Source organism: Ammospiza caudacuta, chromosome 13, assembly GCF_027887145.1.
Source record: "Ammospiza caudacuta isolate bAmmCau1 chromosome 13, bAmmCau1.pri, whole genome shotgun sequence".
Lineage (NCBI taxonomy): Eukaryota > Metazoa > Chordata > Aves > Passeriformes > Passerellidae > Ammospiza > Ammospiza caudacuta.
In genome coordinates, this window is record NC_080605.1 from 4,338,648 (window position 1) to 4,476,757 (window position 138,110).

Sequence of the window (138,110 nt, forward strand, 5' to 3'; positions counted from 1 at the left end):
GGAGATGGATTCTGCTGGATGGTTTAAATCCAGAGGTTTATTCCATGGTTACAGAGGTCTGAACATGAGCAACTGCTCCAACAGAATGCTGGGCCGCGTGGTCTCATTCACCTTTTAAGCTCAGGGACAGGGGGAGGGGAGGTACAGGTGAGCCACCAACCAGGTGAGAGGGGCAGGGTCTCAGGGGAAGATGACACCCAGACAGGCCAATGACCTCTGGGCATAGGGGCATCCTTTGAACTTGACCAACCACACCACGCCTTGCTGGAATGCTAAGCCTGATTGACAGGACTCACTCAGCAAGGGGGGCGAGGGGGAAGGGAGAGAGGTATAGGCACACCTGGGGAAGTGACCTGGAAGGCCAAAATGGGACATTACAGCACACCACAACAGAGCCTGGAGAAGAGAAGCTTTGGGGTGACCTAACTGTGCCTTTGCAGTACCTGAAGGGAGCTTGCAAGAAAGATGGAGAGAGACTATTGACAAGGGCCTGAAGCTACAGGAAAAGGGGAAATGGCTTCAGGCTAAAAGAGAGTAGGTTTAGGTTGGTATTAGGAATAGATTCTCTGCTCCGAGGCTGGTGAGGTGGCCCAGAGAAGCTGTGGGTGCTGCATCCCTGGCAATGTCCAAGGCCCCAAGGCCAGGCTGGACAGGACTTGGAGCAGTCTGGGACAGTGGAAGGAGTCCCTGCCCATAGCAGGGGCTGGAACTGGATGATCTTTAAGGCTCCTTCCAACCCAAACAATTGTGTTTCTATGAAGTTCTTTAGTAAAACAAATAAAAACAAAAATCAAAATTTCCAAATGGATTATGGTGCCCAGCTGGCTGTAAGTATCCACCACAAAACCCCACGAGGACTGCTGACATGCAGAGTAACTCCCATTTCAGAGTGTCACAGGATCAGCCATCATACCTTCAACTAGGTAAACCATCTTCCATTTCCATTATTAACCTAATTTCTGCAATCTACTTACACATTTTTGTTTGTGTAAGTACAAAGAAGTTTTAGAATCAGTCAGAGAGTAGGCAACATAAACTCCCTTCATGATGTGTTCTTTCATTTGTCTTCAATATGAGAATAAAATCTTGTATCTCTGACTGCAACTGCCCTTTTTGACACCAAATTTCAGATCTAGAGCTGCTCCCTCACAAGGGCTTTCACTGGAAGGAGCTATCCTGCTAACTTGGCAGCCCTTGATAACAGACAAAACTTGAAAGTAAATTTATTTTTCACTTTTGCACTTATTTTCTCAGTGTGTGTCAATGTACTGACACCAGAATGATTAGGAATGTCTCTAAGATCAAAGAAAGAAAAGATCAAAGCTACTGTGTGTTCCTGTTCTATGGAATCAAAAAAGTCTTGCAGTGAAAACTGCCCTTCCAGACTTAGCCAGTCTTTGTCTGCTGCATGCACTATTAATCTTTGTTTTCCCAAAGATATGTGCACTGTCAGTTCCAGAGATACTGTTTGTTGTCAAGAACAACTTCAAATGCTTTCACAGAACAGCCAGTCATTCGGTATCTGCTCTTTCAAAGGGGAAAAAAGAGAATGCCAGAGAGAAAATTGTCAGGGCTGGCCTAGTCCCCCATGATCCAAATCCACCATAGTCTCCTGAATTCTGTTGGCTTCAGCTGTTGCTGTAGGGCAGGAAATCAGGCCTTTTTTACTATATTTTACATAATCTTGCCTGTACGGTGCTGTCAGGAAGTTCCCAGTACTCAGGGAAATACTTTTAGATAGATTTTGAAAGAGAATCAAATTTGAGAATTGCTCAACAAGTGTTAAACTTCCTTAGATAAAAATTAGAGAGAGAAAATTTCTTAAACAGAAGTTAGAGACTTCAGACAAGTGGCACATTATACTCTTTTCAGCAAAAAGAAGATTCCAGGATCTATTATACTTTAAAAAAATTAATGGATTATCTTCTTATTTTCTGGTCTTGATTTCAGTTTACTTATACATAAGAGAGCTGAATAGCATTTTGCTGAAGACAGAAAAATAAAAGTTCCAGTTCTGAGTTCAGACAAAGCAGGAAAGTTTGGAACTGTCAATCTGACAGTTATTCAGCTGTACATCTCATGACCAACACACTGAGACACTTATTTTTATATCTCAAATCTACAATATCTGCTTACAGCTGCCATGTGTTTATGTACTTGTCATTAAAAGATGTGACTTTTTCCTTCTCCATTTCCTGCTTTCTTGGAGCTAGCCATCCACAGCTGTTGGCCACACAATGCTGCTAAGCTGAACCTTGTCTGGTCTTTTTGTGCTTTTGTGCTTCTTGGGCCTTTTCAGTATGCCTGGAAAGCTTCTGGTTTTGGTAGAAACCTGGCACTGCACAGCAGGAAATCAACATTTTTAGACACTTCCTTAAATTACTTCATCTGAATTAATTTGACATTAATGCACTACTACTCATTGCCCATTCCTAGATTGAGTCATGCTGTTTAATGTGTGCAGATCTCAGTGCTGCAGTGTGCTCAGCACACAGTCCCTTGCACAGCACTCAGGGGTTCCCATGAGCTGAGTTCAGTCCACGAGGGGGAGTATGAAAGCAGGAACCACAGGAGAAAGGATCCTGAGTTCCACTAGACAGCAAAGTTCACATCCTTGATACCACCTTGGAGCAGATTTACTGAATCTGGTTGAGAAGAAAAAATGCTGATGGATAGGGACTGTATTTTTGTTTTTCTGGATATTTGTTTTCAAACTCTTCTTCCTCTCAAAAAAAAAATCTTTACATCTCCTGAAGCCTCTCAAGTCTTCCAACATTTGTTTCCTTAATTCTGGCCCATCCAAATGCAGCACATGGAGCTCTTAGGCCACATGTTCTGGCCAAGACTTACAAATTCTGGCAAAGATATTTTGAAAAGTCTTTTCTTCACTCATTTGTGAAGAAAAGTTTGTTCGTGTCTGTGAACCTTGTGTTTGTGTGAACACAGCTACCAAACACCAGCTGCCACAAGCTTTAACCCCACAGAAAGTGTCAGGGAGCTTTCCATCCCTGGGCTGCCAGCAGCCCCCCAGAGCCCTGAACCCACACTCCTGCAGGGCTCCAAGCTGCCCCACAGCTGCTCCCCACCACCTCTGTATTATTTCATGGCTCATATTTAAATTATTCTACATTAATCTGAATTATTCTAAATTATTTCTATATGCCAACTGCAGATAAAAAGCAGTATGAACAGTTTTCTTTGTAACTACATAAAATGAGGCAGTTTCTAATCATACATAATCTTTTAGCTCATTGGTTGTGATAATTTATGTGAGATGCACTGTGCAGGGTCAGGACTTGGGCTTGATGATCCTGATAGGTCCCTTCCAACTCAGCATATTCTGTGATTCTGTCAAAGGTTAATGATTTAGAGCTGCTGTAGTAAATGTTATACAATTTGGAGAGGCAAAAATAACAGCTGGATACTCAAAAACTGTGATGTGAAATTCTACATTAGATTCAATAAAAGTACTTGCACCCAATAAAATTTTTATATTGCTTTAGTTCTAACTTCCTAACTTAACTCAGAGTGGAAGTTACTCTCCAGCATTTTAGAGGTCCTAGGCATAACAAATTAGCACTATACAAAACTTATTTGTAATAATAAAGTTTATTAAAATGCTTTGTTTTATTAAATAAAACAGAGCCTGCAGTATTTCAGATGATTATGCCCAGAAAGGGGTCTTTTCAGTGTTCTATAACCCATACATTTGAGCTCATGGAACATCATAAACATATGCACATGTACTTTGAAAGCAATTCAATATGAATACTGTATCTATAGTGCTTCACATTATACACCACTGATCTACCATCACAGAGGAGATCAAAATTGAGATCAAGTCACACAACACTGAAGAACACAAGAGAGCTCTTCAATACTGGAGTTGTTTTAATCTGAAAGAGAGGAAAAAAAGGAAAAAGGTCACACTAAACAGTCACACACCACATTAGGAACATTTCATTACTTGAGCAGTTTCTTAAACCTTAGTTGCAGGGAGAGAGATCTGAGTTGTATCAGATAAAAACATGTGGCACCATGAAGCATTGGTGCCACACAACAGATCTCTCTGAATAGAATCTTAGCAGGCAAGTTTCTTCCAATGTTCCCAGGCAAAGAGAAGTAGATAACTGAAAACATGAATTTCCACCTGCACTAATTCAATTTTTCATTTCAATTCAAAATACCTTCCAAAAATATCAGTCATCTTTAATTATTATGTCCATTAGCTCTGCTAGGCCTGTGTGTTTAGCTGTCTTTACCTTAAGAGGCTTCTATCCTGAAATTAATTACCCTCTAGATTAAAATGTCCAATATTTGTACTCTTTCCTCACCAAAGTCAGCAATATTTTATCTTCACAAAGAAACTGGCTTATTCACATTTGCTGCAAATAGGTTCACTAGAATGACAACTCATAAACTGATGTTTTAGTTATTCACTGTTAAATTTGCAAATATTTAAGTAACCTTTCTGCTTACCTTCTAAGAAGTTCTTTAGGTGACAAGCCTGTGGTATCCATATCACTAAGGCTGTCACTGCTATCTGTAGTGTCTGAGCTGCTTTCTTTTTCTGATTTTTTATTCTTGTGTTTTCCTTTGTTTTTTTGCTTCTTATGCTTCTTTTTCTGTAAAAAGAACAGAAATAATCTTTTATCTCCTTGTGAAAGACTGGGATTTTTCTGAATGTCAACAGAAGAAAAAAGGTAATTTCAGTATGGACTCAAAGCTTAACAGGACACCTATCAATGATTCTTTTTCACTATTCAGACTAAGCTTAAAGAAAAAAAATATTAAAAACCAAAATTCATTTAATCCACGCACTCAACTCTCCCTAAAGCAGACATTTCATTACAGTTATCTGAATATAAGGCATGAATGCAATTCCCAGAATGTGTCTGACATCTTCCACACAGAACATGAAACCACCCACACTACTGTACCTGTAGTCACATGTGTGCATATGGGAAAAGCAGCATCATAATGGGATAATTTTCTGGTTTCAAAACATCAACAGAATTCTGTTGTTTAAATTCTAATCCCAGTATATATTTTTTCTACAACCAAGCCTAAATAATAAAACATTTTGAAAGGCAGATCAAATAATCAATAAATCAGAAATCAGTATTTAAATTTATTACCTTTTCCTTTTTTCGTTTGCGTTCTTTCTTAGCCTTGTGCCTCTCTCTGATTTTCCTATGCTTTTCTTTCCTGCTAGGCCCAGGAAAAGTTGCTGGCACCTCTGTTTGTTGTTGCCAAGTAGTGCCTAAAGTACAAAGCAAATGCATAAAGAATAAAAAAAACCAACAAAAACAGGGCAATTTGGTTATTATATTCTGTATTACTTTTAACTTGATCTGATAATTAAACAAACAAAACTCCTTACTTTAAAAAGGAAATTACCTGTCCAAAACTCCCACCTACAACACCCCCAATGTAAGTAAATGCCCTTCCAATCTGCTAAAAAATGAAATTGCAAGACTATCCTCTATTTTCACATCCATTTTTTATCATTACCTCTATAGTTAAAATAAACCTGGCACACAGGCAAAGAGGTGGTTCCTGTTGTGGGTCAGAGCATGGAAACAAAACATTTGGTGATGCCTGTTTACATAGCACACATTTAAGAGATAGATGGCCCATTCACAAATGCTTTTTATAAAGAGAGATATTATGCATTTTATATACTATTTCAATATTTACATTCTAGATGCTTACACAACCTACCAGAAGAAAAAGCTGGTGGCAACTTTGGTCCAAATTCCTCTGCTGCATCCAGCTCCTGCTTTGAAGTAGGCAATGAAGGAATGCCAGAATCAGTTGTAGCAGTCACATTCTCTATGAAAAAAACCAAAACTTGCTATATAAATATTTTTTCCAAGAAGTGCTGAAGAAAGCTCAAAGAGGCTTTCTAAAAATCTTTAAGATTTGGCCAACTGGGTAGCTGACATTCTGAAACATGTCAACATACCGTAGGGTTTTTTTCTTTTGAATCAAAATTTACCTTTTAAACTATAAATTATTAATTAAATTGCTATTAGTGTGTATTTGTTTCCTTCCCTTTTGTAACAGTACTATTTTTCCATTACTCAGAATGAATAAAAAACTCAATGAGATGTATAAGGTTAATAAACACTACAAGTTGAATGTTAATAGAACCAGCTGTGACAGTAAGTGAACAAAGTATTTTCATTTTAAGTATGTTCTTACACCAGATGTTCTGCTCCCCCTCACTGTGTAACAGGCATATTCTAGGCAGCAGTTTGCCTGAAAAATCCACACAAAAGGTGCATGGCAATGCTAACACTGTAACATGCAAGGCCCTATTCAGTGCTGTATTTATTTGCATTTTCCACACAACCAGCTCTGCCAATCTCTGAAGATCTGCACTGGTTAGCACTGTCCTAACAGTCCAAGAATGTGTGATTCAAAAGTGGAACTTTTACAAGGTATGTACTTTATGTTGCATAAAAATGAACTTCCAGAAGTACTACCTTGTAAATTAGAGGAAGAACTGTCTGCTACATCAACTGGCTTGGTGGTTTCTGACTGTCTTTCTGAAGCAGCTGGTTGCTCTTCTTCATCACTCTCTTCTTCTTCAGAGGAAGATGATTTTTCATCTGAGGAGCTCACAAAGATGGCCTTAAATAAGTCCATGGGTGGTCGTTTGCTTTCTTCCTCCTGATCCTTATGTTCATCAGCTGCCTGCTAAAGAGCATCACAACAAAGTGTATTTAGGCACTAAAGAAACTAACAATCTCTCTCTGAAACTAACAATCTCTCTGATAAGGAATAACGTCAAGCATGCTGACAGGTATTTACAAAACATTTGGATGGCACAACAGCTGTGAAATAAACAATCTTAGTCCCAAATAGTAAAGCTCTGAAACACTGAGGAACTAAGCCAGTGTCCCATAAAGAGTAGTGCTGTTTGTGAAAATACATCCCCAGATATTATACATTCTAATTCATTAATTCAAACTTCAATTATATCATATCAAATTTAAGCAAAAGTAAAACATCACATTTCTCCCCAAAATATGCACTCTGTTCTGTGGAAAGGAGAAATAAATACATTCTGTGCCTGTGAGCAGAGTGATGGCAAAGTTACTGAATTTAGTTCCCAGACTACTGGGCTACATTTTTTCTTCTCTTAAGCTCTACTTCAAGTATAATCAGAGGTGAGCTGCAAAGATCTTTCATTCCAGAATTATAAGCTCAAAGTTCTTCAAAGTGCCATCTCATGCCTCTGCTCATCCTGACTTGGCTCTTGAGCAAACTGATCTGGTATTCATATATTAACAATTCATGTTAACATATATAAACAATATTAACACATAAGATGGGTTAATATATTAATTGTTTATATTTCTGGGTTTTCAAGGTTTACAGCTGTTCCCTTTCAGTTCAAACCCTGTTGTAAACTCACCACAGAGGGAGGAGTTTCAGTTGTCCCAGTTCCACATTCTTCTTTGGTTGGCACTGCGGGCTGCTGCTGAGCATCAGCTTTTGATCTAGCCAGACTAATGAATTCACTGATGGAATCTTTCTTCTCCTTCTCTTTGTCTGACACATCCCACCTTGAAGATTTCTTTGGTTCTAAAACATCCAAAATATTCAAATCACCTGCATGCCAAATTGTTCTGCATTTCAAGGCCTACTTGATTTTAAATTACTCTGCTTCTTCAGTTTGACATTTTTTAAATCTTTCTAATGAATACTTGACCTATAAATGTCTTTTAGGTAGAAGAAATTAGCTTTATATCACTAACTTCAGTTTTTATGTCACTGAATTTTTATTTTCAATTCCTTTGTTTGTTTTTTTTAATTAAAAAAAAATCATGTGGCTAGGTTCTCAATGAGAAAGATGCCTTTTCTGTACTATTACCTCATGTATAGCTAAATTAATAAAGTAACAACAAACTTACTGTTGAGACTGTTACTCTCTTGGATCTTTTCATTTGTTGCTTGAGTTGCAGATGTGGTGGGCTCAGTCACAGTTAAGAAATTAAAAACAGAATACTTGTCTCGTTTCACTTTTGGCAAACCCACTACAGAAGAACTAGAGGGAAATAAAATTGTTTGCTGATTATTGTATTAAACACAGGAAAGTTCTCAAATTAGCTACAAAAACCTGAACTCCTACAGTAGTCCTTCAAATGGATGCTATTTTATCAGAGGTCACCATATTTTGTGACACAAATCAAAACTTTGGGCAGTTCTGTATCACCTTATGACACAAGAAAACATCAAGCCAGATTTTCCACAAGCAAATGAAAAACTCAGAATTTATAAAAAGTTTTAAAAATATAAGTATGGATTATCTTACTCAGGATATGGATCACGAACATTAAATCTTTTACACAGCAGCTTATCAGGATGCCATTCAAAGTTGTCTCTGGTGAGTTTGCCAAACATCTTCATCTTCACAGCTGTTTCCTTATCATCAATATCATTCTGAAAAAGTCAAACATTTAGAGCTGATAAATAATTTGTGTAAAGAGACATATAAAATGTATTTTATATACAATTGCAATGTGCAGAATTCATACTGTTTAATTTACAGAATTAATTGCAGAATTTACACACAAAAAAACCCTGAACTGTTGTAAGATTTATGAACAGGACAAATCCATCAATATTTAAATGCTGTTTAACAAATACTACTCTGTTTGCACCAAGTGTTTTCAAAAGCTGCTAAACAGAAGGGCAACAAAACAATGACACATCTTCATGAGAGTTTAAAAGGAAAAGTCAGGGCTAAGGCAACAACTGCAGCTCCAATGTGTTAAAAGACAGCAAATACCTCTTGGTCTCGAGGAACTTCAACTTTGTCAACATCATCTTCATATTTGGCCCTGGTGAACCTGGATGAGAGTGTGGAATTTGAGGACCTGTAGAACATTGCTGCACGGAAGAACTCCTCCTGTTCTCTGCCTCGCTCCCACTCCGTCATGTTCTGGTCAAAAAACCTCTCCAATCTTTCTCCTGTAGGATGAGGAGAGGAATTCTCAGCAGAGATGCTTTGGGTCAACACTTTTCAAACAAAAAATAACATTCTTGCAAGTATTTAATGAATATTTATCTTAAGGGTAGTATTAACATCAACTGTGTTAATCCCTGATAAATGGAGGTCGTTTTTCAAGACAGCAAGAATGACAGCATTTGCCAAATGCTAAATTGGTATTTTAAGTAATTTTACTTGTAAAACCGATTCCTTATTCATTGCCCTTTAAAGAATGTTCAAAATACTTAATGGATTTAACAGGTGATTAAAACAAAAAGTATCACCCAAAGCTTTATCAAATAGCTAAAACACAGAACAGAAGAATTTAAGCCTGCCTATGCTTGGTAATTTGCTGGTCTATAACTGCTCACTGATAAATACAGAGTTTGCACACAGGTTTACAGCAACAGGTTCAGTTTGTCTCCCAGAAGGAAGAGGAAATAACACCAGCCAAGCAAATACACTCACAGTAAAACAGACCTTTAACCATTCCAGTTATTTATACATTTCCATCATAATGACTAGGGAGGCACTTACAGTCATAACACAGCCATAATTGGGAATAGTCAACTTTACCCAGGGAAAATCCCAGTCCTGACCAGAGGAACTATGGATTCAAAGTTCAAGTAGTCTGTCCCAATGCAGTAACCAGAAGAGGCTACTGACCAGAAAATATTTATTTTATATAATGAAAATGACTTAAAAAAGACAAAAAAATCCCAAATCACAACTAAAACAACAAACCCAGGTTTTCCACCTATCACCATATGCTTTCCTCTGTCAAATTTCCCTAGTGCCCATTTTCTTCTTCCCCCTGTGGACTTCAAAATTTAGAAAAAAAACCTTTTTTTTTTTTTTTTAAGTTCATTTCAAGGCAATTTAAGTCATGGGCTGATGGTGAATAAACTCCCTAGAACAATTTCAGCTTTTCATGCCTTACAGAAAAATCACAGAACTGAAGACCTCACCACAAGGCATTGTGAGTACCTAATTCAATCTAATATACACCACAGTGCCATTTAATATCAAAAACCTAAACAAAATGGAAGGAGACTGAAACAGCATGAAAAGAGATGATGAAGGAGGTTGGATGGTTTTTGGTTTGGAGTAAGAGCTCTGCATGGATGCTGTGTTTTTACAGTCATAGATCTTTCTGAGAAGAACATAAGTGACAGCAGAAGTTGGAGTAGCTGCAGGACATGCAATAGAAGCTTTGACAAGTGTGAAATACTTAATTCACTTTAGGATTCTTATCTTCCCCTGGTGCAGAGGGAATGGGGTTTCTTTTGGTTCTGCTGTTACCCAGTCCTCTTTGTGCCTTTATATGATCTGTCAGTTTAGCTCCTCAAACAGAAACAAACTAAATGAAAATGCTTGTTCCACTGACCAAAGCTGAAGTGTACCTTCAAATGAAAAAGGGAAATCCAGGAAATGAAGTAGAACTGAACTTCTGCTACATCACAGAAGTATGAAATGTATTGCCTAAAACCAAGACTTGCTGACAACTGAATAACTGAGCAGTTCTCTTGAAATCAACATGACTAAGTATCAGTAAAGATTTCTGTAAACATTGGTCCTGAAAAGAAGTAAAAGGAGAAATGCTGTGAAATTCAGGAGGAGAACTCATAGTCAATATAAAATGCATTGGGGGAAAAAAAAAGGGGGGTAGGGGAGGGGAAGGAAAAAATAAATCAAGAAATATTTTACCTCTTTCTCCTTGTTTAAGACTTTTCACAAAATTTTCATATCTTTTTTGTTTTTCTGGATTTTTTGCAAATGGTTTGAAGTCACTAGAACCAGCATTTGCTAACTGCCCTCCCAGCAGGGTCTGCCATTTGTGAGCATCATCTTCTCTGGAGGCCAGCTGGAATCTGCCACTTGGGGACTGCTGAGGCACTGGGTTTGCCTCACTTGGGGACTGCTGAGGCACTGGGTTTGCTTTCATTTGTTGTTCAGATGCTTGTTTCACTTGTTTGAGTCTTTCTCTATCTTTCTCAGACAGATATTCCAAAACAGAAGGAGCTGGACCTAAAGCAGAAAAAAAGCAGTGAAAGATAAGGAGAAATTAAAAATTACTAGAACTATTTCTTTCACTTTAGTAGAAGAAAAATCCCTACCACGTGTGTATAAATTCAGATTAAATGCTCTTAATCAGAAATTAACAATGAAATGGCATAAATGGCAAATATATGGCATACATGGCAAATAAAAATTTGGCCACAGTTACATCTTTTATGCTATTTACATATAACTTGATAAAGTTTACTATTGTAGATACAAATGTGAGCCACAGTTATAAATTATCTTCTTAGTATATCTGAATGGATTTCAGTAAAACATTTTACAGAAAAAATTATCACAGCCTATTATATTCATAAAAGGCCACGACTCTGTCAAAAAACCAAAATCCAACACATACTTTTTGTTTTTAAAATATTTAAGTAAATGAAAATACAGTCAGTTATGTCAACAATTCACCAGCTGAGATGAAACTGATAATGAAATGGTAACTAGATTTGATATATTTATGTTAGAAAATAAGCACTCAAGGCCAGAGCAAATTCTTACTGCTCTATAACTACACATACAAACAGGTTTGAAACACAAGCAAAGACAGGGTCAGGTGTGTTCCCACCTTTCAGCTCAGCCTCCCCCAGCTGCTCCCTCCTCTGGGCTGCATTCAGAGCGTGCCTGCTGTGCTGGGCCGGGTCGCTCTCCAGTTTCCCAGCTGACTGCTCCAGTGCCCTCCGCAGGCGGCAGCCGTCACTCCCAGCGGGCAGCACCGGGCTGAAGTGATGCACCGGTCTGTAGGTGCGGGGCAGGCTGGGCGGGGGATAAATCTGGGGAAAAGGGGCAACAAAACAGAAACCCACTGAGAGAGAGAGAGACAACTGTGTGTGCAACACCTACAAATGTGTTCCAGAAAAAGCTCAACCTAAGAATTCCTCAATTGCCATCTTAGAGTAGAAACAGATAGTACAAATTTCCAACAGATAGTACAAGCTACCAATTCCTACAGACTGGTAAGTGGCACTGTAATACAAACCCTGGGAATAAAACTATTGACAATTTACAGCTATGGAAAAATATGAAACATGCACATTAAGTGACAGAAAAATTAACTAGTCTTAGGATGTACTGCTTTTATTTGAGAAAACACCTTTTAATATCGCTTAATATTTTTTAACACAAGTCAAATGATTCAATCAATTGGTGTAGTGAGAGTCCTATGTATTGGAGAGCTGGGTCCTGGTTGCTCTGGATGAGCTACAGCTGCGGGGTCCTTGGTTGGGCAGCAGCTGTAGCTCATGAAGGCAACTGGGATAAAAGGGGGTGGGTCGAGAGCCCAGAAGGAGCCCCTGTGGAAGCCATGAGGAATTGTGCTGCAGAGAGGAGCTGCATAATAGGACCAGCAAGAAGGTATGGACTTTAAGATGGGACTCCAGAAATATGAAATACAATAAGATGACAACAATAAATTGGATTACTGAGTACTTCCATGCTTACTATATATATATATTTTAACATCTTTCAAAGTGCTTTTCCCCATGTTCTGCATCCAAGTTGTTACTTAAAGGGTTATCTCTGTGCTCCCTATAGGATGGGATTTTATATACCACACAAATATTCTTCCTTAGAAAGAGGACCCTGTCATATAATTGGTTGTCATTCTAATTTATGCAAATATATATGGCATGAATTATGTAAACCTGAAGATAGGACTAAAAAATTAAACTGTCACCAAAATAGCAAAGTGGACACAACATGAGGCCTGCCTTTTACAGAAAACTGAATGTTACATATGAAAGATCTAAAAGCAAAATTTATTTATTTATTTATTTATTTATTTAAAGTTAAATTAAACCATTCCTCCAGCTTTATGGAAAGTAGCAGTGAAGAGTGTGGAAGGCATTTGTTCAAAGCCAGTACCCAGGCAAAGGTTAAATACCTTCAGGAGCCTGATAAATTTTAGGTTTCTATTACAGCCCCCAGTGCTATAATTTTGTTCATTCAGCAATTTTTACTGCTGACCAAACCATTTATTTCTAAGAACAGAAAAACACCAAGAAGGAGCAGAGTCCACACTGTTCACATGATGAATGATGTTATTCTTAATACATAAAACATCACTATCTGCTTACCTTGACTGGAGCTGATGGTTTTGATGCCAAGGAAAAACCAGCCAGGACTTTGCCTATATATTTAAAATCTCTTTCAGGCCCTACAAAATGATCATAGATACAATATTTAAAACATGCATGATAGGCAATTTTTTTTCTGAATATTTTCCATATGTCACACTGTCTATTTTAAGTCATAACTGTAGTTTGCCTTCCCTACTTTTCATTTAAAATTAAGGGTTCTGATTCTGGATCAGTATTATTCAACTAAAAACTGCTCCCAGAGTGACTGCTGGAGGCTGAACAAGGCTTACAGTGAAGCAGCAGTGTCCACACTGTGCACAGCCAACACCCTCAGTGCCATTAATGTGTACAACCAACATGAACAGCTGCTCCAGAAATGACAACAGTATTTCATGTATTTACACAGTGCAGTAAAAATAAAGCGGCACCAAGATACAATTTACAAAAATTATCTGAAAATACAGAAGTTCATCTAAAACAAAAGTTCTCTTTTTAAGTGCTGGGCCATATTTTGTAACTGTGATTCACAATCACTTGTTTCCTTCAGTGAAACTGAGCACTGTATCTCACAAAGCAGCACATATTGTCCTTTTGAAAAAACAGCTTTGAGAGTTTCATCTACACTGGGATTAGTGGAGGACTTTGGAAATTATTTCCATAATTGAACACTTCAATATAGAAGGAGGACTAGTTGAATTTTCAGATATCAAGGCTGAAAATTACAATATATGGCAAATACAGAACACATTTCTTATTTCCCCCCCCCCCCCCCCCCCCCGCCCCATATTACACTCACTCTTTAAAGAGAACCACAATTCTTACTTTTTTTGGATTTATACTGTTTTGGTGCTGTCCAGCCATACAAGCCATCCCCAGGCTCCTCATCCTTTAGAACTGTATCATATTTTGACAGTGTGTCAGTTGCATAAATATCATCATCTTCTTCCTCCAGAGCTCCAACACCAAAAGCCTAAAATACAGATTTTAAATGAGAACTCAAAAGTGGAAATACTTTGAAGTCACATATGAGAACACATCTACATGGATATCTATTCATCTACATAAAGTCTACAGTACAAATATAGATACACTGGGAAAAATGTAGAGTTACACCACAGAAACTGAGGTGGGAAAAGCCCCACACCTCAGTGAGCACAAAAGCAAGAAAGAAAACACATTCCAGTCCCTTGGCAGGGAGGGACAGCAAGTTTGGTGTGTACAAGACAAGGACAACAGACTAGTTCCACCAAAATAACACATATAATCTGACTAAGAGCAGGTTAAGTTCTCAAAAGGAAAAAATATGGCAGTTAACAGGGAAATTAAACAAGCAGAATTCCCAGAAAATATAAACTGATAGTGCTTCTAGAGAAGAACTACAAATACCCTGGAGCAACACAAAACCTCTCTAGCTGACAGACACAGCATTACTGAAAGTACAACAGATCAAAAAAAAAAAAAACGTACAGGATATTAACTTTATCTCATCAAAGTAACACAGAACGTTTTTCCATCCAGCTACTCAGAGTAGCTGAGTAGTTTTACAATTGTCTTTTACAGTTTCAGTAAGTGAAGGCATTTGAGAGTTCTAAGGATTTTTCCACATCTTCAAAATAAGTTTTAAAAAAATCCTATTCTCAAATTACACTTAACATTTCTTACAATATTACAATGAGCTTTTCACTTAAAACAAAATTTATGTGGCTTTTACTACACTAATGATAAAATGCAGTAAAAAATGTCCTTACCTGACCTGTAATACCTAGTTTTCTTCCTTTGCTGTGTCTCAGATCACCAAGTAAGTTGCTTGTTTCTTCAGAACCACCTGTGAAGAGGTTCAGGTGTTCTCTTCCAGATGCACCAAACAAGGCTTGAGAGGGGTCCAAACCCTTGTAGCCAAGTCCATGGACATTCTCTTTTGGAGTCAAGTCTACAGGCATTACATCCTTCGGTGCAAAAGTCACATTCTCTGGCTGGTATTCATCCTCTTCATCCTTGTACAAAATGAAACTTTATGAGAGCAAATATGACTCAAAGGTCTGTATGTTGAGCTTTTACAACATTCAGTTAATATGAGCCTGAGCAAGTTTGCATTTCCTGAATTGTGTATGAACTACACCTTCCTACGTAGCAAAAGAAGAAATTTAGATATTAACACCTTTGTTCACATTAAGCATAGGAAGTATTTATAAACACTTTTAAGAAGAATTGAAGAATTGAAGAACAGTATTTTAAAATACTGTTTGAGGATATTAAAGAAGTTGTTTTATTTTTTAATGTGTCATCACATATTCTTACAAAAGCCAACAGACCACTTTCCCTGTTCAGTACCTCAGAACCCTCAGACAGTCCAGGTGGTAAAGCACAACCATAAATCTTCACTGTAGGATCTGTAAGAGACACCATAACATCATATTACATTCATAAAAACAAAAAGAGGGTTTAAAGTCAACTTTCTAATCAGTCTATGAATGTTAACTTTCTACTACCAAGGAAATTAATTAGCTGAGGCAGTTCCCTGAACTCACCAGGTTTCTGCCTGCGTGGCTTTCGTTTGACTCGGGGGCCAACTCCTTGTCCTTCTTTCCAGCCCATTTTTCGCAACAGTTCAACCCCAACTGTGATTCTAAAAAGAAAAAGGAAACAAAACCCAAAATTACTCCAAACCACAGCTTTATTATCTGTTGATAAATAATGTACATATATAATATTTGAACTTCTAGTTTTGTATCCTGCTTTAAAATCAAATCTGAAAGTGTTACTACTTGCATACACAGCACCTGTCAGTTTATACGTCTTTACTTGGTGCAAGTTTGCACATTCAAAACAAAAATCCAGGTGGAGGCCACTTAGGAAATATAGCACTGCAGGATCTTCCAGTCTGACAACTGCAGTGGCCAAACATTCCTTTTCTAAGCAATACAACACTTCTAAGTGAAATGAATGGTTTGGCAAAGTTTCAGGTAAATTTACTTACTTAGATGGTCCAATTAAATCATCAAATGCAGTGGTTCCTGGAATGGGAGCAACGACTCCTGCAATCTGCCTAGCTTTCTCCTTTATTCTGTCTTTAGCTTTAGATGCAAAATCATCTGTAGTTGTAATATCTTTTGGTGCTATCCCAAATTCACTAAGATCCTGGAAATACACACAAAAATGAGAACATTTAGATTAAACATTCTTCAAATTCTTACTTACTGTAATAGTAAAGAAATGAAAATGGCATAAGGCTTTCACATTTGCTAATTTTCTCAAACCACTTATGCAGTTGTTTTTGCAATACCTTTAGTGGAAATATCGTAAACAGTTTCAAAAGTATTTGCATTTTCTGATAGGGTGAAAAGGTTGAGTTCTGGTTTTATTTTTTAATACTGACATTACAGGAGCTTTTTAAATGAACCCATGAAATAGTCTGTAAAAGCTAGTAGGATAACACTGTATCCAAGAAGTAATTTCAAGGTTACTTCAATTTTTGCTGCCATGGCAACTATTTACACAAGTTTTCAATTCCTTTCTAAATTTACCTCTTCATCCATGAAGTCTTCTGGTCCAAAAACAGTTCTGTCTGCTCTCTTCTGCCGTGATGACACAAAAGCTGATGGCGTCCATCCTTTAAAGAAGGCAAAAATTTAAGTAAGATACTTAAGGCAACTCAGTATTCAAAAACAATTCAAACATTTCAACCTTATATCTTAAGGATATAGCAAATGAATATTTGTAAAATTACAGTCCAAAAACTCAGGGAGAAATAACTTCAGCAATACTATTTCAAGTACTCACAGTATAAGGAATAGCAGGAACAAAAATGCTTAATGACAGTTAATTTGTTTTCACTTACATGACAATATGATTCTCAATATAACCATTCCCAGGAGACAGCAAAATATCTGACCTTCCTTTGTACCAACAGTGTTGAAGTATCCAGCAGAAAAGCCACCAGTGAATGCACCATGGAAACGCTGGTATCGTCCCTTTGCATCCTTAACAGTCTGCTCTTGGAGAGGAACTGGCTTTTTAATTCGTTCACCTACAATCAAATAAACCAGAAAGTAAGACACAACTTTACATGAAGGAACAATTTCCCATTTCCTCCAGAAGCTGTTTCTTCCTTGTAAGAACAGGATCAAACACTAGCCACCCTGACATGGAAATCACCACATTTCATTTATTTCCACTCCATTGTAACTATTCACATACACCAGTGATAAGCGAAAAGTATGAAGTGTTCACATCAAAATCCTCAGTTCTACTGACTTCTGAGAACATTGCATTTTTTCTTGTGAAAGGAAACTTTTAAAGTATGCAAGATTTCTGGCGGGATTTCTTCCCTTCAGTAATTGCTTGAGAAACTACACATCAAACGTGTATAAAATGAAACAAAACACAAAACCCGTAGACTTTGACACAAACATTTACCTCTTTTTAACAACGTTTCTTGAATAAAGAGGCACAGATTTGGGACTCACAACTGTACATTAGTCCTGGCCCTGTCCATCTCAACCACATAAGCATCAGACGGTCAGATCAGCATAACAGCGTACATTGGAAGTGTTTTATTTGAACTGTACTGGGGGTTTTGGGGGGTGAGGAGAACAGAAGCAAACACTGGCACCCAGTTTCACCCGGAGCAGCCGACACAAGCCGCGGGGTACGGCAGCCACAGCCGCAGTGGTACCGAGGCCTTTCTTCCCCCGCTCCGCCCGCCCTGTGCTGGGCCACGCTCCCGCAGGACAGCTCGGCTGCCGAGCAAGGCTCCCCGCAGCAGGAGCAGGTCTGTGCTGGGCCCACACACCGCAGCCCCTCACAGTAAGGGCTGGGCGGCGTTCAGCCGGGAACCGAAAAGAACCGGACAGGACCGCGCAGGCCCTCCGGGATACCCCGGCCCCAGCGCCTCACGCCGGGCCGCTCTGCAGCGCTCGCACAACGCATTGACAGAGGGAGGAGGAGCAGACGAACCTCCCGGGGGTCCCTTACCCTCCTGCAGCGGCTGCAGCGCGCTGCCATAGCTCACTAAGTCCTCCTCCTCGCTGTCGCTGCTCTCCGCCATCTTACACGACGGTGGCCGCGCGGGACACGGCGGCGTCACGAGAGGAGGCGGAGCCGCGCAGCGCCGGCGCCTCCCGGCACTGGGAGCGCTCTGCGAGGGAGCGGCGCCCTGCCCCGCCGGGACGGGAGCGGCACCGGCACCGGCACCCTGCACCGCCGGGACCCCCCTGGCGGGACGGGAGCGGCACCGGCACCCTGCACCGCCGGGACCTCGCTGGCGGGACGGAGGCGGCGGCATCGCCCGGAGCCCCTCAGCGGCGTTAGGGTGTGGCGCGGTGCTGTGGCCCCTCTCGGTGCCCGCAGTGAGGGAGGGCATGGCGGCGGCCGCAGCCGGTCCGGCCGCACGGGTCCCTCCGGCCCAGCCGTGTTTGGCTGGAGAAGCCCCAGCCCCAGCGGAGCTGCCGTGTGCGGCTCCACATCATCGGTCCGAAACGCTGACTGGTGTCTTTAGAAATAACCCACGGCACATTATGTCAAACTGCCGGTGGTCAGCAGCCATTCCCGCGAATCATCGAGTGCACCAGATCAGCCCCCCTCCGACTTAGGGCTGGGAAAAGGGCAGCAACGACTGACAAACTGATTTCATCTAAATCAAGGTGTAAAGTGGACTCCACCCTAAATCAAAATCAATGGAGTTGCGAATTTCATTGTACACTTAAGCAAATACATGGCAAAATTTGCCTAACCACGTTGTCTTACGCGATGTTCAAGAAGAATTTGCGCAGAAATCGGGGTAGAAGTCTGGGCGTTCAAACCTTCCCTCACAGAGTTCATCCCTGAAGGCTTTCAGGGATCTCTGAACCTCCTTGGGAAGTCCTGTATCGAGAGAGAAACGTTTCCTGAATATATTTTGTACAAAGACCAGTTTTCACCAGTAGGATCCAAGTGTTCAAAATTTGGGTCTGATTTCCACTGTTACCCCCTCTCCCCCCTCAAAAGCAAACGCTTCAATTTGCACTGAAGATTCTATCAGTCCGCAACTTTTTAAAGTATCACCAGTTTCTCTGAATTCCTTGAAACTAAATCAAAACACAGTCTTCAGATATTCCTTCCCTTAACAGGTAAGACTTCTGTGTATTCTCCATCCGAGTATTTCTCTTCATTTGTTTACTTGGAACTGGTTTCTTCCACAGTGAAACTGCCGGAGTTTCACGTGGCTCCAGGTTTCCATGGGGAATATTGACACGGTTCCATACAAATAGGGATTTCTCTGTTTCATTCAGGTCTCTAATTCACTTAGAAACAGTAAAGTAAAAGCCACGGACACTCCACGTGCATTGTCTTTTCTCACCATTACAGAGCACTTAGCTAGAACATACAGCGGCAATGAGTTGTTAGCATACCTCTTGTTTCTCTTTGTTTAGGACAGAATTGTTCCTGAATAGTCGATACTGTGTGACTTTGACTTAACACACCGGCTTAAATAAACCTTTTTTGCACAATGCCAACGGAAAATCTTTTGAGTGTTTTGTCTGATCAGTTCAAAGAGTTGAGGTAATCAAATACTGAAGCTTTTTTCCGTTAAGGCTATTCTCAGATTAGAATTACTTTTGCATCCCGGTGGTATTTCCTTCTCCATGATAAACTTTCTCGTTTATAGTTACTAAACCAGATGATAATTGCTATTTGTAGCTGTTACATAAGACAATCATTCCAATTCCAATTTTTTTTTAATTGCAAGGAAATTAAACACTAGTAGAACTGAATAGTTTACGTTTCAAATAATTTTTTACAGAAATTTGCCTGGTAAAATAAAAGCACCTGCATTTTTGAATGAAAGTTCAGGTATTTGCCAGTGGCTGTGAGGCTGAAGGTGGACTTTAGACTTTTGTTTGCCAATACATACTTTTCAACATCTGGTTCTGTATTGGTTCATCGAGAAGAACCAATGTTATGTCTTGTTATGTGTTTTGTTGTATTATTTAAGACCACTTCTTCAAATATATTTGTTAATTAGTTTTAAGTCATGCAAGTCACGGGAAGTTCAGGCTAAAATTTGTATAATCGATATATAAAAGAAAAAAAGCAAAAACTCGATAAATTTAAAGGGTTTTTAAAATTACAACAAAGAGAAAAACAAAAATCATAAGCACAGGAAATATAAAAATGCCATATTCCTACAAACAATAGGACAAACTCGGCCTTATCTTGCATTCAGTGTTTCACTGAATATTCACCCTGCTAACTCAGGGCTGTGGTATCAGTTGACAAAACAGTCACCTGAAGGTCAGCCCCTGAGGCATTGCCTTAGCTTCTCCAAAGTGCTAATTTTCTTTATTTAAAGGACTGCAAAATAAAGAGATAACACATTATTCTTGAATACCCAGACTTTTATCTGTCGGTCTCGGTTAAAGGCAAGGCATTAGCTGATAAAAGTGGTGATGATTTTGCCCATGTTTGGTCTTAGTTTCTACATAAACTGCAGGGTCTTGTTTCCACTGTGATTTCACAGCAGAACAGGCAAAGCAGATTAGTTATTTGATAATAAATGGGATTTCAGTGAAAACAATGCTGCAGTTAATAAGTGTAGTTAATACCTCTAAGGGGAAGAAGCAGCAGTGGAGCACTGCACCTGCAGCAATCATATCGTGCTTATACAAAGTCCTGACACTGACTTTGTGTATCATTTTCAGATCATTTTATCGTTCCTCAGTAAATTTCTTGGTAAGGAAATCTTCTACTCCATCCAGTAAATTTGTAACAGTCTCAAAGCAGAGTTACATCACTGCTGCTACTGTGCCTCGTGCCTTATTTTTGCAATTTGTAACCTTTTTTTCCTTCCCCACAAATACTATTTGGAAAGAGAATGGAAAAAATAATGGACCTATGATCATGTTTCCCTACTCCTCACCTAGTACTTGCTTACAGTAGGCAGATGTTTGCTCATTAAGAACTGCAATCTTAAGAAATAAAGGATGATACTAATTCAACTAAATCACTGCACTGGAATTTATTGACATAAAAGCTGTCATGATCACTGACAAAATCTTTCTGATCAAAATCTAAGTTTAATATTCAAAGCCAACAACAATAGCAACAGAAATGTGCAGCCATGTGTCAGGTTCAGAATTCAAAAACCTGCCTTGAGAAGCAGCAGGAGTTGATGAATACTTCTCCCTTCATACAGAATAATTCTAATGTGCTTTTGCTGGTAAGCCTGGGGGTCTCTCTGGGACAAAAGATGCCTTGTGACCTGCTACCGCCATCGAGCCAAAAGGTCTGTAAAATCAGAGATAAGAAACACTGTGTCTCCAGAGAGCAGCCAGATTGCTGTCTTGGCTATGGAATGATACATAACCGGTACCCCAGCAGGAAATTAATTCCCAAACTGGGACTATTTCCTAGTGGCCAAAGACAAGACTATTGATGGGGTTTCTTATATTCACATATTTTTTCATATGATGGAGCAGGAGAAGAAGAAGACGATTAACAGAATGAGTGGAGTGATACAAACATATGAGAAATATATACGTATATATCATATTTATGTGTCTGCGGGAAGGGTGTTCAGATTCTGGTCCCAATTCTCATCCCTCTTACTTTTACTATTGTGGGACAAAACACGGGACGACTCAGGGTCTGCCATTCCGTGCCTGTTTCAGCATGGTCATTGTCTAGGTCCCCTGGCTTCTTTATCTGAAAATGCACCAAGCCACTTAGCACCTAGTCCTGCAAAGAACCAGGAGATGATGAGTTCTTCTGGAAAGAACTAGGAGAGATGATGCACAGATAAGAACCAATTCTTTCAGATTTAACACTTCAAGCAGAACCGTTTTGCCAATTGACAGGGCAACTTAAAGGACACAGACACCAATGGAGAGAATGGTCTCATTTTACTATGAATAGTAAGGCAACACAAAAGTAAAATGATACATAAAACAATAAGCTTACAAGTCAGCTTTAACAACAAGCAAAAATAAGCAAGTAATGCACCTACTATACAAGAAAGAGAAGAGTAAAAAGATACATCACCAAGTGCCTAAATACCATCATCCAGAATCCACAATTGCAATTGCTGCTGAGCCCCATTTCGCAGAGAGGACCTGGAGAACTCTTCCTGTCAATTGGGAAAATCCTACCTGGTGCATCCACCCATAGGTGAGGCTTCCAAATTCGCCCTGAAAGGGAGTCAGATTGATCAGCCCAAATCAGCCAGTCCTTTGGCCTGTGTGTATTTTTAGCACAGAAACACCTGGATCTGATGGCACCCTGGGCCAGGGCCCAGGCCTCGGCTGAGTGGGTTTTCCCTAAAATATCATACAAACCAACCTCTATTAATATCAGTTGGGAAAGTTTTTTAAATTATACATTTCTTGCAGATAACTACACAAGATTATGGGCAAGTTTCCAAAGCAGCCCGTTTGGTGTTAAACAGCTGGCATAAGTTGTTGGTCATCTGTTTGTAGGTAAGTAATACTGATGGTGTTGGTCACAGTGCCCAGGATTGTAAATCAGCCCTGGCTTAGGCCTGCTGCTCAGGGCTCAGCACTTACTGATATTCTTTAGGTGCAAATTCTTAAACATTTGATGATTTCTTAGAGATAGTGCATGTCCAGTGCACCAGGTCACAGAATTGACTCCCTTTAAATATTAAATGTCAAGCAAACATCTCTATCTGTACAACATAATGCATTTTCTGAATGCATTAATCTGTATTTCTAGCCTCAATCTTTACAATGCAGCAGCCAAGCCTTCTGACTCAGGCAGTAATCATGAGGAAGTTTGTGGTATGAACCCAACTCTATTTAGGAATCCTAACAGCAATCAAAAAGCTACTGGAGACAAGATGATGAGAAGAGCAGGGACATGGGGGTTTTTTGAGCATAAATCAGGTTTTGGAATGTTCTAAGCTGCAATTTACATTCCAGGGTCAGAGAGCACTCCTACTCAGTCATTACACAGCTGAGCACTTCTGAGACCATACAATCAATATGTGCCTTTTGCAAAAAAACCATGTTCACTATATGCACACAAAACCTAGAGTGACTTAGTGAAGAAACACTCAATCAGTCCTAGTGCAGTGATGATGAAATACCATTTATTTGTGCAGAGGAAAGCACAGTCTGGTCTGGCAGCTGTCAGGGTGCTGGTGACAAACCCCAGACACCGACAGGGAGGAATCCTTCTCTCTTGGACTCCTGCTTTTACTGTACAAACTTACTAGATGTGCTGACTTTGCTTTATTCAAAGAATCCACCAGGAACGAAGAAAAGCTGCATTTTGCCACTGGTATATATTAGAAAGTGCCTTGGGTGTGTCATGCAGAAATCTCTGCAAATTTGTGTTTCACGCATAGCCATGATAATGATCATTGTTAACTGAGCCTTTGGCTTAACTACAAGCTCTTAGGACCTTATTTGGAGTAATAGCTGTAGCCTTTCAATGGGATCAGTTTTCAATAAAGCCAGTGACAGCAGTGCAAACTCCAAAGAGGGTTACATTGATGTTGTTTTAATTGGCAGATTGTATCAGCACAGCCCACCTGGCAAATTACTAACCTTAAACTAGTTTCTATGTATTGCATTGGAGTTTTCTACTGATTTGCAAGATTTGAATTTTAAAACCCTTTTTGTCAGATAAGTACCTTTTCTATTACCATAAAAATTAAAACTTTTTTACACACTCAGATCAGAAATTGAAGCAAGTTTCCTACTTTCACCTATTCATATTTATTACATATTTTTATACATTCATCCAGTAGTTAGAATTATTGGGGGAAAAATAGTGAGGTGAAAGCAAGCAAAATCACAACAAACAAAATTCTGCTGCTTTCAACACAGCAAATCTTTGGATCCCAATTTCTGAGTTGCTGACTCCAGTATTCTTCCTTAAAAACATGCAGTAGACATACAGTTTAACCAGCCTCCCTTTGGAGACCCCAATATTTGCAAAGAACCATTTCCATTAATGATATAATTCTAAGGATATTTTTTCCTTTGATAAAAAAATGTTCTCTCCAAATTTTTTTGCCTGCAAAACTACACCATAATTCAAAGAAAGCTAAAAAAAAAAGGAGAAATTAAGGCCGGGGGAGGTGAGGAGGAAGGTAAGTTAGGCAATACCGATAGAAGTATTTCATCTTTCGATGCTAAATGTGCAGGAAACTCTGTAGGTAAGGCACGGCTAGGAATAGGAACCAATATTGGCAAATTCCAATATTTGGAATTGGCAAGCTCTGTGGGTTAGGCACAGTTAGGAATGGGAACCAATATTGGCAAATTCCAATATTTGGAGTTGGCAAGCTCTGTAGGTTAGGCATGGCTTGGAATAGAAACCAATATTGGCAAATTCCAATATTTGTGTCCAATAACATTTGCGAAAGCAGTTACACAAGGGAGTGTTTCAGACAGGTGGTCTGTGCAGCACGAATCACTGCAGACCTCGGCAATGTTGAGGTTGGTCCCACAGCAGTTTCCTGGAGCAGGGCGAACCCTGCCTTTCACTGAGGTACTGTTGTCGTTTTTAATGGCCTGGGCTCCGGCTCCTCTCCCACCCTTTACACAGATCAGGGTGCGGGCGGCGGAGCCCCCACAGGGGCCAGGGAGAGATCAGTGCTGCGAACCGTGGGTCGATACTCACCCCAAAGCACTCAGTGCTAAGGGGCCGGGGCACGGTGATGCTCCTCGCTGCGGGCGGCATTCCCGGGGCTGGGAGCGCCCCTCTCGGGGAACGAGCCGCGGTGAGGGGCAGCCATCCCCGGGGCTGGGAGCGCCCCTCTCGGGGAACGAGCCGCGGTGAGGGGCAGCCATCCCCGGGGCTGGGAGCGCCCCTCTCGGGGAACGAGCCGCTCTGAGGGGCAGCCATTCCCGGGGAGCCTCGCCTCTCCGAGGCGGTGCCCGGGAAAGCTGGTGGCAGCCCCACGGTGCCGGGAGCGGCCGCTCCGGGTGGCCACCCCCAGGGACTGTGGCCAGGCTCGGCGGCGCGGGAGGCCGCGGGGAAGCTCCAGGAGGCGAGCCGTGCCTTCGAGGCGGCCAGCCGGACTCCGGCACGCTCCAGCGGAGAACGGCCGGAGGGCCGGGGAGGAGCGAGCCGAGCCGCCACCGCGCAGCTGGGCACCGGGCTTCCTCCGCTCAGTCAGCCACAGCCACCGCCCGGCTCCGCATTGTTCTGTGGCACCTCAGCCACTCCACCGGGGACCTCTTCCCCGGGAAGAGACCCGGGGGTCGCTGCAAGGAGCTCCACTGGACCACTGGGCGGCGGAGGAGCAGCGCCGTGGGGCGGGGCAGCTCCTCCCCGCCACCACCGGAGGTGGGGCCGGGCGGTGCCGTGGGGCAGCGCTGGCATTTCCGCAGGGTCCTGGTTTCGCAGAGGAGAGCTCGTCTCGTAGCAGTGGCTGGCGGACGGACGGACGGACAGACAGACAGACAGACGGACGGCTGCTCGGCCCGCCCGAAGATGACAGACGCCCTCCTGCCCCGCCAGGCGGCGGAGCCGGCGGGGGACGGCTACTTTCGGAAGGTGGGAGGCTCGCTGGCCAGCCCGGGGCGGGTGGGTTGCGTGCACAGTGGGCTGCGTGCCCGGGGAGCGCCTCCCGGGGGCGGCTCGGCGCTGGGGTCCCCTCTCCGCCGCTCAGGGTTTGCTTTCTCCCGGCGGAGCGCTGTGGGCTCCGTCCTGTGCCAGCCCACGGGCGCGGGGAGCAGCCTGGGGGGAGCCGGGATGGGGACCTGGCCCTGAGGGAGCGCGGCCGCTCGGATCCCGCAGGCCTCCCCTGCTTCTGAGCTGGGCGTCTCCCTGAAGGACCGACCCCTCGTAGCTGCCCAAAATGAGTCGAATTGCGCTTGTCCGCCGTCTTTTTGCTGTCTTTATTTATTTCACCCCCCGCCCCTGGTCCCTTCCCTGGTTTCGCTGCGTCTCCCGGCGCGCTTTCTAGTAAATTGCCGTATGTACCTGTAAGAAAGTTTACTGCAGTAAGGTAACGAAGTTAACAGATTCATTAGGAAGTTCCTAATGAACATCTGCCCTAACTTTTCAGACCGACTGGGCGGCTTATGCCATAACCTGCACCTGAGTTCTTTCTGCACAACAGTAATTAGAGTTAAGTATCGCTTGTAATGCAGCCCTGTGGGGTTCTGTGAACTTCACTGGAGGTAAAGGGCGGGCAGTAAGTGCCGTTTGCAGAGAGCTCTGCTTCGGCGTTCCCTCACTGTTTTTAAGTTCTCAGGACCTGTAAATCCCGTCCATAGGTCCATGGGGGTTTTGGTGTAGATTCCGGATCCAAGACTGTCTAGTCTATGGAGGGGGTAAAAAAAAGCTGCGTGCATCAGGTTCTTGCTGCTCGCCTTTGCGCAGAAATAGCCCCATTGCGCACTTAGCAGCCACCTGGATTACCTGGCAAGGACGCACATACGCTTGGCTTTGTTGCCGTATTTACAGGGTGTTAGATTTTTTGCCACAGTATTTGTCAAATTCATGAACATTGCCCTTTAGCAGAGGAACTGTTTTTAGCTGAAAAGAGCCGAGCTTTACCTGTGCCAGCCATGCAGCAAGGAATCACTACCACCTTGTAAATAACTAGAGAGACTGAAACAAAACTTGGACCAAATCTTGTCCGGCTTCCTCATTTGAGTAATCCTACTATAATATTTGGTCAGTAAATCACTGTTTTCTTAGTATTTAGCAGAACTTTCAGTCTTTACCAGTCTTTCCCAGTCATACCATGTGTCCAAGTTGTAATTATTTAGTTTTCATAGCTATGTTTTCTACTCTGTAGGAAACTCATAGGCTGCCTTGAGGTATGTTAATGAAAAAGTTGATTTTTCATGAACTAAGTTACTGATAAGGACTAACTGAGATTTAGTAGCCAAGTTGTGCCTCGGGTCATAAGAGTAGTAGATCTACACTCAGACTTGCTAAAAGACTGTTTTAAATTAAGTTGTTTTATGTTTCAGTTCTGGTCGCTGAAACAGTATTAGATCAGTGTAAAGCCTATTGGACAAGAATGAAGTTTTTCTCATATATGAAAATACTGTAAGATCAATTTAATACCTAATCAGGAGCATCTTTCCTGTTACTTACTGCTTTAAGACATAAGTAATGAAAAAATGAGAATCTGATAAAATCTGAATGAGCCACATGCTTGCCTCTGTTCCCTCAGATCTTGGAAAGGTTCTGCCAGCTCATAAGTGTCTTTAATAAAGTTATGAACTTCAGATTAGGCTAGATGCTCAAAGCCTTTAGTCCCTAAAAGTAAGAAGGAAAATGGTGTATCTTGTTATGTGTTAGCTGAATGGTCTGAAAAGTCAGAGCTTTAATTCTGGTTTAGAAGTTCCAGGTGAAGGGGGAGGGAAAACAAAACACCCAAAAAAAAGGACCAAAACAATCCCTCTCCTGGAATCTTTAACCAGGTACAAGCTGTGAACCCGAGGAGATTCTTTAAATGTGGTATCTGCATGTCCCTGTGAACGGTAACCTCGGTGATTTCATGTGACTGAGATTAGTGGCAGCTTTGGATGGGTGTCCTTGGGTCTTCCCCCCTGAGTTATCTTGGTGTTGTTTTCTCCTTCCTTCCTAAATCACACCGTTTGTTTTCCTGAAAAGATCTGAGGGCTGGTTTACTACATTTGTTGGTGCAGAATCACATCACTTTTCAAGGGTAGTCCTTGTGTTTTTAGGTCAAAAGGTACTTCCTTAATTGACTTTTTTTATTCTGTAAGCTGTGTAGCAAGGTGAAAACGCTTGCTTTGCATCAGTCCTGCTCAAACGTGGCTTCCAAGCACTCTTACACAGTGAGGTTGTCTCCCGTTTTGCCTCCCAGACTTTCTAAGAAATATTGTGCACAATGAAATTTTATAATTTAGAAAAATTGGGTAATTCATACCGTATCAAATTGGTTTTTATCAAGACTTTTGATAATTTATTTTGATGAATGGATTTTTATGGGAATTGTGCTCAAAGTCTCTCTTGCTCTTCTATGTATTATACTTTTTGAAATTTAAATGCAGCATACGGGAAAGCAGCCCTCACTATGCCCAAGATGCAGTATGCTAAACAACTTACTTAATTTTTGCTTAGTGCCTTTTTTTTTTTTTAATGTAGGGAGGGGACCCCATAAAACTGTGACTGGCCAGAAATGGGGACACAGGTGCACAGTCATGGTTCCTGCTTTGACTTGTGGTGCCCCACTGAAAAGTGACTCTGCCATGAGTCTGAGATGTGATGGGTGCCAGGAGCTGAACTCCACTTGCACCCTTTCTCAGCTTTACCTTCCCCATTCCCTTCCAGTGATGTCAGAGCTGCTCCACATGGACCTTTTCCCACTATCTCCTTTTCTCCTGTGGCAAAATTTATCATTTATATGTGCAAAATCAAATTTTTCCTTTAACCTCCTAGGATGCTTTGAGCTGCCTCAGTGCTGGTGTGTCTTTTGTTGGTGTTTTTTCTTTTTTAATCACCTGATTTTAAGGAAATCACCTGTGCAGCCACACAGGGTTCGTACAACTCTATCACTGTTGCTCCGTTCACTTCCTCATATATTGCCCTTCCTAAACAACTCTCTTGAGCTCTTTGATATCTGCAACCAAACTTGTGAGAAGAATTTTACTTTTAAAAGCAAAACAGACAACAACAAAAAATATCTTTTGTGGTGTCCAGAAGAGGGTATGGCAAAAGGGAAGAAGCACCTTGCTTTCCATCAAAGAGAAGATAGAGCTTCTGCCTGGAACTTTAATTTCTGGGCTGATAATGTAGCAGGAACTGGTTTTGCTGCTGTTGTGTTTATCTTGGCTTGTTTCAGTGTACACTGCCAGGGCACACTGCACCTGTTCTCCTGGGTGGTGTGAGAGCTCTTGGGCCATGAGCCTCATGTCTTGACCTACTCTGTGTGCAGTTTCACATTCCTTCACTGTTACTGCCAGCAATCTGTGAATCAGCCATGCATGTCCCACACATCCATCCAAATTCTGCCCCCAGTCCTCCTTGTCTATGAAAATAATGACAAAACTAATGATAACTAAAATTTGTTTTAGAAGCATTTAGACAGGAAGCATTTTTCAGCAGACCAATAGTAATTAAAGAAGGTGCTGCTTTGCTCCCATTAGATGCTTCTCCCAACCATGGTGATTTTATACACCTGCCATGGTTCTATAGCTTGTTTTCCCTCTCAAAAAACCCTCTTCATGGGTTTTTTTAAGTTATCTTTGAATTCTTATAAGAGAAACAGCCTTCTTTTTCAAGCAGTTCTCCCCTTATATTTTTTTTTTTTTTTTTTTGCAGTACACCACTCCAGTAAGCTTTTGCAGAGTAAATATCCCTGAGGCACATCAACATACAGAGCTCAGGGTATTTATAATATAGTGCTCACCCAGTGATGGGATCCAGTGCTTGTGGGATAACCTGTTAGTAGGGCTGTGCCTGCCTTATTTTTGTTTGTTTGGGGGTGGTTTTTGTTTTCCTTGTTTGTTTTTTTGGTGGGAGGAGCAGAGCAGGGAAGAGATACCAGCAAGTTCTTTCTACTCTGTTTTTCCCACCCTGACTCACTGCTTTGTAACACTACACTGGCCATATTTTCAGCGTTCTCTCACCAGTCAGAAAGTTGCAATACATGGTAAGAAGAAGCCACAGTTAGTTTTCCAAGGTTAACATTTCTGCAGCTCTCTAGCTTTGGCTGGCTCAACGTGAGACATCCCAGCTTCAGTTGGGCTGCTCTGGATAGCAGTCCACTGTGCTACACAGAGAACAGCTAGCTTAATAAATCTCTAGATTCTGATCAGTTGAACAAAGGTGCATAATTTTATTCTCTTTCTAAGCTTTGCTTTCATCTGTGAGGCTAGATCCCTATCACACAGACCCAGCTGGCTCAGAAAGAATGGACTGTGTATTAGTCCCCTGTGTCAGTGAAGAAGGCTAAAAGCAGGAGCAGGCAGCTCCATAAGTGAAGCACCAGACTGAAAATGATGATAAGGTATGGTAACTAGCTCATGAATCAGCACTTCCCTAATTAACTCTGTGGCCTTCCCCTCTTTTTGAGCTTTTTTCTGCAGGGCTTCCCCCCACCTGTTGTTAATGTATCAGTTTACCAACCTGCCACACCTGTCCTTCCACTGGGGTTTAGCTCACGGGGTTCTTTTTAAGTCATTAGTAGCCAGGCAACCATCAACATTAGCATTGCCACAGGAATATTTATTTGGCTATTTGTTCTCTTTCCACTTGTCTGGCAGGACAGAAACAACTTAGCAATGATTCATAACCCTTGTCATCCAAAGTCCACTCATTATATACAAATTCATAAAACTTAGTACAGAAAGTAGGCCTTCATGTGAAACTAAGAATCATCTCTGAAACTTGGTTAGTCAAGAGACAGACATCTGTGATGAAATATGAATGGTACATTTTGCTTAGTGAGTGCTGTGACAAGATGGAGTTCATGTAGGAAATACATATTTGGGGTCTAATACAATAATTACTTCTTTAACTTTGTATTAATCTTTGGGCCAGGCACTTAGAACTATAAAAAACTTAATTCATAGCACAAGTAGACCAGGCTCTGGAAGACCAGATCTTCCCAACCTCTCTATTAAAACAAAAAGCAACAACAAAACACTCAGATAAAACCTGTGCTTCTGAAAGATCTGCAGTATACAGCTAAATTTTCAAAACTGAACTAGTGGTAATCTGCCATCTGCACAAAGAGCCATTAATTATAGTACTGCAGGAAAGTAAGGAAATGACAATTTAGCAGGACTTGTAGAAATACTGGTGTGAATATGCTGTTTGCTACGATTGCTGCCAGAACCAAAGCAGATGCATGCAGAGTTCCATCCAGAGTTGTTATTTAAACATGCATGTTTAAGTACCTGGAGGATACGGCCATTTGTGTACACTGCTGGGCTTGACAGGCAGCACTGGCTGGAAAGGACTGCTCTCCTTTAGCAAGGAGGCACACCCAGTTTCAACTCTGTGTCACCCTCAGACAGCATGGCTCATCTTTAAAAGCTCAAACCACTACTTTGTGAAGCACATTTATGTTAATGTCCAATACTTACTGCCATTACTCATTGTTTGGCAAGCAGTCATGATTTTTGCATTTATCATAACAGCACTTCTGGTGTGAAGCATGTAGAAATGCTGTTTGGGAAAGGGATCTTCTGCATGGAGGAAGACAAAACTAAGCACTTGCTTGGACCTGTTTACTAAAAAACTTTTTAGTACACAAAATTTGTGACACAAGGGGGTGTCTTTCCCAGACTATATTTCTTGAGGTTTTTTTTAAGGTACTGGTTTATTTTACTGTTCTCTACACAGACTTCTAGCTTGTCAGATTAAGCTCTTTTTTAACTTAGAGATGAGGTAACTGAGAGGCATTTTAAAAACTTCTATATTCAGTCTCATGTAAAGGGTGAGACAGTACAGACGTTACAATTCACACTATCACAATCAGAAGTTAATTATTTCTTAATTACAATACATTACAAGCATTTCTTGGCTTATTAATTTTTGCTACACTATGCTGTAAATGCTTTAAAGGCAATAATCTAAAATTGCTTCTCGTGGGTCTTACTATAATGCATTTTAAGTATCAAGTCTTATTTGTAAGGTTATCTTTTGACACTTGTTTCTAATTCCATTTCTCTCTCAACCATGTCTGTCCTATTCTATGGCATTTCTGAGTCAGTGTTTCTTATCTCAAAGTCTGCATACAGATGTACACTATGTGAGCCTTCTGTCAGGCTTGGAGAATTTTCTAGAAATCCATTTCCCACACCAGCCATAAGTTTTATGGCAGCTTGATTACAATTAAGAGTTTAAGCTGCAAATGAACATAAACTAGCTGAGTGTCCTCATCCTCTGTGCAGGAGACAAAGAGCAACATTTTCCAAAAAGTGAAATATTAATTCCTCCTTGTTGGAGCCATATGCTCAAACAGGTGAGCATATCCTGAAAACAGACTCCTCTATCCATAAGAAGCCTCTTATCAAAACTGTCACACTTACAGGCACACTGCAGGTTGTACAGGTACCTTGGTCTGTCATTGCCTTGTCCTGTCAGGGCTCAGGGCTGGTTTTCCTGCCTGAGGACCTGAAATGGAGGGAAACATCTCTTACACTTTTTCTCTCTGCAGAGACTTTCAGATCACTGCAGTTTTGTACTCATTGTTCAGTGGGAGCTTGATCAAAAGTTCATTTAAATGAAGAGATCACACCTACGAGCTTCATGGGCTTGGGAATCAGGCAATTTATCTTCCTGACAAATTTCTGAAGTGAAGCTGTAAAGAAGTGTCTGAATGATGTCATCAAACCTGTTTGGCACACAGAAAGAGCCAGGGAGTTCTGGGAGGAAGCTGCAGCTTTTCAGAAAAAATGAAGGGCAAGGCAAGGAGCCATTTTAGAAGGATGCTTGAACTAAGTGGCCAAGAAAGAAGTTGGAAGGAAATAAGTGTGCACAAATATGGAGATAACAGGTCTGAGAGGAGAATTAAATACTCAAAATGAATGCAAGAGGAAATAATTGGTGAGGTTCAAATGAAAAATGGCATGGATAGAATGAAAAGAGGTAAAGCTTTGAATAGCAGTAGTAGAAAAGACCATACAACACAAAATGAGGAAAAGAAAGTGGGGAAGAACAGCTACACCCCAGAAAAAGAACCAGACTAAGAGCAGACAGCAGCTTGTGGCAACAACACCATGTTATACACTAAAGTGTGCATTGCTTATGTCTTTGTGTATAATTGTGTGTAAAGGAACATAAAGTATTCAGTAGTTAAAGGCCTGCTTCTAATCTGAGGTGAATGAATGAGTTTGCTGCATATGCATGTTCCCTCCAGTAAAACGTTCATTTTCTCTGAGTGTTGTGGTTTGGCACTGGCCAAACACCAGGCACCCATGAAAGTCTCATTTGCTCATCATCTCTTGCTCTCAGCTGGGCAGAGGAGAGGGATTGAAAAAACATTAACCAAGGGTTTATGAGTTGAGATGAGGATTGGGAGAAAACACTCTAAGGGCAAAACAAGTTCAAATTTAAAGGCACAAAGTAAATTTATTATTAGCAGAGTCAGAGGAGGATAATGACAAGTAAAATAAGCCTTTAAAACACCTTTTTTCCTTGCAGCCCCTCCCTGATTCCCACCAACAGTGCAGGGAGAGAGGGTGTGAGGGTTTTGGTCAGTTCAGCACCCAAGATCCTCTGCTGTGCTCTCAGGGAGAGGAGTCTTTGTTCTGCTGTGTTCTGGGGTCCGCCCCACAGGCAAAGAGTCCTCCCAGAGCTGTTGTGTGGGTTGCTCATCCACAGGGTGCAGTTCTCTAAAGACAGGCTGCTCTAGCTTGGGAGCAAGGGCCCTCTCTCTATTCTGCTCTCCCACTGGATCACAGCTTCCTCTGGCACCCACCCACTCAGGCCCAAGTGCTTTTCCCACGGGCTCCAGTGGATCTCTGCATCCCCTGTGCACTCCATGCATTACAGGGGCACAGTTTGTTTCACCATGGTCCTCACCATAACTGGCAGAGGATCTCAGCTCTGACACTTCAACCACCTCCTCCCTTCTTTCTTTCCCACTGACCTTGCTGTCACCACATCATTTTCCCTCACATGCCCTTGCTTCCTCCTCTTCTCTGACTAGAAGAAAAACTGCTCATAGGTACCATTAGCAACAAATTCCACCAATTCAAAGACTCCTACAGGACCCCACTGTTGTCATCTTACTGCAGGGGTTCCATACTGTTGCTCCTTATCACAAGAGTTCCATACCTTCTTGGTGTTTCTCATGGGCATTTCCTCAGAGCACTGACTCTTTCTCCTTCACAAAGCAGCCACTGACTCCAGTTTCTTTCTCTGCCACCCCCCCCCACTCTTTTATAGCATCTTCTTCTTATTGCTTACAGCTGTGGCCTGTTAAAGTCAGGCCTGATCCTAATCTCTGATAATTGGCCCAGATGCACCTCCTTAGGGGTAAGATTACTTTCTACACTAGTTTTATTTTCTTATATTCTATCCCACTACATTCTACCGTGCTGAGAGGTTGCTTTTGTCCAGGTTCCCTGTCAGAATTGTTCACCATGTTTCCACTGCTGGCCAGGGCTGGCCAGGCAGGCATGACATGACTTGAGCTGCACTGAGATGGTGGCCACAGCATCTTGCCATCCCTGGGGAAACCCACATGTGCATTGCTTTGATTTTCTTCTTAAATGTGCCATCACAGAGGCATTGCCAGCCTCTCTGACTGAGCCAGCAGCGTGTCCATCTTCAGAGCCATCAGAGATTGGCTCTGTCAGACACGGTGGAAGCTTCTAGAAGCTTCTCACAGAAACCACTTCTGTGGCCCTCCCTACTGCTAAACAACTGGGCTATGACATGATGTGTCAAGCTTGCTGTGAGAGCTTCCTCAATGAAGAGAGCTGTGGGCTTGTGCTGTGAGTGGTATTTCAATGCAGAAACATTTCAGTGCAGTAATTCAATGTGGTGTGGGTTTTGAAGTAACTCAATGTGGTGTGGTTTTTACACAGCAAATGGTGCTTCTGAAGATGTTTGCACAAGCTCCCTGTCATTTGACCTATTTATTACAAGCTTTTCAAACTAGATATCTTGAATTAATATTATTGGGCTATGTGCCTTCTCAGTTGAACTAGAGTAATTGGTTTCATCAGCTCATTTCTCTGTTGTCAAGTCAATTTGCTTTCACTTGACAACAGAAACAAGAACTGAACTTCATGATCAAAATGTCATGTTCTGTTTAAATACTCACTATTGTTTTGCTGGTATGTCACTGCTTGACCACTCATAATTAGAGCTTGTTAATAGATTTTTAAATGCTCTTATATGAAAAATCAATTTTTTCTAGTCAAAACTAAGAGGGAGAGGTCCAAAATAGTGCATAATTTTGTGGCTGGAGTAGTTGAAAGAAGACTTAAAGAGGTCTGAGCCTCTTTCTTGTGTAGCAGACAATACAGTAGGACTCTGATAAGCTTTGTAATCATACCCAGTGAGGCCACTCAAAAGGACATTCTTCATCTAAGGGTAAGCCTTTAAACAGTGATTTGCTTCAGAATTATCAGTTAAAGGGTTGTGCTGGCAGACTCTTGAGTATTAAGATTCAAAGGCATTTGATACTTTTTAAAAAAGGGGTGGCAGGGGCAAAGAATAAATTGTGGAAGGGAAATTTCTAATATTTTTAAAATGTGTTAAAATCGTATTTCCCTTAAACAAAAAAGGACAAACATGCAGTGCTATTCATCTGTAGCAGTTTTAGCTTATCAGGGCTCAGAATACAATGGTTCAGCCCTGCTCAAACACAGGTTTCAGCACTTTGAGTCTGGTACTTGTGTGAGGTATGCACACACCCAGGAGCATTCTTGTGAATTCTGGATTTCACACTTTACTCTTTAAGAGCCTGATTTGATAAGAGTCTGACAGTGCAATCATTTTACCCTGTTAAGCTCTATTTTGGTAAGTTTGAGGTGTGAAGAGAGGAGCCTGGGGAAGCAGGGGGAGGAGTTGTACTGAAGGTCTGAGCCACCAGAAGGAAAAATCAGAGATCCTAAAAGTGAGAGCAGATTTTTGAGCCCAAACTTTGAGCACCACAGTCTGTTTTGAACAGAGTTGTATTTCAAGGCTGCATATATCCCAAATTGGAACTCTGATATTTTACAAGGGTTAAGCAGAAGCTTTGATGGGGATTGCTGTCTTGCCAAATACTATTTTCATAAAATCCTACAAACTTCAGAACATTCTGTCAAATTTGGCTGTATTTGCAAAATATCTTGAAAATATTTTTAGGGGAGAAGAGACTGGCTCACATGTGTTCTTAAGGTTTAAAGCAGATATTTTATGTTTGAATTTTGATATTAAAATGTACTGTGGTTATGGTCTCTTTTGGTTCTAATGACAAAGTTTGAGGAAAGAAATACTGTTGTTAACGTCAGATCATCATTGCTGTCAAGGTAGCTAATTTGTATTCATACAGAACCTATGCCTTTAACATTGAATCTAAATGAACCCTTAAAGTTCATTAAATGAACTTTAAATTCAGTGTTACTTCCTCTGAAGTTTCTTCTAACAGCACCACAAACTTATTTTCTTAATTCTAGGGATGTAATCCTCTTGCTGAGACTGGACGAAGCAAACTGCAAAATCAAAGAGCTGTTCTAAACCAACAGATCTTAAGAGCAGTGAGAATGAGAGCTGGTGCTGAAAATCTTCTAAGGTATATCTCATGTTTTCTTGGTTTTCTTGCCCTACCAACAGTTGTTTAATTTAAGTTTTTAGAAGTCTCTTAGCTATTGTATTTTCTCCTTTTTTTCCCCAAACATGCTGCATTTCTTACTGTAGAATGATTTGTCAATCTCCCTGATTTTTTCAAGCTGTACCTCTACAGAGTCATTATTTGCTTTCAAGTGCTCTTTTATACTATATTGTAGTAAATTACATGAATGTTAGACTTTTTTTAGGTTGCTCTCTTTGTTCTGCTTTATTGCTAGTGATAATGGCAAGTGAACCTTGCTGAATATTGTGATGAGTCCCTTTTACTCCTCAAATCGAATCACATAAAGGTATTCCCACTATGCTATTGGCTTTTTCCAAGTTCTGTGCTGCAAAGTAGAAAGGACCATCCATTGCCTTCTCTACTCCCTGTAATAATGTACAGGAGTAGCAGGGCAGCACACATCTAATTTGAGCTGGGTTACCACCAGCTGCCTCCAAATTCTCCTGCACTTTGAGGTAACTTCATCTATTAAATTTTGTCAGGAGATGTTTCCATATGTGGCTGTCCCCATAGGAGCAGCCTTATGTTGACCCTGTGATTAACTCTTTGATAAACAGCCTATAGATTTCCAATCTTACACAGCAGAACTGAAAATAATCCCAATTCTCATCTGCAGTAGTTTCCTGTAGTGTCTGTTTCTCTGCAACTGGAGCAACAATGGGTCCTCAAAAACAAAATCTAGTAAATATATTTAAAGAAGTGAAAATGCTTGGATAAATTAAATTTTCTTAAACTTGCCATTAATCAGTGGGTTGCCTGTTGTCTGTTACCTGCTTTTATCTCCACTCCTGCAAGAGATGTGACAGGTTGGAAACCTAAATAGTTTTAGCCTCTGTGACTGGCTTAAATGTGCTTTGTTTTCTGGTAATTAACTTAAGGAGTGAGACTTAGAATTTTACTGCTTTTTGTATGGCCAGCAAAATTATTGTACTTGCTTTTGAAGCAGAATGCTTCATTCAGTTAATGTTGCTGCTTGTTGATTCAGGAATGTTTGGGAAGGGCTAAAGAGATGAGTAATATCTAATGTGGAAACTGGTAACATTTAACCCAGATATCCTAAAGTTCAGTTTCTGCTGCCAGTGTTAACTGCTGAAATACTGAAGCTGCTGTTTACAGGAGTGGGAACTAAATCTACCTAAGAGTAGAGCAACAGACTTACCTTTAAGATTTTAGAAATCTAAAATGAATTGACACCTGTTGAACTATTAAAACTTGCTAGTTCTTTGAAAGAAACAATTTTATAAGTAACCTGACCACCAGACAGTTCACAGGATTAGTTGTATCTACAGTCTCCTAAGGAAAAATGTAAACAAGCTTTATGTTTGCAGTTTCTATTTGAATTTCATCAAGTTCTAAAGGAAACAAACCAATTGCTGTCCACAAGAAGCTTCCTGGAGTAGAATTTGAGAAAAAACTGGAAATGCAGGTTTCTTTACTTTTGGCTGAAAGTAAGCACTAGGCTTGAAGCACATGATCCACATGGTGCAAAGACTTTGGTTTTTAGAGTTTCTAAAAGTCGCTCTCTCCTTTTTATTGGAAATTAAAATTAAATTCAGTGTAGAGTTGTGAATCTTGACAATATCATATTGCCCCTGTAGCTGTCTTTCACTGGTTGTTACTCAAAAGTATGTCTACAGTGTAAAAAACATGGAAAGGTCATCAAATAAAATTGACATAGATGTTCACAGCCATAAAGAAAATAGAGAAGTAAATTTGGATGGAATTTTGGGGTTTCTTACAAAGATATTAGAATCCCTCCTGGGGAGGATGGTAAGCCTAGACCAAGCATGGAGCCTTAATACATCACAATTAAAGTGCTTGTGGCATTAAAACTTCCCATTTATCTGTGGGGTGCTGCCTTTATCAAGGAAGGTGCACCCCACCATATGTTTGTATCCTGTTTGGTTTATCAAGGCAACAGATGTTAACATTGCTTAATTGCAGCAATCCAAAGTATTCTCTAAAGTACAGCATAGAAAAATCACAGATAACTGATTTATAATATAAAAAACAAACTTAGAATCTTAGTTTTGGAATAATTAGTTCTTCATCAAGGTGCTCCATAAAACTGGAGAACTGCTCCAAGTGGAGCCTAGATTTATGAGATGGTTGTTCATAAATATTTATGAAAGTGAATTTTGTCTTAAAATAAAGGTAAATGCAAAATGCTGCAAATTTAACTTTGTTCTTGTCGTCAGATTCAGCCTCTAATATAAAGGTACAGTATCTTAATTATGGATGCCTTTTACCTTAACCTCATACCTGTGGATTTATAGATATAGGTGATTTAAGTATCCTGAGTAGAGTAATATTGTAGTGAAATTGTCAGCATGGAGACTTAGATTAGAGATGGTGATATAAATACATAAATAAATAATCACAAAGAAATGCTCAGGGCATGTTAAATGCTAACATTTATTGTGCTTGCAGTTCAAAGTGTTGCCATTTAAATACATAAGTGGTAAAGGAAACAAGCAAACAAAATCATATTTGCATCCAACAAAATCAAATTTTAGAGAAATTTGGCTTGTATTAAAAAGGTCTGGTTGAAAGATATTTCTTTCTGTAATAACTTTTGGGGGAAAGTTATTTTCTTTTAATCTTAAAATCAGAAGTCTCAAAAGATCTTTATTCAATTTATAAGGTGGGGAAGTCTCTGTTGAAGAATGTCTCCTGACTCTTTTCACCTCCACCCACCTATCTTCTACATAGGGAAAAAAAAATCACATAATCTGAAAATAGGACAGTGATTCTGATTAAGATGCTTAGTTTTGTTGATCAATGTATCTGAAAATAACTGAAATAATCTGAAACTCTTAATCATACATGGAAAATCTGGATTATAGGACATTTTCTGTGGCTGCATGCTATTATCTGGAAACTATCCCAGGCACTCTCTTGACAGAAAAACCTAATAAATTCTGAAACATGAGATCCTGTATCATCTCTTAAGGAGATAAAAAAAAATCTTAAAAATGCTGAGAATGCTTGCATTGGAGGTTGAAGGGGGTCAGCCAAGCTTGCAGAAAACCTTTTCCTGAGCAATAAAACATTGATGTGTCTCTGCAGAGCAACCACCAACAACAAAGTACGAGAGCAAGTACTGCTGGAACTCAGTTTTGTCAACTCAGACCTGCAGATCTTAAAGGAGGAATTGGAAGGACTTAATATCTCAGTAGAAGTTTATCAAAATGCAGAGTAAGTATAAAGCTAAGTGATTCAATTATTAACAGATCTTCTGTTTACCCTTGAGAACAAAATTGTTTCTAGGTGAGTGTGAATGTTGGACAGTAATCGTGTGAAAGAGCAGAGCTTGATAGGAGGAGAGCATACTTGGTGGTGGATTTGTTGACTAAGGGTTAGTCTGCATATTTGCCCTTCTCTTGGGAAATGTGTGTGCCACTGCTCCTTGGATGTGGCGTTCCTTTGAGGAGAGGAATGTTGTGAGAACTGAAAGCTCTTGGGGCTGTACTGTAAGCAGTTGGCACTTGGCAGAATTCCCACTGGAATGGGAATTTGGCTCGGGGCATTCTGGAGTGAGCAAACTTAGCCATACAGTAAAGTCTCTTCTCAAATGTGGTGCATTCAGCAGTCCCCTGGAGCTGGAGAACAGAAACACAGTGCTGATCTGATGTTTAGAGCAGCCTTGAGTGTGTGATCTTCAGTGACAGAAAAACATACATTTCTTGGCTAAAGCCGAGGAATTTTTAGTAGATGAATTTGGATTTTTTCCAAGATATTTTTCTCCACTTTGAAGAACATACTAATTTTTAAATTGCAATGGATTCCTCAAGGATAAAACTTCAAAGTTAAGGAGTATTCATTGCCTGCCTAGTGAAATGATTTCTGTATCAGTTCTCTACCTTGTTCCTCCTAAAACTAAAATATTTACTATTTGATCAACAGCAGCTCAAGGTACAAATTTACATACTTCATGTGATGGGGGTATAATTTTGGGTCCCTCTTAGCACTGTTCTCACCTAGGTGTTAAACTTCCAGGTGGATTACAAGGAATTCTTAATGTAAAAGGATGAAGGGAGGTAACTTCCAGGGAGGTAACTTCCAACTGAATGCTGACTTGATACAAAATACCTATGCTGTAGTTTTCTCAAACAGCAACTTGTGTTAAACTTCTTACTCTCCATCCCATGGCAAACTTTGACAACTATTTGATGTGAAAATATTTTGGGGTTTTTTGGTCAGTCTTTTTTGAGATTTGGGTTTCTTGTTCAAGATTTTACTGTTCTTCATAGATGCATGTGAGCACAGAGAGCAGTTACAGCTATGGAAATGAGAGCAGGGCTCTACAAGAACTATTTCTTCTTCTAGCTAAGGAATATTAAAAATATTTGGGTTCTCAAAGAAGGATGAGCAGTAGGTAGGCAAAAGCCTTGAGGCTGGACAGCAGTATGCTTGTTATTCTCTCCTGATCCTACTTTCCCAGTCTATTTTGAATGGTGTTTTGCCTTTCTTATTCTTAAGCTCTAAATGCTATTCATGTTTATCAGCTAAAATATTCCCTGTAAGTGCTGTCCAGCCCTTAGCAGTAAGTAGCTATTAATAGTTGTTCTGCCTATTGTGCATGCAGTTGTTAACACAGGGTCACACCCATGGTTTGCTGCACTACCCTGTATTGTGTTATAACAATGTAAGGGTTGGCCCTCCCAGTGCTTGCACACATTTCTGCTTGATTGGGAAGGGTGATGCTGTTTCTTGTCAGTTCCAGAAATCCAGGATCACCTCCCTAACTGTTCAGTCCTCTCATGATTGGCTCCATGGGTGTGGCACCTTAGCTGTGGAAAAAAAAGTTAAATTCACTTTCTTTGAATGACCAATGCTGATATCTACAGGGCATGGGGATGGCACTAGAATGGATTAAATCACTAAGTTAGGATTTCTTTTCCATGTGTCTCACTTCCTTTTGAGGAAAAAGTCTTGATATAATCTGTGGGAAAAGTGTTGAGGTTTCTTCATTTGCACCACTTGAAATGGTGTTTTGGCTCTGTATCCTGGAAGTCCTTTTCAAGCTAGCAGAGCCACTTTCTGCATCATGAAGGACTCTTGCTCTGCTTAGGAAGCTGCATTCCTACTGCCACTCTCTAAAGATGGAATTTTCACCAGTAAGAAAGTTGATTTTGCTGACAAGGACATAAATGAACATGGGATTTTGTAGTTGGTAATGGAGTGCTCTAAACAATGGTTAGACAAAAGGCTGTTTTCAGGAACAATGAAAATATTAGATGAACTTTATAGTTGCTTGATACTGATCTGTTCAATCTACACAACCAGCTATGTATCTGGAAGCAATTCTGACCTTTTTTAAAGTCAGCTCTCATCCTTATTGCCCTGTGATATTCCAGAGGCTGACTTGTCTGGAGGTTAACACCCAGCATTGTCTAGAAATGAAGCAATTCTTGGACTTGCTACCTCTGGCCCTTTCTCTGTGAAAGCTGGTGCACTTTGGCCCTGCTTCTCCCTGTGCTGCACACATAAATAATCACTACATACAAAACCATTGGTAACCTGTAAAATACTGATTATAACTGCTGATACATAGCAAGGCTCTTACTGTGGCAGATCTCCTTGCTGCTGTGGAGCTAAATTGCAGTGAGGCAGCCTTTGAGAGTCTCCTTTCCTTTGCCTGGAGGAAAAATAGGCTTAAATAATAGAGAAAAAAAATCAAAGTGCAGGCAAGTAGCTTTCTTCATTCTCTTCTTGAGAAGTACAGGCCATTAGGCAGGTTTTCTTGTGCAGGGAGGAACTGTATACTTTTCTCTTTACTCCATCAATGTATGAACTTCTGTCATCAAATAAAACAAAAGTAATTATAACAGAAGCAGAAAAAAAAAGTTGTGAATCTTTTTGCCTTTTTTTCCATAGAGAGACTTTCAGTATTCCCCTGGTACCTCTTGGCCTGAAGGAAACCAAAGATGTAGACTTTACACTCCCCCTCAAGGTGAGTTTTACACACACGTTTCAGAATGAATGGTTAACAGGAATAACTTCCATTTCAGATTTGTTTAAAGAAACAGAAGAAATTCAGGTACAAATTATTTTTTGTTTTGCCCTAAGATCAAGATCATGACATGTTAAAAATTAACTACCACTGATTTGCATCATTGCTCTTACCTAATTAGGACAAGAAGTCCAAAAATGTTATAAGAAATTCCATTTTGAAGACAGAGTTAAACCAAAGAATAAAGATTCCTTCCATGGTTTTGTTTCTAATAATGGTATTGATTACTGATGTAAGTGTGAGAGGAAGTGGTAATGAAGGTTTTACTCAGCATAATGTAGTGATACACCAGTTTACACTAGAATAGCTCTGTTGGGAAGCAGTGTTGCAGCATTAACTCTGCTTGTTTGTTGTCTGATGTACTTTGCTGACTGTTAGAACCATCCTCTGTATTTTCTGTACTTCTGTGTATTGTGCAATACAGATTTTAATCTCACAGTAAACCACCTTGTATCACTGTAGCATTTGTGTCTATTTTTACTTCTGTGGGTTAAATTCCATGGTCAGATCATGGTACCACTTCATGTCATTGCAGCTTTGTTATTTTAAGTGGAATTGCCCTAGTGGAGCTCACAAAAAGTTGTCAGTCTCTTTCTGTTAACAAGGTTTATGGTCACTTGATCCCCTTGTCATTTTAGATAACAGAGTTTGTTTGTCCCTTTCAAAACTACTGAGTGTTGTTGTTTTAAAACCAATTGGAGCTAATGTAGCAGATGTTTGGTTCCTTTACACCACAGTGAAATCTAAGATACTAAATCCTAATCCTGCTGTTTTACTGTAGTCTCATTGTTACATGTTCACTGAAAGGGAGTAGGCACTGTTCAAATCACAACTGAATCCATTTCCTACTCTTTGGAACTGCAGAAAAACCAGTTTAGGCTAATTTTAGATATTCTAATTTTTTAGCTTTTTTTTTTTTTCCTTTTAGGACTTTATTCAGGAACATTATAGTCAAGACAGTTCAGAGTATGAAGATGAGATAGCAGATCTCATGGATCTGAGACAAGTAAGTTCAACTATGGTATTCTAGGAGGTCTTTTAATATACAGTGGTAAATAACATTTGTATGGAATCAAAATACATAATTTTTACTTAGAACTTACTGTACTCCAGTTCACTTCATTTCTGAGACATGGTGCATAAATGGCCATTGTCCAAGAGCTTTATAATCTGAGCAAAGAAAGAGTGAAGAAACAGATGAAGTTATGCAAAGTGATTGAGCTATTAATGTAACTTTGTAAATTTTGTTATCCAAGACTGTTTTTTATTTTAAAGTATATCAAATTTAGCAGGGAGAGTGTTAAAGTGGATTAACCTGGCAAAATTCTGTAGTGGAATGGTGGGTATTTCTGACTATTGTTTGTTTCCTGTGCTATGCTACAAACATAAGCCTTCTCTAGCTTCCATAAAATACCTACAATCTTTATTTAATTAACTTTGAGACTTGCCAAACATATTCTGTTTGCTTTTTTAAAGGTTGTGTGCTACTTGTGTGCAGCTGAAAAACATTTGGCATGAATCCATATGGCTTTAAGCTTTCTCTTCTCAGATTCCACACATTTCTATGATATGCAGAAGTCCAAAGGAAGCAGAGCTTTATCCCTGGGGTTTCAGCATCCACCCTGTAACTCAATTTTAATCTGTTGTCTTTCAAGGCCTGCCGCACTCCTAGCAGAGATGAAGCTGGCATTGAGATGTTGATAAGCTATTTCCTGCAACTTGGTTATGTAGAAAACAGATTTTTCCCACCCACCAGGCACATTGGAGTTTTATTTACATGGTAAGTGTGTAGTTCATGTTTCTTTTTAGTACTTTTTTTCCTCCAGAACATTGGTTAATCATGAACTGTCTTTAATCTGAAGTCTGTCAGTCTGTGTCTCCTCTTGAATCCCTGCAGTGTGTGTTGTCAATTTTTTTCTTTTATTTTCTTTCTTTTTAAGTTAAGACTAAACCTGCATACAGTACACTCTTTACATGCTTAGAGTGAAACCATTGGCTAGATTATGATTTGGGCTACAGGTTAGCACAAGGGAGAAAGAGAGGAAATAATCTTCATTTTGGACAGCTACAGATGTTTCCAAATTCTGAACCTAGGTATACAAAGTGAGGACAAGGAATGGGGTCAGACCTTAATCCCTCTCCTTCAATTTGTTAATAAGACCACTTGGGCCAGAAAAGAGAAAGGAACAACTTATTTTTTATAAGGGAGTATTTACTATATCTGTGAGCAAAATTTGACTCTGAATTCAAAATTTTTTTGATGAAAAAAGATGACTACCATGTAGCCAAGAGGAACTGTTACATTTCTAGTGAGAATTGTAAATAGAAGTTTTAACACAAGCAGTAGAGGATGTGACCATGCCAGTTGATCTTTGGCAGCACCTGTAGGAGAGTGTAGCAGCACATATGGATACTGCTCAGTCTGCTCTCCACCTCTGTGATGTTTTTGGGCACTTCTGAGTTAAATGTAATGAGCTTATGGAGGCACTGCTCTAAAACCTGCTGAAAACTCTCTCAAATAAAGCTGTTGCCTGCCTTGGTTAATTATGTGGATTGTCCTTGCAGAACATAATGGTGTTTCTGTTCCCCTTCATTTTCACTGTAGCAGAACAGTTAATAATTCCACTGTTCAGTCAGAAAAACAGAATGAAAGTGCGTGCTTTTTTTGCAATGGACTCTGCTAATCTTAACACTTCTAATATTTGTTTCCCAAGGTATGATTCCTTCACAGGTGTCCCAGTGTGTCAGCAAAACCTGTTGCTTGAAAAAGCCAGTGTTTTATTCAACATTGGAGCTCTCTACACACAGATTGGAACAAGGTGCAATCGTCAGACCCAGGCTGGACTTGAAAATGCTGTTGATGCTTTTCAGAAAGCTGCAGGTACATATCTTAAAATAATGGAAAGGTCTTCATGCAAATGTCCCCAGTCTCATTCTGGTATCATAGAGATTTCTGCATTTCCTACTGGCCTGATTACACAGACAAGGAGGAACAGGGACATTCAAGAAGCCCAGGGAAGAGCTCAGATGAAACTTTAAAACCTGGAAGTGCAGTCTGAACGTGCAGATAAGATACTGAATGCTGTGGTTAATGATTATTGAGCTGCAGTTCAAAGGTCAGAGTTACTGCAGTGGCATTAACTGCTTCATTCCTTGTTTCACTGGCATACCTGCTTCTACCTCAGTGATAGCACCTTGGTGTCAAATCTGTGCAGGAGGCAGTTGACAGGTTTGATAAAAACCCTTAAGTCTAGTTATCCATATGAGGGTCTTAAAAATTAATCTTACTTTTTCCTCTGGTGAAAGTTGCAGTTCACTGGAAGTTGACTGTTTTCCATGCATACCATGTATGGAAACATTTCCATACCTGAAACATAAACATTTTCATACCTGTTTTCCATAGATTCCAAAGGCAATCAGGTTCAAAATAAAGTCTGTCCCAAGCAAGGAGAATAGAAATTCCAATAAAGGGAATCCTTTTCCTTGAATTAACACATTATAAAGTCTTTTGTTTTCTTTGGGGACTTTTAAATAGATTTTCTGATTTGATTTGTAAGTATCCTCTGTTCTACACATAATATTTAAAGACATGTCCTTTGTAATTAAGATGTACTGTAGGATTTATTTCTGCACTAACATCTGTGACTATTGATTTGCACTGTATGCCTTAGTTTGCACTTAGCCTTATCAACTAAAAGCTGTGGAGCACAGAGTTGAATTTTCATAAATCCCTTCCTTTGAATACACAGCTATTAAAAAAATTAGTATTTCTTCATGCATATTTAAAATAAATAAATCAATTATTTTTCAACCTTTCTGTTTAATCTAAAAGAAATTTCAATATTTAGGAAATTTCTCCATTTTACTGGTTAATTTTGTAAATAAAAATATATAAATTCAAATAATAAAAATAAATAAATTTTAAAAATCACTGCTTTTCACTTTAACATGTTTGCTGAACAGAATTATTGCAAAACTGGAAAGGTGCTATTTGCTAGCACAGTTACCTTTGCAGGGCCCCAAAGCAGCATGCTCAGGAGGCATTTCATTGTACCTGTGCATGGTGCTGTAACACTTCATTGTGTTGGCAGGGGCAGGATACACAGTCTGTGTTAACTGTTTCCCTGTGCTGAATGGATGATGTTACACAGAATTTATCCTCAGCATAAGCAGAAATATGTTGAGAAAGGAAAAAAAAAACAAACATTTTTTTTCCTCCTATACTTTCAGTCCCTTTCAGTAGGGCACTCCATCTGTACTTAGTATATGCCTGGTAAATTTGGGAGTAATTTTCTTAGTGCAAAAGGTAGAGATAGCCACGTTTCAAATTTGTTTAATGGCGTATTAAAAATTCAGATATGAGTGTAAGATGGAAAATCAAAAATCACAGACACTGTTCAGTGGGTAAATACAGCACAACATGGCCAGAACTGAGTGTGGTGGGAAGAAGTCAGGCTACAGAAACTGTTACACCTCTGCAGGCCTGTCAGCATTAGCAAGGCAGGAGAACTCACTGAACCAGTCTGATGGGATGCCTGCTGAGGGTTATGCTCCCATCCATGAAACTGTTACTCAGTATTGCACTACAGTTAGTGTTTGTTTCAGATTTGATAAATGATAGAAATTACTGATGTTTTGGTGGAACCAAATGTCTAGAGAACTTTTAACCTGAAGGCAGTGCCCTCAAAACTTGCAGTTTCTGTTGCTCCTCAGCAGTGTAATTTTGACAGTTGTACTTGGGGATGGTTGATGACAATGCAAAGCAAAACCTGTAGGTCAGTCTAACTTCTTATGCACCAAGAATTCCTTCAGATTGCTGTAGTGCAATACTAGAAAATATTCTTTAAATCCTAATTGTTATGGTGAATATTAGAATTAAGTTCACTTGTTTATCTTTGTAATGCTGACATAACCATTTTGTAATTGCAGGAGTTCTAAGCTACTTAAAGGAGACCTTTACTCACACACCAAGTTATGACATGAGCCCAGCTATGCTGAGTGTACTGGTAAAAATGATGCTTGCACAAGCTCAGGAGTGTGTGTTTGAGCAGATTGGCCTTTCTGGAATACGGAATGAGTTTTTCACACTGGTAAAAATGACACAGGAAGTTGCCAAGGTAAAATATGGGACTTTAAATCTAGTCTGTAAAATAAGTGTTTACAGTGCTGTCTCATTGCCTGCAGCTTTTAGCAATATTAACTATTATTATATAATATTATATATAATGTATATACTATTATCATTATTATATGTGTACTCTTATATATAATATTAATATTTATTAAATTTAAATGTTAACAACCATTACTGGAAACCAAAATAACATGGGGCAGCTCACAAAATACAGTTAAAAGCACAACCTTTCAGAAGAGTAAAATGTGAACAAAATTTAGATATTATTCCAGAGTTGTTACAATTTATTTAATTCATAATTCATGGAGATTAACAGAAATAGGCAGTGAACTTGCTGAAGGTTTTTAACAAGCTATTTATGTTGGTTTTTCAAACAGTAGAGATTTTATCCACAGAACTACATACAAAAGGTTACAGGATGTTTGTGTGGTTCCCTGTTAAGTATTGAACACAACCTGTCTTGTTTCCCAGCTGCTGAAGGATATAGAAACCTAAAAATCTTTTGGATTAATCCAAAAGAAGAGCTAAATTGTAACTGAGGGAGTGACCTTGACAGAGTCAGATTGGTACCTGCAGAGCTGTTTTGGGACTTGGCAGAAAAGGGTGAGGTGGTCTTGTCCCAGGAGGTAGTGTTAATATTTGATTGAGATATGTACTAAAAAATAAGTGTGCCATGAGGATATTCCTGTGCTTTCTCAGTTATTTCACAGTAGCAGATATAAAAGTGGTTCCATACAAGAAAAAGGCAAAGTCTTTCATCCCAACCCTGCAAAGCCTCTGTGATTTATCTGTAGGATTGATCAGCTGCAGGGGAAAGATTTTTTTATTCTTTTGATCCATTAAATCAGCATTCACTGCTTGAAAAACTATTTTATTTCCTCTGTGTAAAAAATAATATCCCAGTTTTAACTGGACCACACCAACTTCAGGCTATGTTTGACTCCACAGTTTGAAAGTGTAGCACAACAGTACTGTTTGAAAATGCTTCACTCTTTTTTTCAACTGAACTAATGAGATATATTTATAAATTAAGACCTGTTTATTTTATGGTGTTTTTATTTAACTATGAAGCCATATAATATGACTGACTTAGTCCATCTGTTCTTGTACAAAATTGATTTACCTTTCTTGTGAGGGAAAAATCAGAGAAGACATTTCGACTTTTTCTCCAAACTTAATTCCAACCCATCCTAACCATACTTTCCCCTTCTTTAAAGTGATTGTATATGAAATTATCTTAAGCCTGAATATGATATCCCTTACTTGGGTTCCTAATACCTCATATTAAGTTCTAATACTTCCATTATTTGCCTTTTTTCAGGTGGGAGAGGTTTACATGCTGGTCAACACTGCAATGAATCAGGAACCAGTGAAAGAGAATATTCCCTATTCCTGGTCTAAGCTGGCACAGATAAAGTCAGACCATTACAAAGCTCTGGCACATTACTTCACTGCCACCCTTCTGTGTGACCATGAATGTAAGAATCATACTTCTTTATATGTTCTTATAAATAAATAATAAACACACCATCAGTTATCATTTGGTCTGTGAATAAGTTTTGGAGGCAATAACTTTGGTGCTTTAATATTAAATTATGTTAAATTGTGGTCATTTTCCCCACTCAAATATGAGGCCATGCTCTTTTTGTCTTTTGAGAAAAATGTGAACATTCAGTAAACTGCCTTTGACAGAAACAAAAGAAAAGTCTTATATCCATTATATGCTACTCAATAGTTTAGATTTTATCAATATGTTTTGGCATGTAAGTATTACTTGCATATTGTAGATTATAAAAACTTGAAATTTATGTATTTATGTATTCATTACACATATGTAAGTTTTACTGCATTGGGAGAGAATGTAGTAATAATTCTCAATAATAATTCACAATAATGCACCTAAAGGAACAGGGGACCAAGAGAAGTGTATGATTAATGTTTTTTATCCATGATTACAGTGCAGCCTGGTGATGATGAAGATCAGCAGGAGAAAGCCTTGTCCCAGCTGTATGACTGTGTGCCTGAAGGGCTGATGCTTCTTGATGTTTTAAAGGACAAAGTCCAGAGAAAACAATTAGGTAAGTGCCACTTTCACACAGCTAGTGGCTCCAGTTTGAAAATGACCTGGTGTTCATTGTGTGGATGACCAGCAGAGGTTTTTAATGTTTGCAGGGAAAGCACATGTGCGCAAAGCCATCGTTTACCACGAGGAAGCTCTCAGAGTCTGTGGGCTCTGCAAAAAGCTTCGCAACATTGAGGTTCTCCAGGAGGTCCTGACAGCTGCACATAAACGTTCCCTGCTCAAATATGCTCAGCAGGAGACAGAAGATGATTTCCTCAGTCTCATTCAGGCTCCAGATATACTCTGTAAGTGTGCACAGCCAGAACAGAAATAATGTAGAATATGTACTGTACATTTGTAGAGTTCCGGTCATAGTTGAGATGAACACAATCCAAAGCAACATTCCATTTTCAGAAGGCCTCAAACCTGTTTTTATTGTAGCATGGATGCTTTTTATACATTCTTACAAACTCATAAGTCTACACTTTACTCAGTGGTCAGGAGAGACAAAGTGCTCATTGGAACAGGCAGTTGCAGGTTTCTCTTATTTATCCTTCTTTCTTTCTTGGTTTCTGTGTCAATGAACTTGGTAGGAAATTCTTTCAGGGGTACACATGGATTCTCTTATCAGACTTCTCTGTGGCTCACAGAAGTCCCTGTAAAATCTCTTCCACAAGTTCTGATTCCTTACATGTTTTCTAAGTCACAGGTCAATATTTTGATCAGTATATGATTTTGTTAGAACTGTTTTACAGTATTTCTGTCTCTAGGAACATTGTTTTTTTGGGGTAGATCACACTGGTGGTTAGTTAGAATCCAGCTTTTTTTGGTGACTATCTTGTGAGCTAGAAAAAATGGGAAAACTTGAAAAGTTAAAATTATTTGGGGGAAAACTACAGTAACTGTTTCTTGAGCCCAACTCTTGTACTACACTGGGTAGTTAACTCAGTTCAACTGCTATTTTTTTTTCTACCTTAGTCCAGCTCATACAACTCTTTCTTCTTTGGATGCAGTAAGAAACTATGAGTGCTGGTTTTAAAACCTTCTCAAAAAAATAAAATAAAGATGGGAATAGCATAATTTTGTTATGTTTGAATTAGCATAATTAAGATGGATTTTTTTAAGCTTTTCATATTGATACAGTGAGCTCTGAAGATGTTTTTAAGGCAGTTCTGATATCTAACGAACTTCCACAAAAATTAGTTTTTCCACAGCCCTGTAAGAATTTAGGACAAATTCCTATCTAGCTTGGAATGGAATAAAAATAATTTTTTGTCTTTTAACTAATACTTAAAAGAAATCTAATTTTGTTTTCTTTTTATTTCAGCTAAAACAGAACATAAAATAGAAACAATTGCTCCTCAGTTTTCCAAGGTGAAAGTGAAAGACTTCTTTCACAAGCTGGTATGTAACACACTGATGCTGACCAATCTCTGCCCTTTTGATAGCACCTATAAATTCACTATAACCTGAGGGAAGGGACACATGTATTTTAGCCTGAAAAAATGATCCTGTAGTAATTGATTTTTCAGAAGCTATTGGAGAAATCACTCCTAGCTTTAGAGGCATAAGTCAGCTTGAGAGAAGGAAAGAATAGAAGTGCCATTTCTACATGGGCTTGTACAACATTCAGTCTTGAAAACCTTCATAAAAGTCCCATGAAGTCCCAACAGATAATTGCACACAACTTAAGGGGAGGGAGAGATACCTAGTGTGTGGAGACAGGCAGGCAGAATGTGTCACTTGCATGTGACACAGCCAGTCTTTCAGGTGGCTCTGTGTGTGTCAGTGAGCAAAAGGAACTGGGAATAGGATCAGAATATGCAAGGTTTCATGAATCAGTTTATCTCCTCTGAAATGAGTAATACAGGACCTTCTTACAGCCTATGCAGCCAGAAGATTCTGCACACCTTAGAGATCCTGAACAACTTGGCTTTATCCCAGTCTGTCTGAAGTATCAACTGAACAGTCAAGAAATCCCTTTGCATTTCCAGGGAATTAGCTGGGAGTTAACCTGACTAAAACCTACAGTAGATGAGTTTGAAGCATTGTGACTTAAAAACCCAGAAATGCTGACTTACAAGTGACAGTAAAGCACAATGTGCCTGCTTTGTGCTCCCTGCAGGGCCCACTGACAGTGTTCTCAGCCAAGCAGAGATGGACAGCCCCAAGGACCATCTGCCTCCACCATGAAGCAGGAGAGCTTGGATTCAGTCTGAAAGGAGGTTCACCAGTACAGATTTATTGTCTTGATCCAGCTTGTCCTGCAGCAGTAAGTATACTGGTGTGATATGAGCAATTTCTCTGCAGATTAGCATGAAAATGTACCTTTAGCTAGTTCATACCCATGGATTTATTGAGTCCTTTACATTAGGATAGTAAATTCTTATAATCTCAATGCATTTTAAGTGCTATATATGTTGTAGATTGTTAAAGTACCCATATCCCCAATATCACATGAAACTAGAGTTGATTTCTTTCTCTGTTCATTCTTCAAAAGTCACAAATAATAAAAGCAAATGTTACTTCCTGTCTTATTCAGGAGGTTAGAAGGGATAAATACTTTAAAAGATAGCATCAAGAATAAGGATCAGGAAGGTAATGCAAGGTGTAGTGTTTGCCTAAGGAAAGAAGGGTAAGAATATTTTATTGGCTTGTAATGTGGTTCTTTCAGGGAAAATCCAAAGGGATAAAGCAGCATGCAGTGAAAAGCAGTTCACTTATAGAAAAGGCAGAAGTAACCACAGAAATACAGATAAAAATAATGAAGAAAAAGAATTACACACTGCAGGAAATGACAATAGCATAGCAAAGCCCAGGGTTCATTTACTTAAGGAGAAAAATAAAAAGAACATAAAAACAGCCAACATTTGAGTATACCAGAATCACATCAGTGGTAACTCCAGAGGTAGGTTGTGTACTTGAGAAAGTTGCACATGTGTAGCTAGAGAATGTGTTTGTAGCATCTAAGAGTGAACTGCCTTTGGGGCAGATAACTCTGTGATAACAAAAACATTTTACATGTCTTTATAATCCTGGAAAATAACCTGTGCCCAATTTTTTTGACAGTCAGCAGGCCTAAAAGAAGGTGACTACATTGTATCAGTTGGTGGGGTGGATTGCAAGTGGCTTGGTGTCAGTGAAGTGCTGGAAAAACTGAAAAGTGTGGGAAAGCAGCCCGTGGAGATGGAGGTTATCAGTTGCCAGGATACAGCAGCATCTTTGGTATGTAATGAGGCAAACTGGCAGGTTTGATATGCTGGAGTTGTGTCACTTGCCTGCCTTCAGTTCCTGGTTAATGTTTACTTTCCTGTACTCAGATATCCCACTCAGCCTGGGAATATATAATGTTCAGTTTCAAACCATTTGTTTAAACCATTGTGACCTAGCAAGCTAAAGCAGCCTGGCTGCATAAGAATGGGATGGAATTTTTTGCAGTGCAGCTACTTAGATTAATTGCATGAAAATTTTGAATACCTAGTTTATTTCCCCTAACTTGTCCCAGAGGATGAAGGCATTACTCTCTTCAGCAGTGGAAAAACCACAACGAAAAACAACAATGGAAGGAAATAGAACAACCAAGACCACGTGTTTATTTTCTATGCACTGTTATTCTAAATGATCTGTGACTTTTAGATGATGGATTATCTTTTTTTTTTTTTTTTTGTGAACTTTTAACTGTCCAGTCAGTTATAAAGTTATTATAGAAGCTTTAGACCAAGGGAAAGTCATCACAAGATTAAAAAGTATTAAGCTCTAAATAACTTAATAGTTGTGTGAAAGAACCTGTAGTTCAGCTAAATCCACTGCTTCATGCCTTTAACATTCCCTGGCAAGATTAGACACTCAAGTAATGTTGCCTGAGAAGCTGTTAAGGTGCCCCAGCTGCTGTTAGGTTTTCTTGTTTTGTTAAAATTGGTTTTCCTTATTGAAAATAAGGAATTGTGCATCTGCCATTCCAAGCTGCGACTCAAAGGCTAGGATATAAGCAAATTGTTTCAGGGCAAAGCTAAGAGAAGACAGAGAAGGCTGTCTCTGTCAGGTATCCCAGGAGAATGTCACACAGGAGCTCCTGTAGTTGTGATCAGTATAGAACCTGTCCAGAGAGGTTCTACTTCACATCTGTGCAGGAATTGCACACTTGAGCTTTGTAGGGAGGTTTCTGTGTATATTAAATAGTTATGCTAGAAGCCAGTAAATATTAACAACCCAAGGAAAGATTGACAAGCTCCTTTGTGCTTTGCAGAGTATACCTTTGACTGTACATGTGCACAGGCCCAGGGTGACAGCACTCTGAAGGGCCTCGTGCTCAGCAATGTCATTAGCACAGAAAGCTTGCTGCAGGCTGCCCTGGAAAACTGTTTGCACAGTAACCTTTTGTTATTCCCAAAATTTTGACCCATTTTGGATGAGTGATTCTTACAATGCTTCTCTTTTTCCCACAGCATAGCAAGAGTGCAACTTACTCCATGGGAATGCAGAAGACATACTCCTTAATCTGTTTAGCCATGGACGAGGATAAAATTGATCAGACCAAGAAAGCCCCACTAAAACTTCCTTTTCTAAGCTGGGGAACTAAAAACAGACAGAAAGCTGCAAGTACACTCTGCCTTCCTTCAGCTGTGGCTGGAAGTTCTCAGACTAAGAAGAAACTTTCTCCCTTCACACTTTTCAATACAGAAAGTTCATTGTACTGAATCTTCCAGAAGTATCTGTTAATGTGACTTTTGTTTAAAATGTAAAAATATTGATCAATTTTATCTTCACATATGTATGTATAAACCCAGACAAATACTGGTGACTTCATTTGCTGTGCATTGAGCCACTTGTGGTGAGAAGCTGGCAGAAAATGTAAAACTGAAGTATTTGAAGGTTAGAATGAAGTCCTTTGGGAGGTATGCAATAACAAGATGTAGATTCTAGAATTGCTTACATGAAGACTGGAATCCTTTGGGGTTTCGAAATACAGTTATGACTGATTTTTCATAAAAATAGTCATAACTATGCTAGATGGGAGTTATTTATTACAAACTTGATGCTGAATGCAAAATAATAAGGGGACATGTTAGAGAATGATTTTGCTCTTAAAGTTAAGAGTCAATAATAAATCATTTAACATTACTTTGAAAAACTATCTTAACAAAGCACAGGTGAGAGAAAATACTATTATTCAGAGAAACAAGTCTTGTGCCAAGGAGCAGTGTCATAGAGTTGTGTTTTTATGCAGAGGTGCTTCCTCAGAGTACTAGGTGTAGCCTACTGAACAGGTCATTTAGTTCTGGAAGAAAATTACAAAGCTTAAGGTCTTTTGAACTCCAAAAGGCTTTTACTCTCTTCTTTTTCTGATCTAGGTAACATTTTAAATGCCTGTTGATTCAGTTGTTAAAAACAGGCTTTATTCCAAATGTTATTTAACTTACTTACCTTAAGACTTTTATCTCACTTGTCTTGATAAAATGGATAGCTGTGAAACAAGTCTCAAAATGGACATATTATAATATATTGATTCAAGGGCACATAAATTGCAGTGGTGCTTTAAAATATGATAAAGGAAGTGCTTGTGCTAAGTGGCAGGATATTTATTTACTATCACATCAAGCAAAAAAAATCTTCTGCCCTTGGAAAAATTAATGAGCAAGCTATATCTAGAGTAAGGAGGGGGACAAAAATAACTGGTGAGCATTTCTTTAAGATTCTTCTGTTTCCTTAAATTAATTGAAAATTGCTAACACTGTAGTGTTAGTTAACTTTGCCATCTACAGAGTAGATAGATACTTAAAATTTACACAAAAATCTGCATCTTGCTGTAAACTTTTTAGTTGTCATTTATTTTTAATTTCTTATGTAGTAGGTGTAAATATCTTGATGACCCTTATTTAAGAATAAAAATCAGATGCTGCCATTTACTAGTAGCTTTTTAATTCTGCTTCAGTTTGGATGATAAAGCATAATTTACAGGTTTTTGCTATTTACTGTTGCCATACTTCTTGTTCCTCTAATGTTGCTTACAGAGATCTAAGAAACTTTTCTTAAAGGTTGTATTGTGCAATATCAACTAAGAGTTAAAAACCAGCTTCTTTACAAAGAGTGTAAACATATTTCTAGTTTCCCTGTAAAGGTTACATGAAAAATAAGCTGTAAATTCCTTGTGACTTGCCTATCCTCAGCAGTTACTCTTTAGGTGTGTTGGTAGTAGTGCTCCTTTTACACACACAGGCAGCAGCAGGCAGCCCCTGATCTGCACAGCCCTGCCTCACACTATTCCATACAGATGAGGTTTACTGTGCCTGGGTGCTGAAATTGCTATCCAAGTACCCAAGCCTTTAGCAAAGTCACAGCAGTCACCCTTGCAGCTCTTCATTTCTCCTAAACCACTATCATAGTCTTCCTGGAAGTACTTTCCCTCTTAACTCCTGAATAATTGTGTTTCCCTTCCCATCATCATACTCACCTTGGCTTTTAAAATTTAAAACACACCCCAAAATTCAAGCAAAAATGTGGACATCTCAGGTACCAGACAAATACTCTTAGTTTTCTGTTCTACACTGAGTGGCAGCCAACAGCTAACTCAACCAGAAAGGAGTGAGTGCTTTATGTTCTTGCTCAGGCTACAGGAATTAATTTTTGTAGCAAGTGTCTACCACAAGGATGTGTGAGGCCCTAAAAACAAAGGTTAGCAATGGATTAGTAGCACAGCCTGTAACCCCATTAATGTTAATTGTTACACCTTCAGCTGAACTGCATTTAATGCACTGAGCTTTTCCATAGGGAAAAGGTGTTTGTCTTGCAACACAACAGCCTTCAGGTGTGAAATCCACTCTTCACAGCAAAGTGACAAAACTGTAGAGGAGTAAAATCTGAGCAAACTCACGTATAAGGAAGCTTAAAGTACTCCCTGGTTGCCTGAAAAAAAAGTAGTATCTTTTCCTGTACTTTTGGAAATTCTGATGTTTATTATTCACTAAATTAAATATTTATGTCCTGAGTTACAGACAAATTTTCATCCCAAGTACAGAATCAATACAAATATCAGGTCCACCTGCTGTCCATACTAACCATGTGTATAAGAGAGGACTTTCAGAGATGCCAAGGCTCCCACAGCAGGGAGTGGAAAATCCTCAGCTGCCTTCCTGCTGTGGTCCAAACTCCCAAATGGTGTGAGAGATGCTTTTCACCCCCCTCCTCAAGGCAAAAGGCAATTTTACCCTTAGAAAATAGGGTAAGAATATAACTTAAAATGTAAGATACCAGGAAAACCAATCCTCTTTACAAGTAATTTTCAAAATATTAATACTGGAAGAGTGGTACGAATTAGTAATCTTGTTCAAAGCTTCCCATATTATTTTATTTGTAAGATATATAATAGTATAATTAACATAGTAGAAGTTGTAATTTATCAAAATATTTTGCAATTTATTATTAGTATGCCAACATATATTCAGAAGGACAACATAAATTAACCAATATTTTGGATATCAGACACATGAAAATAAATTTTTAGTGCCTTATGAACTGGAGGGGTGACCAGAGAAGTCCATTAGTGTGAAGCAAATGTGTTTTCCAGTAGGACTTTCCAAAGGAACTACTAATGATAAATTAAAAATGTTACAAAAATGTTACAAATAGATTTACAAAATCTATTTGTAAAGAGGATTGGTTTTCCTAACATCTTGCATTTTAAGTTATATTCTTATCCTATTTTCTAAGGGTAAAATTGCCTTTTCCCTTTAGCAGGTGTGTGAAAAGCATCTCTCAAGCAATATATGCTATCTTTTTAAACACGTGCAACATATTTCCAGTTACTGAGAAGTTACTATGCACATATTCATATGGTGTTTTTTTCTGGAAGACCAAAGTAAGCAAGCAGATTGCTCTTCCATTTTGTAACACTGATGCTGAAAAAGACAGCTTGCTTGGTTTTTATTTGTTCCAGATAGATGCAAAATACAGACTTCTTTCCAAGGCAATTTACACAGGTTAATCTATATGAACAGAGCAAATGTCAAAAAGAAGCATCAGAGGCCAGTTGCTGCTAGCCATGATTACAGAAATCAGCATAACATGTGATTATTAAAACGAAAATGTTACAATTCAGAAGAAAAATTTTAAGTTTTTGTTTTGCAAAGTACCACTGGACGTGCACGTCAGGAATGCAGAAAAGTATAAATCTGTTGTGCTCCTGTCTGTCCGACTGCCTGCTCCAGCTGCTGGCTGTCCGCGTTGCAGAGGCGGTGGATGCTCCCGAAGCGCTGCAGCAGGAGCAGAGCTTTAGTTCTGCCCACGCCGGGGATGCGCTGCAGCGCCTGCAGCACCGCGGCCTCTGCGGGCCGGGCGCGCTGCCGGCCCACGAACGGGTTGGAGCCACGGTCCCGGCTCTGCTCCCGCACCTGCCAACAGAGAGAGCTGTCAGCGACACCCAGCGCTCCCACACAGCCCTGCGGCCAGAGCTGTCAGCGACACCCAGCGCTCCCGCACAGCCCTGCGGCCAGAGAGAGCTGTCAGCGACACCAGCGCTCCCGCACAGCCCTGCGGCCAGAGCTGTCAGCGACACCCAGTGCTCCCACACAGCCCTGTGGCCACAGAGAGCCGTCAGCGACACCCAGCGCTCCCACACAGCCCTGCGGCCAGAGAGAGCCGTCAGCGACACCCAGCGCTCCCGCACGGCCCTGCGGCCACAGAGAGCTGTCAGCGACACCCAGCGCTCCCGCACAGCCCTGCGGCCAGAGCTGTCAGCGACACCCAGCGCTCCCGCACGGCCCTGCGGCCACAGAGAGCTGTCAGCGACACCCAGCACTTCCACACAGCCCTGCGGCCAGAGCTGTCAGCGACACCCAGCGCTCCCGCACGGCCCTGCGGCCAGAGAGAGCCGTCAGCGACACCCAGCACTCCCGCACAGCCCTGCGGCCAGAGAGAGCCGTCAGTGACACCCAGCGCTCCCACACAGCCCTGCGGCCACAGAGAGCTGTCAGCGACACCAGCGCTCCCGCACGGCCCTGCAGCCACAGAGAGCTGTCAGCGACACCCAGCGCTCCTGCTCCTCCTCGCTCGGCTTCATCTCTCAGCATTCAGTGCAGCCGCCAGGAAGGTGTAAATACAAACTCCCTCCTTTAGGTGTGCTCCCTTACGGGATGCGGTTCGACAAAACCTTACTAGGAAACCTGGCACAAACCCATTTTATGACAAATCCTTCCCTTAGGATCTTTTCTCCTGAGAAGCCGAGAGGCCTCAAAAATGAAATGTAAACAATAATTATCTGCTGCTGTGGAATGCAACAGGTGCATCTGTGATTGGTCTCATGTGGTTGTTTGTAATTAATGGCCAATCACAATCAGCTGGCTCAGACTGTATGGTCAGTCACAAGATTTTCCTTTCCCTTTCCTTTCCCCGCCTTCTGATGAAATCCTTTCTTCTATTATTTTAGTGTAGTTTTAATATATCATTTTAATATAATATATATATCATAAAATAATAAATCAGCCTTCTGAAACATGGAGTCAAGATTGTCATCTCTTCCGTCATCCTGGGACCCCTGTAAACACCACCACAGAAACCAACAATTCCTTAATAGCAACAACAAAAGAAAACAATTGTTCTTGTCACCTTTTGGATGCAGTCAGAGAAAGGGTAAAAATAAACAATTTAAAAACAGCTTCCCTAGCCTTAGAGAAAGCCAAGTCTCAAGTTGATTTTGACAGTGACATTCGCCTAATGCCACCTAGTGGGCACCTCATACAAGATTTCATTAAAAAAATCCAGGATCATATTCTTCAGCCTTTTTTCTTTGTTCCCAATGAGCATTCTTTCCATTTAACTCTACTACTGTATCACTGTTGCAGAAGATTTATTCCTTACATTCAAATGATGTTGTACTCCTATGTATAAGATCTGTGTATTCTCTCTGAAATGATCACTGGGGGGATCTACCTGCTTTGCTATACATCTCATATTTTAATATACCACAGAAACTTACCTGCTTTGCTATACATCTCATATTTTAATATACCACAGAAACTTACTAGTTGAATAATAAGCTGAGAAGCTTCTCCTTGATTTGCCACAGGAAGCAACACCATGCCAAGTTCGAGTACCACAAGTTTTTGCACTCCTAGGTAGTACTGATCACTGATTGGGGTTTTCTCTACAATTACAATTCCCCTCAGACTGCTGGCCTGTATTGAAAGGAAAAAGGTATTAGGAGAAACCTTGTTAATGACAAGTTAATGCAATGTAACAGAGAGAAATTCTTTTAAGTATGAGCTGCCTAATAGCAAATCAGAGGAAGAATGTAAGTTGCAGCAACAGGACAGAGATTTAATACAGTTGCAGAATTTTTCTGTTTCCACGTGAAAATTATCCCAAAGGGTCATCTCCAATGGAATTAAAAAAAAATACAAGAAGAATGTTTTCAGAAGCATGGAATAAACAAGTATCAAGTGAAAACTTTTCTCTTTATATAGCACTTACATTTCTAAACTTAACCAATCTTCGTTTGAATTCATCCCCTGCAACCAAATCTGCTTCAGAAATAAGTAAAATGCAAGTTCTGTTTGGAAGATGAAAGTCCACCAGTCCCAAGCCATCTTCAAAGATGAGTCTAACTTTCCCTTAGGGTGAGATTGTTGGAAGAAAAAACACAGTAGTTGAAAACATACTAACAATTATTTCCCTGCACAGCCTTCCTAAAGTGTCAATAATTCTAGTGACTTGATAACGAACTTTATAAAAAGCTTTTTTTTCCTTTAAGTAAATCTATTACAAGCAGTCGAAACTATCTTTAGTAATGCAAATTAATATCAGTTCCAATCTACAGATTTAAAAGTACTAAAGCTGCCCAGTAAACTGTGGAGTTGAACAAAAATATCACATGCTTTGCTGGAGGGAGCATTATAATTTAGTTTGTTGTGCCAGCAGGACGGTAGCAGAGTATAGATGTAAATTCAAGGGAGCTCAGTGGAGATGCAAATCTGCAAAGCCCCACAACAGCAGATTCTGCTGCTTCCCTGCAGTGCTCTGAAAACTGAGCTGATCACACAGATACATGACAAACAACCGGGATCTTTCAGCCTGCTAACACAGTCCATACCACAAATATGGGACCAGTCAGGCACAGAGTAAAGCATATTCCAGCTGTTCTCAATGTTACTGGGCAATAGAGGGGAATGTTTTGCCTGAGTTGCTTTTCCCCTTCCAGTTTGTGCTTACCTTGTAGCCTTTGGGCCAGCTCCGAGCCTCTCCACTTCTCGTTTCCAATCACATGCCCTAAAGGGACAACTATAGATCCTGCTGTCACGGGAGAGTTTGCTTTTGTTGTCATCAGCCCTCCTTTAAAATCCTCCTTCAGTAGCAGTTACACCCTAGAAAGAAATGTGCAAAAATAGCAACACATTTTACAAACCTGTTGCAAGTTTATAAATTTTAATCGTAAACTTAGGATGTTCTGGAAGAGACACTACCTCCTTCCTCAAGCTTCCTTACAGCTAAGGTGAAAATCGGCCAGCAGCTCTGTTCACTTAATAAATGCTGTTAACTTGCAAATTCCACTTTCAGCTTTACCGCTCAGCCTGAATTAAAACACACAGACGGTGAAAAAAAACCCTCATTGCCTTTTCCATACCTTCATCCAACTTGCTGCGAGGAAATCTTCCTGAATTACAAAGCCGACTCCAGAGGCCCCTCCATCCCTCAGCTGGTGGAAGTCTCCAGACCAATTATTAAAAGGCGGGAGAGATTATGTTCAGGTTTGCCAGTTTTACGCGGTGTTCTGACTTTAACGAGCCTTGGAGGCTGAGGCATGAACTAAAGGACAAGCACCATAGGCAAGCTGGTACCACACCGACACACATCCCACGGCGGAGACCGCAGGGGCCCGATCCACAGCAGCCGCCCGCAGCAGCCAAGGGCCCGCCGGGCAGCGGTACCGGGAAGCGGCAGCGGGAGCTCCACAGGCCGCGGGCGGAGGAGGAGCGGAGGGCGGGCCGCGGCCGGAGCTGTTGCTACGGCCGAGCGAGGCTGAGTAAAGCCCGCGCTGACTGGAGGAGCTCGGGCCCGCAGCAAATCCGCCGTGCCTTTGTTTCCAGGCGGGTCGCGAAGGCGAAGCGTCCGACGCGGCGAGGAGGCGGCTGTGAGGCGGTGGTTGGAGCCGTCCTGTCCCGTCCCGATGGCGTTCCTGTTCAGGAGAGGCCGCAGGGGCCCCTTCGTGAGTATCGCTGTGCCTGGATGGGGCTCCTTTACCGTGAGCGGGGACAGCAGGGCACGGGGGTCTGTGCGCGGCTGGGGCCAGGGGTGATGCCCATGATCGCTGAGCACTTTAAAGTGAAAATCGGGGAGAAAAATGAAGCCCAAACCAAGACAAAATGGTGTCTGGGGGCTGGTGCGTTCCTTTCCCTCAGTCCCGGCCTGCTTGGCTTTTCAGGAACGCCGAGCTTCCTTTCCCATTTCCCTTCCCTTCCCTGTGGCCGGGCTGGCAGCGCAGCTCGCTCGCTCGCAGCTCTTGCCGAGCCCATCCTCAAAGCACCGTTCAGTAAAGTGAGCTGATAAAAGTTCTGATCGGTGGCCCAAAGTAGACAAAGGCTGTACGGTTGTCAGCAGTTGTGCCGGTGTACTCTTCCAACGTACTTGAACTAATTGAATTTTTGTTTATTACTACGGTGAAATTATTTAATCTTCTGTTGTTGTCATACTTTTACCATGGGATGACTTTTGCTTCAGGTGTGTTCCCTGGTAGTCTTAGCAGGGTCAGTCATAGTCGTGTCTGCAGTAGACGAAATGGTGCATGCCAGACACACATGCAGAATTAGGGAGCAGTGAGTTTGTATGGCTGAGTAAAAAGGCAGTCTTTTAACGCACTATTTAATTATTTTATGTGACTTCATAAAAAACCAGAAATATTTCCCAGTTTTCATCTTCATTCTCTTGTTGGAGAAGTGAATTACAGAATAATTGGGGGAGAAAAGATCTGTAGCAGAAATAGCAGGAGCTTAGTCTGTTTCACTCCATAGAAAAGTAACATGTGCCCAAAGGTGATGGATTATTATGGCATAGTATTTTCTGATGCCTAGAGAGAACAAGAGGCAATGAGCACAAACTCAAGCACAGATAATTCAACTTAAACATAATAATAAAATACTGTGAGATGGCTCAGCACTAGTCCAGGCTGGAGATACACAAGACATGACTGGACAGGATACCAAGGAACCCTCTCGTGGGTGACCCAGCTTTGAGCAGGAGCTTGAGCTGAACAATCTCCAGAGCTCCCTTCCAGTATCCAGTTTCCCTCACAGTACTTTTGTAGGAGCTGTGGTCCCATTTCTTCTGAGCTGGTATTTAATGTTATACCAATTAAATATATATGTTTAATTTTAAAAAGAATTAGTGTGCTTGCTGATGAAAAAAATTATTGGTTTTTTTTGGTTTTTTTTATAATCAAGGTTGAAACTTTGACTGTAAGGCTTAGTGGTAGGGCTTTTTTTCCCCCATCTCATACTGCTGTGACTAAGGAGTGACAGACTCTAGAAGGAAGGGACTAATATTGTTAGTTTGAAGCAGCATTCTCATATTTTGAGAAAGTTATTTTCTAGTCCAGTTTTTCTTGTGTATCTATAGGAAAAAGATGAGTAAGTTAAAATTCTGGTTTTCCAAATTGTGATGTAGTGGATAGAAAATGTATAATTATGGGTCTCATGTAAATTACATTTCTAACCTTTGAGAGCAGCTGTTGATAAATGTGAAATGATCTTGCCAGCTTTACATGGTGTTCTGACTTTAGGGGGAATGAAATGCCATTTCAAGTCTTCTGTTTACATTAATTGCGTGTAATTGTTCTTCCTTTTTATATTATTTTGCATTGTTAGTTTCTGTGCACATTCAGTTCTGTGTTTTTGTCTCATTGTATCATTGTAATCCTTACAATCACTGTCAACTAATTTTATTTTAAATCATTTAGAAACACATAGCTCATGGCCTGGTCCCTGCTGCTACCATAGCTCCTAAACCTGCAGTTCCCCGCACCCCTCCCCCTCGTAGTCCAAACCCTTCTCCAGAAAGGCCCAGGTATGTCTTGCTTTTTGGGGTTTTTTAAAATTATTTTCTTTTTTAAACATATTTTTTGTTGTTTCATCAGGTATTGTAGCATACTAGAAAAATCTGATTAGAATAATTGCATGTCTTTACCATGTTTAAGAACTTTTCATCAAAATAATGTGTTTTTAAGGAGGGAAATTTTTCACTCTGAGCTTTTTTTCCCCACTCCTAAGCGTGGTAAATATTCAGGACAGTAACTGTTGTGAATATATGACTTGTCTGAGTCGATTAAAGACAAATGGACTATTTAAAGTTAGTGAAATTTTAAATTTGGCTGCTACAGTAGAGTGTAGGACTGCAGCAGCACGAGTGCTGTGAGTCAGGAAATGTTAGCTCATTAGAAAAACATAAATTAAGCCTTGCTGCCATACCAGGGACTTAAAAAACTGGCATGTAACACCACTCTGGGTTGGAAACATGCAAATTATTTTTCTTTTAAGTTGTAGTTTCTTACAGTTTTTATTCTGTGTTTTTTTCTGCATTCTGGTTGTTTTCCGTGGCCTTTTTAGTGTCTGTAACATTCCCACTTAATTCTAATTAATTTCTTCTTTCTTTTTGGTCTCAAGTTCTTGTCATTCATTTTACAGTTCTCAGCTTTTCACTGCTTTTATCTTAGTTACTGCTTATTTTTCCTTTTCATCATACCCTTCTCTGTACTCCACAGCATCACACAAATAGGCACTTCTGTTTGCTTGTCCTGGTTTGCAGTGTGCCAACTCTTATTAACAACTTCAGAGCCATAAGTAAGAGGTTTAGAGTAGGGAATAATGGAGACAAAATAGCAGGACATGGAAGACCTTTTCAACACAGCACAAGGTAGTATTGTTATGGCTGAAGTGAGTGCTAAATACTGTAAATTATTGATGTGAATTTGGGGAAAGTAACTCGGTATATTCCATGATTTTCATGCATGTGAATTGGGAAAATCAATAGATATTGTACTTTACTCTTGGATAGCTGCATTGTTTGATGCTTTGCTTTGGGAGGTTGTGACAATGTTCACAGGGGTTCTTGGATGAGGATCTGACTCCATGTTTCAGAAGGCTGGTTTATTATTTTATGATATATATTACATTAAAACTATACTAAAAGAATAGAAGAAAAGGTTTCATCAGAAGGCTGGCTAAGAATAGAATAGCAAAGAATGATAACAAAGGTTTGTGGTTTGGCTCTCTGTCTGAGCCAGCTGACTGTGATTGGCCATTAATTACAAGCATCCAACATGGGCCAATCCCAGATGCACCTGTTGCATTCCACAGCAGCAGATAACCATTGTTTACATTTTGTTCCTGAGGCCTCTCAGCTTCTCAGGAGAAAAAATCCTAAGGAAAGGATTTTTCATAAAAGATGTCTGCCATAGGAGGTTATAGTTTATAACCAATCCCACAGCACTCAGTGGTATTTATGCTTGTTAACTGTGAACGTTTTGCTTTGATTAAATAATGAAGACGTTTTGCAAAGGAAAAGTTATAAAATGTGGAGCACAGAGAAAGCACCAATACTGCTTCATTGCTTTATTGTGTTTCCTTGCAGGTCTGCTCTAGCAGCAGCAATCCTTGCAACAGCACTAACAGGGCGCACTGTTGCTATTCCTCAGCCTCGGCAGAGATCCCTTTCTGAAGGTGATTCCACCTTCTTGGAACAGGAATGTTTGGAGCCATATGCAACAGTCACAGAGCTTGGAATAGGGTAGTGTATGCTTTCTGGTTTGGTACCTGAAATTGTGATGATAGATGATACCTTGGAATCTCTCAGTGATCAGTTTTACCAGAGTGACAGCAAACTGGTAAAATTTGTTACAGCTGTTGTTACAGCTACTTAGTTTTTTCTTACCATATCATAAATTCAGTCTGAAGTCTCTAACAATCCTTATTCTGTTTTTTGTAAAGTGGTGTCACACATACAATCTTCAGAGAGGCACATTTTGATTGTACAACAGTCATAACTAAAGTCACATACTGTTTCTGTCAGATGATCAATTTTACAGAATGTGATGAACTGAGGAATCATTTGATTTACATGTAAGATATTTCCTTTGTACTAAAATGATTATTTCAAACTGTCTTTTTGGTAGAATTAAGAGCTGTCTCTAATCTGCCATTTTAAGATGGAGAGGAGAAGGTAGTACCAGTGTTAATTATCTATTTTAGAGTATACACATTGACACTGTCTTGGAGATGGTTTATTATCCCTTACCATTTGGGGTTTTTGGTCTGTTTGGTTTGGTTTGTGCCCAGGGTGGCTGCTGTCCCTGCTTCAGCCCCACCCTCCCTGGCTCTGGGGCTGTTGAGAAGAATGGAGCTGAGCCAGGGTGTCCATTGGACACACTGACCAGGGATCCTGCTGTTTCTGTGGGGTTTGCCTGCTTCTTTTTGTGGTTGTTTTTGGGTTTTTTTTGTTTGCTTTTTTTCTTTGGTTTTTTCTTTTTTGGTTTTTGGGGGGGGGGGGTTGGGGGGTTTTTTAGGTTTTTCTGTTTTTTTGGTTTTGTTTTTTGGTTGGCTGGGTTTTTTTTGGTTTTGTCTTTTGGTTTGTTTGTTGGGGTTTTTTTTGTTTGTTTTTTTTTTTGTTTCGGTTTGGTTTTTTGTTTTGGTTTTTGTTTTATTTTGTTTTTCTTTAGGTTTTTTTTTTTTGTTTTTTTTTGGTTGGTTTCTTTTTGTTTGTTTCATATTGTTTTGGTTTTTTGGGGGGTTTTTTATTTGTTTTTTTTTTTTTTTTTTTTGGTTTGGTTTTTTTGTTTTGTTTTTGGGGTTTTTTTGCTTTTTTTTTTTTTTTTTTTTTTTGCTTTGGCCTTTTTTGCTGCTCTGCTCTCAGGAAGCCCAGAGCCAGTGTGTGCCCAGCAGGAGCTCTGCACAGCCCAAGCCCAGGCACCAGCTAATGCCAGTGAGCAGTCCTGGGGAGTCTCTGCTGTGTTTGGGAGCCAGGGCTGCTGCTCTGGGGTTTTCCCTACACTGGAGCTGTTTTGCCCCTCCCTTCCAGGAGCTAAAAAGTTCAGCTACAGCTGAGGAGTTTCTGCTGCCTCTTGCTCGCTGTCCTGTTTCTGCTTTCATTCTTTGTACATCTGACAAGGAATGAAGGGAAGCTTAGATGTCTCTGTGTCTCTTTGGACTTGTGTACATTGTAAGACTGATGGGTCTACTTTACTAGTGTTGGGTTGTTTTGAAGACTGTGCTGAAACAGTCATTAAATTGCTTTTGCAGATCTAACTGGAACCTCGATGGTTGTGACAGATCTCCTCTGCAGTCCCTGGAAATATCAGGCAATTATGGTGAAGATGAGGACATGGATACATATCTTTCAGATGCTGATAAAGAGGCAGAGTCCAGCTGCCAGAGTAATGAGAAAAGGGAAGGAAGCTTTAACACCAATGGTATTTATTCTGTTCCCTGCAAAACTAAAAAGGTAAAATTTTTAAATGCATTAGTTCCTTTACCGTGTTTTAATATATTAATGCATGCTCATATCTCAGATGCTTCTCATTCTCTTCTTACTCTTCACACATGTATTCAATATTTATTTCACATGCTAATTTTTGTGATTCATTTACTCTTACATGAATTTTCTAAATTTGTTGATTGTCACAGAGTTTCTCTGGTTATTAGGAGCACACTGGTATTGCATATAATTATCATGCATAATTATATTATATATAATAATGATGCATAGTCTTATAAAATGTCTAATAATTTATATTGAGCATGGTACTTACACAGTAGATGATTTGTTAAAAGCAGTAGTAATTTTACTGTTAGATGGTGAAAGCTTAGTTAATGGTTCAGTATTGTGCTAATGAGCACAGGCCTATATAGGGAATAAATGGGAAGATTCAGAATCAAACAAAATAAATAACCTTTTCCTGAAGACCAGGGAATTTATGTATGCTATAATTTTGGATTGTCTTAAACAGTAATGAATTTAATACTCCAAAGGCACATTTAAAATTAAATCAAAAATGAGACAAAAATTTAAGAAACAGGAAGAAGTACCTGAGTAGGAAAAAGGCAATAAAAGATCTCTAAAATGATGCCCCTTCAACAAAACCCAGCACCAGTAAGGTATGACCATCAGTTTTAGAATATACACCACAAATCCCAAAATGTGAAAGAATCCATAAAACACCCCAAGGTGCAGAGACAGTAGCTGGTAAGAGGAGGGAAGGGTGTCACTGTCACATTTTCTGAAAAATCCCTTTGCCAGGATTTCTTCTCCTGGGAAGCTGAGAAGCCTCAGAGAAAATGAAAACCATAATTATTTGATTGCCTCCCCTGTGTTTTGCTGCTTTAGAATGTAGTTTAGGTATTACTATTATTATTACTATTATTATTACTATTATTATTACTATCATCATCATCAAACTGGTCATTGTTTGATTGTTTTAATGTGAATTGTTTTGACTTAATGACCAATCACAGTCCAGCTGTGTTGGAGCTCTGCTGAGAGTCAGGAGTTTTTCATTGGTATCTTGTTAAGCCTTCTGTCTGAATCCTTTCTCAATTCTTTAGTATAACTATAGTACAGTATTCTTTAATATAATATAGTATCATAAAATAATAAATTAGCCTTCTGAAAACATAGAGTCAAATTCATCATTTCCTCCCTATGACGAGAAACACAGAAAATACCACAGAAGGGGAAGAAAAAAAAAGGGTGGGGGAGAGCGAGTAGAATATGTGGAACAGTGGTGTGTGATCAGTGGGCAAACCAGCAAAGATAATGTTAATTGTGGTTCATTAATGGTTCATTCATCCCTCACAGTGTGATTCAGTAGATAAATGGTTGATAATTGAGATTATATATGCCACAGCAGGCAAGGAAACAGAGAATAATTTCATGGGCTCTTGTAACCAAAGAAGGTGACAGAGGGTACTTGAACTAATCACTTCATACTTGCTAACCTCCTCTTGATCATTTCAAGGTTTATATTTTATTTACATAGGGTCCTAAATAACAGCAACACAAAAAAAACACAAAAAACCCCCAAGAAAACAAGAGAAGAAACAAATCTTATAATTTGCTATTTTAAAATATTGGTGAACAATTCTGAATGTGACTGGGAGGTTAATACACTGAATGTGTCATGCAGATATCAGGGTTCATGGGCTGTTTTAACAGTGACCTCATGATTTAGAGAGGTTTGTCTTATTTTTACATAGGAAGAGTTTCCACAATCTCCTATTCCTAATGCTGACAAGAAAGAGGTTTCTTCCCATGAAACTGAGTGTCAGGTGCTGGTGGATAAGTCAAGTGTGCAAATAGAAGGTAAGTGAACTTACTTTAAGTCAAAATGCTATGCTTTTAATAACATTGGGAAAAAAATAATAAAATAAATGTAATACTATATTGCAATATTATACTCCTTTTATAAATGGCAGTTAAAGAAATGCTACTAAGTACTTAGCAGTTTCTAATAGTTATAGAAAATTAAAATCCTGCATAAAGAGGAAAGATTGGTCTATACTCACTGAACTGTCAGCCACTGTTAAATGAAGAAATGGGGAGAAAGGTTTTGTGAACTCTTGTCTTGTAAAGTGCAGTCATTCTCTACTATGCTTTTGTTGAAACAGTCAGGTTTGTAATCTGGAACTTTCTGGAGTGCTAATGTGTTCAAAAATAAAATGGAAAAAAGTAAAAACTGTAGAAACTAGCAGTGTTCAAAAGAAAAAAACAAGCCAAAAGCTAGAGATAGAGGAAAACCTTTTTAATCAGTTATTTTACTTGTCTGAAAAACAGTAGTAAAAACTAATTGAATTTTTAAATAATCAAATGGCATGATAGTAGTGTTGTTATACCTTTTACAAATGTTGTATCATTATTGGTGTCAGGATGTTTCTTCAGAATAGAGAAATAAACATGATAATGAGTCTCAGAATATCAACCTAAGCACTGAATTGTTAAGATTCACAAATAATTTTTTTTCACTAAGTAATTTCATTAGATTAGGGACATTTGGGTTGTTACTGGATCTGTCCTTAGGCTGTTTTTTTATAACAATAGAATATTGTGGGAAAAAATTATAACAATAGAGCAACACCAATATATGGGTGTAGCAGTTTTCTTGCATAATTATCTTGTCTGTTATTTTCAAATCAAGAATAGGGAAATAAGAATTAATTTTGGAGCTGAAAAATGCAGTTTTTACAGAGGATAGTTGTAGCAATGATGAATGAAAAACAGACTCCCCATAGCAGCTGCAAAGAAAGACGGTTTATTGCAAAAAACATTTTAATGCTGTATTTAGAGGGCAAACTCTTACCTGTTTCCATTCCCATGGAATAGAAAAAACATTCAGTGGCTGCCTGCCCCCTGCAGGTTCTGCTGTTCACATTTCCTTTACCCCATCCCCTTTTTGATCCCACAGTGTCCCCATGTCCCTGACCAGTCAGAACCCCAAACACAAACTGAGCACACACTGCTTGTATGGCTTGTTTTCTGTTTACACAACTTGGTTTTTAGCTTCTGTAACTTGGTTTTTGCTGTCCCCTTAGCTGAGGCTTTCCCAGAGTGCTTTCCCATGAGCTGAGGTGACAGAAATGAACAGAAGTGAACAGAGGCCTCTCAGGCCCTTATTCTAGAACATCTTTTGTATCTCTCACAAATGGTAGCACTCTGTAGCTAGTGGATAGGAAAGAGGAAGAAAAACTGAGTCAATTTGCAAAAAATTATGTCTTTCTAAATTTTATTCATGTTGGATCCCAGTATTATTTCAGTGGACTCTATTTATTTCTCTATTTCATAGAGAACAATATTCAGAAAGAACGGTTGCTTTGATAAAACCATTTGGGAAGTGAAGGCATGAAACTGAAAATGTAGGATATATAAACTGTTTCTAATCCCTCTTGTACATGATAACTGCTGCAGGCCTTGAAAGCTGTCAGAATTACATTGTTTTGTTCAGAGATGCAGTAGGACTCGAGTCCAGTAAAATCAGTGACAATATCTCATTTTTCCTTCAGTTAAATTCTGAATTTATCACAGAAGCCAGCTTCATTTCTTCCATACTTGCACCTATCCACTGTGAGGTAAATTGAGGTCTCACATCAGTGTCCTGCTACACCATGAAACAGTTAATGGAAAATTAGTGATCTAATCTGTGCTTTGGGAAGGACTTTCTTACATCTATTTGCATTTATTATATGTGTGCATACATATCCTTGTGAACCCTTAGAGCTTATGGACTTAAAATAATTTTTGTTCTAATTGACTGAAAGATCTGTTTTTTCTTTAACAGAAGACCAAAATCTGGGCTTGAATTTAAAGGTAAGACTTTTATAAAGGTTGATTTACGATGCATTTTGGAAAATAGCTTGTCATAAAAAGCTGATAGGCTTGAGGTCACTTAAAAGAAAACTAATTTATTGCCACTATGGAATATTTTTCTTTTAGAATAAAAAAATGGCTAATCATTCCTTTTGAAAAAATGCTACTATATAGGTAAATGAGCCATACAAAAGTTGTTGGCTTTGTTTTTTTTTTTTTTAGTATATTGTCTGTTATTTCTCATGTGAAAGAAAGAAACTTGAGAGCCAACATGCTATAGCAAGAGATAGCTCATACTGTTAATTTTCAAATTCTGAGCCTGACTTTATTGCATTTTTGTATACTTTTCTATTTGAGCTGATCTGACTGCTTTCATAAGCTTGAAAAGGAATACCTGAAAATTTAGTTTCTCAGATCAACTTGCCAGAAGATTGTTTATGGAAATGGTCAGTTCCTTCCATTGTTATCAGAACTTTTTTCTACAAGTTCTTAACCATGTATCTTTTTCTTTGAAATTGTTCATGAGTTTTGTCTCATTTAATCATTAGTGTCACTCAGTATCATCAATGTGTTAAATTACATGACAGCATATCCTTACAACACATACTGCTGTTTTATAAAAACATGGAGAAATCTCTACATCACCTTCACCTCAAGTAAATACATTAGCATGAATGACACTGTAATTCTTTCCCTTCTGAAAATGTACAAATATTTCCATTTTTTTTTCCAGCAAAGCAAGAACAAAGTTCTTCAACTCTGAAAAACACTTCACATTTTAATTTATTTGCTGATACCCAGTTAATTGACTGCTCTAAAGTCTTACTCTGTACAAACTAACAAGTGGGAGGAATGCCCTTCCTGTTTCATCAGGAAGCTTTGTGTTTGTGACTTTTATGTCAGCTGGGAAATAATTGCTTTGAGAACTGTACATTTCTGACTACTAAAGATAATAGTGAGTTTCAGGTGTCCACAAGTGACTGATGGCAGTGATAATTGATAAAATGATGTCTAGATGAGTAGATGATAAGTTGTGTATTATCAGCAGTAGATCCAACATTCAATTTAGTTGCTATAAAAGAAACTCCTTCTAAAGTTTTATTTTTGAAGTTCTTCAGCAGTGATGCTATTAAAGCAGATTATCTCATTTTTTATTTCTCTACTAGGAGGAAAAATCAGTAGCTGAAAATCTGATACATGACAAACCTCCACCATCCCCAGGTACTTTGGATTTTTCAATGACTTTGACAGACATTTTCACTTTATTAATATGCATGTGTATATGAAAATCACTTCTACTGATGCAACAACATATCCAAAGTTTTGCAGATAATCTAAAAGTTTACTTTTATAAGAATTGGTCAGTAACTTCTGTTCAATAACACTGAAGCTGTTCAGTGGGAAGGAATGTGAAGTTTCCTTTGGGTGGGTGGTTAAAATGTGCAGAGACCAAGAATACTGACTAGTCCATGCAGGGCCCTTTGCTTATTGCAGTGGGCATTTCACTATCACCTCTCCAGCTACTGATGTTTGGGAGAGAGAGATCTGCTGACACTGTCTTTTACATTAAAAGAATGAATATTTTTAGTGTCTGAGAGAAAAGATGGGAAATTGCAGCCACTTCACAGCTCTCTTTCCTAATCCACGGTTTTTTGTTTTCCCTAGTCTTATCTTGAGCCACGAGCTGATTTAAATCTTATAAAATATCACTCATATATAATGTTAATATTAGAAAAAATAGATTTAAATTTGCTGAAACTCCAATTCCAGTCTGGATACTGATTTAGATCTTAAAGTATCACTCAATATAATGTTAATATTAGAAAGAATGGATTGTTATTGCTGAAATTCCTGTTCCAGTCTGGCTAGTATTTAAATACCTTGTTCTGTGGCATTACAGATGTGTCTGCTCGGGCAAGGCAAGTATGGGAAAATATAAGCAAAGAAAAGTTCAGAGAGCTAAAACAAGAAAATTGGTCTCTGAAAAAGGCATACCAAGCTGTGGTCCAGCAATTTGAGGGAACAAAACAGCTCATAAAAGAGCAGGAATTAAAGCTGAAGATGCTAGAAGAAGAAAACAGAAGACTTAAAGAAGCTGCAGAGAACTCACATAGAGAAGGTGGGAGAAACATATAAGCTATTCTGTAGTTATCTTGTTTCAGTTTTTCTAATTTCTTACAACTTTTTCCTCTAGCAGCAGGTTTCAAGTCATTGATTTAGGCAAGTATGCATGCAGAAGTAGTTTCCAAACAGTATTTTCTACATTTGTAGAAATTTTGTCAAGGAATAAGTACATGATAATTAAAAAAAAATTACTTGTGTTGTTTGAAATAGAATGGAATTTTTTGCTAGTAGTTTTTTTGTGGAATTTTTCAAATTTTCCTTCTCTTTGAGAGAAGTTATTTGTTATTATTCTAACTTATTTAATTTTTTTTCATTACAATTAACAAATTGTTGTGAACATTTCTTGAATTTTAATTGAACTTTCCTGTTGGTTATTTGTTTGAATAGGAGAGGCAACAGAATTACTTTCTCTCAGACAACAAGCACAAGAGCTGGTAGATGAAAATGATGCTTTGAAAACAGTGGTCCATCGTTTAAATGTAGAATTAAGTCGTTATCAGACTAAATTCAGGTCATTGTCCCATGAAGAGGTGAGAATCTTCATTATCAATGATCATTATTAATCAATTATTATTCATTATTATTATCAATCTTCATTATCTTCATTATAATTACTACTGAAATGTTCCATTGTCTGTTTAATCTTCTGAGTTTTTACGACTTTTTTCTCCAGATTTGCCATAAAGTCTATAAATTACACAGGCTTTTCCTGAAATTTAAAAAAAGCCTTTATCATTAAGTCTAATATTAAGAATTCAGTATTATTTGGTATCAGTAACATACTGGATTTTACTGGTGCTTAAATCAGGAAGTAATGTCAATATATTTTTAATTATCTATTCTAGAATGCAAAGCTGAAAAGCTTACCCATGGAAGGACCACAACCACCATGGCTGGTAAGTCAAATAATCATTTCATTTGATTGTTTATTCTCTCTAAGTAAAGAAGTACAATTTCTTTACTGGAATCAAAGTATTCAGATATTACTCTGCTGAACTATCACATACTAATAGAATATTATAAACATTTCTTTTGTGGCAGAAAAATATGTATGGCAGAACTTTGTAATGAATGGGTGCAGTTCCAGTTGAATGTACAGTAAGCTAAAGCTTCTCATAGTCACCATCTTTGAACTATTGAAAAGTATTGTTATGATGAGAATCATAAATGCCATCTTTACTTAGAATTGTCTAGCATGTAGTTTGCTTCAAGGTCTTTCAAGGTCTATTGCTTAATTGGTAATCTTAATTGGTAATCTTTTGCTGTTACTTTTTTTGTGATCATACTAAAGGAAAACAGAATTTTTCTGATTGTAGGAATGTCATGAATCCAGTAGTAGCCTATGAATTTCTGACGAGGAGAAGGAAATAGTCTGTGAAAAGGAATGTGTTTGTAATATGTAAAAGCAATTTCTCCTGGAAATACTCAACAGATCTGATATTTTCTTTCCTCACTGTTACTATACAGACAACTATACAGAGTGGGAAAGTTCTCCTGCTCTCTCTTTTTAGCCAAAATAGCCAATAATCACATATGAATGTATTTAGTCTTAATGGTTCAGATTTGAGAGTGTAAAAATTCCCTTCTCACTTACTAATGAATCTGGGATAATTTTTTTTAGCATTATATTCACTAAAGTGTTTGAATCTTATTTTGTATTCATTTGCATCCATAATCTGCTGTGTTACATGTAGTGATAAGCTAAAGCTGCTTTTTAGAAGAAAGATGCAAGTGAAGCACGAGGTCTTTTCCTTTCCAAAGCTTGCTGTTAACACAGTACTGTGAGGTGTTTCTGCAGCATCATTCTGTATATAATGGTCTGTGTGCTTGTAATTAATCTGCATGTATTTATTTTTTAATTTTCTTTTAAGTTGGATATGAAGTATTTGTCACCTCTTCTGTTGGCATATGAAGATAGAATAAGAGAAAAGGAAGATTTTATTCTTGAACATGAGGCAAGTTGCCATTTAGAAAAAATATCCACTAAAGCAGAAAAAAAATTACTGAATTTTTAAGGGATTTACCAATGCTGTTGTCTGCCTAAAATTTAAAGCTACTTTGTTTTTCTTTTCCGTGCATAGTATTGTGCTGTTTTATCCTACTTGGTTTGCTTGTTTTTGTCAGCCTGTTCACATTTAGGAGCATGCACTACACTGACATATGTAAGATATGCTCTAAAAATAGAGCAAACCATAAACTAGTCACTGGTGGAATGAATTTTTTTCATTCATGATGGAAACTCAGTGCTCTTGCAGCTGCTTGTGGGTTTTGTGGTAGAAGAGTACTTCTAGGTATTAAAAGATTGGGTACTCTTGTTGCTTTTTAGAAGCATTTTTTGTCACTGAATCTTTGAAAAAATAGCAATTTGTTTCAGAGTACAACTTTTCTGGATTTTAAAAAGAAATGTATTTCCTTCAAAAAATTCAGCCATAAAATAAGCAGAAAGCAGCAAGGGTTTTTTATATTATTGTAAATTCACTGTGTTGTCTTACCATATCCAAATCCATGTCACTGCTACTGAAAATGGATAGTGTCATCCAGTAATTTCCAGAATTCTTCTGAGGGTCTACAACTTGCAAAAATGGGGCACAATATCAGTATTATTTTTTAATCAACTATTACTAGATTAATGAACCAATTTAGAAATCAAATATGCACACCTGAATCAGAGATGAGTGAGTAGTGAGATAATACTCTATTATGATAAGAACTAGAAGGCACCTAAGCATGTTGTTGTTGATATAAAAATTAAAGCAAAATAATTATAAAAAACTTTATATGAAATCCTTTGTCTTCCAGGAGGATATGAAGAATTTTAAAGCACGAGTTGAAGAGTTGGTGAAGGAGAATGAAGATTTGCATGGGCAATTAAATAACTGCATTTCCCCAACAGAATGGCAAGTTATATTACTAGAAATTAATTTCAAACTCAGAAATTATTTTTGCATGCTTATTGCATGCAAAGTTTTAAAATTACTGATCTTAAGGATTTTTTTTTTCTTTAAACACTGTTTTTCTGAAGAAATAATAGCATCACAGCTGTCATGTTGGAACAATACTGATCTGCAATGCCTGGAATAATTTTAGAGTAAAGATTAAATATGAATGTGGAGTTTTGCCCTGGAAGCCCATGTAATTCTGTCCCAGGTATTGCAGGTTACATACCTTTACAGTGTGCCAGTGGCATCAGTTTAACACTAGTACCAAATAGCACTGGAATGTGGCATTAGAAGAATTTGATGTTTTTGAGAAGTGAGACAATGCAAATGAAATTAAATGAGACAGTGCATAATCAAGTCAAGTAGCTGTTGGAGGTTAGGATTTTTCCTTTTTTATTAATTTTTTTCCTCCCATTTGTTGCCTAAGAGAGGGGAATGACTGATACTTAACAGATGTGGCTGGGAGGAGGAGGAGGAAGAGGAGGAAGAGTGCAGCTGACTGCAGGCTCTTAGCTGTGGGGCTTTCCCTTGGGAAGTGCAGAGATCCCTGGAGGTTTTGGCTGGGATTCAGCTCCTCTCTCTCTTGGGATTGGGATGGGAGTGCACAGGGATGGTTTTGGTGCCAGACCTACTGCCCAGAGGATTTGCTGCCACTGCAGAGTTTTCATCCTGCTCTGAGTGTACTGTGGGTGAGCTTCTGCTCACAAGGAGCTTGGAACAAGTTGTTTTTTTTTGCTTTCAATAAGGATTTTTAATCTGTTTTTTAAAGAGGTTCAAATATGATTTTTTAAGTTTACACTGTTGACACGTAGTTGTGTTTCTTCTTTGGACATAACATCTGAGTTATATTTTATTTACATTTATCATTGCAGGCAGCTGCTGCAAACTCAGGCCAAGCTTGTCTTGGAAGAAAACACAGTGTTGATGGAGCAACTCAAAATTCAACAAGCTAAAGCAAAAGATAGTCACAGACAGCATGTTCAAGAAGGTAAAAGTGCTTGAGTTGCTATTCATCTGAACTACACTAAAGATGGTACTGCAGGTTTTGATTTTTGTAGGGGTTTTGTTTGTTTTCTGTTGTCTTTTTTTTGTTTTGGCAAGCTTGGCAGTTTTGGTTTTGGTTGGCTAGGGGGGTTTTTACAACTTTATATATGTCTAAAAAGCATCCTTGAATGTAGGAGATTAATAGGAGATCCTATTAATAGGAGATCCTATTAATAGGAGATCCAGCTCTGGATGTCAACTGATACTTAAAAAAAATGTCATTATCACCTATTGACAGTATAAAAAATACTCAATTTTGATTCCTTCTGAAAGAGTGAGAAGAACTGTTAAACAGCAACACAGTCATTTGCATAATTGAAGAGCACTTCAAACTGAATCAGAATTTTTCAGAGTAAAATGACATTTCAGTGAGCTTATAGCCTTGAAAAGAAGTACTCCTGAAGTTTCTGCACTATTCCAAACCAAGTTGCTTGAGACAGCAAAATGTCAAGTCCAAACTGTTAAAACACAGACTGACAAATGCTCTGTTACATAATGTTATAAACAACTAGTAATTAATGTAGTAATGGTTTTGTTGAAGTTCCACTCAGTGCTTGAATTAGTTCTGCTACACATATTTGACTTTTTTTCCCTCCTTCCAAAAGCTTCAAAGTTGACCAAACAAATAGTAATCTTAGAAGATAAGAACAAGAGTCAAGAGAAAGAAATAGCAGAGTACCAGAAGCAGCTGGAAGCTTTGTGTTCTACATGTGAAGAGCTGAAAGCCAAAGTGGACAGCAGCATACCAGAAAAGGAGCACTTGGCTGTGGTGAATGATTTAAAAAGGTGTGAATTTACTTATGGTGCACATATGGAGAAACAATGGTGCAAGGCATGCACATGACACACAGCACTTTGTAGGAAGGAAACTTATGCTGGTAATTCAGCAAGGTAACCACCAAAGCACAAAAAAAAAGGGAAAGAAGTCTTTAAAAAACACTGTCTTAGTTTTTAGAGACATTTAAAATTACAAAATCCCAGTTCTAGAAATATTGGCAGAAGTGTTTTTACCATAGAGTACCTACTGCTAATTGTACCATTTTGAATAGTAGAAGAGGAGGCATTAAAAATACCATTTTTGTCAAATCTGTTTGCTTCTATCACTACTATATAAAGAACATTTTCATTCTTGTGTTCTCATCTTTGGAACATGTCTAAAGAATCCTGAAATTCTGAGCTAGATGTTCTAAGTTTCTCTCATTGTTACAATATGGAAATTTCATGAAACATCACAACTCAAAAGTGCTGCTGTGCAGCATAATCTGCAGAGTAATGTTTCTGTGAAGACATTGCATAAATTTGAATGTTCTCAAGCCTTTGGACAGTGCTGGTTACTGTTTCATGGTACAGTGCCATCCTGAGAAGTCCTCAGATCTTGTATTTTGATGTTGATAGTAATTGATTTGAAAAAAAAAGAAACACAAAGGGATTACATCTGGGCAGCATACATATTTTTATTATTTAAATTAAGTGCAGTCAGAAGGAATTACTTGAATAATTTGATATGAGATTGTAATACCTCTCTGATGTCACCAGGGAACATTGAGCATTCTCAGTGTATCTTATTTCAGAATTTCAACCTGGGTATCTTCCTGTCACTCAGCATTTTAGTGATGTGGATCTGTACATGATACCTGTTCTACACTTTTGGTTTTTGCAGCTGTTTACAGCAGGAGCAGGAGAAAAAGCTCTCTGAGGTGGAAGCAGTAATGGGAAAAATAGCATCACTGCAAAGTGAAAACAAGAAATTGCTCTTAGAGAAAAATAACTTCATGGCTGACAAGAAGATCCTGGAAACTGAGATGCAGTTGACTCAAAAGACAAACAGGTCTTATCACAGTCTCATTTTCTTGTACAGAAATATCTGTAAAAATATTGTCTAACTTCCCATAATGTGTATTTTCTACCTACTGCAAAAAAAACCATGTTATCTGAACATGTTTGTCATGTCTAGAGGCCTGGTTGTCAAGTTTTGCTAATTTTTGTGTTTTTATGCTCACTTTTCTGTGTCTATTTGCAAATTAAGAATATATTTTTAATTTAGTAATTAAAATTATCTGAAAATAAGATGAGTAGACAAACCCTTTTCCCAGTTAGATAAGGATAAGATTTATGCTATTTGCAGATCTTCTCATGCACCTGGTTGCTTAGAGAGGAGTTCACAATATTTTTAAAAAGACAGTATTATTGTTCTATATCTTAAGAAATATGAGCTTGTAGCCATTGCACAAACTGTTCTTTTGAACCATTGTTACTGTTGTTATTCAGATAACATATTGTAAAGAAAAAGCAGCCCCAAAAATTGGAACATGATGCTATTGGCACTGCAAATATTCTGAGCCAGTGCATTTTTAACAGTTTGAGACTTGTACATGTTGATTTGCATGTGTGATACAAGTTTTTTAAGGCCATTACTAATTCCCAATCCAAATATTTTCCCTTTTCTTTTACAGACGAATAAAGAAGAAAATTGGTCTTTTGCAAGTGCAGCTGGAGGAAGCAATGGAAAAAGAAGTTGCAGCCCATCACTATCTAGCAAACCTTATTGGGCTGGTGGAGAAGATAGCTAAGGAACGTGACCATCTTGTATTTTTGGTAATTACCTTTACATAATTAATGTGACTTAACTCATATTTCACACAGTTATCATGCTACTGGCAGTAGTTATTATTAATCTGAATTGTCAAAGAATAAAGCTGTAATTCCAGTTTAAGGATTTAGCTCTATTTAAGTAGACTTTAGCAAACAGGATAGGAGCAATGAAAGATTTTTTTTCTAGAGGAGCAATTAAAAGCAGCTCCCCTTATTTCTGGAGGTAATATAATTAAGCCTTAATAACATAAGCATTGGGGTCTGAAATGGCACTTGCCAAGTTTAAAAGATTTTTTTAATCTAGTTTTAGAAGTTGATGTTACATGTATTTCAAAATAGCTCATGTATTTAAAAACAGCTACATGTATTTTAAAATAGCACACAATCATAACATTTTAATATTTGTTTTGAGTCTTAAGGGTGGACTGTTATCCTTGTCTGTATGGACTGTCTGTTGTGGATGCATATTATTGCTCCTTGTTGGTTAGCAGTCATTTTGACAGGCTGATTGAGAGTTTTGGAACAACTTCTGTTTAGTGGAAGTGCCTGGCATGGAGGTTTCTGGGCTTTTTGTAAACCCATTTTGTTTCTTTTACAGGATACTGGGCACAATTTCAATTTTTCATATACATGCTTTTGTCTTCAGATTGAATCTGAAATAATTTCACAAAACTTTGTAAAAAATAAAGCTTCTTTTACTTGTTGTTCAAGTAGCAGACAAAGGTTGTCATCAGCATTGAATAAAAAGATAGAGCAGTTAATTCCTAATTCTAGGAGAGAACTATGGTGACACAGCTCAAATCCTTGTCCACTACAACCTGGACTTTCAGGATTGTGAAACTGAGCACAATAAATGTATCCTAGAAAGTGGGGGAACTGATTCTTAGATCTCAGTCTCTGGGATATCTGCTTTTCAATATTAGTCATACCATATTAAAAATACCCTTGCCTGAACCCCTGCCAATTTCAAGGGCTTGTTTGAGAGCAGACTGCAAAATGTGACCTAAAGGATGAGTCTTATGCTTAAAATGGGATCCCTACTAATGCATACTTAGATTTGTAGGAAAACCCACAGAATTGGTTGGGTTTACAGTATGTTTCATTTCAGAATAATACTGCTTCATAGTATTCACAGTCAGCTGACAAATTATTAATGAGCTGTTCTGAGAATAATTTCCAGGACTCTTTATCCATGTTGGTTCTTCAGACAGTTGGAGTTCAAAATGGAATTGCTGTGTCTCCCTCAGTGTGTGCATTTTGTCTGCCCTGACAAACAGACAGAGTGTTACATGTGGCTTTGTTTGCTGCATGGTTGCAGGCCAGATGTTTGGAAAATGAGAATCAGGGTGTTCTCAAGAAAATTATAGAAGGCAGCCTGCGTTTAGGAAGATTGGAAGAAAAAGTAAAGGTAAGCAGTGTTTCTAAGCTAAATATCTATTGTGAAATGTTTGGGATTTTTAATGAGAAAAGTAGTTAATCTCTGCCAATGTTTTTATGAAAGAGTTATGTATGGATTATCTTCAGAAATTTTGAAAAAACAAAATAGATCATCATTGTTATTTTCACTAGTGTCTTCTTCCATTGTATTTGTGCATTGCATATCTGCCAGATACTGTGTTTACATCATTACTTGGAGAATTATGAGGAGTTGTAATAATATTTAAAGATTATTTGTATTTCATTTTTTGCTCTATATTGTAACCCAAGTGTTCTGTCTTCTACTTCTTTGAGGCTGTACCACTCCTTCAACTTGAAGTCCATTACAATTAGATTTGGAAGAATGAAAATGTTATCTCAGGTGTACAGTTATCATCAAGTACTTTCTTGTGACCATAGGGTAGAAGGTTGAGAAACTCAGAGGATTTCAAACATCCAGCCTAATTAGGGAATACATTTTAAGTTCAAGTTATCTTTATAACTCTCTAAACAAAAAGCACAGTATATAATTGCAGTATAACTGTGAAATAAATTTGAAACATTTATGTTTCAGCATCTTTGGTGCTACCATGATTATTTTTACTGTAATCTTAAAAAAAGAAAGGAGAAAGATACCTGGTATATTGGTTTCTGTATCTAGAAAGTAATATATATATTACATTATTACAAAAGCTGTTTTGTATTAGATAAAGTTTGTTCAGTTTATCCTGAGGCAGAGTCTCCATATTCCACTTTGCCAGTCAAGACCTCCACTGCTATTCCTGCATCAAATGACACAAATGTGCACCACCACTGTGTTAATGGAGACCATCTTCTTCTGCACTTTCATTGTAAGGATTGGCACAGCTTAGAAATTAACCACCAAGAAAGTAAATGAAATTTTAAGTGCAAAGAGACAGCAGTAAGCTGAAACATAGCTTGAATTTGTAAGGAACCCTTTATAAAATACCTGAATGGATGAAACACTACTGTGAAATATTTACCTAATTATATTAAGACAGCCATAAAATATTTTTAGCTTTTTTCACCATAATTTGTGTCTAGCTCCTCTATTAAGACAGTGGCTTGTATTCTTATTAAATGTGGATCTTTTGCAATGTAATAGATCTGTGACTACTGTAAGGGATAGAGAAGAGGTTGGTATGAAATTAAGAACATTTACATGTAGTGAATTTAAGTGCAAAACCAATACTGGCAAAAGGAGGATGGGCAAGGACAACCTCCATACTTCACTGGATGCAGAGGGAAATATATTAACTTAAGGAAAGGTAGAAATACTTAATACCATATTTTTCTCAGTTTTCAGCAGTAAGTCAGATTGCTCTCAGGACAGCTGGCCTCCTGAGCTGGTAGAAGGGAAAAGGGAGCCACCCTGGAGAATAGCCCCCTGTGATCTAGGAGGAAGCAGTCAGGGCTGTGTTAAACCATTTAGATGTGTACAAGTCTATGGGCCCAGAGGGGATCCATCCCAGGGGGATGAGGGAGCTGGCATAAAGTTGAGCTGGCATAAATGAGCTCCCCAAGCTGCTCTCCATCATTTACCATCAGTCCTGGCTCACCAGGGAGGTTCCAGTGTGAGCCCATCCCCAAGAAAGGGCTGGAAGGAGGCTCTGGGGAACTCCAGGTCTGTCAGTCTGATCTCAGTGCCCAGCAAGGTTATGGAACAGATCACCTTGAGTGCCATCACATGGCACCCACAGGGTGGCCAGAGATCAGAAACAGCCAGTGTGGGCTTAGGAGGGGCAGCACCTGCCTGACCAACCTGATTTCCTGCTGTGACCAGGTGACTCACCTGTGGATGTGGGGTGGGGTGTTCACAGGGGTCTCAGGACGAGGGAAGAGATGAGAATGTTGACTCTATGTTTCAGAAGGCTGGTTTATTATTTTATGATACATATATTAAATAAAAGGATATACTAAAACTATACTAAAAGAATAGAAGAAAGAATTTCATCAGAAAGCTTGCAAGCAAAGGAAAAGAATGGAATGCTAATAAAATCTTGTGACTGACCAGAGAGTCTGAGACAGCCAAACTGTGATTGGCCATTAATTAAAAACAACCACATGAGACCAATCCCAGATGCACCTGTTGCATTCCACAGCAGCAGATAATCAATGTTTACCTTTTGTCCTTGAGGCCTCTCAACTTCTCAGGAAAAAAAATCTTAACGAAGGGATTTTCCATAAAACGTGTCTGTGACAGTGGGGAAGGCTGGGGATGTGTCTACCTGGACTCCAGCAAGGCCTTTGGCACTCTGTCCCACAGCTCCCTCCTGGAAAAGCTGCAGCCCAGGGCTGAGACAGTGTCAGGACCCAGGACATCCCTCTGTCTGTCCTGAGCAGACAAGACCCCTGCCAGGGGGCTCAGAGACCCTGGCACAGAGCCCAGAACACCTGTGGGTTTGATTGTGACCCGTCGAGCAAGGTACCAACCTTAGATGAAGATCTGCAAGCCATGACAAATTAAGTAGAATAACAGTGAAGTTATCACAGGTTAGACAAAGTAGATTTTGGAGTTTGTAGAATGGGGATTCAGGGGGGCAAGATGGAGGGATCTGGGTGTGTCCAGCCTCTTTCTTCTTGGCCTCCATCTTCTGGGTGATGCCAACATCACTTTTAGATTGGTTTAGAGTAGAAGCTCACTGCCTAACATAGGTGATAGGTATTGGAAAGTAATTGTAAATATTGTACACGTAGTTTTTAGTATAAAAAGATAACACCACCCTGGGGGCAGGCAGAGTGCCTCTGTGTGTCTTGCTGAGTGGACCTTGGCAGGTCAGGAGAAAGAATTTTATAGATAAGAAACAATAAACAACCTTGAGACTGAGAAATGAAGAGCCCTGACTCCTCCTTGAACCACTGGACTGGGAAAAGAGACTTTGCAACTTTTCTTGGGGTCACTGTGACCAGCTAGAGATCCCCACAGGACATGAGTACTCTCTGTGCTGGGCTCAGACCTGGCTGGATGGCTCAGAGAGTGGTGGGGATGGTGCTGCATCCAGCTGGGGCCAGGCACCAGGGGTGTCCCTCAGGGCTCTGCTGGGGCACTGATCACTCCTGTTCAGTATCTTCCGTGATGATCTGGATGAGGGGATTGAGTCCACCATCAGTAAATTTGCAGGTGACACCAAGCTGGGGAGCATGTGTTGGTCAGCTGGAGGGTAGGAGGGCTCTGCAGAGGGACCTGGACAGGCTGGATGGATGGGCCAAGTCCAACAAGGTGAGGTTTAACAAGTCCAAGCGCCCAGTCCTGCATTTTGGCCACAAAACCCCCTACAGGCTGGGGACAGAGTGGCTGGGCAGTGCCCAGGCACAAAGGGACCTGGGGGTTTTGGTCAACAGCAACTGACCGTGAGCCAGCAGAGTGCCCTGGGGGCCAAGAATGGCTCCTGGCCTGGATCAGGAATGGTGTGGCAGCAGGAGCAGGGAGATCATCCTTCCCCTGTGCTCAGCACTGCTGAGGGCACACCTCGAGTGCTGTGTCCAGCCTGGCCCCTCAGGAGAGCAGCTGGAACACAAACCCTGTGAGGAACCCCTGAGGGAGCTGGGGGTGCTCAGCCTGCAGAAAAGGAGACTCAGGGGTGACTTTTTTACTCTCTGCCTGAAAGGTGCCTGTGCTCAGGTGAGGGTCAGTCTTCTCTCCCAGGCATTTAGTGAGAGGACAAGAGGACACAGCCTTAAGCTGTGCCAGGGGAGGTTTAGGCTGGACATTAGGAAATGTTCTTCACACAAAGGGTGGTTGGGCATTGGATTGGGCTGCCCAGGGCGGTGGTGCAGTCACTGTCCCTGGAGCTGTTTAAGGTGGCTGGATGTGGTGCTCAGTGCCATGGTTTAGTGGATGAGGAGGTGTTAAGGTCATGGGTTGGACTTGATGATCACAAAGGTCTTTTCCAAGCTAATTCATTCTGTGATCCTGTGAACTGAGATACTGACTCGTGCCATGGTCAGCATAACCTGAGGTAGTACTTTGGCTGGTGTTCCCTGGGAGCTCTCTTTGTAGTTCATAATTGTAATTACCAAGCAGTTTGATGATCCATGCAAGAATTTGAGGAAGCCAATCTTTCTTGTATTAAAACTGTTTCTTTACAGTCAGAATTCTGCACTGTTCTCTTTTAATATGGGCTTGGACATAATGTTTGTCTCATCAGGGAGTCCTTCAACTTCATGCAAAAGGGACAGCTAACACAGAAAAATCTGTCTTTTTATGAAGTATTTTAGTCAAACATTTCTAGTAGAAATTCTGTGAAAACAATCCAGGGTTTTGTACTTACGACTGTGAATAGTAAATCTCTGATAACAGAATTTGCATCCAGTTCATCATTACACACCTTTTCCTTTCCTTTACTGCAAATGTAATTAATCTTTAAATTATGCACACACCCTGTTGATAAAAAGAATTACAAGAAGTTCATTCATTCTGAATCTCTATCTGATAATTATTTTGTTAGTCATGAGGTTTTAGTAAAAACAGAAACAACCTTTGTATCTCCTGCTGTAACTGCCCTCATTTTCATGCAAGTTTGCTAATTTGGCCTTAATTTTTTTCCTGTCCTCTTGCTCCCTATTGCATTTAGACTACAAAATTGTGATTGATGAAGAGAAAGCAATAAAGATTTGTTCCTAGCATTTCCTGATCACTGAGGAGCAGTGTATTTAGAACTGCATGTTCTTAGAATTGCAGAACTTGCTGATTTGTATAAGCAGTTGTTCATGCCAGCACATTTGATGGAGACAATGTTCCTATCACCAGTGTTCCTTTGCCATGTTCCTATCAACATTAATCTGGACTTGGGGAAAGGTGCTTTGTGTCTGAAATCAGGATACCATGGGTTGATTGAAGTCTTGCTGCATACATGGCTTTTCTCTTCAGAGTATTCATTCTGCTTTGTTAGACTCTAGATTTTTCCAGCATGAGACCCTTGAAAATTTATGGAGCATTGTTGGTTTTTTAAATGCAGCCACTTAAGAAACTTCTTCCATTGTTCTGTCAGTCCTAAAAATGGATTATTTTCCCCCCAAATATTTTAATTATCAGGGCAGGAATTCACCCCTATTTTTGTCCCAAGTTACCAATCAGGAAATACAAGGGCTCAGGTAGTACAGCATATAATATTGCAACACCTGTTTTCCTTCATTCCCTTCATTCATATGTTCAGAATCTTTCACACTTTGTGATGTTAGCTGATGTATAGAAAGAATCTCTAAATTATTCTGGTGTATGTCACTATTTTGTATACTATGTAGCTTATTTCCCAGAGTTAACCATGTTTGCATAGAAAACAGAAAGTATAACCAAAATTGAAAGGAAATGCATTCATCTCACTGGTAAGGAAACACTGGATTCTGTTTCACACTTGTAAGTTGATCTGTATGCAAAGGAAAGAGAAATGTGCCCAAATTTGTGCTGGCTTTTGTGAGAAAACTGAAACAGCTTCAGACACTTCTCCACTCAGCTGTGAACTCAGGAGATGATTTGCACACACTGCCACTCACACAAAAGTGCTGCCAAAAATCAGGGAAGAGATCAATATCCCCAGGAAGGTTGGTTATGTGTCCCAGGCATTCTGAGCCTGCTGAATAGAACCTATCTTTCCATGACTGCAACAAAATCATCCATTTCCAAGATCTCTGTGACCAACCCAGGAGCCAAGGGCCTCCTAGGAGACCCAGAATAACAGCATAATGTATACCCTGACCCAAAAATATCATGTATGCATAGTTCCTCTTCATCATCTGCAGTCTGTTTTACTGTCTCTTTACCACCTGGGAGTAAATTATGCCCCCTTCAGTACCAGGACTGCATCCATGATCATTCCTCATCCTGCTTGCTATGTACATAGGGTGCCATGACCATCTCTAGAGGGAAATATTAGGACTTCCAGCTGTGTGTTGCCATCCTCTTCCTGAAAACTGTCACCTCCACCAGTCTGTTTGCTGCTGCCTGCTTCACTTCACAGTAATAGGTTATCTTGAACAATTCAAAGGTGTGAAGGATCTGCAAGTGCCAGCAGCTGCCTGTGTCAGTGTGCCCAACCTGCCCATGCTGCATTTTACAGATTATTTATAATCAATCAGAACAATGTATCACTCAAACCTAGTTTCAGACTATAATCATAAGAAAAATGTGCACTTTTTCCCTCTGATTTTGCAACCATTCTGCACACGGGACTCAGCTTCAGTTGGCAAAGGCAGAGCAGGAGGGCAGAGCCAGCAGAGGCAGCTGTGGGCTGGGGAGGACAGAGTGCAGCTTAAAACACACACCTCAGATGGTCAGCACATGATGGAAAGCAGGGTTTCACCAGTGCTACAATTCACCAGCCTTCCTTCCTTGTGATAAAGTAGAGAGAGGAAGTTTGCTCTTGTTCTTTGAAATTATTACAGGCATCTAATCTACAGAGGGCATTTCAGTCACACCTGGCTGGACCTGGCACGTGCTGGGCCTTTTACTGACACAGGGGAGGGTTCAGCTGTTTCCTATGCTCTGCACTTCCTCCAGGCTGGCTCTGAGCAGCCTTCTCTTCAGAAGGAACTTGTGTACTTGTAGCCTTCCTTAACATTACTCTGCATTTTGAAGGCTTCTCTGGGTACTGGTTAACTTTGAGGCTTCTTATTCTTCTATTAAAACTGTCAGGAAAAAAAATAGGATGAAAACCCTATGTTGGTCAGGCTTATATATTGAATTAATAATATTTTAGGTAAATAGTACCTATTGTTATCCTATTACCTCTAGAAAATGAAACTTCACAATGACACATTTTGTAAGTGCTAAAAAGGAAACAGTTTGTGGGAAGGATTATACAGCCTTATATACAGCATGTCTAAAAATGCCTTTTTTTAATACCTGCAAAAGGCAAACTCAAATTTTTCTCCCCTGATTCAGGTGAAGATAAAACCTTAGTGATTAGCACCTGAAATATAACTTTATATTAGCAGTATTTTCAAAGCTTCTCTAAATTAGTGTACAGTTTTATTAAAGGAGGTGTTTCTATCCCAAAACTCTGTTCTGTAGCCTGTAGGAAACATCACAATATGCAGAGAAAAATAACAGTTTTAGCATTTTATTTGTAATCATGAGAAAATTAAGTTAATATTGGATTTTGGTATTGTCAAGAGCAGCAGCATCTAGAAATGTGTAACAATACACAAACCAGTTTTCAGTTTCTTGTATGCTTATGCAATTTAATGAGGATGTTATTTCAGAAAGCAAAGTTACTAATTTCTTATTTTTGAGATGAGACCAGTCATTAGTTATCATTTAGTTAGTATAGCCATTGATCAAAAAATCATTTGTGCTTCACTGAACAACAGGACTGATACATGAAGCAGCAAGCTTCTTTTCTTCCTCTTAGTATCAAGAGGAAATTAAATTAAAAGGTATTCTTTTCTACCTCTTAAGATTAAACAACTTAACAAAACAGAAACACTTTTTCATAGTATGTACTGATAAGTATGACTCTTCAGCAAGCAGTAAGCAACATGTGCTGTGAAGTGTAGCTTTGGAAAATAAACCTTTTGTTGCAGCTAATAAAATAGACATACAGTATGATATTCATTGTACACTGTAGTTCTTTATGCAGAACAAAATTAAGTGTAATACCTTCATATTAAGAAATAGGTCAAAAAAATCCCATAATGCAGCCTACCTGGCATAACTGAGCAAGGCAGCATTGATGTAAAGATTCAAATGAAAATCAGTATCTCCAGCTCTTTCTTTTGTTGGGAATGACTTTTCCTTATTTCTCCTATAATCCCACTTTTTTCTATTAACTTTAACCCTTACAGGTATATAAAAAGAAAGCAGCTGGGAAGCTTGGAGATATCAACCTCAAGATGAGTGAGCAGGAGAAGGAATTTGAAAGGAAGACTGCTCAGTATGAGCAAGAGAAGAAGCACCTGCAGCAGCTGCTGCAAGACAAACAGGAAACCCTCAAGGAGGTGCTGGAGCAAAACAGGTGAGGGGGGCACAGGCAGGTGAAGGGACAAGGGAAAGTGTGGAGGTGTTTGAGGGTCCCCAGGGAAGAGATGAGAATCTTCACTCCATGTTTCAGAAGGCTGATTTATATTATATTATATTATATTACATTACATTACATTACATTACATTACATTACATTACATTACATTACATTACATTACATTACATTACATTACATTACATTATGGAATTATATACTAAAACTATACTAAAGAATAGAGAAAGGATTTCATCAGAAGGCTAGAAAAGAATGAATAATAATGAAAAATCTTGTGACTGCTCACAGCCTCGACACAGCTGGCTGTCATTGGCCATTAATTAAAAACAATTCACATGCAACCTATCAAAGATGAACCTGTTGGTAAAACATCTCCAGACCACATTCCACAGCCATCAGATAGTTACTGTTTACATTTCTTTTCTGAGGCTTCTCGGGAGAAAAATCCTAGGAAAAGGATTTTCATAAAATATGTCAGTGACAGGAAAGCACCTGCACACAGCCAGCACTTGCTTTCCAGCAGAGCTGGAAACAAACCATCTCCTGTGACATGAAAATGAGAATGCTGAAACCCTGCCCATGATTGCCAGCTCTCCAAAGAAAGGTCTTTGGAAGGAGGAATTTATTCTATATGGCTGCTGCTGTTCTTAAGAAGGATATCAGTCTGAGGAGGATATCAATCTGTGTGAATCTTTGATAATTTGAAAGGATTCTGTAAATTAAGATATATGTTGATTTATTTTAATAGCACCTTCTGCTAAAGGCTGAACACTTCCCCATTCATACCCCTCAAGAGTTTTAGAATAGTAGGAAATAAAGGGAAGCTATTAAGTACACCAAAGATCTGTTTTCTTTTGAGTCTGTCTTACTGATCTATTAACAAGTGACATGGATTGGCTATGTGCAAAATAAAGAGAAGAAAATGGAACAGATTTATAGAAGATTATGTCTGCAGTGTTGAGATATCCTTTAAATACAGAGTCCTTTAAAAGTATTTTTCCCTCTGATAGTGGAAAGCTTCATAGCACATTTACATTATCAGCATAAAAAAAACAGTTTCTGTTTACAAGTACAGAAAAGTAATAAGCAGTCATTTCTCAAGTCATCACTGCCATTGTGAAATAATTGATTTAAATAGATTTTAACAGACAATAGGAAAACAGGGCTTGGTATTATCTGCCTTATATCAGTGCAGTCCCTCTCAGTTACTTTATACAGTGCAATTAAACAGGTGTAAGTAGCAGAATTGTACAATTATCTCTGAAATTCACATTAATAATATAATAATATATTATTAATATATTATATCTATATATATTATATATTTATATATATAATATTAATAACAATATAATATATTCACATTAAAAACCAGATTGAACTGATTGACATTTCTCTGAAAATATTTGCTTAGGATTTTAAACTGTTAAATGGCTTTCATATCTCTGGGCTCATGTTACAATTTTTTACTGTAATTTTTTTTTTTTTTCAAAGTAGGATAGAGCATAATTTGAAATCCCACAGTATGGATAATTCAAAATTTACCCTTCTAGCCCCAAAGTAGGCAAATTAGATGATGCAACACAGATGTGTAAAGTAATTATACTTTCCATACAGTATACTAAATCACTTTTACCTTTTCAGTCCAAATTAATTCCTTTTTTCTTCAGTAAACATGCACAATTAATATTTGCAGCTTCCTTTTAAGAAACAGGATCTGGACCTGGAACTACACCACTGTAGTCCATTTAACTGTAGGATGATAAAGAAAAGTGGTTTATGGAAACAAGCCCAAGATTAATCCCATCAAGATATGTCTTTCATTTCTGTAGTTTCCAACATTATTGAGTGGTGTAACGAGTGACTGCTTTTTTCTGGTGGTAGTTAAATCTTAACAGTAATTATTAGAATATAATATAATGAACACAAGTCTAAAAGTAAAAAAGGATTTTTACTATAATCTTCCAAGTAGTATTTTAGTTAACCTCGTGATTTGCTGTTTTCCTTTGATTACTGTATTAAAAATGTAGATTAAAAATTTTTAAATGTTACTAAGAAGTCAGCTAAATTCTACACCTCTATAAGAGATAATAAGTTTTTATGCTTATGAAACAAAATCAATAAAACCAACTAACACCATGGCTGATACAATTAATATGAACTAACTTCTTCATATTCCATTATTCTTCTCAAGTACTGCAATATAAAGTAGTTTCCCAAGGTAATCCAAATATGTATCTACTCTTTTATGCCTGTCAGCTAGAAATTAAACGTGCCTTTTAGTCTGCTTTTCCTGATTTTTTTAATGATTTTACAAGGTTTATAATTTTCTTTCTCCCTTCACACAGTCACAGGAGTAAGGAAGGGAAAATTATTTGTAGTTCAGATGTTGCTCATCATCCATAGTTTAGCAACTAAAGTCCCTTAGTGCTAAGAGGGTACCAAACATTTCAATTTATTGTGACTAGCTGTGTTTACAGAGTAGATTTTTAGTCCAGAATACTATGTAGCTAATAATATTTCTGTCCAAAATGCCTACATAGACATTAAGACAATCAATATTTATTCTCTAATTTCACTGTTACATAATGAAAACCAGAGTAGCATGCCACATTTTAAGCAGAAATCCAGTTTACTTTGAAATCTAGCTGAAAGTATGATGAGTCACTGTAAGCAGGTGAAGACAGAAAACTATTTCATATAATTTATTTTGCTCACGCATTTAGTTTAATAATATGGAGTTAGGAAACTGGGGCAAGTCTGACTTAGCTACCACCAGGAAATTGTTTATCATAAAAGCATACTGTACCTGTTGTTGCTGGTAAGTTCTCTTGAAAAGCAAAGTGAAATCCCACTTGAGATCTGGAAAGAGCCTTGTGCTTTCAGTGAGAGCCTGCAGAGGGCTGAGCAGAACCTGAGGAGGAGCACAGTGAAACAGGGCACTGCCCAGCCCTGTGTGCCCACAGGCACAGCAGCTGCACTGCTGGGGAAGGTGAAACAGGAAGGCCTTGTAAATATGATTGCCTGGCAAAGGATTTTGAGAATATAGAAACTATAAGTGAGATTGAAATGAAAGCAAGCTTTGAGATCCCTCAGTTACTGAACAACTGGAAAACAATGGTGTGGCCAGCTGAAGGTGATCCTCTTTTGATGGAACAACACCCTCTGCCTGCAGACAGGCCCAAGGGTCAGAGCAGACCCTACAGCTTGGCAGAAGGGGCCCAAAGAGGAGTTTTTAGGGTTTAAAATGTAACACAGTATGGTAATGTAGTGATTCTTATAGGCTGTATGTAAATGCTGTAGGATTTGTATCTTGGACTAGATTGGTTAGTGAGAATTAGAATATTCAACACAGAAGAAGATTTATGGTATTGTAATGGGAACCTCACTCTCTTATCCTCTTTTACTCTCTTATCCTCGTTTACCCTTTACCTCTTTTACTCTCTCATCCTCTTTACCATGCTCCTGCCTTCTCTCTCTTTCCCACTCTCTTTATTCTCTGTGGCTGGCAGCTCCCAGCAGGGCCCTGCACCCAGGCCCTCTGCAATAAACCCCAAGTTCCAAAACCTGATTTCAGAGATCTCTCATCTCCATCCATCCTGACTGTCCTACCCCCATCACTCCTACACTGCAGTCACAGTATGCTCACAAGTAGACAAAGAAATGTATCCATGCTGCTTCTCTCCTTCTCTGTTTAACAAGTGTACTCCAAACTAGCATGGGCTTTCATCAAATATAACAGAGATGACTCGCCTTTGAAATTTTCTTCCCTCCTGCATTCTTTAAGCTCATAAGAAAAATCAGGAGTTCCACTACTTACCCATTGCATCCAAGGGATGAGAATTTTTCTACTTGGTTTTCAGAAGAAACACATATGGATATAGTTGTACTTTTGATAAATAAAAGCTTTTAAAGATAAACAGATTTCCCTTACTGGAAACTGCTCTATAGAGCCTTATCAGTAATTACAGCCTTTGCTAGACAAGATTGCAAATTCCCAGCAACCCTTAATGAGAAAGCAATAGCATTTTGTTTTGCAGGCAGCTGATAATGCAATGTTTATTAGTCACTGAGTAACTATAAGAGATATCAATATCACAACCTTTCCTTAAATAAGAGGTTTGACATATAAACAAAGTTCATGATGTGATCCTAGGGTTAAAAACAAGCTCCTAGATGTTTCTGGTCTTATTTGACAGGTCATTGACCTTTATGAGTTTTCTGAATCAGAGTTTATTTCATAAAACTTCTGCAGAGAAACAATACCTCAAGCTAGTCACAGCTGCTGTGCTTTGGATGCAGAATGTAAGTTTGAAAAGTGCATTAAACTGTCCTTGGAAGAGGCTCCACAGCAGAAAAGCTTTGCTGTTGTGCGCAGGCAAGGGGGAGGAGCTGTCTTATCTCTGAGGTGACATCCAAAATTATAACCATAATAAAAACCTTGGTGATAAGGAATATATAAACAAACTGTTACAGGATAGATGACAATGAATTCCTGAGCCAGCCCAAATAAGATTCTGAGATTTAAGGCTGGATGAATTTACTTCAATGAGGGCATGTCTTTTAAAGAGGAATCTTTCAGAATGTACATCTAATTTTTTCATCCTCAAACATCAGTGGAGCACTGGAATTTTGCTTACTCAACAAGTTATAAAATCCTACATTTTGGCTAAGTTAGGTGTTGAATTAAATTTTTATTTTTCCTTATTTAATTAATAATAGCCTACATTAATAAGAAATGAATGTAATGCCTTTTGTCTAAAGGCATCTGGAAACAGCACATGGTATCTAAACTGAGCACATATCTAATTTTAAATGCCAAGTGGCAAAGACTTGTGTTTCAAAAGGCAAACCAGCTGTAGAGACAAGGAAATTTTGGTGTTGAGAAAGATGTACAGAGCATCAGCAGCTGTAGCAACCAAGCTGCTCTGTAATCCAGATTCCTTGAGGGAGGGAAGGGAGGTTGTGACTAGCAAGAAGACACCCTCTCCCTAAGCAATGAATGCATTTTTAAATTTCAATTCTACTGAATGCATTTTTAAATTTCAATCAGGTCAAAATTTTCAAACAAAATCCCCTTGTGTAACTACACTTGGGATGCTACTGCTTCTTGTCAGATGCTGAGCTGGGAAACAGCTGAACTGTGAAATACCAGACTGCAAGTTGTGTAGTGGTGTCACACTGCAGTGCCTTACCTGGGACTGCAGTGTGCTCTGACTGCTCATTGCAAAGCCAGTTAGCACTCTGTGCCTCTGCATCTCTCAGCTTTGCTTAAAAATTAGTCCTCCAAGAAGAGTTCAGATTCACAAATTCACAGAATGACCAGATTGGAAGAGACCTTAAAGATCATCAAGTCCAACCCAGCCCCAACAGCTCAACTGAACCCTGGCCCCCAGTGCCACATCCAGGCTTTGTTAAACACACCCAGGGATGGGGACTCCACCACCTCTCTGGGCAGCCATTCCAGAGCTTTATCACCCTTTCTGTAATAAACTTTTCCCTGATATCCAACCTATATTGCCCTTGACACAGCTTGAGCCTGTGTCCTCTGGTTGTGTATTAAAATATGTGTGCTCATTTTCCATGCATCAGCTGTGCTTTTCACATCAACTGATCTTCATTTCCTTATTATTTTGTATTTTGACATACACTAGGAGCCAAAGGAAACCCCAGCTCTTGGGCTTTGTCTGCCTTCTGAGTTGATATCACTTTTGTTTGGCTCCCCCAAAGATGCATTAGCTGAGCACAGAGGCTGGCACTGAGCAGAGCCTTGGGGCTCAGAGGGGTGGCACAGTGCTCTGGGCAGTGAGAAGGGGCAGAGCTGTGCTCACCAGGGAGCCTCAGTCAGTGCAGGAGGGACAGTCACAATATCTGGGTCTCACATGCACTGCTCTGTGTGCAGATTTAATCCAACTTGTTACATAATGGGTGGTTTTCCGGTCATATCCTATATAGAATTACATTTAATGAGCTTTTTCAAAAGCAAAAAAGGAATGAATTTCAATCAGGCACCTAAATACAGGCTATTTCTAATTTGTTTATCCACATACTGTACTTCTGTACTGCTGAAACATTGTTGAAGTTAAAATTTCTCTTCATTTTTTTCCTAGGAAAACAGAAGGGGAACTTGAAATCATGTGGGAATCCACAGCCAAAGAAAACAAGAGAATGAGAGAACTCTTACAGAAATCCCTGAGGAAGAACACATGGAGTGCTGTCACAGTTCATGAACCACTCTCTCAGAAGGACCTAGTGTATGGACATGATTTTAGCTATTGTGATGTGAAAACCTCATCCCCTACTGAAAATGAAATTCAGCAGGAATGTCAGTGATAAGAATCTTATCTCATCCAAGAAAGAAAACTTGGTGCCTAAATTTGACTTTTCAGCAGCACGATGTGTAATGGAATGCTTGCTGTCTTCAATTTTAGTGTATTTTTAGGGTCATGAAAATGACAACTGCATATTCTCTACTTGTTCTGTTAATAATGGAAATCTAGCCTAAAATACAACTTTGCTATTTGAAGAAAAGGCTGTTTATTCTCAAGACAAAATGTGGTGCAACTTTAAGTTAACATCTTGGTGTTCAGCACAGACACACAATGCCACAAAACAAGTGAGCAGCAAGACAGTGCTAGTTAAAATTAAAATGACAAGTTTCAGTGAATTCTCCCTAAATTGCCAGGTGGAGTATGATCCAAGCTGGAAAGAAAGTGTGGCTTGTACTTTTCTCTCATGAGGAAGCATCTTGACTTTCTAAGATGCAAGGACGTCCTTATACCAGATGGTGTGCCAAAAATCTTGTTGTCTGAAGGACAGAGAAGAATTTGAGTGTGGAGCAGACATGACTGAACCATCCTCATGACAGCTGCTGTGCCTGAATGCACAAGTGTCCAGGGTGTAGATTTACAGGATCTGGAATTTACAGGTGCTGGGAGCTCCTGCCATGGGTTTGCCAAGGGGACAAGCTGCCAGCACAGGATGCAGCTCTCCTCCAGATTGTTTTGTTCATCCTGCTTCAGACTCAGTGGCTTCAAAACCACCCAGAGTATTCTCTGAAGCAGTGCTTATTGTTTATGCTTTTAGATTATTGACCTGTATTTGTATTAGCTTTCAGATTTGTTGGTTTTTCACAATATTGCACATCAACTTTGTAGTAGTATATATTACTGTGATACAACTTTATTTTGGATTTACATATAACTTGCTGGATCAGCTTTTTGGTTTTCCTTCATTTTCATAAGAAAACACAAATGGTACCAAGAAAACTGTAACAATACAAAAACCATATAACTATCATAGTTGTGTAGTATTGGAAATAAGGAAGAATTTCATTATTTCTAATACTACATGAAATATTTCATTATTTAATTAATTCTAATTATTTCATTATTGGCTTTGATCAAAGTTAACAAAAAGAGCAGAAAACCAAGTTAAAATACTAAAAGAAGTTCATAGTGTTTGTGTCTAGAAAGGTTTCTGCAGCGTTTTCCTGCAGGGTGAGGAGGAATGGCTTTATTCAGGAGAGGGTGGGGACAGCACTTCTGTCACACCATGGTGGTCAGGGACAGACAGATGGACAGCTTTCAAAGGCAGGTCCTGCAGCACTGTGCAAAGCTAAAATAGCTACAGATGAGAGCACTGGCAGAACCTCAGTGCACTCAGACTACATTTCCCTGATTATGGGAAAACCACCAAAGCAGCTCAGTAATATATATGCAAACAGGATTTTAGGATGTACTTTAATTCCTTCCCTTTAAGTGCACAAGTGCAGCAGCATTATCAGTTCATCAAGATACAACTTCAGCATGCCAGAGTCTTTAAGACACTGATTAACAGAGCTATTCTCAACAGCACACTATCTTTTGGTCTCTGCCCAGAGACTTAACAAGAGCTACACCTTTGAATCCTTTCACTCTCCTGGCCTTTTCAGCTTGATTATTCTAAGACTCCACGCCTCAACATAACAACCAGAAGCTATTTTTAAGCACAGTCTGAAATAACTTCATTAATATGTGAAATTGTCATGGGGGTGGTCTATCACTACACCAGTCCTGTCCCCTATGTTCCTTGAATTTGAAAAAAAAACCAATTTGAAATGTCAGGTCTGAAATCCCTCTGCAGGTAAGTTAGACAGGCACCCACACTCCTCTGGTTTCCACACAAGCTCCAATCTGCAGGTGTGCAGGCTCTGGAAGAGCAGGGAACATGGCCATACCCTCAGCTTTTCACCTTTCTAAAGGCAGGTTTGGAAAATGAAGCCTTTCATGCCATATTTTCTAATATAGGCATCTCTTAATATGCAAATACAATCTCAGAACTGACTTAATATTTACAATACTATCCTCATCTGGTTTTAATTGTCCTATTGAGTTTGTTTTAAGAGCCTGTAAAAATTTCACAAGGAAAAGCTATTGTATTGGTAATTCTTAGAAACAGAAGCAAGATTTCCAAAACTCTCCATGTTGGTCTGTTTTTCCACTGAAATGACCTGGGAACGTCTTAGAACTGCACTTTTGCCACACCTGCTGCCCATTTTCACAGCTCTTGTTTTAGAGTAGGTTTTAATGCAAGGTTCAAAGGGCAGCACCCTGACAGTGACACTCCTAAGGCCTTGTTCAGAATTGCTACACTTAATTTGTCATTTGCATATCATTAAGATATGACTTTTAAATGAACTAACATTTAATCAGATTCTCCATACTCAGTTTTCACAGGAAGAGAACTGAGTAAAAGTTATATCCCATGGATGAAAAAGTCCTTCTGTGGCTCAGGAACACTTCTTTGGCATAACAAAAATCCTGTTACAGGCTATTTTAAATACATATGAACATATTTAAAATACATATGAACCCACTTGACATACTTGGAGAGTAAAATACTGGAATTGTTTCAGATCAGCAAAAGTAAACCCATTTGCAAATGTGCCCAGTGTTGTACAAACAGAATTATGATTAGACAGGTGCTTCCCTCCAGTTCCTTCCAAGCTGATTCTCTCTTTTATTAACAGCTGAAAGAAATTATTTCATTTTAGTCTAGTACAGTAACTCTACCCATGCCAATTTATCCTTTTTCCCACTTGACAATATAAAGTTGCTATTTTCCCCTGAAAATGCTGACAGAGCATCCTGACTCTGTTATATTGCTCCTGCCTTCCAGTTACAGAACCTTCCAGATCTTCCAGTTCGTAAATTGAAACCATGAAGTATTTTCAGCTTCATTTCACAAGACAACATTAAACATTCTTCCATTCCTACCAAGAAAAGGAGAAAATTCAGGATTTGTGGAACTGTAGTCACATTCAAGTTTCATTGATGAATTTACAGAGCACATTCTGTCCATAAAAACTGAACATAATTTTGCCATATTTTGGAATAAATAATGTGATTATATATTCAAAATGCAGACATTGCCATCACCTTTTAGAAACCAAAACCACAGGAGAATTCGGAGTGAAACGAATGAGGAACTTCACAAACAAACTGTGGATCTGCTGGTAAATACAGCTAGATACTGAGACATAAAAGAAACAATGGGAAGGATTCCACTGATGAATGGAATGAGAGAGATTTGTCTTTACAAACTATAGGTCTGCTGATAAATAAAACGGGATACTGAGAGATGAAAGAAACAACGGGAAGAACCATAAATTCCATAAGGAATTGCGACGGTGTTCACAGGGGTCTGAGGATGAGGGAAGAGACGAGGATCTGACTCCATGTTTCAGAAGGCTGATTTATTATTTTATGATATTTATTACATTAAAACTATACAAAAATAATAGAAGAAAGGATTTCATCAGAAGGCTAGCTAACAATAGAAAAAGAAAGAATGGATAACAAAAGCTTCTGTCTCTGACAGAGTCCGAGCCAGCTGACTGTGATTGGCCATTAATTAGAAACAACCACATGACACCAATCCCAGATGCACCTGTTGCATCCCACAGCAGCAGATAACCATTGTTTACATTTTGTTCCTGAGGCCTCTCAGCTTCTCAGAAGGAAAGGATTTTTCAGAAAACATGTCTGTGACAAGGAATTCCACTAGTTGACACAAGGAAAGAGAAAGGTGGGGGGTGATGCCTTAGAAGGGAGTCTTTGGTATCAGGTGTTTGAGGAAGTCTGTACCTCCCAAGCACCTCAGCCAATGGGGAAAGAGGAAAATGTGGCCAGGAAATTGGGATAAAAAGGAGGCTGTGTCCTTCTAAAATGGGAGGGATCCCAGGGGAATGCCTCATGGCCTCTCCCTTTATTCGAATAAAGTAAAAGGACTCCTCTGCCTCCTTTTTGGCCATAAACCTCTGGTGTTTGTGGATTAATTTTCCTGCCAGGAGTAATTCTCAGTAGTTGCAATGCATTTTCCAGGTACAGCTGAAATAGTGGTGTTACTTTTTACTCCACAGTGAGAACAGAGCATTTCACACTCTGTATTTTGGGTGTGTCAGCAGCAGGGACAGTCTGACACTCAGCAGTACATTAAGGTAAGTGTGTACCAGCGTTACGTGACCTGACAGAGCTTTGATGTGTACTTACCTTATCTTTATTCCCACTTCCTAGAAAAATTCCCCTGACCATTATAAGTCATTTAAACCCAGGTCCTTTTCCTTTCCCCTTTCCTTTCCTCTCTTCTTTTCTCAAAGATGCTGTTTTTCAGGCCAGGAGATTGCCTTTCACCAGCTCAGAAGAGAGAACCTCCTAAGACATTTTCACGATGAAAAATTCGTGCCACTATCCTGGCACATGGCATCGGGAGTTCTGAGAGCTTTTCCCTTGGGACTACAGATCCTTCCTTGGGCAGGCATGGAAGAAGAATTTAGGAGAATTCTGAGTACTGATCCTTCTCTGCAAATCTGTGGTAAAAACTCCATGGTGTTAATCAGCTTGGATCTAGAAAAGCAGAAGCACTTTGAAAGCTTCTTTATGTTTAAAAATGTGTTTTCTCAAGGAGTGAGCTCTCCAGATTTTTTTTTAGTCCTGAACTATTTTCTTCTGTACTAAATTTATTTCAACATACCTATATAAGCACCTATTCGGACATGAAATACAGAAAGAAATATATTTGAGCTTTTAGGATTGTTTTCTACCTGAAATATTTGGTTTCAGTAAATATAAAATTAAAATGAGACTTGAAAAGTAGCACAGAACATCATAACCTCAGTGAGTGCCTCAGTACTCAGTGTTTCTTTCCTCAGCCAGAGATGGGCACAGGGCAGGTTTGCCTTCCAAAACCTGTGTTAACTGGTAACCCCCACTTGGTGGAAGGCCAGTGGAATGAGTTTGGACTCAAAAAGGAGATCAAAGTCAGGCTTTGTTTTTAAAATAAAAAAAACCTCACAGTCTCCTTCGGAGGTGGATGTTTATCAGAAAAATCATTGATCCTGATCAGAGTTTGAAGCACTGTTAAAAACTATTGTGACATACTAAAGCTGATTTTCTCCAGAGGCCATCAAATTTCCTTTAGAACATCCTTAAGAAGAGACTTCTTGATTTTTTGGTGGCCTTTTGGATAGAATTTACCCAGCATTTATGAGTTTATTGAGAGTCTCTAAACAGCTCTACTTAAAAAAATACAAAATAAATCTCTTGCTGGACTAAAGACTCTGCACTATTCAGGCAGTTCTATTACAGAACCTTTAGCAGACCTGAATATATTTTCAAAAGCCTTATTTATCACAGAAGAAAAACCAATTCCACTGGAACCAAGAACTAAGTAAGGAAAAATACAGATATTTAAACCCCAAATATTCTGTTAAGAGCTGTAGTCTATTTGGTAATTAAGAATTGCAGTCACCTAATATTTCCTGCTGACCTCCACAAGATGCAAAGTTCTTGCAAACCATGACCCAGCATCACCACAGCTATTAAATAATATATTTTTTTTATATTCCACTTGCAACATACCTGCAGTTACTTAGGAAAATAAAGTTATTTAAAGAAGGACAGTACTGAGATCAAATCTTAGAACACATCTGACCATTAATATCGTCAGATGAATGCAGGGAAACATGCTGGTCCTCTCATTAAAATTCAATAACCTGGAAGCAGGAAGGTTGGAATGGAAAGTATTCACCCTGAGATACTGCTAAGCTACAATTAAAAACTGCAAGTTAGGATGATCCTTATCATTTGCTTTAGTATTGATCAAAGCAGAGCATGCATTACTACAAGCAATAAATTCCAACCCTAACAAACATTAACCTTCATTTTTGGTAAGTAGGGATAATAAAAGGTGTATTTATATACTGTACCCTTGCTATTTCCCGAATTAAAGTTGAAAATTACTTTTTATGATTTAATTGGTAAAGTGCATCTTGAAAAGGTTCAAACTACAGGGTTAAGTAGGAGCAGCCCTCAAAGTGTTTGCCTCAAAATGCCTTGGAATTTGAACTCATTCATGTCTTCATCTATTTGTGTACCTATGTGAGAGGGAAGGATTCTTTTCCCACGGCTGTAAAATGTCATTTCTCTTGTCTATGAGGAAAATAACATTAGAATCCTTGAAATCAATGTTTATTTTTTTCCTTTGGTGGCTGAGGAAAAGAAGGATTGCTGGTAAAATTAAAAATCTTTTAATGGGTTTACAGCATCCCAAGGAGAGCAAGCCCTAAAACAAAACTAGACAATAAATGAAGGTACTTTTCTATTTTTATAAAGAAGCACAGACTAGTTGAGGTCAAATCAAATTACACTAAATCTAAGAAAAAATTCCTCAGCAAAACTTTACTTAACAGAACATTAAAGATTACATACCCCGTTATCTTTTCATCAAAATTATGTGGATTTTGAGGGGTTTTTTGTTGGTCAGTAAATTCCAGGGTAGAGTTGATGTGTAAGACGTGCCTGCTTCATTTCAAGGGACAATGTTAGCCCCATAATATGACCTCCCCTTCTCTTTTATTCTTTTCACATCAGCTATTTCAATAGTCTCTGTGGCATTTCAGGAACAACACAGGTATGAAAAGATTATAAACCTTCATTTCAAAATTATCAGAATAAGGAAGACAGAAGTACATTATAAGTACATAATATCTCATGCCAAATGAAATTGGGAAATTGAAGGATATGAAGACATTGGTTAATTTTTGTCATATATCACAATTACCACGAAAAATATTTAAAAAGTCTTTGTAAAACTTTCATTAAAATGAATAAATTGTTCATACTTGCCTTTTCATATGGTTGAAGCATGACTATAATTTTAACCTGTTTTATTCTCTTTATCTGTAGGCAAAGAAAAAAACCCCAAAGTTTTGTCTGGCCATTCTTACTGTGGTAATTTTTCAAGAAGTTGTTATTTAAGATGGAAGAGCTTCTCTTGTATCTTAACCCCATTTCTGTGAGAATTAAACAAGAAAAACAAAGAGAGGGAAAAGCCAGTGACTGAAAAGGTACAGTTTTGATTTTGTTTTCTGTACCAACATTACTTTGGAGAAAAACATTCCCAGTGTAGTCTGGCTCAACCACCAGAAAACAGGGCAAATATAAACTAACAAATGTTTCCCATGTTCTGAAGAGTCCATTTTTAGTCACAGATTTACATCATTATTTTAGAGGGAATTCCTGCTGATCAATCCTGCATGCTTAAGGAGTTTGTTAAAACGTGAGGAAGACAATTGTCAAAACGTGCTTAGGGTGGCTTTGTTGATACTCAGACCCAACAATTTGCTCTTAATTTCCAGCCCTGTAGTGCATGTTTATGAGCCACTATCTCATCAAGGCAAGGAATGTTAAATGTTAACATCAGGAGCCAGTATTTGAACACTTTTTAGCTTTTACCAGTAGGTATTTATTGACAAACTCATTTACAGGGGGTGCTCAGGACTCACTGATTGGAGTGTCACACAGCAAAGGAGTTGTACCAACTGCACTGCTAAAAACAATTAAGTGATTATTAACATGATTAAGGGGCTTTTTGCGAGTGTTTTAGGGATGACTAGCTCAAATGAAAGCAGTTACCTTATGGCAGAATTCAGGATAATAATACTTTTTTTTTTCCTGGATATACAACTGAATAGAAACAGAGAATAGCATTTTTCACTGGAGCAACATCTTTAAATATTTACAAAAATGGAAAATCTTTGTAGCTGCAAGCAAAGGGATCACCAGCTGCCCACTCAGCTGCCTCAAGTTAATGAAAAACAAAGGAAATGTTTTTGCTTATGCTTCTCTACCTTCTCGAGATACAAACATCAGCTATTTTTAATAGGCTTCAAATTGAGCACGTGGTTTTAATGCACCCATAATGTGACAATTACTTCAAGGTTATCTTGCCAAAGCATTCCTAAATTACCAGCTGCTTGCTGTAAAGATCATCAAAATAGATTCTCCAAATGATGGATCACTCTCACTTTGTGATGCACTGCTTAGCACTGGACAAACATTCTCACAAATGGGACAAAGCTGGATTTTCTTGTTTTTAAAGATAAACTAACTGGACTATCAGTTTACCTGTGGTTCCTAACTCAAAACTTCTTGGCAGAAAATAGGTTTAATGATTACCTTTTATAACCTCTGTACTTAGGCTGCTGCCCCTTCTTCATATTCTGCTTTCAGACATGGACATGCCTTGCTTGTAACTGGCTGGGAAATGCAACAGGAGAAACACACTTGGCAAGGATTCCTGCACCTGATTAACTGCAAACAAATTTAAATAAATAAGGTAAGTGAAAGCAAGAATTGCTAAAGGTAATGATTGAAGCAGTCTAAATACAGGGCTTTAAAAGAGAGACATTGGGCACAAAGCTGCAATGAAGTTCAGCCACCCAAGCCCTGCATTCTTCATGTGTGCAGTTTTCCTTCATAGGTTTAATCTTAACAGTTAATTCATTATGATTATTTTAAAAATCTTTATTTCAGAAGATAAACCTGATGCCTTTATAGCCTAAATGTTTCTGAAGATAACAATACTGAGATAGGTATTCTGTCAATTTAAAATGCTGCAGTTTTTGTAGACAGTTACAAATTAATTTACAAAAAAAAAAACTTATGTTTCCTTAACATGATGCCTTCCACAGTTACCATCTGTAAAAAAGCATTAGGATCTTCAGCGTTCAAATTGAAGTAAATATAGTTGCAGAGTCTTAGGAGAGAAGAGACTTTTGACTGAATCTACTTTAGAGACTCATCAATTTCCTTCACCGTCTCAGATTGTATTTTAGACCAGTACTAGGGGAAACAAGCAAAATCCTCACCGAAAAAAACCCGTAAATCTAAATTTAAATTTGAAAACAAACTCTTTACATTCCAGTTCTAAAAAGGACAAAACATTGAGTGGAAGACATTCACCCTGAATCAACAGAGAGAAGACTGGTGACCCTTTCCGAGGCAAAGAGCTGCTAAACAGATAATTCTGGGAGCTGCCAAACAGATAATTCTGGGAGCCCACACTCTGTTTAGCAGATGCTTCCATCTCCAAGGAACTGAGGCAAAGCCTAATTAAATGAAGAATGGAAAGAAGGTCTCCTAGATAAGAAGAAAACCAGTTTTTGGGAGGAAGATAAAACCTGTCTGGACCTTTGGAGTAGTTCAAAGGAAGGACTGGCTATAAAAGCTGGATTGTTCCAGTGAGGACGTCCTGCAAACTGAATGTGAGAAGCCACAGACAGCCCCTGCCAGGTGGGTGTAAGGAAAATCCACAGGGGAGGAGGTGAAGCTGCCGTCCCTTCTCCTCTCTGAGCAGGGAGTGCCATGGAAATCCTTTTCCTGGGAGTGACCGTGTGCTGTGTTTGTTTTCTGGTCATATTTACCTGCACTCATTTGTACCCACGGGCATCAGCTGAAGTCAAGTAACATTCATATGCTAGAGTAAGATTTTGTTGTTGTTTCCTTAGAAATTTCAGCAAGGAAAACAAATGGGTGAAGAAAGCTTGAAGAGAAGAAAAGGAGAGGACAAAGGAAGAGAGGACAGACAATCCATCCAGAGTCATGAGCCCCAAACGATGAACCTACAGAAGCAGGCAAATCTTTTTCCTTTCCTTTTTCCTTTCCCCTCGGGTCCGGGTGTCAGGGGCTGGCAGAGGGAGGCACAAGGGGATATTTGTACACATGCATCAGCTTACAAAAACACCACTGTGTCCAATTTAGCAAAAATATCCTGATATCTCAGCTATGTGGTTGGCTAGCATTCTCAGAAACAGCCAGTTACTGAAGTTAAATAACTGATAAAAACAGACTAAACCCCCAAGGATATGTTGTTGAAGTTATCAGATATAAAAATAATTCAAAGACTTACTCTAAGTTGATCAACTGAGGCATTTCATAAACTTTTTTTTTCTGCATGTAAATTTCAGAAGTCATAGTTGGTTGTCCAGCTCATTGTTTCTGAAAGTTTGTTAGTGTTTATAGCCAGAAAATAGGCACTGGTACTTGAAGAGAAGTGAAAATCTGTCTCTTACAGAAAATTACAGATGCTTTAGAAAACAGTTGTGTCACCTCCTCTCAGGAGGGAGTGGCATTTCTCTTAATTTAAGTAGCCTGGAGAAATATTATCTATGTGCTTTTAGTTTGGTGCCAAGACTGGAAAAATACTGATGTGATTAGAGAAGCCATAGCTATCAGAAAATATTGAGTAGTCCATGCCTCAGTTTCAGTGGTTTCATGCAATATTGTAGGTCACTACAGATCTGGGAGAACATGATCTTCTCACCCAGTGGTATCAACACCACTCCTAGGTGCAAATATTTAAAGCAAGGACAGGAAAACAGCGGCCCAACAACAACAACAGCAACAAAAAAGGATCCCATCCATGAATTTCTAAATCTTAGAAAATTCAGAATTCATCAAGTGCTTGCAAAAGAATGTCATGGCTTAATCAGAGAGGAAAGGGCAAGTTCACCCATTCAAGGTTATATTTGAAATTCACATAGTTCAAAAGACAGTTTAAGAAAAGAAATAGGCAGGTGAAACACAGACAGATGTACTTTTGAAAACAGCAGGAAGTACACCACAGAGAGATCTTGATAAGAAGAGTGAAACTTTGCAAAATCGTTGAATATATTTCTCTATAGAACTTACATATTGAAAGCCAATAAAAACCAGTCAGTAAGGACAATTACTGTAGTTCTGTGATACTGAAAAGAAATTGGTGAATTCCTAGAAGTTGCTTACAAAACCATCTCATTTTACTTCAAGGTGGGCCTGATTAGTGGAATCTGTATGATTGTGGGTACCATTATTGGCTCAGGTATCTTCGTTTCTCCAAAATCAGTTCTTGCCAATGTGGAAGCTGTGGGTCCTTGTTTAACCATCTGGGCAGCCTGTGGAGTTCTGGCAACATTAGGTAAAAAACTCAACAAAGAATCTGAATCTTTGCCTTAAATCTTGATATCTGCTTTTCTGTATACTCTCACTTAACAAATTAGCTTATAGCACCAGGACCAAGATCAACTAAATCCTGCTCTATATATGCATATATGCAGTACTCAACCATAAATTTCAAATGGGGTGTTTCTAGAAGACAAATTAAGTTTCAAAATTGTAAATTACGCTCTATTTGGAAAGGAAGTTTTAGTTTTTCCTGCTTCATCCACTGACTGTAATAAAGACAATAGTCTTCTACTTCAATAGCTGCCAATATGTGAAATTTACTGATAGTAAGCTAGGTACTTTCTGCTGGCTTTCTACTTCTGCAATTATAATTCTGTTATCTGAAAATTTAGCACTAAGCACCTCAAAATATTTCAAGAAGTAAAGCAAAATTTTGAGCATTGTATCAAGTGGGGCAGCAAACAGGAAAAACCTTAATTCAAGATGCCACATACAGCAACAGAACAGGAGGTATGACTGTACTTTAATGCTGAGCTTAGCAGACATTTTATTTCAAAATAGTGCAGAAAGTCTGTTTTTTCAAGTTTCCAATAGGTGTGTCAGCCAGTGCGGTTCTCACTCAAGTGCTTCTTACAGTGTTCATTTCTTAAACAGAAATTAAATGAAATAAAAACGTTTGTTTGTAATGTTTTGGAGAAGTTTTAAATATCAATGGTAATAATTTTTAGACTGCATCTGAATAATTTCAGGGTATTTCTTTCACTTGCTCACAAGTAATTAAAATTGTATTTTGCACATACAGTAAAATAAACAGAAACATGAAGAGAGTAATGGTGCACAGTACAGATCAATTCCCTTCACTTTTCTACCTATAAAAAAGTGATCATCTTTTCAAGCAGTCCCAGGACCAAAAGTGCATGAACTAAACCTGCTTTTTTTTGTTATCCAGGCGCACTTTGTTTTGCTGAGCTTGGTACAATGATCACAAAGTCTGGGGGAGAATATCCTTACCTCATGGAGGCGTTTGGGCCAATTCCAGCCTTTCTGTTCTCTTGGACGAGCTTGCTGGTCACAAAACCCAGCTCCTTTGCCATCATCTGCCTCAGCTTTGCAGAATATGCATCAGCTCCTTTTTACCCAGGCTGTGACCCACCCCAGGCTGTCATCAAGTGTCTGGCAGCTGCTGCTATTGGTAAGAATCACAATTTTAAACAGCCCAAATCCAGAATTGCATTGTGACCTGTGTCTGGCCCCATCCACAAGTGCATTTTCCTTATGTTCATCTTCACAGAGACACCAGAAATCTTTAGGACACAGTCCAGTGAGTCCTTCCCACAATAACAAATTAAACAGCATAAAAAGGATGGATTTAAAATGTTTTTTTCCCCTAGTTTGAGGGTTTTATTATTCTTCCTTAAGATAGATACATCTGTATAATGAATGCTTATCTCTAGCGGAAAAGGAAGAAAAAATAACTGTGAAAATGCTATTTCTTTATTTATCAGAATGCTGTGCAACTTCAAAATGTTTTTTATTAAAGGTACTATAAAAGTCTAATTCATAAATCTGTTTTTCCTCACTATTTCTAAAGTTATCCAAACACAGTAAGCAAAAACTGTATAGACAGGCAAAAATATATATAATATACAAACTATATATATACACATATAGTTTATATGTTATATGTTTATATGTTGTTATAATATACATATATATGTATACACATATATATATACATATATAATATACATATATATATATAATATACATAGACAAAAAGTGTGACAAAAGCAGTGCAGTAAATAAGGGGAGGGGCAACTTTTCTTTAAATTCTGACAAACAGTGTGAAAATTTATAACTTGATTTCTTTTAGTGGTAATTACAATTGTGAATTCATTGAGTGTGAAGCTGGGAAGTTACCTCCAGAATTTTCTCACAGCTGCTAAAATGATCATTGTCACAATCATTATTGTAAGTGGAATTGTTCTCCTTGCACAAGGTAATAAAATTATGTTATTTGAAAAAATTATTTTGGCTTTTGCTATGATGATTAAAAATTCCCCACTGAGAGAAGAGACACAGAAATAAGGCACAGCCCTGAATCTCTTAATTCTGGGTTTTAGTTCTAAATCTCTTGGAAATTATGGCATTTTCTTTCACAGAAGGGGATGTGTGCAAAATGCAACACTATAGATAAATTAATGCAAACTATAAATCTACAGATCTACACATAAACTACAGATCAATTAATACAAAAGGGTGTTCATTAATTTTATAAGTGAAAAGTTTCAAAACATGAGACATGTGGGAATGTTTTTTTCATCTCTTGGGGAGATTACAAGAATTAATTCCAACACTGATCAGTAATCTTCCTCTTATTTGCAGGAAAAACAGATAACTTTAAAGATTCTTTCAAGGGCAGTAAAATTTCTGTTAGTTCTATCAGTTTGGCATTTTATAATGGACTCTGGGCATATGATGGATGGTAAGAAATCTTTATTAACCTTCACAGTTAGAGTTTAACAGCCTTTAACTGGTTTACTCTCTCCCTGTAGAACCCTCTGAAGGCATTAACAACTGACTTGTTATTAAGAATGTCTTGATGAATTCTAGAAAAAGAACACTAGTTTGGGTAAAAAAACCCCAGAACTCCACCCTCTTTTAGTTGCTGTTTGTTAGGGAAAGAAAATATCTTAGATCCCAAAAGGTCAATTACTGCTTTGGTGTTGAAGGTGATTAGATATTGCAGTAATAAGGAGAATATAACAAATTTAATTCCATTGTGTTAGACAAAATAGCTTTCCCTGCAGGCTACCCCATCAAACTCCATTTCTTGTGAAATATATAGAGGTGTTTGATTAGTCCAGGAGAACACAAAAAGGAACTTTGTGTCAGAAATTATAAGGTTCAACTTGCAGTTTTTTTCTTAGGGAATGTCAGTTGGCACAGAGTTCTGTTGGCACAAATCCATTGTTGTTCTAAAATGTACAAACTGCAAAAGTCTGTATATAGGTCAGTACTTTGGGAGCAAATAAGGACATAATCTTGGTCTACCACACAGCAATTCCCATTTAAAAGCTTTTGAAACTGAATTTATTTTAAATAGATTATTTTTTTAGGTTCTGTTTCCAAGCTTGAGTGTCTCAACTCAGGCATGAGACTGCTAATTCAGGCATTCATATGGACTTTTTAAGAGGGCAAAGAAGCTGATCCCTAAATAATTATTTGTGTATGTAACCACCAGGCACTAACATTTGAAAATTTGCCTTTGAACTGTAAATACTCACTCTTCTGATTTTCAGAGTGGATGAATATAAAAATATAAAAAAATAAAAATTGTTTCAATTGGTCTACACACTCTAGCAAAAATGGTTATTTGGAAATTATAATTCACCTTAAAAAGGTTTTCATGCCTGTTTTTCAAAGGCAGTCTGACTTACAGAACCACTCTGAAACAGCAGCAGACTTGCTTTTCTCTCTGCCCCCAGCACACTTGTGCTTTTATTTGAAAAGACTCAGATACTGCAAAGCTTGGAGTTGAAAGGCAATTTTGGAAATCTAAGATTGATTATTCCGGGATATTTTAACCAAGACTGTGTCTCAGAGGTACTAGAGATAATGCAGAAAGAGATGGTGAATCAAGAGCCTGACTTTTGGATAAGAAGCTCACATTGGTTTTGTCCTGCAGTTTTCCCACTTTAAAAAATTGATTTTACATTTTTTTTCCTTTTTAAAACTGAAAAGATTAAAAACAATAACAGAGGAAATAACCTCACCTCATAGGTGAGTATTTAAACCCCTGACTGCTGAAATACTCTATGAATGTTTTTCCTTCCAGGAATCAACTCAATTACATCACAGAGGAACTTAAAAATCCTTACAGGTAAAGCTGTGTAGGAAAGCAGTGTTTTTTACTGGCAAGAAATCAAGCCCTATAAATTTTTCTATAAGCAAGCATATATTTTGGTTTGTTTTTTAAAAGCACTAATATTCTATTATTCAAGGTTTGAGCACTAACAGACAAAGCTAATTAGCTAATTATTATTACAGGCTTTGTATCTTTCCATAATTTTTACAATCCTGATTTCCATAGCTCTACACTTAAAAAAAAAAGTAAATAGGAAAAGTAAGAATGCAGAGTTTACTATGATAACTGTAGCAGTGATCCAGCAATGCTGATGGGGTTTTGCTTTTCCATTCTTTAGAAATCTGCCACTGTCTATAATTATTGGAATCCCCTTGGTCACAGTTTGTTACGTTCTGATAAATGTTTCCTATTTCACTGTGATGACTTCAACAGAGCTCCTGCAGTCCCAGGCTGTTGCTGTGGTAAGTTACTTAATTTTGTAATAGAACATCTGCATTGAAGTCATGTGAGCCATTAAATTCCATTATTTTTTTGTAAGATAGAATTAATTTTAGTCTAAGCTGTTAGTGCCACCTTTCTCCCATTAGCCACTATCATTCCTTAACCTAAAATTTCAGTAATGCCAAATTGGAGGAGTAGTTCTGTCACCTCCAGATGGAATAAAAAAGAAGGAATCAAAAGTAAAGCAGTCTTCAGCAAATACATTGTAAAGTAGTCAGAGGGGGACTGCTTTCCATAGGCAGCAAAAAGATGGAAAGGGAAATAACATCTGAGAGCTGCTTTGCCATTTTCAGTGTTCCCAGGATTTCTGAGAAATGCCATAGGACATAGATCTGAGTTTGTTATGGAGATAACAGCAAATTGTCCATCAGTCACTTCCACCTTATCCTTTTTGGGCTTTTTTTCCTTAACAAATTTGAAAGATAGGATTTTTACATTTTTGCAAGACATACTCTTACAGGTAAAAGTAGAAATTACAGAAGTTTCTGAAGCCATAAAAACCACATCTGCCCCCTCAGTTCCACTCAGTAAATTTTCTGTGTCTCTGAAACAACTGAGATCCTGCAACAATTTTCCTAATGCAAGGTTTTGGGGAAAACAAAATGTGTGACAAACATTTAAAAAAACCTTAATAATAATAAAAAATATAAATATATATTTTAAAAGTATATATTCCATAGATATTAATCTATATTTTATATTTACATATAAAAATAATAACATTAGTGGCATAATAATATATAAATATTGTTTAACAATATAATAAATAATAAATATAATGAAAAAAATATATTTTTATATATATAAAATAGTCTTGTCCAGTGAAGAAGTACAGTAATGTTGAAATGCTTAAAAAATTAAAAAAAAAAAAATTAAAAAATTAAAATAAAACCTTTTAAAATTTAGATCTTTGGTGCATTTAAACAGCTTGTCTGCACCAAAAGGTACAGCAGAGAATGTATGAGGTTAAATCTTGTATAAGAACCAGTCCCTTTCAATACACCTTTAAGCTTACAATCTGAACAGCTCACAGCAACCAGCTCTGAACTATCAATTAACAAATGAATTAACAAAATTCAGCACTGGCTCTGAGCAGAGAGCTCTATACAGCTGCCAGCAGCCTCTGAGTGCCCCAATTCTGGACCAAGCAACATCACTGGTGTCAGACTTGTGCGAAAGCAAAGCTCTTCATGCTTGATTTACTAAAAAACCCCAACCCAACTAAAAACTAAACCGACCTGTCAAAAGCATTTAAATTCAAATTCCTCTGGACAATGTACCCCTAGCTGAGATCTACAGCAAGAACTGACACACCACGCCACAGGTGAAAACTCAAATGTGGTGAAGGACCAGGGTGAGCTTGTCCTTGTTTGCCCCCATCTCAGGCTGTCCCTGCTGATGTTATTCCTCCTGGAGAGGCTGAAAGCAGCTTCTGTGGGCACAGAGTCTGCAGCAATGCCATCTCCCTCCTTCTGTCTTGGAGACACATCCCAAGGCAGGCGTCTATAGCAGAATTGAATTTCTGTGCAGTTTTTACATCTGCCTTCCAATGTCTCCTACAGATGTTGCATCTTAAACATCATGACAAAAATATTCCATTTTATAGTGGTCAGTGAATGAATCCAGGTCTTTACTAGTCAGAGCATTCTTCAATAACTACACAAAATATACAGCATGGATTTGTTGGGTAACACAGCTCAGATACCATTTACTTTACTTACAAAGAGACTTAACATTACTAAATGGTAATTAAAATGACAAAAGTGATTAATTTTAATCCCATTTCCCAGACATTTGGAGACAGAGTCCTTTATCCAGCCTCTTGGATAGTTCCTCTCTTTGTGGTATTTTCCACACTTGGATCTGCCAATGGCACCTGTTTCACTGCAGGCAGGTAAGTCCCCATGCTAAATATCTTCATGAAGGGTGGAAAAATTTATATACATGTATCTACAGACACAAGAACATTCTTCTGATCCACATCACACAAAATGTAATTTGAAATTGCCTGTAAATCTAGCTATATTGTTTAATTTTCAAAAAGAAATAGTGGCCATTGAGGTTTGAAAGTTAGAAAAATGGTCTCTTCTTAATTCAATGAAGGTATACCACTATAGCACAAAAGTTTTTTTTAATTTCTCATCAATTTTAAAGCTGAGAATTGAACAGTTAAAAGCTACCAGTAAAAACATCATTACACTAGCAAAGGTAGCTGAGAAGCTATTCCTTTCTATCAGTTGTTCAGCACTTCCATTTACTATTTAAAACATTTTAAGATTTCAAAACCATCTGAACACAATGTGGCTTTAAAGACCATTTTTAAACAACAGGTTGTCAATACACCTTTTTGCTATGAAACACATGAAAAAGGAAATATTTATTTAAAAGAGACACAGTTGGTAACATTTCCCAAAATAATTTTCAGTAATGATTCTGAAATGAATTTCAAGTGCACTATTTTAACACTGTTCAGAATTTGTTTCATCTCACTGCTTTAATACCGGTTATTTAATTTCCTTCATTTTTAACTGCTACAATCTTTAAATCCCAATGCACATCAAAGAAAATCCTGATGGAATTAGTTGAATATCTACTTTAGTAACACCTTTTAAAGCCCAGGTGCCACACTAACTGCACTGCTTTGTTGTTGTTTTGCCAGACTTGTGTACGTTGCAGGTCGTGAGGGGCACGTGCTGAAGATTCTGTCCTACATCAGTGTCAAGCGCTTAACACCAGCACCTGCCATCATATTTTATGTAAGTATGTATTTAAATACAGAAAAATAATCATCACCTATCACCAAAAATTCTCCAGTAATTCGTACTTTCACAGCTTCTTACAAGCAGTTTTGACACCTGTCATTAGCTATCTAGACAAGAAAATTGCTAAATGCATTTTGGGAAGAAGACTACAAAAAAACCTCCAGCTTCTCTAATTTGAACATAATTGTTCCAGAACTGGACTTTAAAAATCAAAATGGTTAACAATCAATGGCATGAGAACAGAATCTTAAATGAATGGTTAATATTAGGGAAACCTTTCACAGGATACTTGTAAGCCAGCTATCACTACCCTGTTTCCTCCATGTAGGAATATTTCCTCCGTGTAGAAGATTTAGTTCACACTAAAAAAGTCCAGTCAGTCAACACATTTAAGAATAAATCTAGAACAGCTTGTTATTTTTATTTTACTCATTTATCTTCAAGGCAAAACAAGATACATTCAATCCTGTCAGGAAAATTAATCCACAAACACCAGAGGTTTATGTAAAAGGAAGACAGAGGAGTCTCATAACTATTTGAATAAAGGGAGAGGCCATGGGGCATTCCCCCCGGGGTCTCTCAGATTATTAGAGGACACAGCCTCCTTTTAATCCCAATTTCCAGCCACATTTCCCTCTCCTTTCCCATTGGCTGAGGTACTTGAGGGGTACAGACTTCCCACATCACCTAATACAGACCTCATTTCTAATGTGCTTTTTCTTTCTCCTCATGTCTCTGTTCTTTTTCTCTAAGTCCAGAGATGTAGCACAGTCTTGAGTGAGTAACAGTCTGTGTCAATTAGTGGAATTCCTATGGAATTTATGGTTCTGCCCATTGCTTCTTTCACCTCTCCCTATCTGGCCTTATCTACCCTCAGGCCCACAGTTTGTTTGTAAAGACACCTCCTCCTCATTCCTTTCAATCCCAGTAGTATTAAAAACCTAAAAATATATTTTGTATCTTCAAGATAGTTAGTCAACAATAAAACAGATTAATGCATAAAAATGACTTAAAATGGAATTCAGATTGCACACAAAAATAACCACGTGTTGGCAGGAGGCAGTCACAATCTTTAAAGGTGCTGCAATGCACTTAAACCCAAATATTTAAGCGAAAACATTCACAGTTCATACTCTGGAACATCACACATGCTGCTGTATTGAAACAGATGTAAAATTCAACCTTCTTCTATAATAGACTACACTAATTTTTGTTTTCATTTCTAGGGGGCCATTGCTATTATTTATGTTATTCCTGGTGACATTAATTCCCTCATAAATTACTTCAGCTTTGCAGTCTGGATCTTTTATGGTTTAACTGTACTTGCACTAATTGTTATGAGGTTTACAAGGAAGGAACTCAAGAGACCTATCAGGGTAAGTTCTGTGTGGCTTTTCCTCCATTCCATTGATGCTGTAGCAGGAATTCACACTCAGTATCTGGATGTTTAAACAGCCCCCTTGGGCAGTGTCCTTGTTTTTTACTCCTCTTGCCTGAAATCCAACCATTTAACAGCAGATCTGCACCAGGACTCATAAGCCCAAAGCTCATAAGGACTGGGAAAAGATTACAGAATGCTGATTTTCACTTGCACAAAAGCCAAAATTTCACAGATGGGTAACTGCACTCAGCAGACTTCCATTGAAAGAATATCCAAAATAAGACCCCAGCCATTGCATATTATTTATTAAAATGCAAACTTGGACACTGCAATTTGAAATAAGAGATCTTAGTGGATAATTTGGCAGAAGTGTTTTCCCTGCCCATATTTCTGATACTCCTTCCATTGCCCCATCTGATTCCAGAAAACTTTAAAGTAAAAAAAAATACATAAGGCAATAAAAATATTCTTTCATACAGGCAATTTCTGTAAAAACAGCTAAAGAATGAGGAAGTGATTTTATTCTTTGTGTCTTGCAGGTCCCCATCATCATTCCTGTCATAGTGACACTGGTGTCAATTGTGCTGGTACTGGCACCAATCATCAGTGCACCTGAACTGCCCTATTTGTACTGTACTTTATTTATACTTAGTGGACTTATAGTTTATGCACTTTTTGTTCATTTAAAATTCAGATGGGCACAAAAAATATCAAGTAAGTATACCTCAGGTAGCCAGCTCTAAACCCAGTATTTGCTAAACTTGAGATTAATTAGAATGTTAAAGTTCATTACCTGGTCAATCCCTACTAAAGTGTGAAAAATGCCATTCACTTTTGTTAAAATTTTAGAAGTTTAATAGTAATGAAAATAGTAATAAAAATTAGGACAATTAGAGACAATAAAAAGCAAAGAATTCTGGACATCTGGGTGCTTTGCACTCTGCCAAAAGGCACACTTTGCTAACAAAGAATTACCTCTTAAAAGCAATAGCCTATTGCATATTCAGAGATCTCATACATGATTCGAACATTCCTTTCAAACCAGGGTGGTTCTGCTTAATTTCAGCTTCGCACCCTCACCTTGTAAATCAACCTTCTTGGTTCCTCAAGTCTGAGGACTCCTTATAAGGAGGCAATAATTCTGCTCTTGGGATCTTGGAATCTGTTGCTGTTATCTCTATCCAGAGAGGATAATGTGAAGAATTTCTTGATTATCTTTTCCATTCTTAGTGCTAGTTACAAAAAGTATATCTTATATCACATAGTTTCTATTTTAATATTATGCTATAGCCTAAAAACTATATTTACCACACTACTTAAAAGAGATTAATACAGCATAATTTTCTAACATAACACATATAGTATTCATTTTAATATTTGTGAAGAGCTAATCATATAATATGCATTTTTTCACATAAAGCATGTGAGCAGAATGTGCAGGGAAGCAATTTCCCTAGTATGCAGTGGGCTTTACTGAAGACTGGATTTCACTCCTTCCTGCTGAAAAGAAATAATGTCTACTTGAGGAAAAATTAAACTTAATTCACAAAAAACCCCACATCACTGTAGTAGCACAAGGAAACAGAACTAATTAACCTGTTAAGTCAGTTTTCCAGTTATCTGTATTTCAAAACATTGCTTTAGCCATTAACTGAAGATTAGCAGACATTCTTATGCCACCAAATACTGGGCTTTTACCTCTGATTATTAATTTAACTATCCTTGCTAAAGAAAATGTTAACAGCATTAAGATAAAAAATAATCCCAGGGCTGAGTACAGTGAAAGCTGCAAGAACTCAGAATGACCATTTATGAACTGATTGCATAATCCCTAGAGAAACTCTGATATTACCTCAGGCAAAACAGGATACACAGGTATTTCTAGGAGGGTAGTTGGAATTAGCTGAATACAACAGCAACAGTAGTTCTACAGACATTTAAAATCCCATCATTTGTCTCTCTTGTCCCCAGGATGATTATTATAATGTAATAATTATAATTAATTATAATTTAAATTATGTAATTTGAAGCATTATACTCCAGTGGAAGTTTGGAAATTAGGAATGCTGTAGTTTGGATCTTAAGCCTGTTTATTCCCCACCCCTTATTTTTCATTTTGAAATAGGAATACAGATTAAAAAACCAATGACATAGAAAAATAGTTTTCTCACTTAGAGTTTGAATTGAAAGTTCTCTTATAAAGCCTCTAACAATAAATCTTTTCCTCAGAGCCCATCACTATGCACCTCCAGATGCTTTTGGAAGTCGTTCCAGAAGAAGACGTTCCTGAATGAAGTATTTTATACCCACCAGGTTGTTTTAAAGTGCTCTACTGGTTGAAATATATTCAATTTAGTTTGGCGCACATATATATTTGCTAAATTGTTATGTTGGTACTGGTGTATTAGTTTTGCAACACTTCAGTACTTTAAAGCATCAAATACATATAATAAAAGATTTCTAAGACAGACTACAGTGTCCAGCAAAGCTGGTTTCATTGTTTGTTAATAAATTATGGTGTCTTGTTTTCTGAATTAAAGTTTTTAGCAAAGGTGTGTTTTAATGTCTTTACAAGCAATTCCATGGGTGTTAGTGTGAGAGATGAGTAATGTGATGATTGACTCTCACAATGAACAGACAAATAGCATGTTTATAGGTTAAGGAAAATTTTATAGGTTTATAGTTCTGTTGTACCCCCTTGTGTGGTTATCAAGGGACATCTGGGAGGGCTGGCTTGTCACTGTGGTGACATCTGAGCTCCAATCAGGATTTGGGAAGAGATCTCCACCACTGGACAGCGAAGAAGGGGTCATGGACAGAACTTTGGGAGGGGTTAAAGGGTTAAAAGGCCAAATCTCCATTGTGTGGGTGAGCACAGGGTGGGGAAATCCTCTGCTCCCGGTGCTGTAACTTTTTTCTCTATTCAGTCTTCTGTGTTTTTGGCAAGGTTTAATAAACCTTTCTAAATAATGAAAATTGAGTGACCATTTCTCACATTAACATCTCTGAAATGGGTCGCTGTCTTTACCAACTTCAAGCCCCAGGTTTGTTACAGAGCCCAGACAGAGATTGCTGAAACAGACTCAGCACAAGGCTGAGTTTCTGCACTTTGGGGGGAAATGCCAGGCTCAAGGGGGATATGGGATGGGTGGTTTGGGAAGGCTGCACCTTCCTGGTACCCCAGCCATAGGGGGACGGAAGAAGGCAGCGTGTGGCTGGGAATTGGGGATAAAAGGGGTTGCACCTGTGGGAACCCAGGAAATCCCTCTGGCTGCCCAGGGGGCTCAGAGACCTTGGCACAGAGCCCCAGACCCCTGTGCCTTTGATTCAGCCCTTGGAAAAAACAATTACCAACTGTAGATGAAGAATTAAAAGCCATGAAAGTTTAAGTAGAATGATAGTGACTTTATCACAAGGTGAAAAATAGATTTTTTGGGGGTTTTTATAATGGGGCTTACAGAGGGCAAGATGGAGGAATCTGGGCGTGTCCAGCCTTTCTCCTCCTTCTTCTTGGCCTCCATCTTCTGCTGTGATGTTGGCACTTACAGATTGGTTTAGAGTAGAAGCTCACTGTCTAACACAGGTGATAGGGATTGGGAAGTAATTGTAAACATTGCACACGTAGTTTTTAGTATAAAGCCATAACAGTGCCCTGGGGGCAGGCAGAGTGCCTGGAACTGTCCTGCTGGACGGACCTGGGCAGGGCAGGAGAAAGAATTTTATAGATAAGGAACAATAAACAACCTTGAGACTGAGAAATTAAGAGCCCTGACTGCTTCTTCAAGCGCCAGGTTAGGGAAAAGAGACTTTGTGACACATCTCAGAGTCACTCTAAGCAGTGAGAGTTCTGCGAGCAGCCTCTGAAACCTGTGGGAGAGAGAAACCCCCATGGGCTGTGCCCCAGGGGACTCACTCCCATTATCCCAATAAAGGTGCAGGAGTCCTCTGTCTCCTTCATTGTGAGAAACAACTGCTCACTTTGACAATTTAAAGAGGTTTATTAAACCTTGACAAAAATACAGCAAAGGACTACAGAAGGAAAAAGCTGCAGCACTGGGAACTGCCCTCATGGATACCACATGGCCGGTTCATCTTCAAGATGAATGTTTCATCTTTTATACCCTGGGGGTTGCATCAGCCAGCCCTGGCCCCTCCAAAGTCTGTCAGTGAGCTCTTCTTTGCCATTTATCAGTGGAAACTGTTTTCTTGCAGCTGGATTGGAGGGCAGCAGTTGCCCTGCCCCAGTGACAAGCTCTTCCATTCCTCCTGCCCCATGCAAGGCACACATGTGCAGCTTGGAGCTCAGGGGGTGGGCATGGCAACAGCTGCCCTCCAATCCAGTTACAAGAAAGCAATCTGCACCTATAAATGGCACAGAAGAGCTCACTGACAGACTTTGGAGGGGCCAGGGCTGGCTGATGCAACCCCCAGGGTATAAAAGACTGAGCATCCATCTTGAAGGGGAACCGGCCATGTGGTATCCATGGGGGGCAGTTCCTAGCTCTGCAAATTTTTCCTTATTTAGTCCTTTGTTGTATTTTTGTTGAGGTTTAATAAACCTTTTTACATTTTCAACGTGAGCACTTACTTTTCACCTCTTCTTCGCACCATACTCAAAGAGCAACAAAAGCTCCTTTCCTCTATCAAAGCTTTTCACTCTCTCAGAGTCCTTCTACAAACCTGAAAACACCTGGCAAAAACAGAGCTCCCAAAAGTGCCAGCTGATTTCAGCTGAACCCATGCAACTCCCAGCACACACTCTGTTATTTGCACTTTCCTTCTCAGCTCTAGGTACCATCCTGAGCCTTCAGTCTCACAGTCAGGATCCAAATGGAGACTGCTGAGGGAGAGTTTTGAGAGTGGCAATTGTCATGTCCACTTCACAGGTGGCTCACTGGATGTATGGAAACATTTACTGGTGGCTCACTTGGTATATCAGAAGCTTTTTCACCTCATATATGGCAAGTTTGCTGCTAGCTTGCTGAACGGATCAGCAGTGTCCTGCTGTCAGCTTGCTGGTGTTAGCAACCCTAGTGTATCAACCACAAGCTCCAGGAGTAACTTCCAACAGGGTGCCTCATTTTCTGAAAAACAAAGCACTTTCTGAAGTTTTTGTTAGAGGCAACTTTAATCTTCAAAGAGGCAATGGGGAAGCATTCTTTGCTTTTTATTCTTTCCCTACAGAGCTGTAGTAGGAAACCTTTTAGTTTAGACTGAGACTGTGCCTAAAGGCCACAGGTCCTAGAGCTGAGAAGGAAAGCCTGGCTTGCACTGATGCCTTTTCCTTGGTCCTAAAAGTTAAGAGCCAGACATGGTTTAGGGTTTTTACCTCAGTATTTTAATAGGGATTCTTGTGGTGCCCCACTTTGATAAGGTGGAATGCACTGCAATGCACACACACAGTAGATTAGGTATACAATTTATAGACCTTACAAATTAGCATTTCTAACAAAGTGCCCCAATGAGAGGCTTGAATGAATGGTGTGATATTCTCTCATCCTGAGGAATTTTCCCCTGGATGGGTCACATTTGTAGTTTCCAGAATATATTCTATCTTGTTTTCTCAAGCTAGCCTATGCCTTTCTGGCCCTGTGAGGCCTCCAGGATGTTTGGTCTCCTGGCCTAACAGAACACCAGGACTGTGCTGAGTTGTCAGACTTAAGGAACTACAAGTGTGCATGCTAGGAGTGCTGAGGATGCATAAAAGATATATAAAAATATATAAAAGAAGAAACAAAAATCATCTTGACATCAGCAGCAGGTGTGTCTCATACTCTGAAATATTCACCTCCCTCAAGGTACCAGTGGAGCCTTTCACTCTTGCAGATACCAAAAAGCTTAAAACCTCCAGCAGCTGCTTCCTTTTCCTTCTTTCCCCCCACCTTGAATTGCCTTCCTGCCTCCTCTGCAGCCTTTCCTTGGCCCTCCTTTTCTGCACTGCCTTGCACTGCCTTGCTCACCCATCTCCACTTTGACTTTCCTTGCAATTTGTCCAGGTCCAGCCTTGCCTTTCCTTCCCTGCCAGGGCTCTCCTTGCTTTCACCGCCTCTCCCCTGCCATGCCTTGCACACCCAGCAGTTGCCTTTGAAGCCCTCCCTTGCCTTCCATTATCTTGCTCATCCCACCCCACCGGCAATTCAAGACCCCTTTTTTTCTCTGAGCTTTTCCCAGCCTTCCCTTGCTCTCCCTGCTCCTCCCAGGACCCTCAAGGATCTCTCATATCCCAGTGTTTCAGGAGCACATGAGAGGAAACCCTTAGGAGAACCATGTGAAGCCAGATCCATTTTTCTGGGCAGTTTTTGTCTGGGACCAGTGCTTGCAGGTACTGATTTTTGGACAGTACCAAAAGGGAAAAATCCACATTTTGCCCTTGGGCTCTGGGACCAGAATGACAGTTCTTTAGCATATGAAGGAAAATGTGCAGCCCCAGTGTTTTCAGTGTGAGATCAAGGCTGGACAGACTAGCTGTTCCTGGCCTGGGAGCAATCATTGAGTGTGCTTCCCACTTGCTTTGCCTTGTCCTGGCAACCCAAGTGGCCAAGCTGGCTTCCTTGCCTGTCCTTCTTACTCTCCCTTGTGTGAAAAATGTGTATTTTATGATTGGCTTTTCACAAATATTAAGATGAATATTATATGTGTTGTGTTAAAAAGTTATGCTGTATTAATTCTCTTAAGTAGTGTGTTAAATATAGTTTTAGGTTATAACATAATGTTAAAATAGAAACTATGCTGTGTAAGATACTTTTTTTAAAGAAAGGACTCCCACTGAGATAGCCACAGGACTCCCAAATTGTACAGAAAAAAAGAATTTATTGTTCTCTTATCAGAAGAGAACCTCCTCTTTCCCACCTCACTCAGCCATGGAGACACTGTCAGGATTCAGAGGAAGAAGCTGACACTGACCAGACAGAATCCTGTGTTTGAATGGAATTTATGCCTCATGCATGAGGTGTATGAATATACAACACGGTATTGTTTTTAAGGGTTAATCCTCTGTTAACGTGGGTCCTTTTTCAGGCTTATGCTGCCCAGCAAAAGTACCTGGACCATCGGTAACTCTTTGTTCTTATTGTCTTATATTGTCCTAATCTCAATTGTTTAAATTATTACTACTCTAATTATATTACTATTTTTATAACCATTTTATTACTATTAAACTTGTAAATGTTAAAAACAAGTGGTTGGCGTTTTTCACACTTGTCTTGCATTAACTTGCATGCCCATATTGCTTTCTGGTCTCATCGTCAGGCCTTGCATTGCCAGGCCTTTATCTCCTCAGCATTTCCTTGCCATTCCTGACTACCCCTGTCCTTTGCCTTCCTGACTCATCCCTTGCCCTTTGTACCCCTTGCAGTGACCTGCTCACCCATTGCCCAGCTTGCATTCCCTACCCATTTTTACAGCTGGCCCTTGCCTTTATTTCTCCTCCTAGGACTCTCCCTGCCTTGCCTGGCACAGCCACCACTTGATTTACCCTGACCTTGCACCCCTCCCTTGCCTTGCTCAGCCCTCCCCACCTGGAATTCAATATCCCTTTTTTTCCCCCTGCATTTCTTGGCCTTGCCCTGTTCCTCCCAGGACTCTGAACCCCTCCAGGTACCCCCAGCGTTTCAGAAGCTCGTGTGGGGCTGTCCAGGGGAGGTTTGTCCTGGCAGCTTGGAGTGCTCTGGAAACCTGGTGGGAAATGTGTGTTAGAGGTGACCTGTGGATGGTTTGAAGAGTCCTTTAAGGGTTTGTGAGAGCAGAACAGGGAATAAACAAATCAGCTCCAATAGGCTGAAGACTGGCTGCTGATTTTTACAGAGGACTTGACCTCCAGTGAACCTGTTATTGTGGCAGTAATGAGTAGTGATAATTGTGCCTTTTTATCTCCCAAGGCCATTTGCAAGTGTGGAACAGGCAACTTCCAGGGATGATGCAACTCCTTAACACCACAACTTCCTTAGTGACTATGGGAGCTGTTGTTTTCAAGCATTTTCAATTTTTCCTCCATCTAATTTTGCAAAATGGAGACAGATGAGGGCTCAGATGATGAAATCCTGTGTTTGGACAGGTGGACTGAGCTCCTCATCAGGCATGATGGGCATCTAAACTTCAGGAACATCAATCTACCAGCACTATCCATGTCCAAAATAGTGAATCATAAACTCATGGGATGGTTTGGGTTGAAAAGGATCTTAAAGCTCATCCCATTCCACCCCTGCCATGGCAGGGACACCTCCCACTGTCCCCAGTGTCCAGCCTGGCCTTGGGCACTGCCAGGGATCCAGGGGCAGCCCCAGCTGCTCTGGGCACCCTGTGCCAGGGCCTGCCCACCCTGCCAGGGAACAATTCCTTCCTAAAACTTCATCCAAATAAACTCCCTGTCAGTGTGAATCCGTTTTCCCTTGTCCTGTCCCTCCATCCCTTGTAAATAGCGTCTCTCCCTCTTTCCTGTCAGCTCCTTCAGGCACTGGAAGAAAAGAAGGATTACCAGCTCTATTCTTTCACTTAGTTACTAAATTTGATAAAGAATTTTGATTAGAGAGCATTGCTTTAAAAAAAAAAAAGAAAAAAAAAATCGAAAATAGACCCCCCTCCATTTTTTTATGTAATGTATGTTTGTGTGGATTAAAAAAAGATTTTGTTTTGCTTTTGATGCAATTGAAAAGCTTGAAAATGTAGCAGCACACAGGAACAAACTCTCAGAAATATATTTTTAAGTGTGACAGGTATTAAATACATAGTCCAGATTCTTTGGAGAAACACCTATTTGCCATCAGTTTGCCATACTGGGACAGGTTTAGCATCATTTAATATTAGGATTTTTATTCAACTGCTTAACTTCAGTTCATACAGACCTGTGAGAAATATGAATGTTCAAAATATTTCAGCTTGGAGCCTTCATGGACTTACAGAAGTTGGATAGAGGGAAAGAAGAGAAATGTTGTTCACAGCATTTAATGTAACAGAAATTCTACTGTATCAATGACCAGCTGAAAAAATTAAATGTTTTAAATAAGGTCAGCAAGGTTTGAATGCAAATTTATGTTTTATATTTTATAATCCTCTTATATTTCTGTGAACGAGAGGATGGCAGAGAAACCAACTTCTGTTCCAGCTCTGCTCTGAGCTAAATTAAATTTCCAAATAAGCACCAGATGCAAAGAGCACGGTTTCTTAAAGGCTGAACTTCCAGGAACTCATTCTGCTATTGCCATCTTGTGGATGACCTGCAGCATGATGCTGCTCCTTTGGCATCTCTCCCATCCTGCTTTGGTGAGGAATTTTTCCTGATATTCCACATTGCCATGGCAATCCATTACCTGAAGATTACAAAGCTCTTTATCTCAGAATAATTGAATTTATTAATTTCAATTAGCCCATTAAAGAAATTAATCTTGTCTCCATAAATTGTCAGTTCATTGTCCAAGTAAGATATTGAACAGCTGTGAACTGAACTTTAAAAAATATCAGCTGTGCCATAAAAATGGTTTTAATTACCTTTGTATGGTTCCCTTTTTGCTGGAGGATTACATTGTGCTGAAGAAGAATGAGCCATTGCTTAAGGCACAAGGCTTACATGAATCACAAGAGGATTCAAAGTCACAAAGCCTCGAAGATAAAAGTTTTAAATATGAATGTATAACAGATGGTGCAAAACTCAGAGACCCTGGTGCTCAATGGGAGGAGCTATATTATATATATAAAAGAAACTTTCAAGCAATATTGTGGACTTGGCACCTCTCCACCATGGGGGAAAGAACTGTGTGGGCAGTGTTTTGATTTTCTTCTTAAATGTGGCATCACAGAGGCATTGCCAGCCTCTCTGACTGAGCCAGCAGCGTGTCACTCTTCAGAGCCATCAGAGATTGGCTCTCTTGGACAGGGTGGAAGCTTCTAGAAGCCTCTCATAGAAGCCACTTCTGTGGCCCTCCCCACTGCTGCCAAAAATGAGGCTGTGCCAACCCAGCCCAAAGCCTGTGAGTTTTGCACCACAGCAGAATTTTGAAGGACTTTGTGTGCTTTGTCAAGGTGGTCCCCATTGGTACAAAATTAAAAGGGACATTAAAAGAGAGCAGCTTTTATAAGTGCTAAAGCTGTGACCTGAGCAGAAATATGCCACTAAAAAGATTCAAAAGACAAAAGATTCAAAAGACAGAAATTTTGACTTTAGAAAAAACTCAAGGAGTAAGGTAGAAAAGACATAAAGACAAGACATAACATAGAAACGACGTAAAATAGAGAAGACGTAAAGTAGAAAAGACAGCCCCTTTCAGGCATCATACTGTGTATTTTGTCAGCCATTTTCTGATTAGAGGAAAAGACTCTGTCATTAAAAATACATTACAAAAGTAGTTTTTTCCTACCCAGTTTTTTCCCTACACAGTAATTTCTGCATTTCCCACTGTGAGTGCATGATTAGTCAGTGCCTATTCACACAAACTCTGTGAGCTTGCAGAACACAGGGAAAGGAGGGCTGGGAGAAAATCCTTTTAAATCAACACACACTGTGGAGTTCCTCAACACTGCTGTCAGAATTAGAGTACTCAGAATTCTGCTAAGGGGAAGGAGCCTCCCAAAAGTTCTTGTGCACTTGGACAGAGGGGCAAACCTGACAGCTTCACTTCTATAATGATGGTCATATAAAGGTCCATGTTATTTAGAATACTCTGTACCTCTGTCCCAGTCTAGTTTTATACCTCACACCCATGGATTTGAAGGATTCCTGATGGAGAGAGCCCCTGGGGAGGAGCAGCAGATCTGAGGGTGGGCACTGGGAGTTCTGAGCTTCACTCAGTGAAGATCCTGGAGCTCAAGGTTTGGGAATACAGGTGTGAACCACACTGGAACCTGCCAGCTTCAGTGGTCAGTTCATGTGGCCATCTCCAGGCTCACCACATTTTGTCACGTGGCACCAAGAAACATCTCCCTTGGGGCCTGGGGCCCTTGCCAGCCCACTGACATTATAATTGTAATTACAGTTATAATATATGTTATAATTATAGTTATAATTAACGTTCACAAAGCTTCACTTGCCTTCCAGACCTGCTGTTACCTCTCCCTGACTCAGTACAATACCTACACACAAGTTAGGGAATGTAAAGCAGTTCTGGGAGAGAAGATTTTTCTTTTCTAAACTGGCACCATGGGTTAAAACAAATATTTAAATTTTGTCTGAAGATATAAATTTGATATTCTTCACTTAAAGATATTTAGAGGTTTCTGAGGTAACCCAGGCAAGCTGTCGGTGCTTAAAACTGACATGAATGTTCAAGTTCAAAATATTTTGCATGATGTATTTTATTCATTGTATTTGTATTTATTATGTCAAAAATTATCCTCTGAAAAGAAATTATTAAAGGGGGCAGTTGTAGACACTTTAAGAGTTGTTTTGCACCTCCATCTGCAAAAAGCTGTAACAGTTCATTGGGATTATGGTTTGCTAGGAGAAGGAGCAAAGATCCATCCCTGGCAGTGCCCAAGGCCAGGTTGGATGGGCTGGAGCAGCCTGGGACAGTGGGAAATGTCCCTGCCATGGCTGGGGTGACACTGGATGGGCTTTAAGGTCCCTTCCAACCCAAACCATTCTGGGATCTCTCTTTGCAACAGATCTTGACAATTGACAATATGACAAGCAACATTCTGGTGCTTTTTTGTTATGTATATTTTTAATTTCACTCTGGTTAAGCTGAGCTCTGTGCTGTTTCCCTCCCTTTGGGGTGATGGCTTTTCTGCCTGAGGTCCCATTGTCCCTTAAACCTGTGCAGGGAGATGGGCAGAGACCCCTCACAAAGGACAAACCTTCTGGGCTTACTGCAGCTGGTTAATGCCCAGGGAGGGACACAGAAAAAATGCTTCTGCACACATATGTACAATTTATATTGGCCAGCTCACCATTCCATAATTAAGAGGTAAAAAAATATAAATGCATGTTTATTTTCTTTAATGTATTTCTCTGGCTGCACGATTTATTGCCCAGACATGAATTACTTGTGTGAATCCTATTTTCCACTCCCTGTCTCCTCACCCCCAGCATCTCTAGCACGCTATTTTTATATTTCTCTGGGATTTAGATCCTATCAAGTGATAGCCACGTGCATTTAACAGGAACTCCAATGATTTCAGCTGCCGGACTCTTTGCATGAATGAACTGCAAACTGAGTTTTAGAACCCTGAACAAGATGTGTGAAGTAATTTTGAATAGCTCCCACTTACATTGCTTAGAAGGTCTGAGGAGCTGTTTATTTTCTGAGGGCATTTTGAACTCCTGATACTCCAGGAACTCAGAATACAGTTTCCATATGAACCCTGAATTTCATTAGAGATTATTAGAAAAATTGAAAGGCCTTGCAATAGAGAAGTAATTGACCTGTTCTGTTCAAATGAAGAACACTTCTGTACAGTTTAATAAAAAGCATCTGTCATAAAGATTATGTCCTACACATTGTGGGAATTCTGTCACCACAGACAACACAGATTAATTGTAATAAACAGAAGTTGCCACTAAAGCTCTCAGTTTATGCCGTCTAATATTGTGTGAATAAATTTCATTTTCTAATATTACGAAACAGTAAGAGTATAATAAATCAAGTACCTAGGTCCTTTGAGAATTTTTGCATAATTTACCAAAACAAATTTATTTTAGCAGTAAAGCTACTAATTTACATGGGGAAGAATGGTTTTCCTAGCGTGATGAATTTAATTTCTATTTCCCTGTTTGCATGAATTCACTCAAGCAATTCATCACTGCTGGAATTAAACTACAGCCATGTTTTAGTTGGGCAGGCACATCCAGGCTTGCCCAACTACACCTGGATGACAATAAAGTGTCTTTCAAAGATAGGATGTGAAATTTAGTGAAAAATACAAAAAATATAAACAATAAGATGCTGCACAGAAATGGAATTTTAGAGAATTTTATCCATGGATTGGTTGTCAACTTCTCATTTCTGAGGTCTAATGGGATATTTTTTATAAGGAATAAAGGTGTAAAAGAGAGTTTGTAAAATGAGTAGCTTTAAATTAGGACAGAATGAACTTTCTCTTCCGATTTTTGAAATGAGTCATCCATCCAAACACAACATGCACAATATGGGAATAAATTATATTTTGCAGTCAGTTCAAGGTGGTTCATTTTGGGACTGAGAAGTGAAATAATACTACTGGCAACCCAAGTGTGAAAGGAATGAATTTGCAGCTTTATGCCCATAGTCCAGCATAAAATAATCCAGTGGCTGCTGGGAACCCAGAGTGGGTGAGTTTGTAGGTATGGCAAGCAGAGCAAGGATGTGTTTCCATGCCTGCTCTCTTTGGAAAGTGCAGCTCCCAGGCAGGAGGCTCCTGTAAGTTGGGATTCAGTCAGATTTGTGCAAGGATTCCATCCTTCCAACAGGGCAGGGCAGGGCAAAAACTACCCAGAATTGTTCCTTGCTCGGTCAAGAAAGCCTTGAAATACTCACATGCCTTTTATTTCAGATATAAAACTAAATGGAAAGCTGCAGGAACGCAGGATAGAAAGCACAGTAGCTAAAAATGGACATTTTCCCCATCACAGGCAGTGTCAGATCCAGTGCTCACTAACAAACACAGCCACAGGAAACTAAACAATAAAGGAAGTTCCCCTTTTTTCTGTTGAGCTGAAGGCAGTTGGTTCTATTTCAAGGCATAACAGTAGAAATTGGATTGTGCCAGTAGATATTCCAGGAATAACACAATACAAAAGAAAAAGATCCAGATTCTTACAGGAATGGACACCGTGATCAGACTGGCCACTTTCCACCTTTTCACCTCCCTCCATCCTTAGGAAAAGAAGCAGAACACTTCATTGTCATGATCCAGAAGTGGTTTATCAGGCCACTGACCTCTCTATTTATTAATATATTATTATTATATATATCATAATATAATAACATGATGCCCTTGTTAAATTACAATGATGCAAAGCTTGTTCACTAGGTAATGACACAACATGTTTGAAAAGCTGTCACTTACTCTATTTAGCACACACAATATGGAAATTAATTTCACAGAGAGTAACTTGCTCCTCTGAGGGAAAAGGACACTGCAGGTATTTATAGACTATTTGATTAGTTCCTTTCAGCAGCATCAAATAGGATGATGCTGGAGCAGTCTGTATTTACTTAATACTGAACCTATAAAGAACCCATCATTTACATATTCTCCTCAAAAGCACCAGCTGTACATTCTTAAATAAAGTCATAAATGGCACTTACAACATTCTTTTAATTAAAAAAAAAGACACTCTGTGGTACAGACTGTGCTTGTACTTCACTCTCCAGACTTTATATGTTCAAAACTCTATAAATGTTCTCAACTGGAATAAGAAGAAGGCAAGTTGTGACTTCACTTGAAAATGAATTTGTTTACTTGTGGAGTCTATGCACTTTCAACAACATTTTCTTTACATATGTTACAGATAATTATTCCAAATATAAGAGTTAATATGTAAAGGAGAACATTAAAGACAGCAGGGTAATTTTTACCTCCAACCATCAGTTCTCCTTCACCCTTGCCAGATTCACACCTGTGCACTGCAGGCATTGCTTGTAATTTAATGCTTAATGAGAAATTGCCCTTTGTATAAGTTTTAGTAGTGCCAACAGCAAGCTGGAGGGGTTCCCTTCTGTTTTTGAAAGAGTGTGTCCCTGTTTCCCATGTAACTGGATGTGAATTCTTTCTAGGGTCAGGATTTTGTTCTTTGCTTGTGGCAACAGAGTCCTGGAACTCCTGGATGCTTTTATAGCACACAAAAAATGATTCTTATTTAGACACATTGTTAAGTCTCCTAAGAATATTTGCCATATTTCTCAAACAACTTGTTCCAACTCCTTTCCTTCTTTGTATTTTTATTTCTTTGGTTTTCCTGATAACCAGTTAGAGATGTTACTGTGTCACTGTCAGATTTCCCCTCTTCTTTTTTTTTTTTCCTTTTTTATTTTTATTTTTATTTTTTCTTTTTCTTTTCATTCTGACTTGTAAGGTCACATCTTGCTTCCTCTGTGGAAGCTTCCAACATACAGAATGCTTCTGCTACACTTCCATAGCTATTTCAAATATCCCAAGCCCTTCTACAAAAGAAGGCAATAATGTCCTGAACACAGTGTAATGCTTCCATTGTACATTAGACTATTTCCTGTATTTTCTTAACAAAAATATAAAAATAAAAAAGGAGAGGCAGAGGGAAGGGACAGGAGCAAGGATGGAGAAATAATTTTGTTAAGGAAGCTCAACAAAACCTCAAGAGCTTTCTAGAATGAATAATTTCAAACCCAGCCTTTTCTGTCCTTGATAATGCAGGGTGCATCTTCCCTTTAATAATTCCTCCCATGTGGTGATTTGGAATTACATCATCTGTGCCGTGGAGCTCTATAGCAAGCAAGACACCCAAAAGCAGAAGTTCTTTATCAAGAAATTGAGCTTTCCTTTGACTAGAAAAGCAAGTCTCTAGCCATTAGTCTAACACATCAAGTCTTACAAAGACTCAGCAGAACAGGCCCACAAAACTCTAAACTTTCTGTACAATGTCTTGTTTTGACAGCTCCATAAATTTAGAAAGCATTGGGGATGTGGGTTGTATTTTTTTTAAATTTAATTTTAAATGTTCACTGCAGAAGAAGATTGGACCTGTGAGAATAAATAATTTCCTGCCCTCTGCACAGCAGTTCCCACCCCATCATGGCATATTAAGCACACATTACCAACAAAGACTGCTTGAGTCATACACAAAAACGTTGGAAAATGCTCAAGACTGAAGTAAAATTTTCTAAATCATGAACTGTTAACACTCATGTTCTCTGCTACAACTTGAATGCCTGCTAAATGGGTGCTTTATTGCCCCAGCTTTCATCACCAGCTCCTGCAGTAATCCTTCTGTTTAATGATCCTGATTTAAAAATCGTTACACTTAACAACTCCTGGTATTTTACTTTCAGCGTTTTGGCATTCAGAACTGCTTAAATGAAACAGTTCAATCTTCTAAGTGACAATAATAGTTCTCATTATACCAACCTGCAGGATTTCCATTCTGCTACATTTTGATATATTATGGCCCTGCTTGTCTATGATCATTAGTATTGTATTAAAAATATACTTAATCTTTGTCATAAAGCTCATCAAATATTGATTTTTTTTTTTTGTTTGGAAACAGAACTTTCTTCCTGGGAATTACTCTTCCTCTACCCATGCTGGACATGGGCTAGAATTTAGCTTCAATCTAAGGATCTGATTGGATCGTGGTGCTATACAAGTGTGTATAAAAATGCATTAAAATTGCCAGTTGTTAGACTAATTCATTGATATTACTCATTAATCTCTGTATTATTAGATAAAAAGTAATTAAAGCAGAAGACTTGGGTAAAGTGGTGGTCTTGAAGCCTGTCAAAGCATCTACACTTGCCTGTTGTCATGATTTTATAGTGAAAAGGGGAGGAGAGGAAAAATTCAAAACAATTTTTGCTCAGTTTTCTCCTTTGAAAGGAGACAACATTCTGTTTTCTGTGTAATTGCAGCATCTGTTTGTCTGTCCAGCAGTTCAGCTGAATTTGACAAATGGGCAACGGTCTCACAGAAAATAAACTACCATGAGTGCTGTGAAAACATGGAGCTACACTGTTCCCAACAGATACAGTTCCATTTGTTCTTTTCTACCTCTTGCTGATTAATAGATAGGGAATAGGAATGAATGAGAGTACTAAAAACAGTTGTGTGTGATGGAGAGAAAAATAAAGAGCGGAATTCAGAAGATGAAAATTAACAGGGGAATGGAAGAAGAAGAGAGAAAGAATAAACAGCTTTGACTTTTTCTTTTAATTGGTGACATTTGAATCACAGAATCATTAGGTTGGAAGAGATCTTGAAGATCATCAAGTCTATCAAACCATGGTGAGGAAATTTTCCAAGCACAGGCACAGGATAAATGAGAACAGAAGTACAGAATGTCTTTAATATAAAATCTTCCTTTTTGTAGAAAAAGCAAAAAGAGTGCTCAGGCCTTGGCAGGGGCTGCCCAGGGAGCTTTGCAGTGCCCATCCCTGCAGGTGTCCTGGGAAGGGCTGGAGGTGGCACTCAGGGCTCTGGGCTGGGGACAAGGTGGGCACTGGGCACAGCTGGGACTCCATGGCCTGGCAGGGATTTTCCAACTCCAATGATTTTGGGTTTCTGTGATAGCAGAGACTTCAGTGACTGTGTGAAACTGATAAGGCCTTGGGAATTTCATGAACTGAATTCCACGGACTGAATTCCATGGACTGAATTCCATGCCCAGCTGCTGTTGGAACGGAAAGGGCTCTCTAGGTGTGCATCTTATGGGTTTCTGTAACACATCCAACCCGTTGACCTCTGCACTGAGGCTGTCCCAGACCCTTGTGGTCTATCCCAATTCTCATGGATCTCATTTATTTGCTTAAAAGGATCTTGGAAAAGCTTTTGTGTTGGCAGTTAAGCTCTGGAAGAGCCTCAAAGTGAGGAATATCATTAAATCTTTCTAGCTACAAGTTTCTGGAGAGCTTTGTTCCCACTCCCTGTAACTCAGTGTAGCCAAGACTTCATTTAGAAGTTTTACAGACCTCATGTGTGCCTCCAATTGGTCAGCAGCTTTTTTGCCAATTACTCTATTGGTTAGAAAAAGGTATTTTACTTGTCTATCAAATCTCTTTATTCTTAAATTGTTTGTGTATTTTCTTCCCTGATTCTCATGGGATAGATCTAGTGTTTATGCAGGTGTGGTTGTTTTTCACTCAGAAATAGATTGTTATCTTAACAAACCATTCATACCAGGATTGTTTTCACATGGGAACTTGCTAAGTGCTAGCTGCACTTAGAAGAAATGATAGGCCAGCCATGGATCTAACATAGAGCCGGACTGATTTTATGAGGCCTTTCTTTAATAATTTTTCTACTTGATTGCAACACAGTGAATCAAATGTTAGGAAAATTAATCCACAAACACCAGAGGTTTATGTCCAAAAAGGAGACAGAGGCTTTATTTGGCTTTATTTGAATAAAGGGAGAGGCCATGGGGCATTCCCCTGGGATCTCTCCAATTTTTGGAGGACTCAGCCTCCGTTTTTATCCCAATTTCCAGCCACATTTCCCTTCTCTCTTTCCCCCTTGGCTGAGGTATATGAGAGGTACAGACTTCCCAAAACACCTGATACCAAAGATTTCCCTCTAAGGTATAACCCTCCCTTTTCATTTTTAATTCTTATGGAATTTAGGGGTTTTTCTTCCCTATTGTTTCTTTCATTTTCAATGTCAAATTTCATTTATCAGCAAACCTAAAGTTTATTTGTAAAAGCAAATATCTTTTCCCAATCATCGATCAGTGGAATCCTTCCCATTGTTTCTTTTATCTCCCAGTGCTGGTTTTATCTACCAGCAGACCCACAGGTAGTTTGTAAAGACAAATCTGCCATTCCTCTCAAAATCAGTTACCATGATAGCACAATCTGCCCAGTGTGTGATCACAGCTAGAATCCCCATTGCTTGGCACAGCTGGCACGTGTGCAGTTAGTTGGGAGCCAGAGAGCTGCAAAAAGGGGTGCTGCTGGGGATGCTCCTCTTGTTCAACTCAGCAGCAAAGTGGCACAAGTTAGAGCAGTGATTTTCACTTTAGAATCCCTTTGCCTTTGGGAGTGCACCTCACAGAGGCTGCTCTTCTGGAGTCTGAAATCCCATTATGGATGGGAAAGCATCCAGAAGGCAGAGGAAGAGCATCAAGGGAGCCCTGCAGGGTTCCCTTGCATCTGGCAAGGAGCAAGGGCTGAAAGGCTCCTGCCACCCTCCCCTGTGCCACCTGAGCTCCTTGCATGCCCCAGCAGCTTCCTGGTGCCTCTGGCTGCAGATCCAGCTAAGACCCAGTCATGTCCAGAGATAAAATCCTGAAGCAGCTCCACAGGTGCTGTGTTGCTTTGTCCCTGTGAGTTCTGCAGTTCCAGTCTGTAAAGCTGCAGGTTTCTAGCCAAAGCTGCTCATGTCATATTAGACCTGCTTATATTTTATACTGCACTGACAATATGTAGATACGGTATTGGCAATAAGTTCAGTCATAATGACCCACATGATCAGTGCCAAGAGTGTTCTCTCTGAGCCTGTCACAATCCCCAGGGTTATCTGGGCCAAAGTACCCCAAGGTAACGTGGCTGCTCTCAGACTGTCATCCATGACCATCCTAAGGGTGTCACTGCCTTCATGACAGGGGTTCAGAGCATTAGCTCTCCAATTCCAGGGGCAAGGGACAGGTGGGACTTCAAGTAGTGGTTAAGGGTGGCTATAAAAGCTCCAGGTGCTTCCCAGAGGGGGAAAGGATCCAGTTCTCTGTCCCGAAAAGCTTCACTGGGAGAAGAGGAAGACAGTGCAGGATCTCATGGAGTTTGCACCATGCCTGGGCAGGGCTCAGCCTTCACAGATTTCTTCCCATAAGAGATTCCTTTCTCTGCTTTATTGGTAAACAAGATGTGCCAATGCCAATCCTCGAGGTTCTTATGGCTCTGTAGGTTCTTCAAAGAGCTTCCCAGTTTCCCTTGGTCTTCTCAAGGTTTGTCTTCTGAAAAATATTTGGATGATTCAGTTTCTTTATCCTCAGCTGAAATCTCAAGGTTGGCAGTATCACTGGAGAAGAAACCACATCATTCCCATCATACAGGTGCAGAAAGTGCCTTTTAAAAAAAAAGGTAATTTTTTCCCCTTAACCTCTGTATTCCAGAACAGGAGAGAAATGTTTTGTAGAATCATACACCAATAAAAAATGAGGGCTATCATGAATAAGGCCATTTGGAGATCACAAAGTTCACCAGTTCAGTTGCCCTTCTTGCCATTTACACAGCAAATGAAGAAGAGTTTGTTGGTGCTTGGCCCTTCACTGACTCTGAATATTCTGCTCACTTTCTAGGTATAAACACTTGAATACAAATATTTCTCTCAGTCACAAAAGAGAACACAGCACAAGCTCTCCAAATGCAGCAAGTGGCCCAGAAATCTTGCAATCTGATTGTGGCAGTACCTATCTGAGAGCTCCAAGTATGGAGGATGGTCTGGCCACAAGCAAAGGCAGCTTTGGGAGGGAGCACAGCTGCTACTCCTCCAATTTCCCAAGTGGGAATAACCCTCCCACCTGTTCCACCAGAGCCAGTGTGCTGCTGGGGGAGCCCCTCAGCTGAAGGGGCCCTGGGGAGATGTTGGACACTAGCCTGTTGTTCAGGTGTGACAATCAGTGACCCATCAGTGACTCCATCAGTGACTGCATCAGTGACTCCATCACCACATATGGTCACAGATGATTCATCCTTTTCCTTTTCTTCTTCCTCTGGGTTTTTTCCTTCCTCTTGCAGTATCTCCTCTTCTGAAGGAAAAAATTATCCATAAATAGAAGACAAGGCACATTGCCAATCCCACTGAAGCTGAGAAGTCCCACTTCCCTAACAGCGGCCTGTCCCAGAAACAATGGATGCTGCTGCTCCTCTCTGAATCCTCATGTTCATTCTCACTCACAGGGGATCATCTCATCCCTTGCAATGCCACGCACATCCAACCCTGCCAAAAGCCCTGCCAGCCTCTCTCACAGCTTTCCCAAGCTTTTCTGCCTGGCCATCATCTTTCCAGGACTACAACAATGTGCTGGCAAGATTCTGGGAAAAGGATCCTGGGAAAAAGCCTAAATGGACTCAACTGCTCAAAACTCAGGAAGCAGCCAGAGAGGCCAAAGTGTTGGTCTGGCAGCCCTGCAACTTCCAGGCTTGTGGAGATGGGTGTGAGCTGCCTGATGTGTGATGGCAGGGGAAACCAGGGGATCCTCCTGGGAGCCAACACAGTGCTCACCTTTCAGCTTCCTGGGCCGGTACTTGGTAACCCCAGGGAAGGTCCCCTTTCCCTTCAGGGTGATTTCTGCCGGTCCCAGATGAGCCACTTGGACCTGGAAAGTCTTGTGGAAGGCTCCCAGCTTTCCTGGCAGATAATAGACCTTCAACACTTGCTTCTGGCCAGGTGCAAGGGAACCCTGCAGGGACAGGAGAGGAGGAAGGGACTGCATCAGAGCTTTGCTGTGGGATGGCTCAGGGGACAGACAGGCTGAGGGGACAGGTTCTCATCCAGAAGAAACCATCAGACCACATCACTTTCTACCTTCCTTGTGCTCAAAACCCTGGGGTGCAGTGTGTGCTCCCAAGCTCTCGCAGGGCTGCAGCCCCAGCACAGCTTGGGGTTTTCCCCCACTTTTTTTCCTCTTTTCCCCCCACTTTTTTCCCTCTTTTCCCCCCCCTTTTTTCCTTTAATTCTCTCCTGGGCTGCCTGACACAGGGCCAGAAGCAATGACTTGTGCTACTCACTGTGGTGGGCACGACCACGGGCACTCCAGGCAGAGGCTTTGCTGCAGTGCCAGTGCTGCAGTTTGGCACCACGAAGGTGAATTCCATGACCCCGGTGTTCCGCAGGGTCACCTCTGCTTTGAGGACTTTGTTAAACCTCTGCAGAGAGGACAGAGCAGGGAGAAGTTACAGACACAGGCCTGATGCTGGCAACCTCCTGCCTCTTTCATGGCACTGAAAGCACACAGCCACAGTGCAACCACACAGCTACAGAGAGGTGGTAAAACCTTGGAAAGGCCAGAAATAAATGAACCAGGGAACCAGGTCCTCTGCACTCTGAGGGGCCACCAACAGCCAGGAGAAACAGAGGAGGTGGCACTGAGATGTGTGAGATGAAGCCAAAAGCTTATGGAGTTAAAGAATGGAAGTTGTTGGTTCTGCATGTTGCTGTTTGGGGTTTGGATTTGTTCAGGTTGGTTTGTTGGGTGTTGCTGTGAGCTGGCAGAGGGACGGGGTTGACAACCTGACCTGACCAAAAGGAAGGAGGATGAGAGGGGAGGGGACAGAAAAGTTGGTGGTCAGAGAGAATGGAAGTTCCTGAGTGCCCCTCCGAGGGGAAAGGGGCCAGGGACTGTCCCAAAGGGGATACAAAGATTGCCCTTTTGTTGGAGGTGTGTTTGCTCCTCTCCAGGGACAGGGAGACACACACCCAGCTCGGCTGAATTGTTACTAATGAACAGTTTTGTTTTGCTTTGACAACTTTGTCCCCATTGAATTGTATCTAAAAGTCAGTGCATTTCTGAGAGGCATTCCAGGAGAAAAGGCACCTGCATGCAAATATTGGCAAGAAACAGACAGGTGACAAGAGAGACACACAGAAGAACACAGGCAGTGCCAGCAGCTGGAAGTATCTGTGGACTTTAAAGTGAAAAGAAGTAAAGTGGTGATTATTGTGGGACATTGTTTTCAGGTACTGAAGTGACTGAAAGCCCAAGTTCCTCCCTGGATGATTTTGTGGATCAAGCCAGAGCATTTGACAAGAGCATCTCCTTGGAGCTCAAGCTTTAGGAGCAGATCAGTGGAGGGATATCCCAGGGACAGGTCCCTCTGGACATCTTCCCTGGGAGCCTTGTGCTCCCCAGGCGGCAGGGTCAGGTGCCTTGGAGAGGACAGTGTCCTGTCCCTCAGCCAGGGGAAGGGAGGGAGGGGTGGGGATGGCCATTTCAAACCAGCTGGGATGCTGGACTGTCTCTCACAGGTTGTGTTCCAAGCCCCAGAGCCAGCAGAGGGGCTGAGAGGGGGAGAGAGCCTGGGATGGAGGCGGCCACGATGACAGCCAAGGAGCCGTGGCAGGAGCAGCCTGTGGTACCTGCAGCCCCCAGTCAATCTCCTGCAGGTCCAGCTGGTAGCTGGGGCACGAGGCCTCCCCGGTCAGCACCACCTCGTAGCTGGGGCCTCCCTGCACGTGGCACAGCGCCCGCACACGCGCCACCACGTTGGCGTGCCCAAAGAAGGTGAAGGTGACCTGCTCGCTCTCTCCCGGCTGCAGCTCACCCCACAGCGGCCGCACATCAAAAACCTGCAGGGAGGGGAGGAGAGATGGAGATGGTGAGAGTGGAAATGGATGCAGAAGAGCAGCTGTGTCCTGAAATAAAGCAGAGTCACAGCTGGAGGGGCCTATTCCCCAAACACAGCCAGAATCACCCTGATCTCATCCTGTGTCCGTGCCACTGACCAGTGGAGGGACCATGGGGAAAATCTTCTCCCATAATCACTTATCCATGAGTATAGACTACATTAGAGTCAACTGGAATGTCTCCTGGCAGCAAGAAATTCTCTCTGCTGCAGAACTTGTCTTTGAAACACTTCTCACTGTCTTCAGAAAACCAGGAAACTTGGAGGTGGGAGCCCTTGGAGCTGGGGGAAGGCTCATCTGACTTCTGAGGCCTTTCTCCTTCTCTCTGACTTACGTGCTGTTCTCTCAAGCTGCTAC

General features: G+C 39.4%; 5 protein-coding genes across 9 annotated transcripts; 3 read left to right on the forward strand and 2 right to left on the reverse strand.

The window, feature by feature from the left end:
- Positions 1-3,590: 3,590 nt before the first annotated feature.
- Positions 3,591-18,223, reverse strand: GPATCH1 (G-patch domain containing 1). The gene is made up of 20 exons (XM_058813546.1): positions 18,124-18,223; positions 17,042-17,176; positions 16,674-16,759; positions 16,127-16,287; positions 15,678-15,775; positions 15,481-15,539; positions 14,898-15,143; positions 13,972-14,119; positions 13,147-13,226; positions 11,640-11,844; positions 10,712-11,032; positions 8,804-8,985; positions 8,327-8,454; positions 7,926-8,059; positions 7,427-7,596; positions 6,492-6,705; positions 5,725-5,835; positions 5,139-5,263; positions 4,480-4,625; positions 3,591-3,896 (listed from the first exon to the last, which is right to left on the reverse strand). The coding sequence occupies exons 1-20, from the start codon at positions 18,194-18,196 to the stop codon at positions 3,875-3,877; spliced, it is 2,844 nt and encodes a 947-aa protein (XP_058669529.1). The 5' UTR covers positions 18,197-18,223; the 3' UTR covers positions 3,591-3,874.
- A 7,213-nt stretch (positions 18,224-25,436) lies between these two features.
- On the forward strand, positions 25,437-55,503 carry RHPN2 (rhophilin Rho GTPase binding protein 2). Of its 2 annotated transcripts, none has more exons than XM_058813368.1 (15): positions 25,437-25,653; positions 36,210-36,325; positions 39,455-39,583; positions 42,266-42,341; positions 43,330-43,407; positions 44,057-44,181; positions 45,116-45,282; positions 47,331-47,518; positions 48,857-49,013; positions 49,494-49,613; positions 49,708-49,902; positions 50,925-51,001; positions 51,723-51,869; positions 52,667-52,822; positions 54,043-55,503. In XM_058813368.1, exons 1-15 carry the CDS (start codon positions 25,591-25,593, stop codon positions 54,292-54,294), a joined length of 2,046 nt encoding a protein of 681 aa, XP_058669351.1. In that variant the 5' UTR covers positions 25,437-25,590; the 3' UTR covers positions 54,295-55,503. The 2 variants fall into 2 exon arrangements, with proteins under 2 accessions (XP_058669351.1, XP_058669352.1); XM_058813369.1 differs by lacking the exon at positions 25,437-25,653 and adding an exon at positions 34,400-34,535.
- Positions 55,504-56,487: 984 nt separating this feature from the next.
- Positions 56,488-61,541, reverse strand: FAAP24 (FA core complex associated protein 24). Its single transcript, XM_058813645.1, has 5 exons — positions 61,212-61,541; positions 60,800-60,951; positions 60,062-60,201; positions 59,614-59,766; positions 56,488-57,984 (listed from the first exon to the last, which is right to left on the reverse strand). The coding sequence occupies exons 2-5, from the start codon at positions 60,909-60,911 to the stop codon at positions 57,742-57,744; spliced, it is 648 nt and encodes a 215-aa protein (XP_058669628.1). The 5' UTR covers positions 60,912-60,951; positions 61,212-61,541; the 3' UTR covers positions 56,488-57,741.
- A 93-nt stretch (positions 61,542-61,634) lies between these two features.
- CEP89 (centrosomal protein 89) lies at positions 61,635-96,175 on the forward strand. 2 transcript variants are annotated; one of them, XM_058813555.1, is made up of 19 exons: positions 61,635-61,793; positions 63,540-63,646; positions 65,210-65,365; positions 66,874-67,075; positions 68,827-68,932; positions 70,902-70,930; positions 72,097-72,151; positions 72,831-73,049; positions 73,442-73,584; positions 73,900-73,950; positions 74,926-75,009; positions 75,854-75,955; positions 76,870-76,981; positions 77,643-77,823; positions 78,698-78,865; positions 79,491-79,632; positions 80,948-81,037; positions 88,849-89,018; positions 95,150-96,175. In XM_058813555.1, exons 1-19 carry the CDS (start codon positions 61,755-61,757, stop codon positions 95,370-95,372), a joined length of 2,379 nt encoding a protein of 792 aa, XP_058669538.1. In that variant the 5' UTR covers positions 61,635-61,754; the 3' UTR covers positions 95,373-96,175. The 2 variants fall into 2 exon arrangements, with proteins under 2 accessions (XP_058669538.1, XP_058669539.1); XM_058813556.1 differs by lacking the exons at positions 88,849-89,018; positions 95,150-96,175 and adding an exon at positions 81,807-82,039.
- Positions 96,176-99,160: 2,985 nt separating this feature from the next.
- Positions 99,161-117,472, forward strand: SLC7A9 (solute carrier family 7 member 9). 3 transcript variants are annotated; one of them, XM_058813563.1, is made up of 18 exons: positions 99,279-99,300; positions 99,442-99,519; positions 99,693-99,893; positions 102,266-102,426; positions 103,592-103,697; positions 104,053-104,653; positions 104,869-104,994; positions 106,169-106,316; positions 107,253-107,495; positions 108,177-108,302; positions 108,689-108,788; positions 110,142-110,186; positions 110,509-110,632; positions 112,463-112,566; positions 113,332-113,428; positions 114,661-114,810; positions 115,355-115,529; positions 117,045-117,472. In XM_058813563.1, the coding sequence occupies exons 7-18, from the start codon at positions 104,890-104,892 to the stop codon at positions 117,107-117,109; spliced, it is 1,482 nt and encodes a 493-aa protein (XP_058669546.1). In that variant the 5' UTR covers positions 99,279-99,300; positions 99,442-99,519; positions 99,693-99,893; positions 102,266-102,426; positions 103,592-103,697; positions 104,053-104,653; positions 104,869-104,889; the 3' UTR covers positions 117,110-117,472. The 3 variants fall into 3 exon arrangements, with proteins under 3 accessions (XP_058669544.1, XP_058669545.1, XP_058669546.1); XM_058813561.1 differs by having other exon boundaries at positions 99,161-99,519; XM_058813562.1 differs by having other exon boundaries at positions 99,161-99,519; positions 104,286-104,653.
- Positions 117,473-138,110: the final 20,638 nt, after the last annotated feature.

Coding starts and splice junctions, on each gene's coding strand:
- FAAP24 (XM_058813645.1), bottom strand. CDS start 60,911: ATGACAACAAAAGCAAACTCTCCCGTGACAGCAGGATCTATAGTTGTC. Junction 60,202..60,799: donor GCTGGCCCAAAGGCTACAAG/GTAAGCACAAAC, acceptor TCTCACCCTAAG/GGAAAGTTAGACTCATCTTT. Junction 57,985..59,613: donor CTCAGCTTATTATTCAACTA/GTAAGTTTCTGT, acceptor CTCTGTTGGCAG/GTGCGGGAGCAGAGCCGGGA.
- SLC7A9 (XM_058813561.1), top strand. CDS start 104,890: ATGGGTGAAGAAAGCTTGAAGAGAAGAAAAGGAGAGGACAAAGGAAGA. Junction 104,995..106,168: donor CGATGAACCTACAGAAGCAG/GCAAATCTTTTT, acceptor TTTTACTTCAAG/GTGGGCCTGATTAGTGGAAT. Junction 110,187..110,508: donor GAACTTAAAAATCCTTACAG/GTAAAGCTGTGT, acceptor TCCATTCTTTAG/AAATCTGCCACTGTCTATAA.
- RHPN2 (XM_058813368.1), top strand. CDS start 25,591: ATGACAGACGCCCTCCTGCCCCGCCAGGCGGCGGAGCCGGCGGGGGAC. Junction 36,326..39,454: donor GGTGCTGAAAATCTTCTAAG/GTATATCTCATG, acceptor GTGTCTCTGCAG/AGCAACCACCAACAACAAAG. Junction 45,283..47,330: donor TGCTTTTCAGAAAGCTGCAG/GTACATATCTTA, acceptor TTGTAATTGCAG/GAGTTCTAAGCTACTTAAAG.
- CEP89 (XM_058813555.1), top strand. CDS start 61,755: ATGGCGTTCCTGTTCAGGAGAGGCCGCAGGGGCCCCTTC. Junction 73,951..74,925: donor GACCACAACCACCATGGCTG/GTAAGTCAAATA, acceptor TTTTCTTTTAAG/TTGGATATGAAGTATTTGTC. Junction 89,019..95,149: donor GAGGTGCTGGAGCAAAACAG/GTGAGGGGGGCA, acceptor TTTTTTTCCTAG/GAAAACAGAAGGGGAACTTG.
- GPATCH1 (XM_058813546.1), bottom strand. CDS start 18,196: ATGGCGGAGAGCAGCGACAGCGAGGAGGAGGACTTAGTGAGCTATGGC. Junction 15,776..16,126: donor GATTTAATTGGACCATCTAA/GTAAGTAAATTT, acceptor TTTTCTTTTTAG/AATCACAGTTGGGGTTGAAC. Junction 4,626..5,138: donor GCAAACGAAAAAAGGAAAAG/GTAATAAATTTA, acceptor TTCTTTTTACAG/AAAAAGAAGCATAAGAAGCA.